General features: G+C 45.4%; 1 long non-coding RNA gene and 1 pseudogene across 1 annotated transcript; one reads left to right on the forward strand and one right to left on the reverse strand.

Annotated features, from left to right (window-relative positions):
* Positions 1-5481: 5481 nt before the first annotated feature.
* LOC141476698 (uncharacterized) lies at positions 5482-12498 on the forward strand. The gene is made up of 4 exons (XR_012463677.1): positions 5482-5741; positions 6712-6837; positions 9261-9443; positions 11931-12498. It is a non-coding gene; the product is annotated as an uncharacterized lncRNA (long non-coding RNA).
* A 3281-nt stretch (positions 12499-15779) lies between these two features.
* On the reverse strand, positions 15780-113930 carry LOC141476592 (proton-coupled zinc antiporter SLC30A5-like; annotated as a pseudogene).
* Positions 113931-144179: the final 30249 nt, after the last annotated feature.

Raw genomic sequence — 144179 nt, forward strand, 5'->3', positions numbered from 1 at the left:
GCTTCATATTGATCACTGCCTGAGCCATTGTTATTGGACAAGGAGCATTTCTCACATCCAGGACCTTTCAAAGATGATGGAGAGCCGCCCAACAATGACTTCTGCCAGCTCCCTCAGCACTCACAGGTGCATCCCATCAGGACCCATGAACTTGCGGATATACAGTTTAATTAACTGATCTCTAACTTGATTTTCCTCCACCAAGGGGAAGTCTTCCTTCATCCAGGCTCTCTCTGTTACCTCCAAAGCCTGGGACTCCTGAGGGCTGGCCTGAGCAGTAAAGACTGAAGGCACCTGTCTCATTCAGCAGCGGGCCACATTTTCTCTAGTTTTCCTTTTGCCTCCAATATACTTGAAAAAACCCTTCTTGTTGACTTTGACATCCCTTGCCAATTTTAATTCCAAGGAGGCCTTGGCTTTTCTCATTTCATCCCTGCATACTCTGATGGCATTCTTGTAATCTTCCCAAGTGGTCAGTCCCTTCTTCCACACACTGTAAACTTCCTTCTTCCATTTGAACTTTTTCAGAAGCTCCCTGCTCAATCGCGCAGGGCTCCTGCTTCCCTTGCCTGATTTCTTGCTCTTAGGGATGCACCGATCCTGAGCTTGGAGAAAGTGGTATTTGAATATCATCCAGCTCTTGAGTCTTGAGCCCCCCTACCTTCCAGAGCTCTAACCCATGGGATTTCTCCAAGCAGTTTCTTGAAGAGGTCAAAAGTTAGCCCTCCTGAAATCCACAGTTTCAGTCCTACTTGGTTTTATTGTGCATACTACCTGTGATCCTGAACTCTATCTTTTCATGATCGCTACAGCCAAGGTTGCCCCCAACCTTAATGTCTTCCACCAGTCCCTCTTTGTTTGTCAGCACTAGGTCCAGTAGTACACCTCTCCTTGTTGGCTCCTCCACCACCTGAATCAAAAAGTTATCATCGATACACCAGAGGAACCTCCTGGACTGTACATGCCTGGCTGTGTAGCCTTCCCAGCAGATATCAGGGTGACTGAAGTCCCCCATGAGAAGGCCTGTGATTGCGAGGCTACTTTGAGCTGATTGTAAAAGGCTTCATCAACCTCCCCATCCTGATCAGGTGGCCTGTAATAAACGCCCACAACAGTGTCCCTCATATTGGCCTGCCCCTTAATCCTCACCCACAAGCTCTCAACTTTCTCTTCATCTGACCCCAGGGAGGGCTTTGGGGACATCTCCTCACTCTCTATCCATTCCTTAACATAGAGGGTGACACCTCCACCCCTCCTTCCTTGCCTGTCCCCTTCTGAACAGCTTGTAGCCATCAATAGCCACACTCCAGTCATAGGATTCATTCCACCAGATTTCAGTAATAGCCACTATATCATAGTGGAGCCTTTCACACCCATGAGCCTTTCATTGTATTTTCCTCCCCCCTGTCCAGCTGAGGAGTGGGAGTGATAGAGCGGCTTGGTGGGCACCTGGTGTCCTGCCAAGGTCAACCCACCACAGGCACATCAATGATTATTTATAAGAGTGAGAATGCATTTCTCTCTTGTCAAACATACTCAGACACCATTAAAATCCAGAGTCTACAGAAGGGAAGATGGGAATTCAAATTAACAGCCATATAATACAGGAGATATATAACACCTACCAATTTCCACCTTTTCCACAGGCATTTATACTGACAAGAACTATGCTTACTGACTTATACAGTCAGACTTTCACAATCTTGCAGGACCTTTGGGGTTTACACATTTCAACTTGCGATTCTTTTGTTGCTCTCTATGGTACTTCTATATTCATTCCTACTGGTTCAGTGGTACTAAAGTTTCTCAGATTTTTAACATGCTATATCACTTTGAAATCATACTTTTATCAGAATTATGCATACATACATGCATGCATGTGTGCACACATAAACAGAAAACCTCCAAATAAACAGGAAAAAAAAAAAAATCTACCTTTGTAAGACTAATGTCTTGTTTCGGAAGGAGACTTTTACTTTCTCCATTTCTCTTTCCAAATCTTCTGCAGTACAAAAAAAAAAAAAACAAAACAAAAAAACCCCTAAACAAAAAAAACACAACCAAAACAAAACAGTGCAAAGAAAACAAGAAATGCAAAAGTAACATCACATTTCTAACTTGCTCTCTGCATGCCTGAAGTAAGATTTTTTTCCTGCAAACCACAGATTATTCAAGCCAGGAATATTTTAGCATATGGAACTATGGTAGCAAATTCTAGCCATCACTAGGTTTGCAAATCTAGAAATCACATCAGATACTGAACTACATTAGGAGACTGAGTAAAATGTTTCTCCCCTATATTTTCTCTTCATTTCCTTTATTTTCACCAGACTCCTGCAAAGTACTGAATGTTAATCCAGAATTTTTACTAAAAAGGAGTAACTAAGAGAACCTCAAACCTCAGTTCCCAAACCTTCTTCTCCTTATTTTAAAATACATAAAAAGTTTGAAATTATCAAATGACATACCTCTTGATAAGCTTTCATTCAACAACATGATCAGGGTAGCTTTCTTTCCCTGCAAAGCAAGAACGTCACTAAAATAGCACAACAGAAAGACTTTTAAATACAAACTATAGAGCATAAAGGATAAGTAGTTCAACAGCTATACTAACAATGTATTTCTTATTCCTACTTCCACACATCATCATCTCTTCCACTGATAAGTGTAGTCTCACAAACAATCAACTGTATCAAAGAAATAATTAGGCTTTAAAATATTTCCATTTAGTACTTTTTAGACATGCCAGAACTGGCTCACAGCATTGCTCTATACATGCAGCTAACTGGTTCAGTAGAAGAGGACATAGATAACACAAACGCAACGAGAACAAAACCACCTTAAATCAGTATTGCTGCCAAACACTTTGCATTGCAAGGCTTCAGCCATCATCACAACTTAAGCTTTGTCAGAGTGGGTTTAGAAGGGTCTAAAAGGAAAATCCAAGAGGAGAAAGGACAATGGGCAATACTCATATGGCAATTTTGTAAACTCTCAAACACATCTACAAGAGCTGTCTAGAAAATGCAATAAGATGCTCAGCCGAGAAAAACATTTCCTTGTTGTAACAACCACTTTCAATAAATAAAAAATATTATTTTAAATATATATATTAGTCATGCCACATTCTTTATTACTGTAACATCATATCCCATTAAGAAAAAGCACAGGGGGTTGTTGGAGGGAGTTGGAGCAGGGAGAAGCTTACTAGCATGAACTGTGGCACTGCACTCCATGAGCTGCTGCTTCATCTGTTCCCTCAGGCTGAAGCAGAGACAAAGTGATAACGGTCAGACTCAACGCCGCAGCCCAGGAAAGCAAACGCTGAGGGAGCCCTGCCGTAACCGTAACCGTAACCGTAACCGTAACCGCCGCCGCCCCAGCTACTCCCCCCCGCTCCGGTCTCCTCAAAGCCACCGACACTCCAACTACTCCCCGCCCTACTCGGCACTGACCAGAGCACCACAAAAACATCCAACTCCTGCTGCAGTAGCTCAACGGCTGCGCATTCAAACAGCCCGCGCGCGCTCCTCAGCAGCGCAGCCGGCGATTGGTTCTGCCTGGAAGGACAGAGCTCCCCAGCAGCCCACGCGATTCCAGCCAAGCCAATCCCGGGCCTCTTTCTCTATATTGGCTTTTCGGCGCTCGGCGATGACAGTAATAACTGTTTCCTTACGAAATGGCCTCCAAAGTGGGATCAAAACTGCACCGGGCAGTGAGGGGTGACATCCTTAGACCTACCTTATGATAGTTAGGCCTAAGTCAAAGCCCTATGTTAGTCACCTTGTGTTAAAGGTCATCAAAAGGACATTTGTTAGTTGCTGAGCTTATTTCCCACTGATAAGACAGGGATAAGAGTGTCTACGCAAACAGATGATGAAATACGGATATGAGTGTCTCCACAAACAGGGAAGTGAATTTAAATTGCAAGAGTAAGATAACTGAAGGAAATAGGAGAGTTAATTGAAGCTGCAGGACTGAGATAACCAAAAAATAGGGGAAATAACTGAAAATGCAAAAGTTAGACAACTATAAAACCACAAAAGTTAAACTTTTATGTAATAGGTGGATCAAGAAGTCTGTACCTTCCAAGTACCTCAGCCAATGGGGAAAGGAAGAGGGTTACATGCAGCCGGGGAATTAGGGTAAAATGGAGGCTGCGTCCTCCGGAAAATCGAGAGACCCCACAGGGGAATGCCCCAGTGGACTCTCCCTTTATTCAAATAGTCTTTGCAGGACTCCTCTGTCTCCTTTGTGAACATCGACCTCTGGCTACAGGATTTTCTGCACAAGTGGGGGCTTGTCCGGGATCCTTCCACCTTCCAGGGACAGCAGACGACGAACAGAGCTGACGGCACGCCTCACCAGAACTTTGGTGATCAGTTCCCTTTGATGGCTGCTGGCACTGGACAACTGATTGGGTACCCGAGACTGTTCAGGAGACAGACGAGCAATGGACCACAGGGGTCCATGAAGAGGTCTGTACGGAGAGACCGTTGGAAACCTCACCGGTGAGTACTATGGGAAATTTGGGGAGTAAAAGAGGGAGGACGCTCAGGGAGGGCAGTAAGGGAAAGTCGAGAATGGGTCTCGACAACTGGGACGAGGATCCCGAAATACCCCCGGAAAGTCCCTTGGGGAGAATGTTGAGATCTTGGGGAGATCTACACATTCACCCAGAAATAACTAAGGAAACAATGGTGAAGTTTTGTTATTTTATCTGGCCTGAATATAATTTGCAAAAAGGTTTTAGATGGCCTCCTCTTGGGTCAGATGATGTTAGTCTTTGTCAGTGTTTATGCTTATACTTGAACAACACTGAGAAAGGACTTATTGAAAAAGAATGTGGGGAAAAGATGGTTAAGAGTGCCACTGACAGGAATTTATGTGGTCATGTCCCAGTTTGAAGTAAAACAGAAGGTACTTAATACCTTTCTCCATGCTGGTCCATTGCCTTGGACAGCACTGGATATCATCCTTACAGGGATATCTGCTCTTTACAGCTGATAGCAGTCGCCTCCAGAGACTGAGAACGTCTGCCCTATTCCCAATCGCTTTATCAATACCTCCCTCTTTGGCCAGGTTTCCCAGCTGGCTGGCCTCTCTACCATCTAAGCCTATGGAATTAGCTCCACTGTCCCAGCATCGGAGCAACCAAGAGAGAAGTGGCTCCCCATCATGACGAGTAAAATCCTTCCTCAGATTTCGCAAATCCTTTAAGGACAAAGAGTTAATAATTACATCTACATCTGAGGCATCATCCTGTATCGAGGCTGGCTGAGAAGGACCCTTTCCCCTGTCTACCCGAGAAGGATCTGCTGAATCTGTTGACTCTGCTGTAAGAGGGTGCTTTCCTTTATCTGCTCTAGAAGGACCCTCTCCTGGATCTTCATCAGAGGAACCCTCTCCCACGCTGTCTGGCTTGGGCAGGTCTTTGTCGGAAGGGGCAGGGGACCGAACCGACCTCTTTTTCTGCTTCCTGGTCACCGGGGCAACTTGTGCCGGTTCTGCTGGCGCTGGGGTAGCGGCAGTGCTCGTTCTGGGAGCTGGAGCAGTGACAGCGCTGGCTGTCGGGGCCGGAGCAGCCGGTGCCGCTCCGGGCGTGGGAGGGGCTGGCGATAGAGGGGTGGGGGGTGCGGGCGGCGGAGTCACTTTTACCGCCGGCTGCTGAGTGACCGGGGCCGGGACGGGACGGGGCGCGGCTTGGGCCGGAGACGGGGCCGAAGCTGGTGCTGGTGGAGGTGCGGGCCTGGCCGGTGCCGGAGCCGGTGTGGGTCAACCGATGCCGCTGGTGCCGGTGTCGGCGTGACCTTGGCCGGTGCCGCTGGCTTAGCTTGGGCCGCGGGCGGGGCTTGGGCTGGAGCCAGAGCCGGAGCTGGGGCTGGTTCTGTTTGTGTCTGTACTGAGACTCTTGCTGGGGCTGGGGCAGCAACCGTTTGTGTCTCTGCTGTGACTGTCGCTGGGGCCGTTGTCTGAGTCTCTGCTATCTCTGATTCCACCCGTGTCTGAGTAGCAATATTGCATGTCACATAATGCTCACTTTGATCCTCCTCATATCTAATAATAATTAACCCCTGCAGCACATTCAGTACCATCGACAACAAAATCAGGATCACATGACAGAGAATCATCACAATCATTCTCTAGACAGCCCAAAGGTTTTTCAACCCCTAATTCTGTTGGTATCACTTTGAGATAATCACTAAAAGGCAAAGTAAACTTTCCCCAGGTAAAATCAAAAGTGTAATTAGCAACAGGATCCATCACATGATGCCCGAAATCTGCAGGTATCGTAATAATCATATATCTCACATTATACATCTGTTGGGGCCGTGCAGAACATCTGGAAGATTGATCAAGACTGATTTTGGAGCCCTTCTGAGCATGTTGCAGGTCAAGCAAAACTTGATCAGAACTAAAACTATATTGCCTTAAGAATAAGATTGTTTCGAGCTGGTCAGACAGAAGAAAAAAAAAACATTGTGTGTGTCTGTGAAGGTCAGGCTGGAAAACCACCTGGAGGAGTATGTGTAGAAAGATGTGGCTGAAGACAATTGCATACCGTGAGAATGAGAGTGCTCATCCTGTTTGGCAAAACAGCTCAGAAACTTGCTCTACATATATAGCTTTGTGTATGCGAATAAAGTGTGCTTGTGCTTCTGCTTTTGCTGCTGCTTCTGCGTCTGCTTATTGCATACAATTGCATCACAGAATCACATGGGGTTGGAAGGGATCTCTGGAGATCATCTAGTCCAACCCCTGCATCCTGATCAATCATCGCTACAAATTGGTGCCCCATGTGAGGCTCGTCTTTTTCGGCAACCCACAACCCGATGGGTGAGTATAGAGTTTTTTTATTTCATGGCCACAATTCCTTGTAAAAAGGAACAGTAACACCTGTTGAACAGGAGAGTTACGGGGTTGTTGTTAGAAATGGGACAGACTGCATCACCTGAACATAAATTATACTTAAAGGTTTTGCAACAAATTTTGCGCGCTGCCAGCTATAATACTACTGAGAAGCAATTATCTCAATTGTTATTACTAGTAAAGGAACATTGCAATTGGTTCCCATCTGAGGGTACCTTTGATAGCTCACAATGGGAAAAAGTAGGAGAGCATTTAGAAAATAGGAAAGAGCTGGGGTTTGATATCCCGGAATCGGCACTAGTAACCTGGTGTTTTTTATATTCGGCACTAGCTCAGTTAAAACCTAGTGAGGCTGTTGTAACTAAAGATATTGAAGGCAAAAATGTTTATAAGGATGTTGAGACTTCCTCAAATGATCAAATTCCCAATAATGCCTTCGATCCTGGTTCAGTCGATCCAGATACTGAACCTAACTTATATCCACCATTAACCCCCCTCCCCAACAATTGAATATGCCGTTGTCAGAAAAGAGGCCTTTGCCAATCACCCCCACAGCACCTACAAACCCCTTTTTGGAAACAGAACCTGAAAAGCTTCCAGCAATGCAAAAGTGCAAGGAAGAAGCTTTAAAAAATAGGGATTTTTCTTTTGCATTTCCAGTGATATACAAAGCTAATCGCCCTCCCACTCGTGCAGGATTACCTTATCAAGCTTTCAAGGAACTTAAAAAATCTATAAATGAAAATGGGCTGCGGAGTACATTTACAGTAGGCATTTTAGAAGCAGTAGGAAACACTTATGTTATGTTACCATAGGATTGGAACGTATGGAATTACCAGTGTCTCTTCTAATACTTAATACACTTCATCAACCAGTTGGATTAATTGGACAGATTGAGGATAATGCTAAGGTTTTTTATCTTGAATGGCTTTACTTACCTAATACCTTGAGAAAGACTGTTTCTACCTTTATGGATCTCCTTATCTGGCTGATAATGAAGGGTAGAACACATACCCAGGAACTAACAGGATATGATCCTGTTGATCTTTACCTACCTGTTACAGCACAAGAATATACCTTCCTATCTCAAAATTCTCTGCCATTTCAAATAGCATTGACTGATTTTGTGGGCAATATTCGTTTTTCTTGACCTTCTTGTAAGTTACTACAGCAACTGCAGACATTGTCCCTTTGTCCCAAGGAAATTATATCTTCCATGCCTATTTCTGGGGCTTGCACTATATTTGTGGATGGGTCAGCGAAAACTGGAAAAGCTGCAGTTGCCTGGCAGACAGACATGCACTGGGAACATTCTGTAACGACTTTCTCTGGCTCAACACAGCTAGTGGAGCTTGGGGCAATACTGCACGCTTTACAGATTTTTCTAAAAGAACCTCTGAACATTGTTTGTGATTCTGAATACATGGTAAACTTAGTGATGAGAATTCCTTTTTCTTTTATTAAGGAAGTGGGTAATAAAGTTCTTTTTCAGATGTTTTTGGCACTAAAGCAAGTATTGGAAGGTAGACAACATCCTTTGTTTATTACACATATTCGTTTGCGTACCACCCTGCCGGGTCCTCTCACAGAGGGTAACGCAGTTGCCGACTCTCTCACTGCTGCAGTACTTAAATTGGACTTTGCCCATGTGTCGCATTCCTTTTTTCATCAGAATGCACAAGGCCTGAGTAAACAATTTCAAATTCCTTTAACACAGGCAAAAGACATAATCCGTGCCTGTCCCGACTGCCAGCGCCTCACACCCTTGCCTGCTCAAACAGGGGTTAATCCTCGTGGCTTATGATCTAATGATATATGGCAGTCAGATGTAACTCATTATTCTCCTTTTGGGCACTTGCAGTATGTTCATGTTTCTGTTGATACCTTTTCAGGCACACTATGTGCCTCTGTGCATACTGGGGAGAAAGGGCGTGATATTCGCAGACATTGGACTCGTTGTTTTGCTACTTTGGGACTGCCTAAGGTCATTAAGACTGATAACGGCCCTGGATACACTTCTCAAACTACCCGTTCCTTTTTACAACAATGGGGTATAGATCACAATTTTGGCATTCCACATAATCCCACAGGACAGGCCATTGTTGAACGTAGTCATGCTGTGTTAAAACATATGCTTCAAAAACAAAAAAGGGGGAATATGTCACCCCAGGAACAATTGGATAATGCTGTTTTCACACTTAATTTTCTGAATATGTCATCATCTCTGGGGCGACTGACAAGTGCCATGGAAAGGCATTTTGCAATACCAGAAGGTTTCATAAAACACCCAAAAGTTCTATATAAAGACCCTTTGTCTGCTGTCTCCTGGAATGGGCCAGTGGAACTGATAACGTGGGGGAGAGGGTTTGCGTGTGTTTTTCTTCCAACAGGGCCACGTTGGCTTCCTGCTCGGCACGTCAAGCCCTATCATGAGCTGGACAACTGTCACAGAGAACCCTATACCACAGATGGAAACAATGGATCTGAACAAGGACAAGAGAACTCGGAAACAGAAGAGACCATATAGAGATGACCCAATCACATGGGGAAAATTAAAACAACTACAACAACACGCAAGTATCATGATGGCAACTGTGGGTGCACCCCTAACCCCAGTTAACACCTTTTTGGCCTACCTAGATATCATTAGCAGCAACAGTACAGTAAGAGTTGTTTTGTTGTTACACTTGATAAGCTGCATTGCAAATGCTCAACATCTTTATTGGGCGCATGTTGTAGATCCCCCTTTGTTTAAACCCATAACGTGGTGGGATCCTGAAGTTCCGATATCTAATAACGACAGCAAATGGATAGGGGGAACATGGCTTCCACCAGCAGGTTTTTTAGAAAAAGGAAAGGATTGGTTTGATAGTAATGAATTTAATAACACTTTCAGTCCTTTCTTTACCAAAATCTAGTCCATGGCTGCACCTTTTTTCACAAGACATGTGGCTCATGGTGTATATAGTAAAAAAGGTTGTGTTTATAGTTTAGATTTAACTCACATTCACAATAACTCTGTTATGATTTGTACCTCTCACCCTTATGTATTTGTAGCATCAGCACATGTTACTATTTCACAAATCAATCACACTTTTCAGGTAAACTTGACTAAGCCTTACTGTTTTAGTTGTCTTTCTCATGAGAATATTTCTGTACATAATCTATCTGTGATATTGCTAATGAGACGCTGAGCTGAAGTGTGGCTCCCAGTAAATTTAACACGGGACTGGGAAGGAGAATCAGGATTGGGCCAATTAGCACAGGTCTTAAAACAACAGTAGACTAGAAGCAAGAGATTTATAGGTTGGCTTATAGCTTTTATTGTATATGCAGTCATTATATTAGCCACTGCAGCCATAGCAACCACAGCATTGACTAAATCTGTACAGACTGCTCATGAAGTAGCTTCTGCATTAAGCAATGTGACACGAGATCTTGCTATGCAGACAAGTATTGATCAGCAAATTTTGGTCCATTTAGATGCTCTAGAAGTGGCGGTAATTTGGTTAGGGGATAGGCAGAGTGCTCTAACCACACACACAGGACTGCATTGTGATTGGGAATATACAGAGAAGAATTTATGTGTTACTCCCCTGCAGTGGAATCAAAGTATTTATGAGTGGCATCAAATTAAGCAACATATACTAGGAGCCTTCTCGACTAATGTTAATGGGATGATTCAAGATCTAAACATAGCCTTACAAGGACAATTGATGGAACTACAAAATTGGCACAGAAAAATGTTTTAGATGAATTATTGGACAGTGTAAAATGGCTAAATCAAAAAAAATTGGTTTACAGGCCTTAATCTGAGAATATGGATTTTCATGGGGTTGTGTTGCACTTGTGCTGGATGGCTAGATGAGGGGAGAGCAGCAGATGTCATCTACCTTGACTTCAGCAAGGCTTTTGACACTGTCTCCCATAACATCCTCATTAGAAAATTAAGGAAGTATGGGCTAGATGAGGGGGCAGTGAGGTGGATTGAGAGCTGGCTGTGTGACAGAACTCAGAGGGTTGTAATTAATGGAGCAGGGTCAAGTTGGAGGCCTGTAACCAGTGGTGTCCCCCAGGGGTCAATACTCGGCCCAGTCCTGTTCAACATATTCATCAGTGACCTGGACGAGGGGACAGAGTGTATCCTCAGCAAGTTTACTGATGATACCAAACTGGGAGGGCTGGCCGACACTCCAGAGGGCTGTGCCGCCATCCAGCGTGACCTGGACAGGCTGGAGAGCTGGGCAGAGAGGAACCTAATGAGGTTCAACAAGGGCAAGCGTAGGGTCCTGCACCTGGGGAGGAAGAACCCCAGGCACCAATACAGGTTAGGGGTGGATCTTCTGGAAAGCACTACTGAGGAGAAGGATCTGGGAGTCCTGGTGGATAGCAAACTTTCCATGAGCCAGCAATGTGCCCTTGTTGTCAAGAGGGCCAATGGAATCCTGGGCTGCGCAGGGAAGAGTGTGGCCAGTAGGTCGAGGGAGGTCATTCTCCCCCTCTGCACTGGTGAGGCCACAACTGGAATATTGTGTCCAGTTCTGGGCTCCCCAGTTCAAGAGAGACAGGGAACTACTGGAGACAGTCCAACATAGGGCAACTAAGATGATTAAGGGATTGGAGCATCTCCCTGATGAGGAAAGGCTGAGAGAGCTGGGACTCTTTAGCCTGGAGAAGAGAAGGCTGAGGGGAGACCTTATCTATGTTTACAAGTACCTAAAGGGTGGGTTGAGGGAGGATGGAGCCGGACTCTTTTCAGTGGTTTCCAGTGATAGGACGAGGAGCAACGGGCACAAGCTGGAACATAGGAAGTTCCATTTAAATATGAGGAGAAACTTCTTTACAGTGAGGGTGACAGAGCCCTGGAACAGGCTGCCCAGGGAGGTGGTGGAGTCCCCTTCTCTGGAGATTTTCAAGACCCACCTGGATGCAGTCCTGAGTAATGTGCTCTGGGCAATCCTGCTTTAGCAGGGGAGTTGGACTAGATGATCTCTAGAGGTCCCTTCCAACTCTGACAATTCCATGATTCCGTGAATTCCGTGCTGTTTTTATTCTTGCAGTTATCAGAGTCATCTGGGGAACGGTGCACGGCCTCCAAAGAACCGAAGTCAAAGTACTCGCCACCCTCGTTGTGAACCCTATCTTCATAAACAAAAAAGGGGGAAATGTTGGGGCCATGCAGAGCATCTGGAAGATCGATCAAGACTGATTTTGGACCCCTTCTGAGCATGTTGCAGATCAAGCAAAACTTGATCAGAACTAAGACTATATTGCTTTAAGAATAAGATTGTTTCGAGCTGGCCAGACAGAAGAAAGAAAAACCATTGTGTGTGTCTGTGAAGGTCAGGCTGGAAAACCACCTGGAGGAGTGTGTGTAGAGAGATGTGGCTGAAGACAGTCGCATTCCGTGAGAATGAGAGTGCTCATCCTGTTTGGCAAAACAGCTCAGAAACTAGCCCTAAAGAGAGAGCTTTGTGTATGTGAATAAAGTGTGCTTCTGCTTGTGCTTTTGCTGCTGCTTCTGCTTCTGCGTCTGCTTATTGCATACAACTGCATCCTGATCAATCATTGCCGCATACATCTGAGCGCTAGTCTACACCAACAAAGCACGCCTCGATCACCGCATCTAAACACAAAACAAAAATGAACCGATCTCAAAACAAAGAATCAATATACTCGACCCGTTCGACACCACTATATCAATTAACTTCATACAAAGCTCCAAAAATACCATATAAAATATTGTGTAGGAACGACATGATGCGAGCTGTCTGTTCTCCCTGAGCAAGCTGGAATTCAAACTATTCGGGCAATCTATCAGAGCTCGGGTCGTACCACAGTCGAGCCCCACGTTGGGCGCCAATAAATCTGTCACGGTTTTGGCCAAATTTACCAAAACCAGACCGACAGATGGCCCTTCCCCCCATCCCCCGAAGAGAGGCGAGGAAGAGATAACGAGATTTATAAGCTTAGAATGAACTAAACTACTTTAATGAAGAATTAATATTAAAATAATTTTTAAAAAGAAATATCGAAATAGATACAATATATACAAAACTGTATCAAGCTCCCAGGATGACAGTCACGTCACCGGCAGGCACAGGGAAGTCCCAGACTGGACTCAGTGACGAATGGGAGCTGGATTCCAGCTCTGGAGTCAGGAACACACAGATCGGGATCAAAGGCAGATGAACAGACAGAGTCCTCTTCGGACACCGGCCATTGAAGAAAGAGAGTTGACCCTTTGATCCCTCAGCTTTTATACTGAGCATGGGGCAGATGGGATGGAATACCCCTGTTGGTCAGGTTTGGGTCACCTGTCCTGTCTGCTCATTCCTGCAGGTGGGACCCCTCTATGCTTTTTCCATTTTCGACCCTCTAACGGCGCAAATAATGAAATTAGCTGACCTTGGTTGTTATAGCAATAAGTATAAGCAAGGGCCTCTCTGCATACCATCCCTTGGCATGGAGCACAAACATTGGTCTTATCATTCTGAGAATGAGCAGTTTTCTCCACAATATGCCGTTAATTTCAGAGAGTTAGAAGAGGCCTAGCTAGGGTGTAAAGTTACAGAACAGAAAATTGGTTCAGTTTTACTTCAAACTGGGACAGGTCAGAGGGAGAAGAAATAAGGGAGAGATGGAAAATGGAGGGGAAAGGGGACAGAGAAGGAGACATGGGATGTTCTTCAGTGTCTTCCCCTGCCTTTTTGCTGAGCCCCTCCAGGTCCCCCAGGGGACCCAGGAGTGGCTGCTGAGCCTTTATACCCCCAAATCCCAGATCAAGAAAATCAGGGAGAAACCATCCCTACAGCCCCTCTTAAAGAGGACAACAGTGGAGAGGAGGATAGGCAAGACATTATGTCCCCATCTAGAACTAGAAGGGGGACACAATATGAAGCACCAAGGGTGCCTAAAACCCAGGAGGCAAGCATTCATCAGATGCCTCTTCACCAGGTCCCTTTGGGCGGACAAGGGGGGGGATTTGGGTTTGTAATTGTACCCCTTACAACTCAGGGCATAAGAGGGTTGAAAAAGGAATTACCCCCATATCTGGATGGCCCCATAAGGGTGGGGGAAAAGGTAGACTAATATCTAGGGAATGCAGATTATACCTGGAAGGACTGGGATTTTCTTCTGGGAATTTTATTTGGGCCACAGGAAAAATGGATGATTTTGCAAAAAGCCCGTCAGTTGTGGGAAGATGAACACCCACAGGCAGCGGGGAATGCAGGGCAGAACGCACCCATGGTTGATGACATAATCCCCCAGGTGGACCCCAACTGGGATCCAAACAATCAGGCTAACCTAATCCGCCTTTGGGATTATAGAGCATATTTGATTAGAGCAATTAAGACAGTGGTTCCCAGAACTAACAATATGACAAAGGCTATGTCCCTAGAACAGGAGAGAGACGAGAGTCCTTCTCGCTGGTTGGAAAGGACCAGGAATGCCTTAAGAAAACAGGGAGGGTTGGACCCCAAGGGACCAGCCTTTGACACACTGTTGAGGGTACAACTTGTCACCGAGTCCTGACCTGACATAAGGAGAAGAATACAGAAAGACAAGGACTGGCAAAACAGGCCCTTGGATGAGTTGGTTAGAAAGGCACAACAGGTGTATGTAAGAAGGGATGAAGAGAGGGCAAAGACGAAGGCAAGAGTGATGGCACAGCTTTTACAGCCTCCAAAGAGAAAAATGCTGGGACCCCCAGGATCGAAGGGGAGGGGGCAACCATCAGGATTTAACAGAAACGTGTCTTCCTCGGTGGGGAGAGTTCACCCCAGGCCTCAGTTGGGAAGAAATCAGTGTGCTATTTGTAAGAAAGAAGGACATTGGAAGAGAGAGTGTCCACGGAGGCAGGTAGATTCTAATGAGGAGGAAGTCCACTGGTTGATGGAAATGGATTGTTAGCGGTGTCAGGGGCTCCCACTGCTCCAGGGACCCACCACCTTGGAGCCCTTGATAACCTGTCGGGTGGGTCCAAATCAGGAGGAGGTACGCTTTTTAGTGGATACCGGAGCCTCTCGATCTACTTTAAACTTTGTGCCCAAGGGGGGACAGTTGTCAAGAGAATCTCTAATTATCCAAGGAGTAAGTGGAAAGGATGAACGGGTACGTTTCATCCAGCTGCTATTAATAGATATAGGAGATAAGTTTGAGATGCATGAATTTTTGTTCATCCCTAATTGTGATTGTAATCTATTGAGGAGGGACCTGATGGCAAAATTGGGGATGCAGATTAATATCATAAAGTGTGACGAAGAAGCGAGTAATGTTGTGACTTTGTGCAAATTGTCTGATAAAGCTTATGCTAAAATAAACCCAGAGGTGTGGGCAGTCCCAGGGAAATATGGAAAATTAGATATGGAACCTCTTCAGGTTACTTTGAAACAGCCTGGGCAAGTGGTCTCTAAAAAGCAATACCCTATTTCAAGAGACGGAAGAAAGGGACTGCAACCCATTATTGAGTCCTTACTAAAGGCAGGTCTTTTGGAGCCGTGTATGTCTCCCTATAATACTCCCATCCTGCCAGCTAAGAAACCGGATGGAACCTATAGAATGGTGCAAGATTTAAGAATAATAAATAAGATTATTAAACCAAGGCATCCTACGGTTCCAGATCCTTATACTATCCTGAACCAAATTCCCTCCTCACACCACTATTATTCAGTGCTCGACTTAAAAGATGCTTTTTGGGGATGTCCACTTGCAGATGATAGTAAACAATATTTTGCCTTTGAATGGAAACAAGAAGAAGCAGGGAAATTAGTGAAGCAACAATTGATGTGGACAGTCCTTCCGCAGGGATACACAGAAGCACCGGTTCTGTTTGGGCAAGCTTTACAAGAAATATTGAGAGAATTTACTCTGCCCCAGGGATCAGGTTGTTACAATATGTAGATGATTTACTCCTGACAGGAGAACAAGAGGAGGCAGTGGAAGAGGCCATTGTGGAATTGCTTAATTTTCTATCTAAGAAAGGGCTTAGAGTATCTGAAAAGAAGGCACAACTAGTGGAATAGAAAGTTAAATATTTGGGACATATTTTGACTGAAGGTTTGATCCAGAAAGAATTCGAGGAGTTGTAGAGGTGCCATTACCTAAGACTAAAAAGGAGCTGTGACAATTTTTGGGACTAATAGGATATTGCAGGATCTGGATTGAGGACTTTTCTGCTTTAGCCAGACACCTAGAATCATAGAATCATAGAATGGTTAGAGTTGGAAGGGACCTTAAAGATCATCGAGTTCCAACCCCCCTGCCATGGGCAGGGACACCTCCACTAGAGCAGGTTGCTCAAAGCCCCATCCAGCCTGGCCTTGAACACCTCCAGGGATGGGGCATCCACAACTTCCCTGGGGCAACCTGTTCCAGTGTCTCACCACCCTCACAGTAAAGAATTTCTTCCTAATATCTAATCTAAATCTCCCCTCTTCCAAATTAAAACCAATTTAAAACCATTACCCCTTGTCCTGTCACTACACTTCTTGACAAAGAATCCCTCTCCGGCTCTCCTGTAGGCTCCCTTCAGATATTGGAAGGCTGCTATGAGGTCTCCCTGGAGCCTTCTCTTCTCCAGGTTGAACAACCCCAACTCTCTCAGCCTGTCCTCATAGGAGAGGTGCTCCAGCCCTCTGATCATCTTCGTGGCCCTCCGCTGGACCCATTCTAATAGGTCCGTGTCCTTCCTGTGTTGAGGACTCCAAAGCTGGATACAGTATTCCAGGTGGGGTCTCACAAGCGCAGAGTAGAGGGGTAGAATCACCTCCTGTGACCTGCTGGCCACGCTTCTTTTGATGCAGCCCAGGATGCGGTTGGCTTTCTGGGCTGCCAGTGTGCACTGCCGGCTCATGTTGAGCTTCTCATCCATGAGCACTCCCAAATCCTTCTCCTCAGGGCTGCTCTCCAGCCATTCTCCGCCCAACCTGTATTTGTGCCTGGGATTGCCACGTCCCAGGTGCAGGACCCTGCACTTGGCCTGGTTGAACTTCATGCGATTTGCACGAGCTCAAGCCTGTCCAGGTCCCTCTGGATGGCATCCCTTCCCTCCAGCATGTTGACCGCACCACCGAGCTTGGTGTCGTCGGCAAACTTGCTGAGGGTGCACTCTATCCCACTGTCCATGTCTCCAACAAAGATGTTGAACACCACTGGTCCCAGTACCGACCCCTGAGGAACTCCACTCGTCACTGGCTGCCACTTGGACATTGAGCCGTTGACCACAACCCTTTTAGTGCGGCCATTCAGCCAGTTCCTTATCCACCAAGTGTTCCATCCATCGAATCCATGACTTTCCAATTTTGAGACCAGGATGTCATGCGGGACAGTGTCAAATGCTTTGCATATGTCCAGGTAGATGACGTCTTTTGCTCTGCCCTGATCTACCAATGCTGTGGCAGTATCGTAAAAGGCTACCAAATTTGTCAGGCACGATTTGCCCTTGGCGAAGCCATGCTGGCTGTCACCAATCACCTCCTTATTTTCCATGTGCCTTAGCAGAGATTCCAGGAGGATCTGCTCCATGACCTTACAAGGCACAGAGGTGAGGCTGACTGGCCTGTAGTTCCCTGGGTCTTCCTTTTTTCCCTTTTTGAAAGTGGGGGTTACGTTTCCCCTTTTCCAGTCAGCGGGAACTTCACCAGTGTATGGGAGCACTCAGCCAAACCGGTTTCAGAGCACAAAAGGTGAGATGCAGCGAGTTGTCATCTGACTCAGCTTCATCTCTGCCTTGCCTTGTCTATGCAGAGATAACTTGGGGGGAGCTGCAAAAATGGCTTGTCTTAAAGGATTGTCTCAAGATTGCATCACAATAAGAACCAAAACCAAATGGAGCTTTAACAAACAAAATGCTCTGATTCCCATCCCACCACTATTCCCGTGACTTTGTGTGCTAGGCATCACAAAATCAGCAACAGAAACTAAGGAGCCATCACACCACCAGAGGTAAATATCCCAGATAGTGTAATTCACTCAGGCATAATCCTGCACCCCCACCAAATCAGGAAATATAAACCGCAAGGTTTGGGGAGAAAAAGGGGGAGTCTTCCAATGAGACAGCTGGCCTGTAGGAGATTCATCCCCCCCCTTGTCCAGGACGCTGTACAGGGTAACTTCCCAGGGACTGAGCGACCTTACCTGAGAGAGAGGGTAAGTGATTAAGAAACATATGTTTGGTATATGGCATGCTATTAAGATCATGATTAGTGCACTCTTCTAAGCTATTAATATCTAGCACGCTTGTGGTTTCTGTTGTTACTTTTCGGGATCACTTGTAGGTTGTAATAGTGTATTCCGCAAACTGCTTTTAAATTGCAATAGTGTATTTGCCATTGTACCCATAGAACCTGCAATAGTGGCGTATTGGACCTGTGAGTGAAGTCCAAATAAATTGTTAATTTGAACCTCTCAGTGAAGTCTTTTTCCCTTTCGTCACAACCAGATTGCCACGACTTCTCAGATATAATGGACATCGGCTTAGCAACTTCATCCGCCAGCTCCCTCAGGACCCGTGGATGGATTTCATCAGGTCCCATGGATTTATGCACCTTCAGGTTCCTTAGATTGTCTCGAACCTCATCTTCTCCTACAGTGGGCGGTTCTTCATTCTCACAGCCCCTGTTTTTTCCTTCTGTGACTTAGGTGGTGTGGTTAGAGCCCTTGCTGGTGAAGACCGAGGCGAAAAAGTCATTCAGCCTTCTCCATGTCCTGGGTGACCAGGTCTCCTGTTTCCTTCCGGAGAGGACACACATCTTCCCTATCTTTCCTTTTATCTCTGACATACTTACAGAAGTTTTTCCTGTTGTCCTTGATGTCCCTGGCCAGATTTAAACCCATCTGGGCTTTAGCTTTCCTAACCTGATCCCTGGCTGCTCGGACAATTTTTCTGCATTCCTGCCAGTCTACTCATCCTTGCTTCCACCCTCTGTAGGCCTCCTTTTTGCTTTTGAGCTTGTCCAGGATCTCCTTGTTCATCCATGCAGGCCTCCTGGCTTTTTTGCCTGACTTCTTTCTTGCCTGACTCCTTAGCTTGGAGCAGGTGATCCTTGAATATTAACCAGCTTCTGTCACTGGCATAGTGATTAACTTCACTCATAAGAGAGAAGTAGTGAAATATTTATTAATAACGAAGCTGGTGAGGGTTCTGGAGCACAAGTCTTATGAGGAGAGGCTAAGGGAGCTGGGGGTGTTCAGCCTAGAGAAAAGGAGGCTGAGGGGAGACCTTATCACGCTCTACAACTCCCTGAAAGGAGGTTGTAGAGAGGCAGGGGTCAGTCTCTTCTCCCAAGTCACAGGCGACAGGACTAGAGGAAATGGCCTCAAGTTGCGCCAGGGGAGGTTCAGATTGGATATTAGGAAGAATTTTTACACGGAAAGGGTTATCAAGCATTGGAATGGGCTGCCCAGGGAAGCGGTTGAGGCACCATCCCTGGAGGTATTCAAAAGACGGGTTGACATGGTGCTGGGGGACATGGTTTAGTGATTTTTTATTATTATTTTTTTTGGTCAGAGTTAGGTTGATGGTTGGACTAGATGATCTTGAAGGTCCCTTCCAACCTAGATGATTCTATGATTCTAAATGCGACAGTGTTTTACAAGATTTGATGGCAAGGTACACTTGATTATTTACTGTACAGAGGACAGGGTCAGACAAGCTGTCAGGGGATGGTGAGGAGGATTGGAAGAAAAAAGCAGAACTCATGGATTGGGATAAAGACAGTTTAACAGAACAGCAAAGGAAGAGAAAAGCAACAACAATAATAATGATAAAAGAATATACAAAAATGATTAATGCACAATGCAACTATTCACCAACTGGAACCTGAGATGCCCAGCCCACTTCTGAGCAGCGATTCCTGCCCCCTGGCCAGCTATATACTGAGCACGACATCACATGGTATCGAATATCCCCTTGGCCAGCTTGGGTCAGCCATTCAGGCTGTGTGCTTCTTGTGAAAACTTCTTGTGAAAACTAACCCTATCCCAGCCGAAACCAGGACACATTAGTATTTTACACATTACACTTTATATGCATCTAACAATAATTTACAGTTTTCTAGCTCTGAAATATGGCAAATTAAAAAATATCATCATAAAGAATTCAATTTTCTGGAAAGTGAATGCTATCTTCAGAGGGTATGGCTTTGCAACTACTGCATAACTGGTAATTCTCAGTGCCTTGCTGTGGCGATGTGCTCTCCCTGTTTTTCTCCCTCTTCTTCCCCCCTCCCCTCCCCAGCTCCTGCTCGGGCCATGGCCACCATGGCCATCACAACATCAGTTGCGATAAGTTGCACCTGGACTTTGGGGGATGGCTGTCAACACAGCCAAAACACTGTCTGGAGTGGGGACCTAGATATTTTGTTCCCATGAGAATATGACTATAGGTCAATTATCTTACTCTATAAATAGTGGACAGCCCAAGAGCCCTTTGAGCTCTCCTGTATGGCAGCGGCTGCATGCCAGGATCTCCCCTTGAGTGGGGACACTCACTTAAGGTTCTTCTCCTCAAGGTAGAGAGATTCCTTGCCACAACAGATTCTCGGTAAGTGACTAATAGCCTGCTAAACTTTGAAATCTTAGCTAAGTAATATAGAGGGTTGACATCCTTTAGACATAAACCGTTGACCAAGTCTGGGACTAGGATTGGATCCAGCCGCACCTAGACTCCTCTCTGAGAAGGAGTTTAGAAAGCAAGGGGGTCCTTTCTGAACCTCATGACTCAACGGGAGGGTCTCCCTGACAGCTTGTCTGACCCTGTCCTCTATGCAGTAAATAATCAAGTGTACCTTGACATCCAATCTTGTAAAACACTGTCGCATTTACTACTGATTTTGTTAAATCACTGTTTCACCTTAATAAATATTTCACTACTTCTCTCTTACAAGTGAAGTTAATCACTACGCCCGTGACACTTGCATAAGGAAATAAATATCCTTTTTAAAGAAGAGAAAACCCCTATACAGATAGATATTAGTAAGCCAGTTATAAACCCACAATTAGCATCCAGATATCCCTACTTCCCATTTACTGCCTGTTTTGCAGCATGAAATCAATCTCCTCCTCCTTTTCTCAGAGCAGATGTAGTGCCACTTTCAACAGTGAGGGAAAAAAACTTTTTGGTTTGTTTTGTTTTGACTATTTTAGCAAGCAACTCTTTATACAAGTAATTTGAAGCTAGCAGGCAAGGGGAAGTACAGCTTTAGAGACCAGCTCTGAGACATTAACTAATAGCTACAAAAATGATCACAAGCAGCAGCTTCAAACTTCAGTCTATGACTGAAATAGGGCTGCAGAGTAGGAAATTAAGACACTAGGGTCTAAAAACCTTGCACCTTACCTTCTGTATAATTCGCTTTTCCATCACATCTGATACCACTTGCAGATGTATTGTACCTGCCACAACACTCGCGGAGTGACATCAAAAAAGAGTTTCTCTGTAGGATATGACTCCCTCTATTTTTTTTAATCTGTAAAGAAATTGCATTAGCAACAACTAATTTAAGAACACATTTAAACTTGTGCATGTGCATGGATATTGGTGGCAAATATTTCACAGGAAAATGAAGCTGTATAGCTGTGGTGGTGCAACCCCTCCCCCCTTTGGTCACTTGATACTTGGTGTGATTCCCCATCCCTGGGCCACATACCAACCTAGGACATGTCAGGCATGAATTGCGAAAGATAAAGGACAGGAGTTTTAAGGCACGCCCTTAACGTGCCTGGCTCTTTCTTCCCCTAGCTTGAGACTATCACTCCCTGACAACCTAGTACATCCGTACCTGGATCATGGCCCAAAGGGAGATGATACCAGAACTTGCAGATCTAGCAAGTTCTGGACTTGCACAACTGGTGGAAAGTACCAGAATATTCCATTGTCTGAGTTGGGCAGGAGTGGAAAAATACTTGATGAAAGTCAATTATCTCAGACCCTATAAGCAGTGATTCTAGCGAGACCCTTTGAGCTCTCCTGGATTGCAGCAGGCTGTGAGCGAGCGTTTCCCCCTCAGTCAGGACACTGCTCAGGCAAACACCTTGAGGACTGAGTCCCAGTTATCGCCCACTGAGGAATGCCAATGCATTGTGAGTATTTGCTCTAAACTCAAAGAGAGAAATTTTAACTATAGGCTAGCCTCTATTTTCTCCACATCTCTATATACACATTAGCTCTTACGAGTGTGGATGTTCTTGTATTTTACTGGATCCAAATATTTGTTCATGCACATGTAAAAGGGGAACCCATTGACTCATTGGAGTCACCCGTTGTGAAGATACCTTTAGTACTAATAGCTAAAAACTTGTGTGTAGGGATGTGTGTGACCCCTTAAGTGTTGTGTGTTTGTATGTTTGTGCTTATATGTATATGTATTGATTTAGGATACCTTATAGTAAGTTAGTGTGAATCTTGTCATCTTCAAATCTGTAACCAAGTCACTGTTCAATTATTTTGTTAAATCATCTTGTAAATCCTTAAATCGGTTAATGATTAAGTGCTGCTAAAACTTAAATCTTGATCTACCTTGAATCGTTAATAAATTTTAAATTGCTACTAAATCATAATCATGTCAAATATTTCCATCTGCGACAATAGCAAAGCAGCTTTCCAGCTGTGTACAGAAATACCTAGTATTGAGAGGTCACCTTTCTACTGTCAAAGACTGGAAGCTAAAAGTCAAACTAAATTAAAAACTCAGCAGAGTGCAATGCTAAATAGGATGAGAAAAAACTGTTTTAGTGTACGTCACAATAATATCAATGGACAGATCAACCAGAAAGTTGGTTGGGCATTTAACCATTTCTAGGGCATCTGTTACCTCACTATCCAGGATAAGCAGCTATTTAGTTATCATAGCTGGACTTAATTCAGAGACATAATATCTTCCCATAATTTATCATTTTTTGAAATTGATCTTTGGACTGGGTCTGACTGGGATGGATTTAACTTTCTTCCCTGCAGCCCTTATGGTGCCATGTTCTGGATTTGTGGCCAAACCAGTGTTGATAACACACCAATGTTTTGGCTATTGCTGAACAGTGCTTGGGCATTATCAAGGCTTTCTCTTTTTCCCACTCTGCCCCTGCCTCAATGAGTAGGCTGGGGGTGGGTGGGCAAGAAGTTGGGAGGGGACACAGCTGGGACAGCTGACCTGAATTGGCCAGAGGGATATTGCATGCCATATAATGCCATGTTCAGCAATAAAAACTGGGGTGGAGGAAGAAGAGGTTTTTTGGCTTCCAAGGTGGTTGTTACTTGGAGACTGGCTGAGCATTTGTCTGCTTGTGGGAGATGGTGAGTGATTTCCTTTGTATTGCTTGGTTTTTTCCCCACTCTCTTTCTTTCACCTGTTAAACTGCCTTTATATTGCTCCATGAGTTTTCTTGCTTTTGCTCTTCCTGTTCCCTGTCCTGCTGGCAGTGGGAGAGTGGGATGAGGATGGAATGAGTGACTGGTTGTGTGGGTGCTTCATTGCTGGCCAGGGGTCAACCCACAAGCAGCATATTGTTTTATGGTAATATATTTTTTAAAACGCTTTTCCTATTATCTTTTAATGACTTGCTCTTTGATTGTTTTCTAAAAGTACTTTCTTTTTCTCAGTCTCTCAGAATTGCTTTTTCTCTTCCCTCACTGAAAGGTGAAACCCCAATCTGTACCTCCCTTTCCTTTCACTACACAAGTCTCTCCTAGCCAATTTCCATTTATTCTTTTATTTCTCTTGCAGACAAGAACACATATCCCCCTCTACTAATTGACAGGGCAACATTAGGATAGTCTTCCTTGCCAGCTCTAGTTGATGGCATCCTCACAGAACATGTAACTAGTTCTTTGACAGAGAGGAGTTCTCCACACTGAGGTCTGCATTACAATTCTGGACAGGAACTTCAAATGAGCCAACAGTGAAAACTAAGTGCTGCCTCAAAGTAGATATCCTACCATGCAAGACAGGAAGAGAATGGACTAGAATGAAAAAGTAATTAGAAAAAAACAGCTTTACTTTTGCCATCTTACCTACTGTGAACCAGTATGCCCTAAATGGTATGGACAAATAAGAAAACCTGCAATTACAGGCTCAAGATATAATCCTGTAGCCTGAATTGTACGCATCAAGTTTAAAGAGGTCATAAGCTTTTGGAAATTGCTGTGTTACTTTCTCAGTATTAAGTACCTTTCCCACATTGTTACCATACTTGTCTGAAATCATGAATTACCCATAAAAGCAAAAAAACAGTACATGGTGCCAATGAATAAAAAACATTTTCAGGAAAGTTTTTTTAGTTGAAAAACCTCTTTAATCAGTAAAAGTCCTAATCCTGTCACATCTCTGCACAACAGATTTAAAACAACTTGAGACATGAAGTTGTCTGAGACAACAGAAGCTGTCAGGATGAACTACCTGAGTTTAATCATTATTAAAAACAGTTATAGCTTTGTATGTATATGAAAACATTTAGAATTCTAGTTCTGACCTTTTGTAAAGCAGCATGAAGATCTTTTTCCTGTTCTGGAGGCATCCTCAACAAAAGTACTTGACAGGCATCTTTCAATAGTGGGATTACTGAGAAAAATCAATGTAGCAATAAAAAGAGAGCAGAGAAGATCAGCTATCCAAATTGCTGAATAAATATCGTGGATACGATAACACCAACACTGCCAAGAGTGTCTGCTAACACATGCAGAAACACACCTGAAAACAAAATTCACTAAGTTGAACAGTTCTGTTTAAAATGTACATACATGTTCAATAGCAGAAACACAGTGGGGTTTATTATATTAGCACACCTCAAGCTAAAAGGAGGTAACTATCTGCCTAATCCAGTGCAAAATTAAACATTAGGAAAGCTAAATGTTTTGTTTAATTACAAATCAGTGTAAAAAAAATAATTTCACTCTATAGTGCAATGATCTAGGCAGGCATTCACAGATTAAACCAAACATGAATACTCTTAAATTGTTAGTGAGATTTGTATTATATAGCATAATCATTTAACTCTGTAGAGTGGGATCAGGACTCATTGATCCTTAACAGAGGATAAAGAGATCATTGTAAATGCATTGGCCTGCTAATGTGGACAGATATTAATGTATTATTTGGGTTTTGTATGCCAACTCCGCTCCAATTTTATTAGAAGACTGTCTCTCTGCTACTGCTAGGAATAATCCTTTAATGGTGGGTAGCATACTCAGTGTATACTCACAGGGCATAGAAAAATAATCTCTAACCATTTGTAAGATTAGTGCTAGTTAGGTATCAGGATTTGAAAGTATTGAAATAGTTAAGAGTATGGGCAGACTTCACAAAAATGACAGACAACAGAACAGTCAACTGAATTAGGAGTGATGTAAAATAACCAATGAAATATGAGACTATTAGCTAAAATGCTTATGCTCTGACAAGCTTACAGAAAAAAATTCATTCCCTTATATATATTTTTATAAGCCAGACAGTTGGTAAATAACTACCTTCTAACTATTAGGGAAAGAGATTCTAAGAAGAAGCTATACTGAAATTTTACATATACTGCCCTTATCAGCTTCTGATTTTAGATTTGAAAAAGAAAGTTTCATCTTTACCACCTTATCTTCTGAATCACAAATAGAAGCATATTCTAGATTGCTGGTCTGCATTTGTTCTTTTGCTTCTTATCTCTTCCCTCAGTGTTTTTACAACCAGCTGCCACATGACGCCTAGAAGCACGGTAATATCTTTATAGACAGAGACCTTGTACTTTCATTTCCAGATGGAACTTAGAAACAAGGACTTTAAGTTCTTTCAATAAGGTTTACAATGACTGTTTATTAATGTTAATGAAGACTGTAGATTAATGTTTTTTACTGGTCCTTGGGTATTACCCACATCTGAGAAAGCCGTGCAAAAAAATGTTGCAAGTTATGTTTCTTCAAGTTAAACTCATTAATGAAGAAACAGTTTGAGAAAATCACATATACTGTGGTTGTCAGATTACTTCTGGAGAGAGATTTTAAGAATGATGCATAGTACTGGGTCTGATTTTGAAAAATCAGTCTGCTGCGTATTAGATAAATCATTTATGATTCAACAATCTGTACTTGCCTCTCATGTTGGTATTCATGCCTCCTCCAGGAGACCCGTGGGAATATCCATGGCTGTGCCCATGGTCACTGTGGGAATGGCCATGCCCATGGCTGTGGCTGTGCCTGTGGTGAGAATGGCTGTGATCATGTGAGTGACAGCCTCCACGAGAAACCTCATGGGAGTGCACGTGGCTAAAAGCACAGATGCCAACAAGGTTTATGATCAGCCCTCCAACAGAGACTGGCTGTGAGAGAGGAAAAAATCCACTTTAACATCTTCCTAGGTGTTCAAGTTTATTCTCTAGAACATGGTAATCAGAAACACTGTACACCTAATGAAGGAAAACTGCAGAAGCATTAACATCCACAAAAGGATTATTCTAATGTGGATTCCTCAACAGCAAATTTTCAGTATACAAGCTTGTTTCAAAGGAATTTTCTTTTCCTCCAAAACAAATCCAATTTTCCCCAACCTTCCCCAAACCCCCACCCAATAACTATCATCATGAAGGGTGCGTGAAGGACGCCCATGTGATCAGGCCCAGCCAGCATGGGTTCATGAAAGGCAGGTCCTGCTTGACTAACCTGATCTCCTTTATGACAAAGTGACCAGCTTGGTGGATGAGGGAAAGGCTGTGGATGTTATTTACCTGGACTTTAGTAAGGCCTTTGATACAGTCTCCCACAGTATCCTCCTGGAGAAACTGGCTGCCCATGGCTTGGATGGGAGTACTCTCTGCTGGGTTAAAAACTGGCTGGAGGGCTGGGCCCAGAGAGTGGTGGTAAATGGAGTTAAATCCAGTTGGTGGCCGGTCACGAGTGGTGTCCCACAGGGCTCGGTATTGGGGCCGGTTGTCTTTAACATCTTTATCAATGATCTGGATGAGGGGATCGAGTGCACCCTCAGTAAGTTTGCAGATGACACCAAGTTGGGTGGGAGTGTCGACCTGCTGGAGGGTAGAAAGGCTTTGCAGAGGGATCTGGACAGGCTGGATCGATGGGCCGAGGCCAATGGGATGAGGTTCAACAAGGCCAAGCGCCGGGTCCTGCACTTGGGTCACAACAATCCCATGCAGTGATACAAGCTTGGGGCAGAGTGGCTGGAAAGCTACCTGGCAGAAAAGGACCTGGGGGTGTTGGTCGACAGCCAGCTGAACATGAGCCAGCAGTGTGCCCAGGTAGCCAAGAAGGCCAACAGCATACTGGCATGTATCAGGAACAGCATGGTGAGTAGGACTCGGGAGGTGATCGTCCCCCTGTACTGGGCACTGGTGAGGCCCCACCTCGAGTACTGTGTCCAGTTTTGGGCCCCTTACCACAAAAAAGACATTGAGGGGCTGGAGCGGGTCCAGAGAAGGGCAACGAAGGTGGTGAGGGGTCTGGAGAATAAGTCTTATGAGGAGGGGCTGAGGGAGCTGGGGGTGTTCAGCCCAAAGAAAATGAGGCTGATGGGAGACCTTATTGCTCTCTACAACTCCCTGAAAGGAGGTTGTAGAGAGGCGGGGATTGGTCTCTTCTCCCGAGTCAGAGGCAATAGGACAAGAGGAAATGGCCTCAAGTTGCGCCAGGGGAGGTTCAGACTGGATATTAGGAAAAATTTTTACACTGAAAAGGTTATTAAGCCTTGGAATGGGCTGCCCAGGGAAGTGGTTGAGGCACCATCCCTAGAGGTATTCAAAAGAGGGGTTGACATAGAGCTTAGAGACATGGTTTAGTAATGTGGGGTTTTTTTTGTTTGATGATTCTATGATACTATCAAAATGCAACACCTAGTATCCAATGTATTTGGTTTGTGTGGCAATGTTTTAGTGTCAGGGGGCTACAGGGGAGGCTTCTGTGAGAAGATGCCAGAAGCTTCCCCCATGTCTGATAGAGCCAGTTCCAGCCGGCTACAAGACAGACCTGCTGCTGGGTAAGGCTGAGACAATCAGTGACAGTGGTAGCACCTCTGTGATAACATATTAGGTGCACAAGTCCACCCGATAAAATCAACTCGCGGGTCCTGAGGTAACTGACGAATGAAGTTGCTAAGCCACTTTCCATTATATTTGAGAAGTCGTGGCAGCCTGGTGAAGTTCCCACTGACTGGAAAAGGGGAAATATAACCCCCATTATCAAAAAGGGAAAAAAGGAAGACCCAGGGAACTACAGGCTGGTCAGTCTCATCTCTGTGCCTGGGAAGATCATGGAGCAAATCCTCCTGGAAACTATGATAAGGCACATGGAAAATAAGGAGGTGATTGGTGACAGCCAACATGGCTTCACCAAGGGCAAGTCATGCCTGACAAATTTGATGGCCTTCTACGATGGTGCTACAGCATTAGTAGATAAGGGGAGAGCAACAGATGTCATTTAACAGGAGTTATGCAAAGCATAAGACACTGGTCTCTAAATTGGAAGGACATGGATTTGATGGATGGACCACTCGGTGGATAAGGAACTGGCTGAATGGCCGCACTCAAAGGAATGCGGTCAATGGCTCAATGTCCAAGTGGAAGCCAGTGACGAGTGGAGTTCCTCAGGGGTCGGTACTTGGACCAGTGGTGTTCAACATCTTTGTTGGAGACATGGACAGTGGGATAGAGTGCACCCTCAGCAAGTTTGCAGATGACACCAAGATGTGTGGCGCAGTCGACATGCTGGAGGGAAGGGATGACATCTAGAAGGACCCGGACAGGCTTGTGCCAACCTCATGAAGTTCAGTAAGGCCAAGTGCAGGGTCCTGCACAAGCACAAATACAGGCTGTATGGAGAATGGATTGTGAGCAGCCCTGAGGAGAAGGACTTGGGAGTGCTCATGGATGAGAAGCTCAACATGAGCCAGCAATGTGCGCTTGCAGCCCAGAAAGCCAACTGTATCAACGCTTCTTCAGAAGAAGCATGGCCAGCAGTTTGAGGGAGGTGATTCTGCCCCTCTGCTCTGCTCTCATGAGACCCCACCTGGAGTACTGCATCCAGCTCTGGAGTCCTCAGCACAGGAAGGACACAGATCTGCTGGAGTGGGTCCAGAGGAGGGCCATGAAGATGATCAGAGGGCTGGAGCACCTCTCCTATGAAGACAGGCTGAGAGAGCTGGGGTTGTTCAGGCTGGAGAAGAGAAAGCTCTGGGGAGACCTTATAGCAACCTTCCAGTACCTTCCAGTACTACAGCCTACAGGAGGGATGGGGAGGGACTCTTTGTCAGGGATCAATAGGATGAGTGGTAATGGTTTTAAACTGAAAGAGGGGAGATTTAGATTAGATACCAGAAAGAAATTATTTACTGTGAGGGTGGTGAGACACTGGAACAGGTAGCCCAGAGAAGTTGTAGATGCCCCATCCCTGGAGGTGTTCAAGACCAGGCTGGATGGGGCTTTGAGCAACCTGGTCTAGTGGGAGGTGTCCCTGCCCATGGCAGGGGGGTTGGAACTAGATGATCTTTAAGGTCCCTTCCAACCCAACCCATTCTATGATTCTGTGATATTTAAGAAGGGGTAAAAACTGCTGTGCAACAGCAGCTGGAAGAGTAGAGTGAGTATATGTGAGAGAAACAACTCTGCAGACACCAAGGTCAGTGAAGAAGGAAGTGGGGGGAGGTACTCCAGGCACCAGAGCACAGATTCCCCTGCAGCCCATGGAAGTCCATGGTAGAGCAGATATCCACCTGCAGCCTGTGGAAGACCCCATGATGGAGCAGGTGGATGCACTTGAAGGAGGCTGTGACTGTGTGGAGAGCCCATGCTGGAGCAGGCTCCTGGCAGAACCTGTGACCCCATGGAGAGAGGAGCCCATGCTGGAATAGGTTGTCTGGCAGGACTTGTGACCCTGTGTGGGACTCACGCTGGAGCAGTCTGTTCCTGAAGGACTGCACCTCGTGGAAAGGACCCATGCTGGAGCAGTTTGTGGAGGACTATCTATCTCCCATGGGTGAGACCTCATGATGGAGCAGGGGAAGAGAGTGAGGAGGAAGGAGGGGCAGAGACAAAATATAATGAACTGACTGCAACCCCCATTCCCTATCCTCCTGGAGGGGAGGAGGTAGAGAATTCAGAAGTGAAGCTGAGCCCAGGAAGAATGGAGGAGGGAAGGTGTTTTAAGATTTGGTTTTTATTTCTCATTGTCCTACTCTGATTTGATTGGTAATAACTTAAATTAATTTCCCCAAGTTGAGTCTGTTTTGTCCGTGATGGTAATTGCTGAGTGATCTCCTTGTCCTTATCTTGACCCACAAGCCTTTAATTGTATTTTTTCTCCCCCTGTCCAGCTGAGGAGGGGGAGTGATAGAGTGGCTTGGTGGGTAACTGGCATCCAGCCAAGGTCAGCCCACCACATCCACAAATCAGGACAAGGTAGCAGCTTTAGTTTTAAGAAAGGGAGATTGTCTCTTTTTGAAAGTAAACAAAAAATAATAATAAAAAAATAATCAAAGTGGTTTGAATACAAGCTTTGCTTTCCTATCTTTCATTTGCAAAAAAAAATAAATGTATAGGAGTATTTAGGACACACATACCCATCTAAAATTGTAGTTAACTGAAGACAGCAACTACTGCTTTATTGGTTGAGCTGTGCTTTTTATCTGTCTCCATATTTATCTATTATTCTCTTGAAGAACTAGCAAAGTGCAAGAGAGTAATTCCAGCTAATAAAGGAGTTAAGCAAGTCCTACTCAGGGGCTATTAGATCTTTCCTTGGCTATGCAGACTGTAGTCATGTAGAGGGAGTGCCCTCTCCACCCTGCAAGAAACAAAACTGGTAGTGAAAACAGGAAATATTGAAGATGAAAAAGGGAAGGGGGAAAAAAATTAAAATAATCAGGCCTTGACTCCAGCAAGGCACATCTCTAATTTTACCTACATTAAAATCTTTCTTTGTTACTGAAGAGAGCAGGAAAGCACAAATTCATGTGCGTGAGGGAAAGAAAATAAGTGAAGCTGGAAACATGATAAATGAAGGCTTGGACTTGCAGAATTTATAATAAAAAATTTAGTTTGAAGAAAACAAACTATTGCATTTTGGAAGAAAGGGATGGAAGCCTGAAAATTTAAGTGGGGAGCCTCTGAAGAGGCTGTGGAAGGTAGTGAGACACAGATGCAGTTAGATTATCTATCTACTCATAGCTTCATGATGGTTAATGCCATAGTAACACATTCAGCATAATATTATGAATTATGGCTGATTTTTGAAATTTCTCAGAGACTAGTACAAAAGCTGTAATAATTTACACTGGTATACATAGCAGCATAACCAATTTTAGTCTTGTACAGATGACTTCCTTAGTTTCTTTTATTGTAGAAAGACCATTATCTAAAGAGAGTAGAGCTGTAACATCTTTGAAAAAAACTTCAATTTAACTTTTATAATTAAATTATATTCACCCCTATATATTTTCATATTTTAAAACTAGATGTGGTTTGGTTTTTAAAATTAGAATTATATGTTAAAAGCCAAGGGGCAGTTTAGATCTCTTGAGTATGCAACTTTAGTCTCCTTAACTTTTTTTTTTAATTAAGATGAACACAAATGAACCATTAACTGCAAAACAACATTCAAACAGTGTGACAAAACTTACAGCTATCGTATTTGTATCTATGTCTGGAGGATCTACCAATCTGGCCATTGATTCCATGAAGACAAAGCAATTACCATCAGAGAGAGACCATTAATAAATCCAGAGAGAACTTCTACACATCCATACTTGAAAGCAAGTATATGTACTTTTGAGAGTGAAGAACAGGTATGCTGAACAAATTTCAAAGTTATAATAAATAGAGTTATAATACATTTAATATAGCATTGATTGTGGTATTGAAGAAGAAAAAAATCAAAGCAAAAATCATGCCTTAATTTCTGGGTTATTTATTTCTGACCAACAGGTAGCTGGTTTGCAAATTTCCATACACCAATAGTAAAAAGCTATAATAATGTAAATATTTTTTTAATATATACTGCACATTTAGGGCTCTAAACTGCTATGCAGTTTAACCATACAAATTTTGATTATGTTAGCAGGAGTGAAATCCTCGTATAAATATTGACTTTCAACATATATTTTTGTTTGACATACATACATATATAGAGTGAGGCAATTTCTAAATAATATTCACAGTGATAAAGTTTTTTTTTCAAGAGAGAAATGAAAATTATATTTCAGACACTTTTTGGCTTGGGTAAGAGGGAAATAGCATGAAAACAAATGGAACAGAGAAGAGACATAGCAAAAAACCTACAGAAGCATGCACCATTAAAACATCCTGAACATATCTTTATAGCAGAACATTTTGAAAATAAGTAGAATCATTTTCAGATAGTCCTTAAACAACCTAATATACATACCCATAGGAAAATATGCAAGTTGCTTTCCATCTTGTCATCGGAGCTACAAAAACCCCCATCTCTAATGCAGAATAATCAAAAAGCATGTGAAATGCTGCCTCACAGGAGCTAAGGTTCAAGATGTTGCTGACAGGGTGCCACAAATTGTCAAGAACACGGACTACTATGCACTATTACTCTTTAATGTGGGCATGAATGACACTGCAAGCCAGAACCTGGGCAGAATCAAGGAAGACTATAAAGCCCTGGGAGTGCAAGTGAAGAAAATTGGTGCCCAAGTCACCTTATCCTCCATTTTACCGGTTAGAAGAAAGGGAGCAGCCAGAAATGGGTGGATAATGCATATCAACTCCTGGCTACATGGCTGGTGCCATCATGAGGGTTTTGGCTTTTATGACAATGGGGCATACTTTGATGATTATGGCCTGTTAGAGAGGGATGGGATCCACCTGTCTAGAAGAGACAAGGGAATCTTTGGCAGCAGGCTGGCCAACTTGGTGAGGTGGGCTGTAACCTGAAGGACTTGGGGGGTGGGGTCCAGGGTGGCAAAGCTCAAACCAACTGGGAAATAAGCCAGACCAACCACAGCAGTGACAAACGTTCCTTAGCTGACTCCCAAGATGAGATCCACAAGGCCAACCACCTCAAGGGTGTGGGTGGCTGTGATGGATCCTCTTGCTCCCCTCCAGGGAAACCTGCATGCTCTACTGCCTCTCTGAAGTGCCTGTACACCAATGCACGCAGCATGGGGAATAAAGAGGAGGAACTAGCAATCTGTGTGCGGTCGCAGGGCCGTGATCTCATTGCAATTACAGAGATGTGGGGGGATAGGTCACATATGACTGGAATGCTGTCATGGATGGCTATGTCCTTTTTAGGAAAGACAGGCCAGCGGGGCATGGTGGTGGAGTCGCTCTCTATGCAAGAGAGCAACTGGAATGTAGTGAGCTCTGCCTAGGGGTGGACAAAGAACACATTGAGAGCTTATGGGTAAGAATTAAGGGGCAGGCTAATTTGGGAGACACTGTTGTGGGTGTTTACTACAGAACACCAGATCAGGAAAAGGAAGTTGATGAGACCTTCTACAGACAGCTGGAAATAGCCTCACAGTCACAGGCCCTGATTCTCATGGGGGACTTCAACCACCCTGACATTTGCTGGAAAGGCAACACAGCCAGGCACGCAGTCCCAGAGGTTTCTGCAGAGTGTTGATGATTGATAACTTCTCAACACAGGTGGTGGAGGAACCAACGAGGAGAGGTGCTCTGCTGGACCATGTGCTGAGTTGTGCTTGTCCTGGGTTGAGTGACACAGGACTAACTTTTCTTCTAATGCTTGGGAAAACTGCACTTTTAGAAGACTCTAGTGTCTGAATTCATGAAAATATTTACTGATAGGGGGCCTAGTGATAATAGTGTCTTACAAATTGTACTTACTTAACTAATCTTAAGAAATGGCCTTGTTCTGCAAAGTGTTATCTAAGTAAGAAACATAAACTGTGAAGTAACCTTGTGTATAAGAAACCAGGAATGCAATAGAGGAGTATAACCACCAAAGCAGAAGAAACCAGTCTCGGACAGTAAAGGCTGCCAAGTCTTCAAGAATGAGGTACAGGCTGACCCGGGTTCATCTAGAGGACAACTAATGAAGAAGAGGATACAACCACCTGATGAAGTAAATGACCACCAGAGTGCCTGCAATTACTAACAGAGGACAATAGATGGCAGCAAAGTCTGTGAAATAACTCATAAATTAATTATGTAATCAGAGGCGTGTTTAGGATAATGTTTCTTAGAATAGGCGTGCTTATGTTAATCGTTTTGTGGAAAAACTATGAATATGCAAATCTTTTGCAAATATAAACCCTTTTGAAACCTTCACTGGGTGGGAGCACTTTGAGGAAAATCCCAGTGTGACCCCAGCGCTGCAATAAAGAATACCTGCTTAATAGTCACATTGGCTATTGAGTCTAGGATTTTTGTTTCATTACTTTATAGCCAGCCAGGCTCTGTGGGATTCAAGGTCTTAGTGTTTTCGAGCCTTGCCAGGTGCAGGGATGAGGAGGAGCGAGACCTGGGCACTTGACCCAGGCTGGCCAACAGAATCATTTCATACCATGAATGTCACATTCAATATAAATTAGAAAAGTTTGCTGCATAGTTCTCTGTCTCCTTTGATGGCGGCAGTCCAGAGAACTCCTTGCCCCGGTGATGGACCCCTGAGTCCTTCCTTTCCTTCCAAAGCCGTTGTGCTCACTGTGTCCGACATTTGCTGTCCACTGCTGGGAGTGCACAGCTTCCTGCTGATAGAATTGGCTGAGTATAATCCTTGTATATCTTATATCAGTATCGGGATTAATCCTGGTTCTTTAGTATTATCGTTAATTATATTTCAACCCTCGTGCTTCTTTGTGTTCCCCGATTCCTCTTTCCGGGTGTGGAGGGGTAATCGGGTGATAGAATAATTGTCTAAACAACAATAAATTGTTATGGGTTTTCTCAAACCATAACTCAAACAAAGAAGGACTAGTTGGGGATGTGAAGGTTGGGGGTGGCCTTGGCGGCAGTGACCATGAGATGGATCCTGCATGGAAGAACCAGGGCAAAAAGAATTACAACTCTGGACTTCAGGAGAGCTAACTCTGGCCTCTTCAAAGGAAGAATCCCATGGGCTAAGTCTCTAGAAGTAAGAGGGGTGCAAGAGAGCTGGTTAATATTTAAGCACCACTTCCTCCAAGCTCAAGATCGGTGTATCCCTAGGAGCAAGAAATCAGGCAAAGGAGGCAGGAGACCTGCATGGATGAACAGGGAGCTTCTGGAAAAACTCAGATGGAAGAAGGAAGTTTATAGAATGTGGCAAAAAGGACTGACCACTTGGGAGAAGTATAGGAACACTGTCAGAGTTTGTAGGGATGCAAGGAGGAAGGCTAAGGCCCACTTGGAATTAAACCTGGCAAGGGATGTCAAGGACAATAAGAAGGGCTTCTTCAAGTACATCAGTAGAAAAAAGGAAGACTAGGGAAAATGTGGGCCTGCTGCTGAATGAGGTGGGTGCCCTGGTGACATAGGATGCAGAGAAGGCGGAGTTACTGAATGCCACCTTTGCTTTGGTCTTCACTGCTAAAACTGTCCCTCATGAATCCCAGACCCTGGAGGTAGGAGAGAGAGCCTAGAGAAAGGAAGACTCTCCCTCGATCGAGGAGGATCCGGTTAGAGATCATTTAAGCAAACTTGACGCCCACAAATCCATGGGCCCTGATGGGATGTACCTGCGAGTGCTGAGGGAGCTGGCGGATGTTATTGCAAAGCCGTTCTCCATCATCTTTGAAAAGTCATGGAGAACAGGAGAGGTGTCTGAGGACTGGGGGAAAGCTAATGTCACTCCAGTCTTCAAAAAGGGCAAGAAGGAGGACCCAGGAAACTACAGGCCAGTCAGCCTCACCTCCATCCCTGGAAAGGAGGACAGCTCATCCTGGGTGTCATCTCTAAGCATGTAGAAGAAAAAAAGGTCATTGGGAGTGGTCAACATGGATTCACCAAGGGGAAATCACGCTTGACCAATCTGATAGCCTTCTATCATGGAATGACTGGTTGGATAGATGAGGGGAGAGCAGTGGACGTTGTCTACCTCAACTTCAGCAAAGCTTTTGACACTGTGTCCAGTAACATCCTCATTAGGAAACTGAGGAAGTGTGGGTTAGATGAGTAGACAGTGAGGTGAACTGAGACCTGGCTGAGTGGCAGAGCTCAGAGGGTTGCGATGAGCGGCACAGAGCCCAGTTGGAGGCCTGTAGCTAGCAGTGTTCCCCAGGGGTCAGTACTGGGCCCAGTCTTACTCATCAATGACCTGGATGAGGGGACAGCGTGTACCCTCAGCAAGTTTGCTGATGATACAAAACTGGGAGGAGCGGTTGACGCACCAGAAGGTTGTGCTGCCATAGAGCGAGACTTGGACAGGCTAGAGAGTTGGGCGGTGAGGAACCTAATGAAATTCAACAAGGGCAAGTGTACGGTGCTGCACCTAAGGAGGAATAACTCCATGCATCAGTACAGATTAGGGGCTGACCTGCAGGAAAGCGGCTTGGTAGAGAGAGACCTGGGAGTTCTGGTGGACAACAAGTTGACCATGAGCAAGCAATTGATACCAAGTCCAAAAGGACGTATGGTTCCCTCCTTACTGAAACAATGTAGCCAAGTTGAAATGCTTTGTGAGCAGATAAGTTAAACATTTGCTATGTAGATAAAAGGAAGTCTTGAGACATTGTATTCTTGAGTACAGTAGATAAGGAAGAATAAGCTATTTTCGGTATAAACAAGAGGTGTGAAACCAAGCAAGAGATAGCGGACACAGTTGACGGGCGGAAAGCAGACTCCACAACCTGTGAGGTTGTAAAGTAGGTATGTTTATTCGGCGCCGGGCAGCACGGGGGGTCGCCCCACCACAATCGTGCGCACCCACCGCGGCAGTTAGCTTAGGATTTATACAATCACACTTTACATATTTAAGGAGCGCCTATACATATCCATGACCTTTCCCTGAAAAGGCGGTCTTTATTACAATGAGTTACGAGAAATCATTTCCATAGTCTCCGCCTTTAACTCCTCCCAGCTGCGCATGCGCGGTGCCTCCTGGTGGTCGTGGGCTGGGGTCTCGGGGATGAAGGCCGTATGTCTTCCTCGCTGTGTACCATACCTCTCACCTTTAATGTTAATGTGCTGCTCCAGGCCACAGAACTGGGAAACCAGATGATCGCTCTGTCAGGACAACTGGGTTCCTTCTTTGAATACCAATTGTTCCCTTATCTCCCAGCGAGGCCGATGTGACCACTTTATGGTTTCAACACATCCTTTCTTTGCCTAAACACCTTGGCAATGGCTTAAGGCTATAGATACACAGTTTAAGCCAAGCAATGGCCCTGCTATTAACCCTTGAGTGTTAGTTCCCCTTATCACAGTGAGGAAGACTATCGACGACCACCAGAGGACCCTGAAAGACCACCAATGGACATAAATGCACATGCGTCAAGGACATTTACATATATAAATGAGTTCCAGGAAATAGTATGAATTTGTTAATAATTGCTCGGAAATCTAATGAATACATATATTCTGAGCGTATATAACCTTTGTAGTTGAACAACTCAGCGCGCACACTAGGAGGAGTGATCCCCTGTGCACCCAGCGCTGCAATAAAGAATGCCTGCTTTCTAAAACTCCAAATTGAGTCTTAGAGAATTCCTATTTTGCTGACATGGTATCACAATGTGTCCTTGTGGCCAAGGAGGCCAATAGCATCCTGGGGTGCATCAGGAAGAGTATGGCCAGCAGGTTGAGGGAGGTCATCCTCCCCCTCTACTCTGCCCTGGTGAGGCCGCATCTGGAGTAATGTGTCCAGTTCTGGGCCCCTCGGTTCAAGAAGGACAGGGAACTACTGGAGAGAGTCCAGCAGAGGGCTACAAAGATGATCAAGGGAATGGAGCATCTCACTTATGAGGAAAGGCTGCGAGATCTGGGTCTGTTTAGCCTGGAGAAGAGAAGACTGAGAGGAGATCTTATCAATGCTTATAAATATCTAAAGGGCGGGTATCAAGAGGATGGGGTCAGGCTCTTAGTGGTGCCCAGTGACAGGACAAGGGTGTGGTGGAGAGAAAAAGATTTCACTGAGAAGTTCAAATTAACAATTTATTTGGACTTCACTCACAGGTCGAATAGGATACTATTGCAAGTTCTATGGATACAAAGGATAATGCACTACTGCAATTTAAAAAGCAATTCACAGAATACACTATTACAACCTACAAGTGATCCTGAAAAGTACCAACACAAACTACAAGCATGCTAGATATTAATAGCTTAGAAGAGTGCACTAATCATGATCTTAAAGCATGCCAAATACCATACATATGTTTCTTAATCACTTACCCTCTATCTCGGGTAAGGTCGCTCAGTCCCTGGGAAGTTACCCTGTACAGTGTCCTGGACAAGGGGGGGACGAATCTCCTACAGGCCAGCTGTCTCATTGGAAGACTCCCCCTTTTTCTCCCCAAACCTTGCGGTTTATATTTCCTGATTCGGTGGGAGTGCAGGATTATGCCTGAGTGGATTACACTATCTGGGATATTTACCTCTGGTGGTGTGATGGCTCCTTAGTTTCTGTTGCTGATTTTGTGATGTCTAGCACACAAAGTCACGGGAATAGTGGTGGGATGGGAATCAGGGCATTTTGTTTGTTAAGGGAGTTTGTTAAAGCTCCATTTGGTTTTGGTTCTTATTGTGATGCAATCTTGAGACAACCCCGGGCTGAGTCATTTTTGCAGCTCCCCCCAAGTTATCTCTGCATAGACAAGGTAAGGCGGAGACAAAGCTGAGTCAGATGACAACTCGCTGCATCTCACCTTTTGTGCTCTGAAACTGGTTTGGCTGGGTGCTCCCATACACCTAGGCAGAGGCATGCAAGCAGAGGCTGCAGGCACTGTGGAGCTCGAGAGAGTCCTTGTTAGCAAGGGAGTGAGAGAACGAGAGAGCTCCCACTTGCTGTTTGGGCCTATATTTCAAGGATTCTGGCAGGCAGAGTTTTCCACTGTGCTTTGATCTCTTCAACAGCAGGGCAGGAATCTCAGGCGTGTTCGATAAGGTGCCCCTGAGTCCATCCCAGGCCTGTGTTATCCAAGTGCAGATGTTCTACTTGTTGAGCACACAAAACTAAACAACAACTAGTGTGATATATGTGTTTTCCAGTACCCCACGTGTGAGTCACTTGAGCGTGTTCACAGTCCTCCTCGCTAATCTTCCATTACTTTCCCACAAATGTCTTGGTAGCTAGCAGGAAACTTTTCATAGGACGCTTGCTAGTTTTCAAGGGTATTGTTCAAAGTATTTCTACATCATTTTCTCTCTTCTCCAACAAAACAAACTTAAGTGATACATTCCAAGTCTATGAAGAGACATTTTTGAACCGACTTTCCCAAAAGCCTAAGAAACCTAAGAAAACAACCCTCTATAGGGGTAAATTTAAGTTTTCATTTAGAATTTTAAATTAATGTTGTACAGACAAAATTTTAAGCATTTTGTCATTAAACAATGGTAACATCTCTGATCTGATGTATTAGTAGTGCAAAAGCAATGCTGTCTATACATCTGTTCTGTAAAAATTTTCTTCACATATTAGTTCATAGAATATCTCAAGTTGGAAGGGACCCATAAGGATCATCGAGTCCAACTCCCTGCTCCTCACAGGACTACCTAACACTAAGCCATGACTAAGAGCATCATCCAGACATGCCTTGAACACTGACAGACTTGGTGCTGTGACCATTTCCCTGGGGAGCCTGTTCCAGTGACCAACCACCATCTCAGTGAAGAACCTTTTCCTAATGTCATATCTGAACTTCCCCTGATGCAGCTTCATTCCATTTCCACATGTCCTATTGCTGGTCACCAGAGAGAGGACATCAGCACCTCCCCCTCTGCTGCCCCTCTTGAGGAAGTTGTAGACTGTGATAATGTCACCCCTCATCCTTCTCTTCTGCAAGCTGAATAAGCCAAGTGCCCTCAGCTGCTCCTTTTAAGTCTTGTCCTCAAGATCTTTCACCATCTTGGTCGGCCTCCTCTGGACACACTAATAGTTTGATGTCCTTCTTATACTGAGGTGCTCAAAACTACACAGTACTCAAGGTGGGGCCACGCTAGTGCAGTGTAGAGGGGGACAATCACCTACCTCAACTGGCTAGCTATATTGTGCTTGATGCACCCCAGGACCCATTTGCCCTTTTGGCTGCCAGGGCACACTGTTGACTCATATTCAACTTGCCATCAACCCAAACCCCCAGATTGCCAAACCACTTTCCATTATATTAGAACAGTCGTGGCAGTCCGATGAAGTTCCTGCTGACTGGAAAAGGTGAAACATAACCCCCATTTTCAAAAAGGAAAAAAAGGAAGACCTGGGGAACTACAGGCCGGTCATCCTCACCTCTGTGCCTGGCAAGATCATGGAGCAGAGCCTCCTGGAATCGCTGCTAAGGCACATGGAAAATAAGGAGGTGATTGGTGACAGCCAACATGGCTTTACCAAGGGCAAGTCATGCCTGACAAATTTGGTGGCCTTTTACGATATTGCCACCACACTGGTAGATAAGGGGAGAGCAACAGACATCATCTACCTGGACTTATGCAAAGCATTGGACACTGTCCCACATGACATTCTGGTCTCTAAACTGGAGAGACATGGATTTGATGGATGGACCACATGGTGGATAAGGAACTGGCTGAATGGCCGCACTCAAAGGGTTGCGGTCAATGGCTCAATGTCCAAGTGGAAGCCAGTGACGAGTGGTGTTCCTCAGGGGTCAGTACTAGGACCAGTGCTGTTTAACATCTTTTTCAGAGACATGGACAGTGGGATAGAGTGCACCCTCAGCAAGTTTGCTGATGACACCAAGCTGTGTGGTGCACTTGCCACGCTGGAGGGAAGGAATGCCATCCAGAGGGACCTGGACAGGCTTGAGAGGTGGGCCCGTGTGAACCTCATGAAGTTCAACCAAGCCAAGTGCAAGGTCCTGCACATGGGACATGTCAATCCCAAGCATAAATACAGGTTGGGCAGAGAATGGCTGGAGAGCAGCCCTGAGGAGAAGGACTTGGGAGTGTTGGTGGACGAGAAGCTCAACATGAATTGGCAATGCATGCTGGCAGCTCAGAAAGCCAACCATATCCTGGGCTGCATCAAGAGAAGTGTGGCCAGCAGGTCGAGGGAGGTGATTCTGCCCCTCTACTTTGCTCTCATGTGACCCCACCTGGAGTACTGCATCCAGCTCTGGAGTCCTCAACACAGGAAGGACATGGACCTGTTGGAGAGGGTCCAGCGGAGGGCCACGAAGATGATCAGAGGAATGGAGCACCTCTCCTATGAAAACAGGCTGAGAGAATTGGGGTTGTTCAGCCTGGAGAAGAGAAAGCTCCGGGGAGACCTTATAATGGTCTTCCAGTACCTAAAGGGTCTTACAGGAGAGATGGGGAGGGACTCTTTATCAGGGAGTGTAGTGGTAGGACAAGGGATAATGGTTTTAAACTGAACGAGGGGAGATTTAGATTAGATATTAGGAAGAAATTCTTTACTGTGAGGGTGGCGAGACACTGGAACAGGTTGCCCAGAGAAGTTGTGGATGCCCCATCCCTGGAGGTGTTCAAGGCCAAACTGGATGGGGCTTTGATCAACCTGCTCTAGTGGGAGGTGTCCCTGCCCATGGCAGGAGGGTTGGAACTCGATGGTCTTTAAGGTCCCTTCCAACCCAAACCATTCCATGATTCTATGATTCTGTGATCTCTTTCTGTGGGGCTGCTTTCCAGCCTCTCGTCCCCCAATTTATATGCATAACCAGGATTACCCCATCCCAGGTGCAGAATCTGGCACTTATTCTTGTTAAATTTCATATGGTTGGTGATTGCCCAGCTCTCTAGTCTATCCAGATCTCTCCGTAAGGCCTCTATGCCTTTGAGGTCCATAACTTCTCCTAATTCAGTATCACCAGCAAACTTACTTAATGTACATTCTACTCCTGTATCCAGATCATTTATAAAAAGATTGAAGAGCGCTGGCCCTAAAATTGAGCCCTGGGGATCCCCACTGGTGACTGGCCACCAGCCTGATGTAACCCCATTTACTATAACCCTTTGAGCCCTACCCGTTCACCTGTCGTATTATGGACTTGTCTAGCTGTATGCTGGAAATTTTGTCCAGAAGTATACTGTGAGAGACAGTATCAAAACCTTTTCTAAAATCCAAACCCACCACATTGTCCTGGTTGCAGCGGGGATAGGGTTAATTTTCACAAGGAGCTGGGATGGTAGGTTAAGCAGGACTATCCCCTCGTTAACCCGCGTTGGCTATGATCAATGACTGCATTGTCTCTCAAGTGTTTTTCAGTAACTCCCAGAATAACCTTCTCCATAATTTTACCAGTCACCGAAGTGAGACTGACAGGCCTGTAATTACCAGGGTGTTCCTTCTTACCCATCTTGAAAATTGGGACATTTGCCAGCTTCCAGTTGACTGGAACCTCTACAGATTCCCAAGACCACTGAAAAATAATGGAGAGGTCCCATGATAACATCGGCCAGCTCTTTCAGTACCCTGGGATGAATCCCATCAGGCCCCAAAGATTTCTGTGCATTCAGCTGGAGCAGCAAGTCTCAAACAAGTTCAGGGTCGGCTGGGAGTTTATCATTCCCCCAGTAATGGTCTTCCAACACCAGGGGCCCCAGGGGCCATCATTGGCGTTAAAGGCAGAGGTGAAGAAAGCATTAAATATCTCCCCTTTGTCTACGTCCCTATTTGTGAGGTGACGGACCTCATCAAGTAATGGGCCGATGTTATCTCCTTTTGCTGTTAACATGTGTGAGCTGATGCAGGCAGGACACAGGAACAACCACAAAACCACAGATGAAAGGCAAAGAATAAGTTTAATCTTGATACCTCATGAATCCGAGACTCTCCGAAGCAACACCCGGGCAGAGACATGCAAGCAGGGGATGCAGGCACTGTGGAGTGAGCGAGAGTCCTGGTTAGCGAGAGTCCTTGTTAGCCAGAGTCTTTGTTAGTGAGAGAGTGAGAGAGCACAGACTCCCTGCTCTTGCTGGTATTTCAAGGGTTCAAGCAGACATATTTTTCCCACTGTGCTTTGATCTTCAACAACAGGGCAGGAATCTCAAGCGGCTAGATAAGATGTCCCTGAGTCCATCGCAGACTTACGTTATCTAAGTGCAGATGTTCTACTCGCAAGCACACAAGACTGAACAACAATTTGTGTGATATATGTGTTTCCCAGCACCCCAGGTGCGAGTCACTTGAGCATATTTACAATCCTCCTCACCAATCTTCTGTTACTTTCCCACAATATATTTTTAAAAAGCACTTTTTGCTGTCCTTCACAGTGCTGGCCAGCTTGAACTCTAATCAAGCTTTGGCCGCACAAATTTTCTCCCTACAGTGGCAAACAGTATCTCTGTAGTCCTCCTGTGTTGCCTGTCCTTGCTTCCAATGTCCATACACTTTCCTTTTCTGCCTAAGTTCTAGAAGGCAATCCCTGCTCATCCAAGCCGGCCTTCTGCCCTGCTTGCTTGACTTCTGACACTTTGGAATTGACTGCTCCTGCTCTCTTAAGAGATGGCTCTTAAAAAGTGACCAGCATTCCTGGACCCCAATACGTTCCAAAGTAGATTCCCAGGGGACCTTACTAACTAGCTCCTTCAGCATCCCAAAGTCTGCTCTCCCCATATCCAGGGCCAAAGTTTTGCTGGCAGTTTTTCTCCTATTGCCAATGATTTGAAACTCAACCACTTCATGGTCACTGTGACCAAGACAGCCACCAATCACCACTTTGCCCATGAGTCCCTCTCTGTTTACAAGCAGTAAGTCTAGCATGACACCTTTCCTAGTTGGCTCCCTTAGTACCTGCACCAAAATGTTATCTTCAACATGCTTCAGGAATTTCCTGGACCTGTTTGTGTCCACTGTATGATGTGCTGTTGATGTCTGGGAAGTTAAAAATCACCCATAATGACAAGGGCAGCTGATTTAGAGATATCCCTTAATTCCTTATAGAATAATTTGTTGGTGTCGTCATCCTGGCTGGGTGGTCAATAGTAGACTCTCATAACAACATCCGCTTTATTTGCTTTCCCCTTAATCCTTACCCAGAGGCTCTCAACCGTGTCATCAACTACAAGCACAATACAATACAACCCCTCCCTTACAAACAGCGCCACCCCCCCTTCCTTGCTTGCCCTGCCTATCCCTCCTGAAGAACCTATAACCATCCATCATGGTACACCAGTCACAGGACTCATCCCACCAGGTTTCGCTTGTGCCAATGTTGTCGTAGCTCTGGGACTGGGCCAAAGCTTCTAGCTCCTCTTGTTTATTCCTCATGCTGCATGCGTTAGTACAGAGACATGTCAAATGTGCTCCAGTGCACTCAGCACATCATGGAGCAGACTGAAGGGCCTTGCTAGCACACCATCCCTCAAACGTTGGTGTGCTGCCCTATGGCTTATCACTAGCGAGCCTGGTTTTATCATTTTCCCCCTTCAAATCTAGTTTAAAGCTCTTTCAATGAGGCCTGCTAACTCTTGTGCAAAGATCCTTTTCCCCCTTTGAGAAAGGTATACCCCATCTGTCGCTAGCAGGCCTGGTGTCATATGGATTGACCCATGATCAAAAAACCCCAAATTCTGCCAGTGACACCAGTCTCAGAGCCAGGTATTGATTAGCTGGGTCTTCCTGTTTCTTCCCTCATCATTCCCTGCAACTGAAAGGATAGAGGAAAACGCTACTTGTGCTCCTGAACCCTTAACCAGTTGTCCCAAGGCCCTTTTGATTGCCCTTGGACTTCTTATTGCAACTTCATCACTGCTAACATGAAAAAGCAATAATGGATAATAATCTGAGGGCTGTACCAGGGTAGGAAGTTTTCTTGTAACATCTTTAACCCGAGCTCCAAGGAGGCAGCAGATTTCCCAAAGAAGTGGATCTGGTTGGCTTATTGGGCCTTCTGTTCCCCTCAGGAGAGAATCTCCTATGGCAATATCCCATCTTTTTTTCTTAATGGAAGTGGTTTTGATGCAGGGCATAGGCTAACTTAACCTAGTTGACTGTTTAAATCTTAGGAATTAGTTTTGAGAAGGGTATACAAAGAAACATTTTTAATATATACATTTCCCCTGTACAATTTACTGTTCTTTATTAATTGGTCTGCCTATAAGCTTTTTTTCTTTTAGATTCCATAATGGAATTTCTTAAAATTATCGTGGATACTTCAAGTTTCTCCCCCTATTTTCTTGGGTAATTGCCAAAGAACGAAGAGAAATCTTCGCAAATGATGTTCTATCAATCTTGCTTACTGCATGATCTTTTCCTATTTGAGATAGAGAGAAGCTAGAAATAAAACCAGCCTACTCCAAAATTACATTACTCAATCCCACTCTTAGTATTTTGTTGGCCCCATCCTTGAAGACATTAGGCTTATCTTCTGGTAATGTTGAGATACCTCAATCTTGAATGGGACCCTACTGTTCCAATCATTATACAAGTATTTACTTACTGATATAATAGTTATACATAGAACCAGTGCTGCACTGTGAGAACAAATCAAACTGACCTGTCACTTACTGTAAGATTAGCATAAGAATCTTCTATTTTAACATTCCCTTTAATGAAACTACTGTATCAAATGTCACTTTAAAAACAATGATGTGAACCTTTTAAAGAATAACTCTTTTTACTGTACTATGTATATACTACTATGATTTGGTTTGAAAAAAAAACATGCACTTACCAGATTTAGGCACAAGAATTAGAAGATCTGCCTAGAATCATGCTCCTCAGGGATTTGTTTCAGATTTGTTTCAGTGATTCCTTAATAAACCGGGGTAACGACTGAGAGCTCTGCTGTAATGCATCACCCATGAAGTTACAGAGAGGAGTGCTTTCAGGGGAAAAGCCAAAAATGGTGCCTTTCTGCCCTTTCCTGGTGGGAGAGGACAGAGTATTGGCAGCTACAAGGAAACTACTGAGGTTTTTGTTGCTGTTTCTAAGCCTCACAACTATTTTATAATGTGTTTTATCAGCAATCAATGCTTACATGAAATTTGCAGGCAGCAAAGTGATTGTCAATTTCATCTTGAGGTTTTATCATTAGATTTCATTGCTATGTAAGATTAGATCATCACTTCCACAACAGAACAGATCTATTACAGTCTTTTTTTTTTGTAGACAGTAAAAGAGCACAAAGTTACAGGCTCTTTTTATTCAAATGAATCTATAAAAGCTCATCCAAATGAATTTTGCACACATCCATTTTCTGATTGGCTTCCCAGTCACACAGAAAATTGATTTATTAAAAGATAAATAAGAATACATACATAAAATGAAGAAGACAGCACTCACTACCACTTCTCCAGAAAGAATGTGCTCTGTGCTTTCATGGTGTGGTGGCTTGTTCATAGCTCAAAGCTGGTCTGTTATTGGATGTGTCCAAAAGTTGCTAAAAAACAGTGCACTAACGAAAATAAGAAAGGATCCACATCAAGTACACTTGGAAGCTTCCATCTTGACAGAGCATATGGACTCCACATAGAAATCCAGGATCACAACAAAAACGATGACTGTTAAGAAAAGCATGATGAGAGAAGACCAAGACTCTACTCTGCAACAAAAAATACATTTCAAACAAGACTGTTCACCATTAGATGCTTGCATATACAGTGTTAAATGTAGTTCACCTTCATTACAAGTGTTTTTAGCAATCCATCAAAACATAAATACTTTTATACTTTCAATTTATCATATAAAACCAACATTCCAGCGATAGGAAGACACATATAGCTAATATGCATTACTGTAGCTTATTTTAAATACTTTCATATACTTAAAAACAATGCCATGTGCAATGCCATGTTTGCATTTCTTAAGAGCCAAATGCCTCACTCCAAACAAAATGACACTTACATAAAAAAAAAATATGAATATGCTTTCCTTATCAACAAAAAACCAAAGACAGGATATTTCCTCTAATTGTTACTGTCCTGGTTTGAGGTAAAACAGAACCAATTATCTGTTCAGTAATTTTACTTTTTAGCTGGGCCTCTTCTAACTAACTAAACTCTGAAATAAACAGCATATTGTTCAGAAACTGTTCACTCTCACAGTGATAAGACCTGATAATACCAAGGAATGGTATGCAGAGAGGCTCTTGCTTATACTTATTGCTATAACAACCAAGGTCAGGTAAATCTGTTATTTGCCCTGTTGGAGGGTCGGAAGCGGAAAAGTGTAGAGGGGTCACATGTGCAGGGAAGCGTGGACAGGACAGGTGACCCAAAACTGACCAACAGGGTATTCCATCCCATCTGCATCGTGCTCAGTATAAAAGCTGAGGGATCAGAGGGTCAACTCTCTTTCTTCAATGGCCGACGTCCGAGGAGGACCCTGTCTGTTCGTCTGCCTCTGATCCTGATCTGAGCATTCCTGACTCCAGATCCAGAATCCAGCTCCCATCTGTCGCTGAGTCCAGTCTGGGACTTTTCCCTGTGCCTGCTGGTGATGTGATTGTCATCCTGGGAGCTTGATACGGTTTTGTATATACTGTATACTTTTTACATTTTTTTTCTTATTATTATTTCTTATTTCATTATTTATTAATATTTTCATTAGTTTAATTCTTTTTCTAAACTCATAAATCTCTTTATCTCTTCCTCTCCTCTCTTTTTTAGAGGGGGGAGGGAGGGGCCATCTGTCATTCTGATTGGCCTATCTATCCAAAACCATGACAGCAACCAATTCACCCCATGGTGAGTGACTTGTGTTGTATTACCTTATCTTGTATATTCTTTTACTGTTGTGCAGAAAATCCCGTGGCCAGAGGTCAATGTTCACAAAGGAGACAGAGGAGACCTGCAAAGACTTTATTTGAATAAAGGGAGAGTCCACTGGGACATTCCCCTGGGGGGTCTCTCAGTTTTCTGGAGGACGCAGCCTCCATTTTATCCTAATTCCCGGGCCTCATGTAACCCTCTTCCTTTCCCCATTGGCTGAGGTACTTGGAAGGTACAGACTTCTTGATCCACCTATTACATAAAAGTTTAACTTTTGCAGTTTTATAATTATATAAATTGTATATATATCATTACATATAATAGTCCAGGAGGAAGTAGTTAATGATTTGCTTATGCACCTGGACATGCATAAGTCTATGGGGCCGGATGGGATTCACCCAAGGGTACACAGGGAGCTGGCGGGAGAGCTCACCAAGCCTCTCTCCATTATCTATCAACAATCCTGGTCAACAGGAGAGGTACCAGATGCCTGGAAGGTGGTCAATGTGACGCCCATCTACAAGAAGGGCCGGAAGGAGGATCCGGAAAACTATAGGCCTGTCAGCCTGACCTCGATACCAGGAAAGATCATGGAGAGGATCATCACGGCAAGTGCAGGGCAGCCGAGAGATCAGGGCCAGCTAGCATGGGTTTATGAAAGGGACGTCCTGCTTAACCAACTTGATCTCTTTCTATGACCATGTGACCCACCTTCTCAATGCGGGGAAGGCTGTGGACGTTGTCTACCTGGATTTTGGTAAGGCCTTTGACACCGTCCCCCACAGCGTCCTCCTGGAGAAGCTGGCGAATCATGGCATAGACAAGTGTACTCTTCACTGGTTAAAAAACTGGCTGGATGGCCGTGCCCAGAGAGTTGTAATTAATGGGGTGAAATCTTGTTGGCGGCTGGTCACCAGTGGTGTCCCTCAGGGCTCAGTTTTGGGGCCAGTCTTGTTTAATATCTTTATTGATGATCTGGATGAGGGGATTGAGTGCACCCTCAGTAAGTTTGCAGATGACACCAAACTAGGTGGGAGTGTTGATCTGCTTGAGGGTCGGAAGGCTCTACAGAGGGATCTGTACAGGTTGGATCAATGGGCCAAGGCCAATGGGATGAGGTTTAATAAGGCCAAGTGCTGGGTCCTGCATTTCGGTCACAACAACCCCAGGCAACGCTACAGGCTTGGGGAAGAGTGGCTGGAAAGCTGCCCAGCAGAAAAGGACCTGGGGGTGTTGGTGGACAGCCGGCTTAACATGAGCCAGCAGTGTGCCCAGGTGGACAAGAAGGCCAACGGCATCCTGGCCTGTATCAGGAATAGCGTGGCCAGCAGGACTAGGGAAGTGATGGTGCCTCTGTACTTGGCACTAGCGAGGCCTCACCTCAAGTACCATGTTCAGTTCTGGGCCCCTCACTACAAGAGGGACATTTTGCTGCTGGAGCGTGTCCAGAGGAGAGGGGTACTGGTGAGGGGTCTAGAGAACAAGTCATATGAGGAGAGGCTGAGGGAACTGGGCATGTTTAGTTTGGAGAAGAGGAGGCTGAGGGGAGACCTCATTGCCCTCTACAACTGCCTGAAAGGAGGTTGTAGAGAGGTGGGTGTTGGCCTCTTCTCCCAAGGGAATAATGACAGGACCAGAGGAAATGGTCTGAAGTTGGGGCAGGGGAGGATTAGATTAGATATTAGGAAGAATTACTTTATTGAGAGAGTGGTCAGGCACTGGAACAGCCTGCCCAGGGAGGTGGTGGAGTCGCCATCCCTGGAGGTATTTAAGAAACATGTAGACGTGGCCCTTCAGGACATGCTTTAGTGCCCGAGATTGTTGGTTTGTGTCTGTTTGTGGGTGGGTGGGTGTGTGGTTGTGGGTGGTTTTTTTCTTGGTTTTGTGGTTGGACTCTATGATCTCAAAGGTCCCTTCCAACCATGAAGATTCTGTGATTCTGTCAAGTCTAACTTTTGCATTTTCAGTTACTTCCCCTATTTTTTGGTTCTCTCAGTCCTTCAGCTTCAATTAACTCTCCTATTCTTTTGGCTATCTCACTCCTGTAATTTCAGTTAACTTCCCTGTTTGTGGAGACACTCTTATCCGTATTTTATCACCTCTTTGTGAAGACACTCTTATCCCTATCTTATCACTATTATTATTATTATTGTTATTTTTCCTTTTCTATTATTGTTCTGTTAAACTTTCTTTATCTTAACCCAGGAGTGTTTTTTTTTCCTTTCCCCTCCTTTTCTCCCTCTCCTTCCTACCCTTCTGGAGGGAGAGGGGGAGAGTTGAGCGAGCAGCTGCATAGTCCTAGCTGCTGCCTGGAGTTAAACCATGACACAAATGCACTCCCATTTGAGGTCAACTGTATCTGCTACATAGTCAGATCTTTCCTAGATTTTAACAATGCTCAGGGATAGCTCATGCTCTGAGCTAGTTCTAATGAAAACTAAAAGCCTCTATATAAATAGCATTGGTGATTTTGTATTTGGAAAAGTAACTTTGAGGTAAAGCAGTCAGTCTGTGTCTGCATGCAGCTGTGAGAAAAGAGAAATCAACCAAGTTTATATCTGCCACTAGCAACTGCGCTCCCTGCTCGCAGTGAGGCAGAACCAGGAGGGACCGGATGCTATAAATGAGGACAGGGAGAGAAAGAGGGCTCTGTCCTTTTGGTGATGGAGCTGCACCCCTGGAAGACAAAGCAGGAGGGGGAGCATCTGTTCAGTCCTTGTGCTGCTTTAGAGTCATGATTTTATTCTCTGGATGCTGAATAACAAGGTGTATGGGAGCACCCAGCCAAACCAGTTTCAGAGCACAAAAGGTGAGATGCAGCGAGTTGTCATCTGACTCAGCTTTGTCTCCGCCTTACCTTGTCTATGCAGAGATAACTTGGGGGGAGCTGCAAAAATGACTCAGCCCGGGGTTGTCTCAAGATTGCATCACAATAAGAACCAAAACCAAATGGAGCTTTAACAAACTCCCTTAACAAACAAAATGCCCTGATTCCCATCCCACCACTATTCCCGTGACTTTGTGTGCTAGACATCACAAAATCAGCAACAGAAACTAAGGAGCCATCACACCACCAGAGGTAAATATCCCAGATAGTGTAATCCACTCAGGCATAATCCTGCACTCCCACCGAATCAGGAAATATAAACCGCAAGGTTTGGGGAGAAAAAGGGGGAGTCTTCCAATGAGACAGCTGGCCTGTAGGAGATTCATCCCCCCCCTTGTCCAGGACACTGTACAGGGTAACTTCCCAGGGACTGAGCGACCTTACCTGAGAGAGAGGGTGATTAAGAAACATACGAATGGTATATGGCATGCTATTAAGATCGTGATTAGTGCACTCTTTTAAGCTATTAATATCTAGCGCACTTGTGGTTTGTATTGTTACTTTTCGGGATCACTTGTAGGTTGCAGTAGTGTATTCTGCGAATTGCTTTTAAATTGCAATAGTGTATTTGCCATTGTACCCATAGAACCTGCAATAGTGGCGTATTGGACCTGTGAGTGAAGTCCAAATAAATTGTTAATTTGAACCTCTCAGTGAAGTCCTTTTTCCCATTTGTCACACAAGGGAATGATTCTAACAAAATCTGTGGCAATAATTGTTTGCTCTGGCGGCTCTGCTATGAGATCGTCAGAAACAAGTCTTGTGTCTGGAGATCGAGGCTGCTGACGTGCGGAAAGCAGACTCCACAACCTGTGAGGTTGTAAAGTAGGTATGTTTATTCGGCGCCGGGCAGCACGGGGGTCGCCCCACCAAAATCGCGCGCACCCACCGCGGCAGTTAGCTTAGGATTTATACAATCAGATCTTACATATTTAAGGAGCGCCTATACATATCCATAACCTTTCCCCGAAAAGGCGGTCTTTATTACAATGAGTTCCGAGAAATCATTTCCATAGTCTCTGCCTTTAACTCCTCCCAGCTGCACATGCGCAGTGTCTCCGGGTGGTCGTGGGCTGGGGTCTCGGGGATGAAGGCCGCATGTCTTCCTCGCTGTGTACCTCTACCTCTCGCTTTTAATGTTAATGTGTTGCTCCAGGCCACGGGGTTGGGAAACCAGATGATCACTCTGTCAGGACAACTGAGAATACCAATTGTTCCCTTATCTCCCATCGAGGTGATGTGACCACTTTATGGTTTCAACACATCCTTTCTTTGCCTAAACACCTTGGCAATGGCTTTAGGCTATAGATACACAGTTTAAGCCAAGCAATGGCCCTGCTATTAACCCTTGAGTGTTATTTCCCCTTATCAATCCCCCCTTTTCTAAGAGATTAGTAAATTCTTTTACTTATTCCTACAGCATGTTTTCTTTCTCTAAGCATTTCTTAAAATATTTTCCTGACTCGACTTTTTGTCAAAGCTGATGCTTCTTCCAAAGTTCGTAATCACTTGTGGTTCTTTTTGCACAGCACATAAAGCATCTAAGTAAAGTGCAAATTGCAATCCCTAAGACTATCATTGTAATTAATAATACAAACAACTGCTTCAACCAAGCAAAGTCAGGCAGCCACGAGGCTAATTTTTCCAAAGATCGGAAAAACCAAGTAAAGCATCATCTTGAGATACTTGGTGTAGTACCCTTGACTGTTGCTAAATTCGAGCAATGTCCATTCTGGCCAATCTGAAAAGGTATCAGTTAATACTAATAAATATCGATACCCCCCTTTTCTTGGGGGTTCTGCTGCCATTGTTGCCCAGGCCCGTTGCCCTTCCCAATTTGGCCCATTTCTGGTTTGGGGGTATTTTTGGGATTGGTCTGGAGGCAAAGATCGCACTGCTGAGTCACTTGTCTCACAGTGGTGTATAAATTTCTAGCTACAATTTCTCTAATTAGTTGTTTATATAGTGCCTCTGCCCCCCAATGCCTCTTTCTATGTTCTTCCCTTATCAGAGACCATACTAGATAAGAGGGAACGATTAGTTTCCCTTGTGGGGTGAGAGCCCACCCCTCTTCGTTATATGACCCTTCTAGATCTGTGATAAGCTTCTGATCTTCCTTGGTATATTCTGGCTTACCTTCTAGGGAAGTTCACCGTCAGGGATGAAAGCCCCTTCTGTTTTTACCTTTGCTTTGGCTACCTGTTTTGCCTCTCTGTCCGCCAGCTCATTTCCTCTTTCCAACTCCGAGTTTGCTTTCTGGTGTGCCTTAATGTGCATGACCGCCACTTTCTCAGGGAGTTAGACTGCCTCCAGCAGTTTCAGAATCTCCTCTGCATGCTTGATGTTTTTTGCCCTGTGAGTTCAATAATCCTCTCTCCTTCCAGATTGCTCCATGAGCATGTATGACTCCAAAGGCGTATTTCGAGTCTGTCAATTATTTCTGCCTTCTGTGCCAAGGTATTCATGGGCAAAGGCCCTGACTCTGTTACTTCCTGACTGGTGGTAATGCCATATCCGGCATGCTTTTTACCGCTTAGGACATAGCTGCTTCCATCCATGAACCAGTTTTCCGTGTTTTCCATAGGACTGTCTCTCAGGTCCGAACGGCTCAAATATGTTGCTTCGATGGCCTCCAGACAATCGTGATGCACTGGTTCTCCTGTGTTTCCACTGAGGAAAGAGGCTGGATTGACAATGTTAGTGAGCCTGATATCTCAAGAATCTTTGTGGGGAGAGCCAGTGTCCGCCTTTCACTTCTAATACTGTATGGGACACCAACACAGTCATTTTCTGGCCCAGGGTGAATTTTTTGGGCTGCCTGGATGTTTAGTACTACAGCTGCGACCGCTCGGAAGCTCCAGGCCAACCCTTTGCAGTTGCGTCCAAAAGTAGGTGTTGATACGGGCCCAGATCTTGTGCTAGTATTCCCAGGGCAATCCCCTGCTTCTCGTGAGAAAAAGAAAAAACGGTTTACTCACATCTGGGAGTCCTAAGGCTGGGGCCGACATCAGGGCCTTTTTTAGCAACTCAAAGGCCTGTCCGTTCAAGGTGTTACAGGGGTTTAGTTGGCACAACCCAGTCATCCCCAGGAAAGTTCGTAACTCTTTCACTGTTTGCGGTCTTGGAGTTTGGCATATTGTCTCTTTTCGGGCCTGTCCCAAAGTCCTTTGTCCAGCACTGATTTCATAGCCCAGATAAATCACCTTACGCTGCATTACTTGGGCCGCCTTCTTGGATACCCGGTATCCCTGGAGCCACAAAAAGTTTAGCAGACTCACCGTCCAGGCCATACAAGCGTCCTTTGTCTTGGTGGCAATCAGGATATCGTCCACATATTGTAACGGTTTCCCCTCCTCAAGCAGGGCTTCCCAGGACTCAAGATCTTTTGCGACTTGGTTACTAAATATAGTAGGGATGTTTTTGAACCCTTGTGGTAACACCATGAGTTTTACGTCCGCTTCTGGGATTTTCCCATTCAAATGCAAATATTTTCTGGCTGGCTTTATGGAGAGGGAGGCAAAAGAAGGCATCCTTCAGGTCTAAAACAGTAAACCAGGTTAGTTCAGGTGTCAATACAGTCAGCAAGGTGTATGGATTCGCCACTACCGGATAGAGGTCTTCAGTTATCTTATTTATAGCCCAGAGGTTCTGGATCACCTGGTATGACCCGTCGGGTTTGCGAACAGGTAAAAATTTTTCTATTACTGGCCGAATTCCCTCCCTGTCCTCCTTCTTCAGAGGATACTGTTTGATTCTTACCGGCTGTCGTCCTTCCTTGAGTCTGACCTCAACAGGTGGAGCATTTTTGCTTTCCTGGGCACATCGGTGGCCCATAACCCGGGGTATACCTGGTTCGTGATTTCTTCGATGATTTTTCCTTCTGTGGGAACACTAGCTAGGGATAAACTCATTATTTGGATATACTGCTGGTCATTTACCTCCAGAGTAATCTCTCCCTTTTTAAATTTAATTATTGCACCCCATTGTTCCAACAAATCTCTCCCCAAAAGTGCTTTCGGGGAGTTGGGCATGTACAGGAATCTGTGGACACCCCATTGTTTTTCCAATTTATATCTCAGAGGTGGTTCACAAAAATATGCCTTTTCAACTTTGGCCAGTTGCCCCTTTTACCATGATATAGTCATTTCCCAGGGGCATCAGAGCTTGGTTTAAACCCAAATACGTTGTCCCTGTATCAACCAGAAATTCCACCTCCTTTTGCTCCTTCCCTAGCTTCATTATAACCAGTGGATCCGCTCGGGTGGATTTCCCAGATCCCCGTCAGTCTTCCTTCTGTGGGACGCAGCTTTTGCAGCTTGCGCCTAATATCTCCTGTAGACTGACCTAAGAATAAAGAAACTAGTTGTTGTATTCCTACCTCTGACCCAGGATCCAGCGGTGTGTTACGGTGCATTACTTCCCTTAGTTGATCCAAGAATTTGGATGGTGACTCGGAAGGACCTTGTCTAATTGCATATAATGCTGACCAATTTATGGTTTTGGGAATGGCCCTCTCCATTCCTTTTGAAATGCCATTGCTGGGTCAAGCAATGGCTGACTGGAAGGTCCCAAAGAGTGGTGCTCAATGGATTTAAATCCAGCTGGCGGCCGGTCACAAGTGGTGTGCCTCAGGGCTCAGTGTTAGGACCATTTCTGTTTAACGTCTTTATTGATGATCTTGACAAGGACATAGGGTGTATCATCAGCAAGTTCGCAGATGACACCAAGCTAAGCGGGAGTGTTGATTCCCAGGAGGATAGGGAAGCTCTACAGAGAGACCTAGATAGATTGGATCATTGGGCCAAAATCAATGGCATGATTTTCAACAAGGGCATTAACCCTTGAGTGTTATTTCCCCTTATCACTGCAGGGGACAAAAATATATCTGATTTTATTGGAAAACCTAATAGAAGAGTAGTATGTGGGAGGGGAAGAGGAGATGAAGAATCTAAGGATGTAATATTGTCATTTCAATCTCTTATTTATTTTTTAATACCCAAGAGACTCCTTGTCTCAGCTCTTCCCTGGGACACAACATGACCTCCCTGGACACTTGGCCTGTGGAAGGATGAAGAAAGTGAGAGGATGCTGATTTCCACATGCCATGTCACTTTCTCATCCCAGGAGATCCCACATCAATGGGGAAAAAAGGCACTCCATCTTCGTTTCCTTCCGACTGATCCCAGGAGCATAAGCATGCTGCCTGGACCTCTGGAAAGTCACCTGGCAGCCCTGACCTTGGGGCTCCCCTATTTTCAAGACATTTGTTTCTAGCCAGAGCATGGGGATGGGGATGTTGCAGGGAGGTCATTGTTCCCACGGGGTAGTTGTGGGATGCCCAGGGGTCCCCTCTGTAGGGACACACTGTGGCCACTGGATACAGGTTATCTGGGCTATTAAGTGACAGTGTGACAAGCGATACTGGCTGCTCCAGGGAGATGAGTTGCATATAAAAGATTGAGGTTTTAGCAGTATTTCTTTGGCTTTCCAAGTAAAATCCCTCTGCTTGCTTTTCTTTCTTTCTCTTTCTTGTCATATGCTGTAAACAGCTGAGCTGTTTTATTTATTTATTCAAATAATATAATATATTATTATATTTATATGTAACATATACATATAAATATTTTATTTGTTCAAATAATAACATTGAGATATTGCATTTGGGTTAAGAAATAAAGAATGTGATCCAGAAAAATATGGCTACAAAACACAGTGAAGAAAGGCAATGCATGTGTAGTAGCAATGGGCTAACAGGAATGTCAGTGGTCATTTAAAAATAATAATAATTAGATTTAATGAAAAATGTATGCTCCTGTAGAAGGGAGAGAAACTGAGGCATCTTGTCCTTGCTTTGAGGAGGTCCTGCAAGTGTAGGAGGCATTAGCTGACAAGCAACAGCTGGTCCTGCTGCTGGCATGGCTGGGCCTGGGGGGAGCCGTAGGGGTTGCAGGGGGATGTCAGCGCTGGTGTCAGGGTAGCTGGGGCCAGAGCCAGCATGTTCCAGCCAGAGCAAGGTGGAGAAGACAGCAGAGGCACCAAATTAAGCTGGAGTGGTGTCAGGCAGCCAACATTTCACATGCCAAGCGGCAGCATCGTCTACCAGGCAGCATCCCACTGACACCACTTCTTGCCCTGCTGGGTCGTTTGAATTTTGGCAGGGGGCGGGTTGTATGCACAGGGCCTTGGATTTCCAGTATATACTGGCATGTTCACATCGGCAGACAGACTGTGTGCTGGAGGCACCCAGCAGTGCTGCCAGGGGTGAAGCAGAGCGGCGGCCATGGGCACTCCATCCTCCTCAGGTAACTCAAAGTGAGAAGACGCAGGGTTGTAAATGCTCCCATTCTGTCAGTGCCAAAGGAGCTTTGGATGTAATTGCTCTCGTTACAGATCAGAGCATTATTGGTTTGAACAGCTTGTCCTTTTGGTCTGTTTTAGGAGAATCAAAATATATAATTGCTTTCTCCCACATCACAGCCATCATCAGTCTTGCTGCATTAAAAATGGCTCCACATTTATCTGCGTTCTTCAGAGGGAGGATCTGCAGGCTTGTCTTGGGTAAGGATTTAGCTGAGGTACCAGAACAGCAAGCTCTAGCAACCAAATGACATTGAAAACCCTGCTTCAAGATCCTACTGTTGACAGCTTGTGGGAAAAGCTGTGGCTCTGGAATAGAAGATGAAATGATCACAGTTGTAAGTGGAGCTGAAGTTCATCCTTTGCTTCCATCAGCTTCTCATGGCACAGTCACAAGCAGGGGACCAAACCCAGCTTGCTCCTCTCTGGTTAACTAGATGGTGTGTCCTGCTGGGTGCAAGAGGAATCCCAGCACAGCAGAGGTGGAAATGTTCTTTCACAGCAGGCTTGACCCAATACAAGAATTAACTGAAAAAAATGTTGGGCATTCAATGCAGTGCAGGGCAGGGAAGCCTGGGCCAGCTCACTTCATCGGTACTTGCTCCAGCAAACTCGGTACTGCAGGAAAGAAGAAATCAGAGTTCTTAAAGACCTGCCATGTACTGAGGTCTCTGGTCGGTAATGTATAGAGTGAGCTCTTCTTTCCCTCAGGTAAGGTGTGTGCAACCCCACAGTATCCACCTCCCCATCACTCACCCCAACCCTTCTCATTCTTCATGCAGAGTGGCCTTTCTAGGCAAAAATGCCTGTGGGTTTTTTTCCTCCAGTTCTGGGTCCACTGAGCTCTGACACATGCCAAGAATTGAAAGTTAGGCAGGCAAAGGCCGAAATGAAATCAGATGACTGTCATGACACTTCTGACACCTGGTTTGGGTGCAGCTCCTGGCCACTGGGTACCAGGTGGGACCTCAGCAGCACCAGCCTTCTTGCTGAAGGCTCCTGTAGGAGCGGCACCAGAGGCTGACTTTGAAGAGTGCTTCTGCTGTTACCTTCCTCTTGCAGTTGGCCACATCTTTACGAACAAGCAGTCTTTTTCCATTATTTTCTCCTGTGCCAGACTTTTCCACATCTTCTCTGAATATGCGTGGGCCTGGGCTCTGAGTATACTGGACTACTTCATCTCATGACCAACTGCAGCGATTCCTGTATAGTTAACATGACTTTTGCGGCGTTGTCCACCAACCCCACTGTTCACTCAACAAAGGCTGAAATAGCTGCACTACCACCATAAAATACTAACCTGAAATAGCATCCTCAGTAGCACATCTCATATTAATAATGTGGAATATTATTTTATGGTCTAGATGAACAGATTTCCATCATCCTTTTCCTAAAGTTATAGCTGACAAGTAGGTGAAAGATCATGAAACATCACAGAATCACAGAATGATATGGGGTTGGAAGGGACCTCTGGAGATCATCTAGTCTAACCCCCCTGCCAAAGCAGGTCCACCTAGAGCAGGTTGCACAGGAATGTGTCCAGGAGGGTTTTGAATGTCACCAGAAACAGAGACTCCACCACCTCTCTGGGCAGCCTGTTCCAGTGTCCTGCCACCCTCAAAGGGAAGAAGTTCCTCCTCATGTTTAGATGGAACTTCCTGTGTTCAAGTTTGTGCCCGTTACCTCTTGTCCTGTCACTGGGCACCACTGAAAAAAGACTGGCCCCATCCTCTTGACACCCACCCTTTAAGTATTTATAGGCGTTGATCAGATCCCCCCTCAGTCTTCTCTTCTCCAGACTAAAAAGACCCAACTCCCTCAGCCTTTCCTCATAAGAGAGATGCTCCAGGCCCCTAATCATCTTTGTAGCCCTTTGCTGTACCCTCTCCAGCAGTTGCCTGTCCTTCTTGAACTGGGGAGCCCAGAACTGGACACAGTACTCCAGATAGGGCCTCACCAGGGCAGAGTAGAGGGGCAGGATAACCTCCCTCAACCTGCTGGCCATACTCTTCCTGATGCACCCCAGGATGCCATTGGCTTTCTTGGCCACAAGGGCCCATTGCTGGCTCATGGTCATCCTGTTGTCCACCAGGACTCCCAGGTCTTTTTCCACAGAGCTGCTCTCCAGCAGGTCAGCCCCCAACCTGTACTGGTGCCTGGGGTTAATCCTCCCCAGGTGCAGCACCCTACACTTGCCCTTGTTGAATTTCATCAGATTCCTCTCTGCCCAACTCTCCAGCCTGTCCAGGTCTCGCTGTATGGGGGCACAGCCTTCTGGTGTGTCAGCCACCCCTCCCAGTTTTGTGTCATCAGCAAACTTGCTGAGGGTACATTCCATCCCTTCATCCAGGTCATTGATGACTATATTGAAGAGGACCGGACTCAGTACTGACCCCTGGGGAACACCACTTGTCACTGGCTTCCTCTTGGACTTTGAGCCATTGACCGCAACCCTCTGAGCGCGGCCATTCAGCCAGTTCCTTATCCACTGAGTGGTCCATCTATCAAATCCATGTCTCTCCAGTTTAGAGACCAGGATGTCATGCGGGACAGTGTCAAATGCTTTGCATAAGTCCAGGTAAATGGCATCTGTTGCTCTGCCCTTGTCTACCAATTCTGGGGCAATAGCGTAAAAGGCCACCAAATTTGTCAGGCATGATTTGCCCTTGGTGAAGCCATGCTGGCTGTCACCAATCACATCCATTTTTTCCACGTGCCTTAGCAGAGATTCCAGGAGGATCTGGTCCATGACCTTGTCAGGCACAGAGGTGAGACTGACCGGCCTGTAGTTCCCCAGGTCTTCCTTTTTTCCCTTTTTGAAAATGGGGGTTATGTTTCCCCTTTTCCAGTCAGTGGGAACTTCACCAGGCTGCCATGACTTCTCAAATATAATGGAAAGCAGCTTAACAACTTCATCTGCCAGCTCCCTCAGGACCCGTGGATTTATCTCATGAGGTCCCATGGACTTATGCACCTTCAGGTTCCTTAGATGGTCTCGAACCTCATCTTCTCCTACAGTGGGCAGTTCTTCATTCTCATAGCCCCTGTTTTTGTCTTCCACAACTTGGGTGGTGTGGTTAGACCCCTTGCCGAGGCGAAAAAGTCTTTCAGTACCTCAGCCTTTTCCTGTGGGTGAACAGGATTGTGGAAGAAGCAAGACCAGAGGAAGGAATAGAAGCAGCAGGAACACTGGCAGGGGACGACCCACAAACAGTGCCTAACATACACTACAAATGGTGCCCAACGTGGGGCATGAATCAAGAGACTAAAGACGTCCGTACCGGTAGCGTAGCCCGATCAAATCAGGGATTGCCTCGAGGACTGACTTCACTGCTGGCTCATCACCTTTCTGCAGGACAGAGGTGAGCGATCGGGAACCATGGGAAACTCTCTGCCGAAAGAGCAGCAAATGAATCTCGAAGTACTACACTATATTTTAAAAACTCAGAATCAATCCGTACCTACCCTGTCTTTGGTAACCCTCTTAGACTGGGTACGAGAAAATGTCCCGGACTTTCCTAAGACCGGCACCTTTGACAAAGACATGTGGGACAAAATTGGCACAAAGCTTTGGGACGCTGCTGCAGGGACAGATAAGGTTGCAGCTAAGTATTTACCAGTTTGGCGGCAGATATCTGAAGCCCTAGTAGAGCTCCGCAAAGGGACACAAAAAAACTCTGAGGAGAGCCCAACGCGTCCTTCTGCCCCGCCGCCGCCACCCCCGGACAATACCTATGTTGCAGAAGAGAGTCTCTCAGAAGGAGACTCCTTCGATCCTGGGCCAACTGACCCAGACCAAGAACCTAATCTATTTCTTTGTGATGATAAATTGAAAGAGGTAGTGGGGAATGAACTAACCCCCACGAGTGATTGTCGTAATGTGTGGGACAAATGTTGAAGCCTTAGTTAAAGGCAAGGCAGACATTTTGCAGGCATTTCCTGTTATTTATCGCGGAAATCAACCCGGAGCATGGGAGGCTTTGAGTTACGATCATGTTAAAGAGCTGAGGAAATCAGTAAAAGATTATGGTCTCCAGTCAGCATACACCATGAACTTACTAACAGCTGTTTGGGATGGATATGTTATGACTCCTCATGATTGGAAGCTGTTGTTGCGTATGATTTTGTCAGCTATGCAATATGCTGTATTCATGACTGAGTACCATGATCTCGTGACTGCTAAAGCATTGGATAACTTAAGTGGCAATTTAAATCATATTGGTGTGAATGAGCTCATCGGTGAGGGGCCTCGGGCTACTCCCGATGTGCTGACATGCGGAAAACAGACTCCACAACCTGTGAGGTTGTAAAGTAGGTATGTTTATTCAGCGCCGGGCAGCACGGGGGTTGCCCCACCACAATCGTGTGCGCCCACCGCAGCAGTTAGCTTAGGATTTATGCAACCAACCTTACATATGCAAGGGGCGCCTATACATATCCATAACCTTTCCCCGAAAAGGCGGTCTTTATTACAATGAGTTCCGAGAAATCATTTCCATAGTCTCCGCCTTTAACTCCTCCCAGCTGCACATGCGCAGTGCCTCCTGGTGGTCGTGGGCCGGGGTCTCGGGGATGAAGGCCATGTCTTCCTCGCTGTGTACCTCTCACCTTTAATGTTAATGTGCTGCTCCAGGCCACAGAACTGGTTTCAGCCAGATGATCGCTCTCTCAAGACAACTGGGTTCCTTCTTTGAATACCAATTGTTCCCTTATCTCCCATCGAGGTGATGTGACCACTTTATGGTTTCAACACATCCTTTCTTTGCCTAAACACCTTAGCAATGGCTTAAGGTTATAGATATACAGCTTAAGCCAAGCGATGGCTCTACTATTAACCCTTGAGTGTTAGTTCCCCTTATCACAGTGAGGAAGACTATCGACGACCACCAGAGGACCCTGAAAGACCACCAATGGACCACCAAAAGGGAGACTGCTATAATTGCAGAAAGCCTGGGCATCTTAAAAAAGATTGTCCCTGTGCCCTGTACTTTATGGGGCCAAGACTTGTTAAGCCAGTGGGGAATCCTCCTGAAAACAAATTTTTAATAGGGGCTATTGACAAGCAGCAGGCCCTTTCATTGACATGGAAATCAGAAAACCCTGTTTGGGTAGAGCAATGGCCCCTGAAAAAGGACAAACTGCTGCATTTGTATGACTTAGTACAAGAACAACTGGCCGCTGGCCACATTGTACCCACCACCAGCCCCTGGAACACTCCTGTATTTGTAATACCAAAGAAAACCGGCAAGTGGCGATTGTTGCATGACCTTCGAGCTATAAATGCAGTCATCGAGCCCATGGGTGCGCTGCAGCCTGGTCTTCCTTCACCTTCTATGCTGCCTCAAAATTGGCCAATAGCTATAACTGATCTCAAGGACTGCTTTTTTGCTATTCCTCTACACCCAAGGGACGCACCCCAGTTTGCATTCTCTGTACCATCTATCAATCAGCAACAGCCCACACGAAGGTATCATTGGACTGTGTTGCCGCAAGGTATGCTAAATAGCCTGACTACCTGCCAACTAACTGTAGCAAATGCTTTGCAACCTGTCCGAAATGCAAACCCTCATGTTATATTTTATCATTACATGGATGACATACTTTTAGCTGCTGAAAAAGACAAAGACCTGCAGACAGTCATCTGCCAAGTCCGCCTTGCTGTCCAAGGAGCAGGCTTGCAGATAGCCGAGGAAAAGGTCCAACGTGAACCACCCTGGAAATATCTAGGATGGAAAATTACAGCTCACACCATCCAGCCACAAGCACTGAAGCTGGCATTACAAATAAAGACTCTGAATGATCTGCAAAAATTGTTAGGAACCATCAACTGGCTCAGACCTTTTCTAGGTATCACTACACAAGATCTACACCCCCTGTTGCAATTGTTAAAGGGTGACCCTGACCTGAACTCTAAAAGACAGCTGACACCTACTGGACTGCAATATCTACAGCAAGTAATGGAGGCTTTACAGACGCGTCAAAGTCACCATCTTTGTTTAATGCTTTCAGTGTACTTAGTCATCATTCAAAATACCTTTCAGCCATATGCCCTTCTAAGCCAATGGGATTCAACAAAAAAAGACCCACTTGTGATATTAGAGTGGCTCTTTTTGCCTCATGCATTCACAAAGACTGTAACTTCACGATTAGAAATGTTTGCCAACTTGATTCAGAAAGGTCGTCACCGACTTCAGACTCTAAAAGCTAGTGATCCAGAATTCATTTATATTCCCACCAACAAAAAAGACTTGGACTGGGTGTTAGCAGAATCTCTCAGTGTGCAGACTGCACTTGCAGACTACACTGGTCAAATTTTGATCCATTTACCTAAACATTCTCTGTTAAATTCCTTAGAAGAATTACCCCTGACTAATCGAACCTTACTTTCTTATACCCCACTTTCTAATGCAGTTACAGCATTCACAGACGGTTCTGGGAAAACACACAGGGCGGTAGTCCTTTGGCGATCCACCGACAATCTCTGGAACCAAGATATAAAATGTGTCAATGGATTGCCCCAAGTTGTTGAGCTTGCAGCTGTTGCGCGTGCTTTTCAGCTTTTTTCTGATGTAAATCTCAATATCATAACTGATTCTTTATATGTTACAGGAATAGTTCAGCATATAGAAGGCGCTTTCCTAAAGGAAGTCAACAACCCAGCATTATTTGCACAACTTAAAAAATTATGGCATTATGTTTCCTATCGTAAATTACCCTATTATATCACGCATATACGGTCACACACCTCTCTGCCAGGACCCCTAGCCAAGGGCAACCGTGCTGCTGATAAAGCCACAGTTGCCCTCGCCACACCGCAATTATTTCAACAAGCACAGCTCTCACATAACTTTTTTCACCAAAACAGGAAGGCACTGCAAAAGCAATTTCAGCTACCCACTGACCAAGCACGTAATATTATCTTGACATGCCCTGAATGCCAATCTATAGCCCCGTTGCCACAATTGGGAGTTAACCCACGTGGCACCTCACCACTGCAAATTTGGCAAACAGTTGTTACACATTTTGGAGAATTTGGCCGCCTAAAGCATGTACATGTCACTGTTGATACTTTTTCTAATTATATCTTTGCCACTGCACATACAGGAGAAAAGAGTCGAGATGTCCGACGACACTGGCTAGCAGCCATCACTGCTATGGGTATACCAGAAACCATCAAGACAGACAACGGCCCTGCGTATGTATCTAAAACCACACAACTTTTTTTACAGGAATGGGGCATTCGCCACATCACTGGAATTCCACACTCCCCTACAGGGCAGGCGATTGTTGAGCATGCCCATCAAATGCTAAAGCAATTGCTAATTAAACAAAAAAGGGGGAGTCTGGAAGATCCACCACAGGAACAACTATGGAAAGCCACTTTTGTTTTAAATTTTCTAAACAGAGACAACAGTGATATAACACGAGTAAGTCAACACTTTGGAGCTTCCCAAATGTTCAAAACACAGCCAATGGTCCATATTCATGATATGGCCACTGGACAGGGGGAAGGCCCCATGCCATTGATAACTTGGGGGTGAGGATATGCTTGTGTTTCCACAGGAAATGGTCCCAAGTGGATCCCAGCATGATACGTTCGACCGTATCTAGAAGCCGAGCATCATGAACAACCATCAGAAACAACGGAGCAATGAATCTTTTCTGTTCACAAAAGTATCGTTGGTTTTGATGTTATCGGCCTGGTAGTTCTGTTGATAATTATGTTATGTTTGCCATGTTTGTTTTCCTGTGTTATAAAAGCATAAATCAAGTCATGTATGCTCAAATGCACACTGTACTTGCCTTGCAAAGCATGATGCTAGAAAAAGAAGTGGATGTAGAAACCAGCCATAGCATAGAACTTGCATGGAAGTAAGCTAATCACATTATATGAGAGGGTTATAGAAATTAATAAGTTTAACAGTATAGTTAATAGTAGAATCATAGAATCATCTAGGTTGGAAAAGACCCTTGGGATCATCGAGTCCAACCATCTACCCTACTCTACAAAGTTTTTCCCTACACCATATCCCCCAACACCACATCTAAACGACTCTTAAACTCATCCAAGGATGGTGACTCAACCACCTCCCTGGGCAGCCTATTCCAGTGTCTGATCACTCTCACTGTGAAGAATTGCTTCCTAATGTCCAGTCTAAACCTACCCTGTTGCAACTTGAAGCCATTCCCTCTTGTTCTATCGCTATTTGCTTGTGAGAAGAGACCAGCACCAACCTCTCTACAATGTCCTTTCAAGTAGTTATAGAGAGTGATGAGGTCTCCCCTCAGCCTCCTCTTCCTCAAACTAAACAGTCCCAGCTCCCTCAATCGTTCTTCATACGACTTATGCTCCAGGCCCTTCACCAGCTTCGTTGCCCTCCTCTGTACCCGCTCCAGCACCTCGATATCTCTCTTGTATTGAGGTGCCCCAAACTGGACACAATACTCCAGGTGTGGCCTCACCAGTGCTGAATACAGGGGCACAATCACCTCCCTACTTCTGCTGGTCACGCTATTTCTAATACAAGCCAGGATGCCATTGGCTTTCTTGGCCACCTGGGCACACTGCTGGCTCGTATTCAGCTGCTTGTCAATTAGAACCCCCAAGTCCTTTTCCGCCAGGCAGCTTTCCAGCCACACTTCCCCAAGCCTGTAGCGATGCATGGGGTTGTTGTGGCCCAAGTGCAGGACCTGGCACTTGGTCTTGTTGAATTTCATACCATTAATGTTGGCCCATTGATCCAACCTATCTAGGTCTCTCTGTAGAGCCTCCCTGTCCACATGCAGATCAACACTCCCGCTTAACTTGGTGTCATCTGCGAACTTGCAGATGATACACCCTATGTCCTTATCAAGATCATCAATAAAGATGTTAAACAGAAATGGCCCCAACACTGAGTCCTGGGGAACACCACTTGTGACCGGCCGCCAGCTGGATTTAACTCCATTGACCACCACTCTTTGGGACTATCCAGACAGCCAATGCTTGATCCAGCAGATCGTATGCTCGCCCAGGCCATGTGCAGCTAGTTTTTCCACTAGAATTCTATGGGGAACATTGTCGAATGCTTTTTGAAAGTCCAGGTAGATAATATCCACAGCCTTTCCTTCATCCAATAATCGGGTCATCTTGTCATAGAAGGAGATCAGGTTCGTCTGGCAGGACCTGCCTTTCATAAACCCATGCTGACTAGGCCTGATCCCCTGGTTGCTCATTATATGGTTTGCGATGGCACTCAAGATGACCTGCTCCATGACCTTCCCTGGTATCGAGGTCAGGCTGACAGGTCTATAGTTTCCTGGATCCTCCTTTTTGCCTTTCCTGTAGATGGGTGTTACATTTGCCACCCTCCAGTCCATTGGGACCTCCCCAGTTAGCCATGACTTCCTGTAAATGATGGAAAGCGGTTTGGCGAGCACGTCTGCCAACTCTTTCAGCACTCTTGGGTGTAGCCCATCTGGTCCCATAGACTTGTGTACATCCAAACAGCGTAGCAGGTCATTGATCTCTTCCTCTTTAATTGTGATGCCCTCATTCTGCTTCCCCTCCCTGTCTCCTAGCTCATGAGGCTGGGTGTCCAGGGAACAGCTAGTTCCACTGCTAAAGACTGACGCAAAGTAGGCTTTGAGCACCTCAGCCTTTTCCCCGTCCTTGGTGACTATGTTTCCCTCTGCATCCGATAAAGGAGGGAGATTTTCCCTAATCCTCCTTTTGTTGTTAATGAATTTATAGAAACATTTTTTATTATCCTTAACAGCTGTAGCTAGGTTGAGCTCTAGCTGAGCTTTGGCTCTCCTAATTTTCTCCCTGCATAGCATCACTACCTCTTTATAGTTTTCATGAGAGGCCTGCCCCCTCTTCCAAAGGTTGTAGACTCTCCTTTTGTTTCTGAGATCCAGCAAAAGGTCCCTATTTAGCCAGGCTGGTCTCCTTCCTCGCCTACTTGTTTTTCGGCACACGGGGACAGCCTGCTCCTGTGCCTTTAAGACTTCTTTCTTGAAGTATGTCCATCCTTCCTGGACTCCTATATCCTTCAGGGCAGCCTCCCAAGGGATTTTGTCTAGCAGTCTTCTGAATAGGTCAAAGTTTGCCCTCCGGAAGTCTAAGGTGGCAGTTTTAGTAACCCCTCTCCTTGTTTCTCCAAGGATCAAGAACTCAATCATCTCATGATCACTGTGCCCTAGACAGTCTCCAACCTTTACTTCCCCCACAAGTTCTTCCCTGTTCACAAGGAGCAGGTCCAGGAGGGCACTTCCCCTGGTCGGCCCACTTACCAGTTGCGTGAGGAAGTTATCCTCCACACACTCTAGGAACCTCCTGGATTGTTCCCTCTCTGCCATGTTGTATTCCCAGGAGATATCTGGGAAGTTGAAGTCCCCCACGAGAACAAGGGTGGGTGATTGCGAGAGCTCTGCCAGTTGCTGATAGAATATTTCATCGATTTCTACATCCTGGTTTGGAGGTCTGTAATAAACTCCCACCACGATATCTGCCTTGTTGACCTTCCCCTTGATTCTAACCCATAAACACTCTACACTGTCATTCCCATTATTAAGTTCTAGGCATTCAAATGTGTCTTTAACATAGAGGGCCACCTTATAGTTTATAGCAGTTTTAGTAGTATAGGGTCAGTGTAATCATTAGGATGTAATATACGTGTAATCATTATCTGATATATTAACACAAGCATTATTCTGTATATTAAACAAAAAAGGGGAGATGTGGGTGAACAGGATTGTGGAAGAAGCAAGACCAGAGGAAGGAATAGAAGCAGCAGGAACACTGGCAGGGGACGACCCACAAACAGCGCCTAACAACCCTACTGATTGAGGGGAATTCCGCCTGTCTGGCAGTTGGGGGTTGCAGGGGCGTGTGTTGTCTGGGAAAGAAGATACTTAGTACTATATAAGCTGCATGTTTGTTGTAATAAACAATTCTGGTTGCACCTCCGACCGGGGTCCGTGCCTTCATACGCTACATTTTCCATATCCTGGGTGATCAGGTCTCCCATTTCCTTCTGGAGAGGGCCCACATCTTCCCTAGTCTTGCCTTTATTCCTGACGTATCTATAGAAGTTTTTCTTGTCCTTGATGTCCCTGGCCAGATTTAATTCTGTCTGGGCTTTAGCTTGCCTAATCTGGTTCCCGGCCACTTGGACAGTTTCTCTATATTCCACTCAGTCTACCCGTCCTTGCTTCCACCCTCTATAGGCCTCCTTTTTATTTTTGAGCTTATCCAGGAGCTCCTTGTTTATCCATGCAGGCCTCCTGGCTTTTTTGCCTGACTTCTACTTTCTTGGGATTGTTAGGTCCCAGTCCGATTTTTTGTCTGGGAGGGGGTTCGTAATGATTCCGAGGGTGCGATTAAGACACAAATGAGGTCAGATGCCGTTTACTATAGCTTTACTATTGTTACCTTAAAATTACGCTAAATGGTGATAGAGAAAAGGCAGAGGTATAGGAAAGGAGGAAAAGAGAAGCAGAAGCAGTAGCACAGAAAAGTGTTTCACCACCACTTTCGGTCCACGCAACAGCTCAACAATCCTCTAGAATTCAACGGCGTCCCATTGATCCGCAATTCTCAGGCCTTCACAATGGTGAGGGTCGATGGTGGTGAGGGGTCCCAATTGCAGTGGGGTACAACAGTAATTTATAGTCCCTGTTGACTCCTAGTTTGACCAATCAATGTGACAGTTACCTGTGCTCATCCAATCATTGTCCAACACAATCGCGGCACGAGCCCCCCTCGCCTCTGTCTCATGAGCAGTGCTGGGCGTTGCAACGCAGGCAAGTTTTTGGGGTAAACAGGGTACAGTTGTTTTGAGAACCAAGGACATACATTCTTTGTTATCAGCACACTGGCGACAGAAATCTTGCAGCAAGTGAGCTTTGAGACATCTTGTCTTTCTGTCGGTTTCTCACATCCACCCCGTGGCTCAAAGGTCGCTTATGATTTCTTCAGGACCCGTGGTTGGTGAGGAGTGGATAGTAAAAGACAGAAAATTAGGCAAGAAATCACATAGTATTTACAGGCACAGAAACAGGTTCTCAGATGGCCCGTACATACTTCATGCCATTAGGGGAGATGGTAGATACAAATTGCATATTTTGTACTACACTTTGAATCAATAGTATTAAACACGGAATTATACACGGTAAGAATAAAAGCATCGCGACTCCACACAGCCGATAGAACAAGATTCATTTGACCCATGGACCTCCTGGAAGCCAGGAAAAGGGATCAATTTCCCACTCTTTTCAGGTTTGAACAGGGATGTGGGCTAACTTTCTTATCCCAGAGGTTATTTGTTTGACAATTTGGCCATTATTATCAATTTTAAGGAACAATTTGAGTCATTCAATTTACCACAAACACCTCCTTCTTCTGCTAGCAGGTAGTTGAGAACCATGCGGTGTTGCAAAATTACGGTTCTCATTTGCATGGCCTGGTCCGCCAATAGATCTAAGGCATGAGCAGTTTCATTAGTAACAATTTCTAAAACAGCTTGAAGGCGAATTATGCGGTTTAGGTTATAGATGGGTTCTCAAGCACCACTAATTAATTCCAGGTGGCTGGCCCATAATGTTCGATGATTTGTTGGGGAGACCAGTCATCTTGTCCCCATTTTTGACTACTTCCAGATGTCAGACTGGTGTCAATAGATCGCTTATTCCATGTGAGGTCATCGTACAGCTTAACACTTAGATCATTGCCACCACTTTTGGGAACGAGGAAAAACAAAGGATGGATTACTCCAACATAACATGTTCCTGTCCAATTTGCTGGTAGCATTTTGTATGCATGATGTCCACAGATCCAATAGTGGCTTTTTAGTGCTTTGGTTCCATTTTCAAATAGACCAGTGGGAGTGTAGGGCACCTGAAAATAGGTTGAATTACTCAAGCCTAAAGGGGTGTGGAATGCCAAATTTTGCCATGACTGGAATGGTGGGGTTTATCTATAACACTGCAATACCAAGCACCTGTGTTATTCCTCCAATTATAAGTTATGTTTTTTTCTGTGTGTACCAATAGTTTGTGTGAACGGTTATATCTACCGGAGACCAGAAGCCAGAAAACAGCTTCACATGCCCTGATTCATTCACCCAAGCCCATCGAGGGCCTTCGGTGGTGAAGCTAAATTGCTTTTTGGATACCACAAAAAGATCATTAGGAGGGGGCATATGGTTCCCATATGTGAAGGTCCAATTACAAGTGCTAATCCTTACAAAAGTACCACCCGGTTGAGTGCGGTTCAGACAATATTAGCCTCGAGCTGGATATTGGATTGGCCAAGGAGACTGCGAGCTTTCTTCTTCCCAATAGATGTCCTTTTTGACTTTGCTGTAATTTCTCACTAGCCATTTAGGGGAAACAGGGACCGAGGTCCACAGCCAGCTTGCTGAACCAAGTGGTCCTCCGCACACCCAACAATTAGTGAGGTTGAACGCGCGGGCTACAGAGTTCCCTAAAGTCACTGTGGGAAAGTAACGGAAGATTGGCGAGGAGGATTGTAAACACGCTCAAGTGACTCGCACCTGGGGTGCTGGAAAACACATATATCACACTGTTGTTTAGTCTTATAAGCTTGTGAACAGAACATCTGCACTTAGATAACGTAAGTCTGTGATGGACTCAGGGACATCTTATCTTGCCGCTTGAGCTTCCTGTCCTGTTGTTGAAGAAGATCAAAGCACAAGGGGAAGAACTATGCCTGCTCGAACCCTTGAAATACCAGCTAAAGCAGGGAGTCAGCCCCCCTTTCCTCCTGCGTGCTCTGGCTAACAAGGACTCTTGCTGGCTCTGCGGTACCTGCGTCCCCTGCTTGCGTGCCTCTACCTGGGTGTCGCTTCAGAGACTCTCTGATTTGTGAGGTATCGAGATTAAACTCGTTCTGTTCCTTTATTTGTGGTTTCTTGGTTGTTCCTGTGTCCTGCCTGCATCAGCTCACACAGTCACAAACTCATTTTTCCATTCAGTAACATCTATGAGACTACAGCTTCCCCAAGAATTAAGGGTGAAGAGTAAGGTTGCCCAAAACAGTTTCTGTGGTGATATACAATACATCCTAAAAGCATAAGTGAAGCAAAGCAATTGTTACCGATATGATGCAAAGGATTAAAGCACTGAGGCCTACATATATCTTCAGTGCAGCTTGCAGTAGAGTCTTCGGTTTTCGGTGGACTGTTCCTGGAAAGATAAAAAGAAGAAAAGACTGTCCTCAGTTCAAAACAAGAACTGAGGTTACAGTTGCTAAAAAGACAGGACAATCCATCTAGTATTAATTTTGTATTCTTTGCCTAGGGCATCTTTTGCAATCCAGGTATATTAAGAGATGCACTCAATACTAGAGGAACTGCTCCTATAGTAGGTAGTTCCACCAGGACTGGTTGTCCAGGGTAATGTGAGGGTTTACTGGGGTGGTCTGGGCCAGAAGCTGTTGGGACTATGGTAGGGGCTTGTGGGCTAAAGGCTGTAATTTTGGGGCACCCGTTCACCCCCCACCAGCTGTTAACGTGTGCAACAGCTTGCGAAAGGTGTTTGTCCCACTCCGATTCATGGGGTTTGAGAAATCATTTGAGAAGGCCATTAGTACGTTCCACTATTCCATTAGCCTGAGGATAGTACGGAGTGTGAAATACCCATTGAATTCCTTTCTCTTTGGCCCAGTCCTGGACAACTTTAGCAGCAAAGTGAGAGCCACTGTCTGACTGAATTGACTGAGGCTTAGGAAGGGTACTAAACCATATTTGTAAGGCTTTAATAGTGCTCTCTTCTGTGGCGCGGGGAAAAGCCTCGGCTTGCACTAGGCCTGATATTATTTCTACCCCTACTAGTACATAATATTTCCCGTTAGATCTTTGGAATGGACCGATGTAATATATTTTCCAGGCATCCCACAGTCCTTTACCTGTTCGAATATGTAGCGGGTCATCCTTAAGAGGATGTTTTTCTAACCGCATGCGGCATTGGCCACAAGCTGAGATACAAGTCTGGCAATTTTCTTGGGTGACTGGTCAACCTCTTGTTTGAGCTTTTCGATACAGATCTTTAGCTCCTGTGTGCCCCCTTTTCACACATAACCACTTCAAGAGTCGTTCCCAACTCTCCCCTATTGGTTCATTTTGCAAGGAGGCAAGTCGGGCCAGCTCGTTGGCTTTATTGTTCCATTGGCTAGCCAGAGTTTCGTCAGCCTGGTGGGAGGCAACCCATGCCACTGCAAAGTTCCCTTGTTTAGCAATAGCTAGAATATCTTTCCACTTTTCCTTTTGCCACATGGGTATTCTATTAACTTCCCACTCATTCTGTTCCCAGAATGGGAGCCACTCAGTGCACACTTTAAAGACAGTGAAAGAATCAGTGTAGATATAGACACGAAAGGTAGATTGAGCCTCGTGCTGAAAAACACTCCACACAGCCACTAATTCCCCTACTTGAGTACTGCCTTCTCCTTCAGTAACTATTTTCTGGTCAGTTTTTATCTGTAATGCAACTGCACGGTATTTCCAGATCTTGCCTTCTCTCTTAGCAGAGGCGTCTGTAAACCAGCCATTTTGCAACTGTTCTGAGAATAGGGGGTCTACTTGCACAACAGGAGGGGGTGTATTGTCCTCCTGATCTGGGATTACTTCCTCTTGAATAACTAAGTTTTTGGTACGGCCTTCAGACACCTTAAAAATGTCACAATAATGTTCTCATACCATTTTTGTACCGAAGCTCTCTGTGCCACCCCGTCGGGAGGGGTGTTCCAGCTAGAACAGTGTTGATTACCTTGAAAGGGCCTCTAAGCACTATCGGCTGTTGATGGATGGCGCACTCTGCTTCTCACAAGGCCAAGCTAACTACAAGCAGTCCTTTTTCCCATGCTGTGTACCGTTTCTTGGCATCCTTAAAGCTGCGAGAGTAAAACCCGATAGGACTGGGGGGGGGGCCTTCAGGGCCTTTTGGCCAAAAATGCATTGACCATCCTGACTGAGCAAATCCCCACTCAATTTGCACAGGATCCGTGGGATGCATGGGCCAAGGGCCTGATGATTGGTTGCCTCAAATACTAAAAGTTGCAAAGCTTCTTTGTGAAGGGGGCTCCAGTCCCAAGACACGCCTTTTCTCAGTAAATCATACAAAGGTCTGGCAATGATAGAAAAGTCTGGGAGATGTTTTCTCCAAAACACAATCAATCCTAATGCATGCTGTAATTCTTTCTTTGATTTGGGCATTTTTACTTGCTCTAGTGTGGTAAGGGTGTCTTTCGGAATGCATGTCATTCCTCCTTTCCACCAGATTCCTAAGCATTTAACCTCATTGGAGGGAGTCTGAACCTTTTCAGGTGGAATCTTTAATCCTAAACTCTCCAGATGGACAATAATGTCATTTTGTGTTTTTTGAACCTTTTCTATCTGATTTCCTCCTATTAGCACATCATCTATGTATTTGTAAATTCTGACTCCATCTTCTGGTGGGATTAGTTCAAGTTCTTTTGCTAAAGCATGGTAGGCTAATGTGGGAGAATGCTTGTACCCTTGAGGTAGCCATGTAAAAGTAAATTGCTGCCCTTCCCAGGTAAAAGAAAAATGATCCTGGTCCTCAGGTTGCAGAGGGACCATAAAAAACATATCCTTAATATCAATAATTGCCATAATAGGGTGAACTTGCTTCTGGATAGTAGCTATGAGGTCAGCTATGTTTGCCACCGCAGCTGTTAATGGACCAGTATTTGCATTAAATCTTCGATAATCTACAGTCAATCTCCATTTGCCATTTGGCTTTCGGACCGGCCATACCGGGGAATTAAAAGGGGAGTGAGTAGGAACTACAACACCCTGTTCCTTTAAGTCTTCTAACACTGGGGCTATTCCATCCCGCACCCTGAGAGGTAAAGAGTAGGGTTTGATGTTTGTTATTTTCAAAGGGGGAAGCAGTCACGCAGTTTGTAAGAGTTGCACCTCTACAGCACCAAAAGACCAGCTCCCTCCCTCTGTGTCTGTCCACCTTCTACCTTTCAAGACATCCAGCCCTAAGAGATTAAGTGGGAATGGACCGACAACCACTGATGTTAGAATGGTTGTTTCCTCTCCTGGCAGTTGCAAGTTAACTGTGGCTAACAACTGTGCTTGTACATGTGATTCGGAGAATGAATGGTTAAATGTCCTTAGTGTAGATTTAGTGCAGCTTGACAAAGAACAGAGCTCAGCATTCCAAGATAAGGAACTGGCCTTGTGTTGTAAGCGCAATGTATAAGATAGTAGGAACAGCCTGCATGCTAAGGAGGAACCCAATTGTCTGGTCGGGACCAGTTCCGTGGTTTGGGGTCCAGCCAGCTCAGCATTCTAAGCCAAAGGTAAAAATACACAGTGAAGAAGACTATGAGCCTTCCTCCAGAAGACCCCGGCCCACGACCACCGGACGACAGTACGCATGCGGCAAGGGGAGGAGACTTATGATAATGAGTTTCTAGAAATAATTAGAATAGTAACACCTTTTCTTAGAATTAATTATAACCCAGCCCACATTAATGAATATGTATGATTTTTATCATAAATAGACGCTCGTTTTACGACCCAGTGTGCAAGTTTGGAGGAGTGATCCCCCTTGCACCCAGCGCCGCAATAAACATGCCTGCTTTATAACTCTTCAGGAGTTGTAGAGTGTTTCCGCGTGTCAATTTGGCACCCCAGATGGGACCCTCTCTGTCTGGCTGCGGGACCTGCTGAGGACGGGACTCCTCTGGGTGCCCCCGAGATTTCTCGGGAGGACTCCCCCACTCACCCAGATCACCGCGGGGACAGACAAGGACCATCATTGGCGGACCAGGTATGTTATAATTGGGTAAGGGGATACCTGTAAATCGTGAGGAGACGTCCTACACGAGGTAAAGAGCATTGGTGCTCGCCCCTGGGGTGGTGGGGTTTGAGTCCCCATAAAATAGTAGCAGGGTGAGTGCTGCACCCTGTGGAATGGTATCCTGGGTCTCCTAGTCTTGGTGACGGGAGTTGCATGCGGCATTGCCATAATCATTGTCATCTGTTGTAAAAATCCAGTACCGTGTGTTATGATCTAATTTATGCTGTTCGGTGTGGACCTGTGGCAAATGGTTAATGGTTTACGATTTACGTTTTACGGTTGATTAGTGTTCTAATCTAAACATTCTGTGGTATGAATGAGGAACGTAATGGGCCCCTCTGTGTGAGTGAGTGTCTGCACTGTATGAAGTGAGACGCAGCACAGCTGTGGAGCGAGTGTGGAGTTCTGATCCGCGGTTCCGTGTTCTCCACGAGGAGAGCGGCTGGAGACGAACGAAGCGTATGACGGACCACAGAACAGTGTTACTTGAACTGTATGTTAGCTTTTGGTGTCCTATACACGGACCTAGGGATTTTTCATGCAATCCAATCTTTGTTTTCAAGTGCTTCAGTTGTGAACAGGAAGTTTGGGTACAATTTGGAGACAATTTTTGGTGCACTCAGTGCCAGGGGAACTGGTCTGACTGGGATAAAATTGAGCATTCGGACGAATTAAAGCGAGTAATCTGTGGGAATTTGGGAAGGATTAAGAATCAGTAGAATTTGTGCAGCAAGGGTGTAGCCATAGAGGTGTCTAAATATTGTAGGGGGGGGAGTGTAGAAAGGGGAGTTATAAAAAAGCCCTTCAGACGGAGCACGGACTAGCGTCTGTCTGCTCTGTAAGCATTATTGTCTGTTTGTTCGCGTTAAGTGTTTAAGTTGTCGCAAGTATATTATTTCTTTTGGAGGAATCTTAGTGATTGTTTAGAGTTTAGGTGTATCCGTTGCGGGATAAGCACACCCTTATACGGTTTACCCTGGGTTAGGTTTTGTTGTTGTCGATATAATCAGGTCGTATTTCTTGGTTGAAAGATAGGCAGACATCACGGGAAACGGACAAAGTGGTGGAGTATTGAAGAAGAGCCCTTTAGGCTGCATTTTGGTTCATTGGAAGGACATAGGACGACCGCCAGGCGGGAGTGTGGATAAGAAGACTTTGATAAAGTATTGTAATCAATGGTGGCCCTTGTATAAATTAGATGATGGAGAGAAATGGCAATTAATGTTGTTTTTGAAGAGAGAGGGGAAGTGGGATGAGGTCTCGTATGCAGATATGTTCTTTACCCTCCGAAATCATCCCGAGTATCGAACAGACTGTGGATTGACAGCCCCGCAGGATCCAATGGTGTTAGGTTTAGAAAAGGAGAATAAGAAAGAAGGAAAAGGAAAGTTGAAGAGATGTTGCAGCAAGTGATATGTGGAGAAAGTTGAGGCCGGCAGAAAGCAGAGAAGCATGGAGTGTTAAGACAGAAGGAAAGATAAGCGGGAGTTGGTAGCGGCACTAAGGGAGAGTAAAGGATTTGGAGGTATGGGAAACGAGTGTCCAGAGAGACGGAGAGGGAAGGGAAGGATACAGGCCCAGGCAAAGGGGGACTGATGAGGACCTGGGAAATCTACCCTAGCGGATCCACTGGTTACATTAAAGCTAGGGAAAAAACAGCGGAGCATGGAGTTTCTAGTTGACACCGGGGCAATGTTTTCAGTCTTAAATCAAACTTTGACACCTGTAGATGATGACTTTGTAACGGTAAGGGGAGCTACTGGCCAGAGTGAAAAGGCGTATTTTCTAAAACCTCTTAAATTTAAATTAGGGAAACAATTGGGGATACACAAATTTTTATACATGCCCAATTCGCCGAGACCTTTACTAGGGCAAGGCTTATTAGAACAGTTAAAGGCGGAGATAAAATTTAAAAAAGGGAAAGTGGAACTTCAAGTGGGAAATGACCAGCTAATTGAAATTTTGAGTTTGGCCCTCATAAATACTCCTGTTGGCTCGGGAATACCTGAGGAAGTTCTGAACCAAGTGTATCCAGGAGTATGGGCCTCGGAGATGCCAGGAAAGGTGAAAAATGCCTCTCCAATAATAGTCAAACTCAGACAGGGAGCGTGGCCTGTAAGGATTAGACAATACCCCCTTAGAATGGAGGATAGGGAAGGAATCCGACCGGTAATCGACTGGTTCATTAAGTACGGGCTGTTAAAGGAGTGTGAATCGGAATACAACACTCCTACTGGTCAAGAAGCCAGATGGCAGTTATTGAATAGTACAGGATCTCAGAGCTATTAATAAAATTGTTGAAGATCTGCACCCTGTCGTGGCAAACCCATACACATTATTAACTAAATTAGTACCTGAATTGGCTTGGTTTACCATATTGGACCTGAAAGAAGCCTTCTTTTGCCTACCTTTGAGCCCAGAAAGCCAGCTGCTGTTTGCATTTGAGTGGGAAAACCCAGATTCTGGGAGGAAGACACAACTAACATGGACTGTGTTACCACAGGGGTTTAAGAATAGCCCCACTCTTTTCGGAAATCAATTAGCCAAAGACCTGGAACAATGGGAGCGGCCACATGGAGCTGGAGTAATATTACAGTATGTAGATGATCTATTGATAGCCACCGAGACAAAAGAACTGTGTATAGTATGGACAATTAGTCTGCTGAATTTCCTCGGACTTAATGGTTATCGAGTCTCCCCACAGAAAGCCCAAGTAGCTCAACAGCAAGTGACTTACCTCGGATATGAGATAACTGCAGGCCAACGGACCCTAGGGACAGCGAGAAAGGAGGCTATCTGTCAGACCCCTCGATCGCAGACAGCTAAAGAGCTCCGCATGTTCCTAGGAATGACGGGATGGTGTCGCCTATGGATATATAACTACGGACTCATGGTAAAACCGCTCTATGAACTGCTAAAATCTAACCCAAAAGACCTCACCTGGAATGGGGAAGCAGAAAGAGCATTCAGTCAGCTAAAGAAAAAGTTAATGGACGCCCCTGCTTTGGGGTTACCAGACACTACTAAACCCTTCTGGCTGTTCTCTCATTAGAAGCAGGGAATAGCTCTAGGAGTCCTAGCCCAAAACCTGGGACCATACCGAAGGGCAGTGGCATACTTCTCTAAACAGCTTGATGAGGCCTAGCTGCATGAGGGCAGTAGCAGCAGTGGTGCTAAATATTCAAGAAGCGTGTAAGTTTACACTGGGCCAAAAGATTACAGTAAGAGTGTCTCATACTGTATCAGCGGTATTAGAGGTAAAGGGAGAACACTGGCTCTCACCACAAAGGTTCCTTAAATACCAAGCTGTCTTAGTGGAACAGGATGATGTGGAAATAGTAGTTACTAACATTGTCAATCCAGCATCTTTTCTTAGCGGGACTACAGGAGGACCGGTATCGCATGACTGTCTGGAAACAATCGAAGCAGTCTATTCCAGCTGACCCGACCTAAAAGAGGAGCCGCTGAAAGATGCTGAAGATTCCTGGTATACTGATGGAAGCAGCTTTGTTCGACAAGGCGTCCGCAAGGCGGGATATGCAGTAACCACTGCAGACCAGGTAATAAAATCCAAAGCCCTTGCCCCGAACACCTCGGCACAGAAAGCGGAAATAATAGCCCTAACTCGGGCATTGGAACTAGCCAAAGACAAGAAAATCAACATTTGGATGGACTCCAAATACGCTTTCGGGGTAGTCCATGCTCATGGAGCTGTATGGAGGGAAAGAGGACTCCTCTCTACCCAAGGGAAACATATAAAACATGCCAAAGAAATTCTTAAGCTTCTGGAAGCAGTGCAGTTACCCAAGAAGGTGGCTATTATGCATTGTAAAGCTCATCAGAAAGGGAGCACTGCTCAGGAATTGGGCAACGCCATGGCGGACCGTGAGGCCAGAAGAGTGGCGGAGAAAGGTGATTTGGAGGTGCAGTCTCTAGTCCCAGATGGTAAAATACAAATTGATTGTGAACCCAGGTATTCTAAAGAAGATCGGAAACTAATTGAAGACTTAGGTGGGAAAATCGAAAAAGGTAAATGGGCTAAAGCTCCACAGGGAAAAATAATAATACCATTTGCATTGCTGTGGGCTGTAGTCATGGCAGAACATAGAAAATCCCATTGGAGAACACCGGCTCTGTATAAATACTTGAGCCGGCTAATATTTGCCCGAAACCTGTATACTACTATTAGGCAAGTAACACAGCAGTGTGAGGTATGTTTGCAGAATAATCCCAAAACAGGCCCTAAAGCCCAGCCTGGACAAATAGGGAAAGGAAATTATCCAGGGCAACAGTGGCAAACTGATTTTTCAGAACTCCCAAGAAAAGGGGGGGTTTCGATACCTGTTGGTCTTGACAGATAGCTTTTCAGGGTGGCCAGAAGAATTCCCTTGCTGAACTAATAAAGCTAGGGAAGTAACCAAGGTACTGTTGCAAGAAATAATACCAAGATTTGAGGTTCCCGTGATAATCTCATCAGATCGTGGTTCACACTTCATTGTAAAGGTTGTTCAACAAGTTAGTAAGCTTTTAGGAATAGACTGGCAGCTACATACCCCATATAATCCACAATCAAGTGGTCAAGTAGATGAACCACCTAATTAAGCTGCAAATTGTAAAACTAGGCCAAGAGGCCAGTTTGCCTTGGCCTCAATCATTACCTCTGGCACTCCTGAGAGTTAGAACTAAGCCCAGAACGAAGGAAGGGCTAAGTCCTTTTGAAATACTGTATGGGAGACCCTATATTGTGCAGGCGGGAACATCAACTGAAATGGGGAACGAAGTATTAACTGATTATATAATAAGCCTGCAAAAACAGCTTCGGGAAATAGAGAAGCTGGTCTTAGGAACTAGAGCCCGAGGTCTCGATGGGCCTGTGCACAATATCGAACCGGGAGATTATGTGTATGTTAGATCTCTTTCAGATTCACCCTTAAAGCCGAAATAGGAAGGTCCATTCCAGGTGCTGCTGACTTCTCACATGGCAGTCAAGATTAAAGAACAAGCCTCATGGATATATCATACCGGAGTGAAGAAAGCCCCTAAACCTAAACCACAATGGGAATCGACGCCTACCGGCCCTTTAAAACTTCGTCTCCGAAGACAGTAATTTGGACTCTCGTAGTCTTACTGTGCTGTGGCTTAGTAGGTGCATCCATTAACGCAAATGCTTACGTATCGCTTGTAAAGAGGGTTGTAAAATATACCAATGTTAGTGACTGTTGGATATGTGGGCAAGCTGATGACTTTAATTCTCCACTTTTTAGAGCCCCTGTAATCAACTGGACAGACATAAATCCATATGAAATGCTTAAAACCTCATACTCCTGTCGGACGGAAAGCTCTACATTAGAGCAAGTAACCTATACATTAGCATTAGTAAACCACTCCGTGCCGTACATAAGTTACAACACTTTGGGAGCATTGTTAGGGCAATTTAGCTGTACGGACCTAGGCAACTGGCCCACAATAGCTTTGGTCAAAGGCCAGAAAATTTGGGAACATGCAAAGGTCTTACACCAAGTGGCCCAAGATGGTGCTTCTCTAAGTTTTACTGAGCTCTGGGAAAAGCTTACATCATGGTTACCTAATTTTATATAGCTTAAGCAGCTCTTCGTTGCAGTAATTATGTTTATTGTACTAGGATTATTAGTGTGTTGTATGTTACAATGTTTTATGTGGATGTGCAAACAAACTGAGAGCTCATATGAAGAGTAGAAAAAGTGTAAGCTCAGAGAGAACGTTGAAAGTGGCCAATACTTTGCCAAAACCCTCAAAGGAAATGGCATGATATAGCAAAAGAATTTGCAAAGGTGAAAGAAAAGGGGGGACTTGATTCCGAGAGTGAATGGTTAAACGTAGTTAGTGTAGATTTAGTACAGCTTGGCAAAGAACAGAGCTCGGAGCCCAGCATTCCAAGATAAGGAACTGGCCTTGTGTTGTAAGCGCAATGTATAAGATAATAGGAACAGCCTGCATGCTAAGGAGGAACCCAGTTGTCTGGGTGAAGTATCCATCTGGTTGGGACCAGTTCCACGGTTTGGGGTCCAGCCAGCCCAGCATTCTAAGCCAAAGGTAAAAGTACACGGTGAAGAAGACTATGAGCTTTCCTCCAGAAGACCCCGGCCCACGACCACCGGACGACAGTACGCATGCGGCAAGGGGAGGAGACTTATGATAATGAGTTTCTAGAAATAATTAGAATAGTAATGCCTTTTCTTAGAATTAATTATAATAACCCAGCCCACATTAATGAATATGTATGATTTTTATCATAAATAGACGCTCGTTTTACGACCCGGTGTGCAAGTTTGGAGGAGTGATCCCCCTTGCACCCAGCGCCGCAATAAACATGCCTGCTTTATAACTCTTCAGGAGTTGTAGAGCCTGTTTCCACACGTCACATGGCCAAATGCATCAGTTACAAATAACTGCTGCTTCAACACCAACACGCTGTGAATTCGCACAGGGATGCACTGCTCCTGAGCTTGGAGGAGGTGATCCCTGAATACTAACCAGCTAACTTGGGCTCCTCTCCCCTCCAGTACTTTTTCCCATGCTACCCTACCAAGTAGGTCCCTCAAGAGGCCAAAGTCTACTCTCCTGAAGTCCAGGGTAGTGAGTTTGCTGCGTACCCTCCTCACTGCCCTAAGGATTGTGAATTCTACCATCTCGTGATCACTGCAGCCAAGGCTACCCTCGAGCTTGACATTCCCCACCAGTCCTTCCTTGTTGGTAAGGACAAGGTCCAGCACGGCTCCTTTCCTCGTTGGCTCCTCTACCATTTGAAGAAGGAAGTTGTCATTGACACATTCCAAGAACTTCCTGGATTTCTTGTGCCCTGCTGTGTTGTCCTTCCAACAGATATCGGGGTGGTTGAAGTCCCCCATGAGGACCAGGGTCTGTGAACGCGATGCTGCTCCTATCTGTCTATAGAGGGCCTCATCCACTCCATCATCCTGGTCAGGTGGTCTGTAGCAGACCCCCACTGTAACATCACCTGCCCCTGTGTTCCCTTTAATCTTGACCCATAAGCTCTCTTCTGGGTCTTCATCCATCCCCAGGTGGAGCTCCACGCACTCCAGATGGTCATTGACAGAGGTCAACACCCCCTCCTTGTCTCTCCTGCCTGTCCTTCCTGTAGAGTCTGTATCCCTCCATTCCAACAGTCCAGTCATAAGAGCCATCCCACCATATCTCTGTGATACCAATAAGATCATAGCCCTGGAGGCGTGTGCACGTCTCTAATTCCTCTTGCTTGTTCCCCATGTGCCCTTTGTGTAAAGGCACTTCAGCTGGGCACCCGATGGAGCTGACTTACTTGCTGGAGTGACTGCATTTCCTTCGTGTTGCTCTTAGAATCATAGAATCATCTAGGTTGGAAGGGACCTTCAAGATCATCTAGTCCAACCATCAACCTAACTCTGACAAAAAAAAACCATCACAAAACCATGTCCCCCAGCACCATGTCAACCCGTCTTTTGAACACCTCCAGGGATGGTGCCTCAACCACTTCCCTGGGCAGCCCATTCCAAGGCTTGATAACCCTTTCCGTGTAAACATTTTTCCTAATATCCAATCTGAACCTCCCCTGGCGCAACTTGAGGCCGTTTCCTCTAGTCCTGTCGCCTGTGACTTGGGAGAAGAGACCGACCCCCGCCTCTCTACAACCTCCTTTCAGGTAGTTGTAGAGAGCAATAAGGTCCCCCCATCCGCCTCCTTTTCTCTAGACTGAACACCCCCAGCTCCCTCAGCCTCTCCTCATAAGACTTACTCTCCAGACCCCTCACCAGCTTCGTTGCCCTTCTCTGGACCCGCTCCAGCCCCTCAATGTCTTTTTTGTGGTAAGGGTCCCAAAACTGGACACAGCACTTGAGGTGGGGCCTCACCAGTGCTGAGTACAGGGGGACGATCACCTCCCGAGCCCTACTCACCACGCTGTTCCTGATACAGGCCAGTATGCTGTTGGCCTTCTTGGCCACCTGGGCACACTGCTGGCTCATGTTCAGCCGACAGTCGACCAACACCCCCAGGTCCTTTTCTGCTGGGCAGCTTTCCAGCCACTCTTCCCCAAGCCTGTATCGCTGCATGGGGTTGTTGTGACCCAAGTACAGGACCCGGCACTTGGCCTTATTGAACCTCATCCCATTGGCCTTGGCCCATCCATCCAGCCTGTCCAGATCCCTCTGCAAAACCTTTCTGCCCTCAAGCAGATCAACACTCCCACCTAGTTTGGTGTCATCTGCGAACTTACTGAGGGTGCACTCAATCCCCTCATCCAGATCATTGATAAAGATGTTAAAGAGAACCAGCCCCAATACCGAGCCCTGTGGGACACCACTCGTGACCAGCCGCCAACTGGATTTAACTCCATTTACCACCATTCTCTGGGCCCGGCCCTCCAGCCAGTAGCCTTCAGGTGGCCTTCCTTTGAGGTGTTTTATCTGTGACTCCCCGATTCCTATTGCCTCAGGAGCTCCTCGCTCGTCCCCATAAACCTTTGAGTGTGCTGCAGCGTACCCAGCACATCTCAAAGCAACAGGTTGAGGGCCTTCGCTAGTGACCCATCCCACAGATCTTGGAGCATCATCCCTTGGCTTGTCAAGGACTAGCTGGATAATGCCCCCCTCCCCCAACAAATCTAGTTTAAAGCTCGGTCGATGAGCCCTGCTAGCTTGTGAGCAAACACCCTCTTCCCCCTTTGAGGAAGATGAACCTCATCCGCTGCCAGCAAGCCTGGTGGCGTGTAGGCCATCCCATTGTCGAAATACCCAAAACTGTGGGGGCGACACCAGCCATGGAGCCATGCATTGACAGACTGTACACGTCTGTTTGTTTTAGAGTCCCTGCCTATAACTGTGAGAACAGAAGAAAAGATCACCTGCACCCCAGATTCCTTTATTAACCTTCTGAAGGCCCTGAAGTCTCTTTTGATTACTCTTGGGCTATGTGTTGCCACCCATGTGAAAGAGCAGTAGTGGATAGTAGTCCGAGGGCCAAATCAGGCTGGGGAGTTTCCTAGTGATGTCTCTGACCTGGGCCCCAGGAAGACAGCAGACTTCCCTCTGAGGAGGGTCTGCCTGGCATATTGGGCCCTCTCTTCCCCTCAGGATGGAGTCACCTTCAACTATAACCCTTCTTTACCTCCTTGTGGGTGTGGTGGTGTTTCAGGGGGGGTATGCTTTTTTGACTGTGGAGATATCGCTGATGTGGATTGCCCATCATCTACACCCTCACTTCACTGGCCTTCCTCAACCACAACCTTATATTTATTCTTCAGAGGTACTGGGTGGGGGTGGTGGTGCAGGGGGAGAGGTAGGCAAGGGGGAAGTTGATCTGCTGCTCTGACCATGAAATTGCCTCCATTCACTCTTTTCATTTAGGCTTCTGCCTTCTGTCAGACCGGGTCAGGATACAGGGGCTCCTAGACCCTAGATGCTTTCCAATAGGTGCTCCTGTTTCTGTTTCAAGGAGGGCAGAGCCTGGCTCCACCAGTCTATTTCTTGTTCAGACTCCCTAATGCACCTCAGCCTTTCGACTTCCTCTTGCAGCTCTGCCACCAGGCTGAGCAGATCGCTCACCTGCTCACAACACACACAGCAGTTCTCATAGCTGCCACCCATTACCAGTGAAAGGCTCTGGCACTTCCTGAAGCCTGTGACCTGGACAGCTGTATGTTTCTGTGGGAGCTCTGTCTGGGTTCCCACATCCATTCTGGCTGAAGTTGAGAGCATGACCTTCTTCCAGGTGGAGACCATAGCTAAGCTCCTTCCAAGGGAGTGATGACCACCAGCAGGACTCACCTGTTGAGCTGGCAGAACTTCAGTTCCTTCCTGCATGCCCTTTTCACACTCCCTGCACCTTGTGGTGATGCTCCTACCTGACACCTACTCACTGCTGGCTTGCTCAGTGATCCTGAAAGGCTTCTTTTATGGGGGGAAGTGGCTCCACCCATGCTGCCTCAGTAGCCCGCCCACAAGCTGCCAGCTTCTGGTACAGACTAGCCGCCTTTGTCTGGCTTCAAAAAGCCCTCAAAAAGAGCCCGTTGCCAGCCCTTTCTGCCAGGATTCCCTTCCCCAGTGCGGACTTACCTACACTGGAGCTGGTATCCTCAGCGAGATACTTGCTATTTGATCTCTCTTGGCCAGTTATTATTAGAGACAGGCAACTATACATAGTTGAACTAGTGACGTACGGAAAACAGACTCCACAACCTGTGAGGTTGCAAAGTAGGTATGTTTATTCGGCGCCAGGCAGCATAGGGGGTCGCCCCACAACAATCGTGCGTACCCACGGCGCACGATTAGCTTAGGATTTATACAAACAAACCTTACATATTCGAGAGGCGCCTATACATATCCATGACCTTTCCCCGAAAAGGCGGTTCTGCTGCCATTGTTGCCCAGGCCCGTTGCCCTTCCCAATTTGGCCCATTTCTGGTTTGGGGGTATTTTTGGGATTGGTCTGGAGGCAAAGATCGCACTGCTGAGTCACTTGTCTCACAGTGGTGTATAAATTTCTAGCTACAGTTTCTCTAATTAGTTGTTTATATAGTGCCTCTGCCCCCCAATGCCTCTTTCTATGTTCTTCCCTTATCAGAGACCATACTAGATAAGAGGGAACGATTAGTTTCCCTTGTGGGGTGAGAGCCCACCCCTCTTCGTTATATGACCCTTCTAGATCTGTGATAAGCTTCTGATCTTCCTTGGTATATTCTGGCTTACCTTCTAGGGAAGTTCACCGTCAGGGATGAAAGCCCCTTCTGTTTTTACCTTTGCTTTGGCTACCTGTTTTGCCTCTCTGTCCGCCAGCTCATTTCCTCTTTCCAACTCCGAGTTTGCTTTCTGGTGTGCCTTAATGTGCATGACCGCCACTTTCTCAGGGAGTTAGACTGCCTCCAGCAGTTTCAGAATCTCCTCTGCATGCTTGATGTTTTTTGCCCTGTGAGTTCAATAATCCTCTCTCCTTCCAGATTGCTCCATGAGCATGTATGACTCCAAAGGCGTATTTCGAGTCTGTATAGATATTCACAGCTTTGCCTTGGGCCAATTCCAAGGTGCAGGTCAGAGCAATTATTTCTGCCTTCTGTGCCGAAGTATTCATGGGCAAAGGCCCTGACTCTATTACTTCCTGACTGGTGGTAATGCCATATCCGGCATGCCTTTTACCGCTTAGGACATAGCTGCTTCCATCCGTGGACCAGTTTTCTGTGTTTTCCATAGGACTGTCTCTCAGGTCCGAGCGGCTCAAATATGTTGCTTCGATGGCCTCCAGACAATCGTGATGCACTGGTTCTCCTGTGTTTCCACTGAGGAAAGAGGCTGGATTGACAATGTTAGTGACTACAATCTCCACATCATCTTGTTCTATCATTATAGCCTGATATCTCAAGAATCTTTGTGGGGAGAGCCAGTGTCCGCCTTTCACTTCTAATACTGCAGATACTGTATGGGACACCAACATAGTCATTTTCTGGCCCAGGGTGAATTTTCGGGCTTCCTGGATGTTCAGTACTACGGCTGCAACCGCTCGCAAGCATCCAGGCCAACCCTTTGCAGTTGCATCCAGTTGTTTAGAAAAGTAAGCAATTTGCTTGTCGGTACGGGCCCAGATCTTGTGCTAGTATTCCTGGGGCAATCCCCTGCTTCTCATGGGAAAAAACTAAAAAACAGCTTAACTCTTTCACTGTTTGCGGTCTCGGAGTTTGGCATATTGTCTCTTTTCGGGCCTGTCCCAAAGTCCTTTGTCCAGCACTGATTTCATAGCCCAGATAAATCACCTCACGCTGCATTACTTGGGCCTTCTTCTTGGATACCCGGTATCCCTGGAGCCACAAAAAGTTTAGCAGACTCACCGTCCAGGCCATACCAGTGTCCTTTGTCTTGGTGGCAATCAGGATATCGTCCACATATTGTAACGGTTTCCCCTCCTCAAGCGGGGCTTCCCAGGACTCAAGATCTTTTGCGACTTGGTTACTAAATATAGTAGGGATGTTTTTGAACCCTTGTGGTAACACCATCTGAGTTTTACGTCCGCTTCTGGGATTTTCCCATTCAAATGCAAATATTTTCTGGCTGGCTTTATGGAGAGGGAGGCAAAAGAAGGCATCCTTCAGGTCTAAAACAGTAAACCAGGTTAGTTCAGGTGTCAATACAGTCAGCAAGGTGTATGGATTCGCCACTACCGGATAGAGGTCTTCAGTTATCTTATTTATAGCCCAGAGGTTCTGGACCACACGGTATGACCCATCGGGTTTATGGACAGGTAATATTGGAGTGTTAAAATCGGATTCACATTCCTTTAGTAACCCCAGTTGTAAAAATTTTTCTATTACTGGCCGAATTCCCTCCCTGTCCTCCTTCTTCAGGGGATACTGTTTGATTCTTACCGGCTGTCGTCCTTCCTTGAGTTTGACCTCAACAGGTGGAGCATTTTTGCTTTCCCGGGCACATTGGTTGCCCATACCCCGGGGTATACCTGGTTCGTGATTTCCTCGCTGATTTTTCCTTCTGTGGGATCACTAGCTAGGGATAAACTCATTATTTGGATATACTGCTGGTCATTTACCTCCAGAGTAATCTCTCCCTTTTTAAATTTAATTATTGCACCCCATTGTTCCAACAAATCTCTCCCCAAAAGTGCTTTCGGGGAGTTGGGCATGTACAGGAATCTGTGGACACCCCATTGTTTTTCCAATTTATATCTCAGAGGTGGTTCACAAAAATATGCCTTTTCAACTTTGGCCAGTTGCCCCTTTTACCATGATATAGTCATTTCCCAGGGGCATCAGAGCTTGGTTTAAACCCAAATACGTTGTCCCTGTATCAACCAGAAATTCCACCTCCTTTTGCTCCTTCCCTAGCTTCATTATAACCAGTGGATCCGCTCGGGTGGATTTCCCAGACCCCTGTCAGTCTTCCTTCTGTGGGACGCAGCTTTTGCAGCTTGCGCCTAATATCTCCTGTAGACTGACCTAAGAATAAAGAAACTAGTTGCTGTATCCCTACCTCTGACCCAGGATCCAGCGGTGTGTTACGGCGCATTACTTCCCTTAGTCGATCCAAGAATTCGGATGGTGACTCGGAAGGACCTTGTCTAATTGCATATAATGCTGACCAATTTATGGTTTTGGGAATGGCCCTCTCCATTCCTTTTGAAATCCACCCCTGGTATGCCTGCAATTTTCTATATCCACACACCTGTTTGCATCCCATTTGAAGGGGGAGGTATTCTTTAACATCTCCTCCTGTAGTTTTATAATGGTCCTCAGCCAAATCCCCTGCAGTTTTTTAAATTTAATTGTTTTTCCGTCTCAGTCATATATTCTAATAATTTGGTTACACTTACCGGATCATTCCTGTAATCCTTGGCAACCCTTTTCCATTCCTCTAAATTGGTGGTGGAAAAAGGTACCTGGATTAGCATCGTCCTGCCATCTGGCCCTACCGCCTCTCGGAGAGGTGCCTGTAAGACTGTTAGGGTAGACTTTTTTCTAGTACGGGAGGATACAGGGCTGTCCGGGGGAGTGGAGGTTCCGTCCGAGTCCACATCCTGTTCCTGTGATCGAGGGGGAGGCTTAAGCAAATCAGTTAGATCTTGTTCTGATGCCTGGTGGATTGTATTTACTCTAGTGCACCTTTGTCCAATACTGCATGCCAAGCAACACTGCCTCAGTTTACCTTTAAGTTCTTTGTTATTTTCCCGCTCGAGGGCGAGTACCATAGGGTCCTGTGGCGGCACCATTCCACAGTCCCTTTGCCACTCCGGGTGATTTTGGAGCATGAAAAACATGTCTGCATATGACACTTCATCCCATTTTCCTTCCCTCCTTAAAAACAACATTAATTGCAGGATGGTGTTATAATCGATTGACCCATAAAGTGGCAACTTAGCTCCATCTTCCAGCTTATAAATCGGCCACCATTGATTGCAATATTTAATGAGAGTCTTCTTATTCTCTGTACCCCCAGTTCCAACAATGTTCCTCCAGTGTGTCAATATACAGCCAAGGGGGCTTTTCTTTAAAATACCCTTATTCTGAGCGTTACCCATCTCTCTAGATTGTTTCTTGTTAGCTATTGTGCTTTGTTTTAATTTCCACGTGAACCTTTCCTCACAGGTCCTTACAGTCTTCTCCCAATCTTCTTCCCAAACGTGATAAGGGGAAATAACACTCAAGGGTTAATAGCAGGGCCATTGCTTGGCTTAAACTGTGTATCTATAGCCTAAAGCCATTGCCAAGGTGTTTAGGCAAAGAAAGGATGTGTTGAAACCATAAAGTGGTCACATCGGCCTCGCTGGTATTCTCAGTTGTCCTGACAGAGTGATCATCTGGTTTCCCAACCCCGTGGCCGGGAGCAAGACATTAACATTAAAAGCAAGAGGTACACAGCGAGGAAGACGTGGCCTTCATCCCTGAGACCCCGGCCCACGACCACCCGGAGACACTGTGCATGTGCAGCTGGGAGGAGTTAAAGGCGGAGACTATGGAAATGATTTCTCGTAACTCATTGTAATAAAGACCGCCTTTTCGGGGAAAAGTCATGGATATGTATAGACGTCCCTTGAATATGTAAAGTGTGATTGTATAAATCTTAAGCTAACTGCCGCGGTGGGTGCGCACGATTTTGGTGGGGCGACCCCTCGTGCTGCCCCCTCGTGCTGCCCGGCGCCGAATAAACATACCTACTTTACAACCTCACAGGTTGTGGAGTCTGCTTTCCGCACGTCAAACGTCCCAATCTTCTGGGATTAAAGTTTTCTTCCCACATATAAACTTTACTATTTCGTACTCTTGATGGGCCCTTTCCCAATCATAAAACCGTGGGATTAGGGGAGAGCATTTGGGACACTCAGCTCTCCGCCTCCTAGATAAACAATACCAATTTTTCTCACAAGATTTACATTTCAACAGGACCCAAGCTGAATGCCAATTTTCAGGTAATTTGTTAGTAAGCCCACACACAAAACAAGGGATCACCCCCACGTGTCCGTCAATATGGGGGTTTAGAAAGGTATCTGGGACAGGTTGTTCCCAGTCTAGGGCCACTGTCTGTCCGGCGGGTGTTAAATACACTCCTAAATAAATTCGTCCCTCTCCCCTCCTTATCCAGTCCCCTCCTTCATTTAAATATTCCCAAGGTTCGAGCCCAAACCACCAAAGGAGTGACTCTCCCTGTCCGGCCACTTTGATGATCAGCCAGACCCCCGATACTTAGGAGATGGACTAAACACCACAGCAGCCCAACTTACATATATCGAGACATTTAGAAATCTTACAGACATTTCAGGCGCTTTGTCCGTCTCTGGCCGTGTTCCTCGTGGAGTCACGGAACCGCAAATCGGGACTCCCACTCGCTTCACAGCAGCGCTGTGTCTCAAACACACACATCCACACACAAATGCTCTTAACATGAAATACCCGGGCATTTACAAATAAAACATACAATCGTTACTCCAGTTGGTATCCCTCCAGCAGCTGCAAATATTATCCAAGTACTTGTATCACAACTTTGAGAGGCCCGCTTACCCTTCTCCTGCTTCTTATACAGTCATTAGCAGGTCTGTCCTGGCTCCCGATACTGGGATGCAGCGGATTTGCTCGATCTGCTCCCAAGATCGCTAATGTGACCACTTTATGGTTTCAACACATCCTTTCTTTGACTAAACACCTTAGCAACGGCTTAAGGCTATAGATACACAGCTTAAGCCAAGCAATGGCTCTACTATTAACCCTTGAGTGTTAGTTCGCCTTATCAGGTCCTTAAAGATCACTGAGTTCCAACCCCCCTGCCGTGGGCAGGGACACCTCCCACTAGACCAGGTTGATCAAAGCCCCATCCAGCCTGGTCTTGAACACTTCCAGGGATGGGGCAGCCACAACTTCTCTGGGCAACGTGTTCCAGTGTCTCACCACCCTTGCAGTAAAGAATTTCTTCCTAATATCTAATCTAAGTCTACCCTCTTTCAGTTTAAAATTGTTACCCCTCGTCCTATCACTACGCTCCCTGATAGGTTACTTTAGTTGACATTTAATAGGAGAAAAGCTTCCATTTTACACCAGAATCTTCACCTGCTCCTTCAGATTGTAATCATACAACTGTTATGGTTTGCTTTATAATGGAAAATACAGATAACAAACACCAATTTAATGTCATGTTGCCGAACTACTTCTTTTGTAAGGCACAATTCGCAGGCTACATAGGTAATGTATTCCAGTTTCTGCCTTATTGTGTTTCAATGTAATACTACATTATTTTGGGTCCTAAATTGCTTAGCAGAATGATTAGTTCCTGATTTAATCTTATGGTTGAACACGGTACTGCAGCTTGTTAACGTCATTTCTGATTTCTGTGCTTCTGATGTAAACATAGGCTTGCTTTCTTGATCATGAAGCCAGAAGGGCACGTGACCATTGGGCCAATGTATGCATGTAAGGAAAAGATTTTTAAAAGAGCCAAAACAACAACTATCTTTATGATCAGGAGTTATGGTTGTACTTGACACTGAAGAGTATTTGTCTATGGAATTACTTCCTAAATGCTATTGCTTCCTATTCTTTCTTCCTTCCCCTTCTCTATGTAGAGCAATACAGTTTTGCTGGTCAGGAGTAAAACTGAATCCTCTATTCCTCTGTGTTAGGGAATACGGTCACCATTTGCACTTTTCATGCTCACAAACAAGGAAGATCATGTCAAGTTTCTGTCCTGAAAAAGCAGGAGTTGGGCATCCATAGCTGATATTACACAACTACTTCTAAAGTTATCCTCCACTGTCTCTATGCTTCTAAGGAATATGTTAAATTGGGAATATGTTAATATTATTCCCATATTCAAGTGACTACTTTGCTATAAGATAGATTGCAGAGAGCTATGATTGCATATCAAACCCATCCTTCCTAGACTGCTCAACTGGTACCTCCAAATATCCAAAATTACATGATTTTCTTCACCTTATATTTTGTTCCCCCCACAAGTTCTTTTCTTTTACCACTCTCTTCCTCTTCCAACTAAACAGCCTTCCTTGTTTACCCCTTCCCCATTGACCCTGGTTTTGTTGACTTTATACCCTTATTTGCTCTTTATGATAGTGTCCCTTGTTATTTCTACTTTGGTCATCACTTCTGTCAAGCTAGTACCCCTCTTTTGTTATCTATACTGTCCTGCTGTTTTCACGTATCTCTCTTGTTAGTGGTACCACAGGTCAGGGTGAGCCATCTGCATATACATTACTTTCCTTTTGAAAGTGCATGTTATACAATATCTAAGTGGTAGTGATAAGCTCTGTCAAGGAACAGGATATGATATTGGGAGCTGTAGTTTTATGACATTTAGGAAATGTGAGGGAGGTATGTTATAGAAATTCTTCCATGAAGGAAAAATCGTTGGACTGCCAGTGAGTAAGGCACATTTCTTTCAGAGCTTTGGGACTTATAATGATCCTTGATCACCAGTGCTTCAAAATATATGGCTCACTAGAGACTCTTCTACAGCAACAGGAGCAAGAGGTAAGGGAAGATCCAAGTCTCTCTGTTTATCACATGATCTCTGCATAATAGCCCTTTTGCCATGTAGTTCCCCTCAGTCCTTAAAAGAATGCCAGGGAAGCAGGATTTTAGTTCCACAGCAGCAGGCTGTGACCGAGTATCTCCCTCTGAGTTGGGACGCCTCTCAGGGTAGATTTCACGAGGATTTCGAAGATTAGATTTCACGAGGATTTCAGAGATTGTCTGCTGACAAATGTCCATGAAGGAAAATGAGTAATTCACTACTATTGGATTTCTCGAGGTTTCAAAGATTGTTGGTACCAATAATTTACTACTTTTTGCAAAAAGAGAAACAACTTAATTATATAGGTTAACCTCTATATCTCTGTGTGTGTGCTTTGATTTAGGAAACTTTGTCATAAGTTTCAGGGGAAACTTGCCATTTTCAAATTTTTAAGTCACTGTGTTGATTATAGCAAATTTTGTTAAATCACTTTGATCATTGGATGATAATTAAGTATTGTTAAAAATCATACAACCTAATCCTGTGTTAATCTTCAATTGCTACTACCTCAAAGTTGTACAGGATCCTAAATTAACATTCGGGACACAAGCAAAGGTATATAGCACTGATGAGTATTTCATGCACAGTATTAGGTTATGTGAATGTACTAGTTTCAGCTGGGACAGAATTTTCTTCATAGTAGCTGGTATGGGGCTATATTTTGGATTTGTACTGGAAACAGTGTTGACAACACAGGGATGTTTTAATTATTGTTCAGCAGTGCTTACACAGCGTCAAGGCCTTTTCTGCTTCTCACACTGCCCCCACAGCAAGTAGGCTGAGGGTGCCCAAGAAGTTAGGAGGAGACACAGCCAGGACAGCTGACCCCAACTGACCAAAGGAATATTCCATACCTGTTATGGTTTGAGAGAACCCATAACAATCTATTGTCGTTAGACAATTATTCTATCACCCGATGACCCCTCCCCACCCGGAAAGGGGAGTCGGGGAACACAAAGAAACACAAAGGTTGAAGTATAAATAGATTTAATAGACTAAATAATTAACAATAATACTAAAGAACCAGTATTAATTCCGATACTGATATAAGATATACAGAAATTATACTCAGCCATCTATATCAGTAGGAAGCTGTGCACTCCCAGCAGTGGATAGCAAGTATCGGACACTGTGAGTGCAATGGCTTCAGGAGGAAGGGAAGGCCTCAGGGCTCCGGCACCGGGGCAAGGAGTTGTCTGGACCACCACCATCAAGGGAGAGAGCCCGCTACGCAGCAAACCTTTCTAATTTATATTGGATGTGACGTTCATGGTATGAAATACTCCTGTTGGCCAGCCTGGGTCAAATGCCCAGGCCTTGCTCCTCCTTGTCCCTGCACCTGGCAACGCTCAAAAACACTGAGACCTTGAATCCCACAGAGCCTGGCTGGCTATAAAGTAAATATTTTCACAAATTCGGACACTAGAGTCTTCTAAAAGTGCAATTTTCCCAGCATTAGAAGAAAAGTTAGCCCTGTGTCTCTCAACCCAGGACAATACCATATGACATCATGCTCAGCAATGAAAGCTCAGGGAAAGAAGTAGTGAATTAATTCCTTATTTTGCTTTGCTTGTGTGCACAGCTGTTGCTTTACCTATTAAACTGTTTTTATCTCAACCCACGAGTTTTCTCACTTTTACGCTTCTGATTCTCTCCCCCATCCCACTGGGAGGGAGTGAGCTGTGTAGTACTTAGCTGTCAGAGTGGGAGACGGACCCGGAGTAACGATGAGTCTCAATATGAGTATGGTCGTTCTCCCTTTATTCAAGTTCACACAGAGTATATAAAGACAGACAAGCAGAGCACGCGCTAGCAACAATTATACGATTGGCTTACAGTCTCTGTTCACGCGCCTAGAGCGCTCACACAATTAGTGCAGACCTCTTGTCCACGCGCAGCAGATGTTTCTCTATCTCCTGGAGGCAGTACCGCTTATCACTTACTTATCATGTAGCTACTTCTTCATACTTCTGTTTCTCAAGGACAGTTCACAGCCTCCTCCGGGCTCTCATCCCTATCAAAGACTGGGTTGCTCATTGTAATCAAGTCATGCCCTTTTTCACTCAGCCATTCCTCCACAATTCCCCCTTTTTGTTTTTGAGCAATCCAGGCTTGGTTTACTACTTTTAACATAGCTCTCTTAATACAACTAAGCACTAAACATAAGCACAGACCTATAATCACAAGAGTTATTATAATGCGCAAGCCTTCAATAAGCAAGCCTACTAACCATTGTGGCATATTCCCAAACAAGTTAGTCAGCCACCCATCTAAAAACCCATGGTTTTGACGAATTTTGTTTGCATGCTCTTTTAACCACTGCAACTGTTTATGAATTGATTCGCTGTGATTGGACAAATTCATACAACACATGCCTTCAAAATCCTCGCAACCATGACCTTGAGCTAATAGCAAAAAGTCAATTGCCGCTCTATTCTGCAAAATTGCGTGGCGTAAGCTATTTTGATCTCCCAACAGAGTTTCTATTACCTCAGTGGTGACTTTAGCTTGTTTTTCAGCCCAACAAGCTAACCGTCCTATCTCCTTCAAAGCTCTGCCTGCTGCTGCCCCAGGTACAAACATGGATAAAAACACTCTCTCAGTGGGATTGAGTAAGGTAACTTCATCATTGCAATTTGGTGGGAGACCCGTGACCGCCCGTTTCGTACGTGCGGCATTTTCTCCCTTGGTCACATTTTTCCACCAGTTTTGATCTGGGGCTAACAACGTTAATTTGCCAAGATAACATGGACCACCTATCGCATTTTTCAGAATTCCCTGCCATGCCCTGTCACCACATATCAAAAACACGTCTGGCGGCAAGGCTTTTGGGGTGCCATTGTTCCAAATTTGCTGTTCCCCTTTTGTTCCAACCCCAAGGGCTCCCAGTCCTTGTTTTGATGTGTCATTTGTGCCACAAAATGCACCTTTATGTCTATAGTCATAGTAGTTTGCTTTCGGAGTGATGTTTGTCCACCCCGTCCAATTAAATGATCGATAATAATTTACGCCAGTAAAGGCAGGTCCTCCAAAAAATATGCAGGTTTGAGTTCAGTTCTGGGAGACATTTCCAATTCTCATTGATCCTAACAGTTCTAATTCTTGAGGGTCCCAAGGCAGCGTAACATTCAGGCTATTAAGGAGCGTGGCACTACAATTACTAACACTCTGGGAATTAGTACAGTTCTGCTTACTATACTTGCTAAAGTCTTCTACCTTAAAACCAGGCACTCCTATCAAGCATGTCCGAAAAGGCTCTGTAGCAGAGGCAAGCGATAGACAAAAGGCTTGTTGTCCTGTCTTATTCACCCAGGTGACCCACATGTTTTCCCTAGGTTCAATCTTGTGGAGGGTCATTACCGCCGGAATCAATATCCCCAGGGCCAGGATCTTGAACATCTTGGTTGTCAGGCGGATCATGTCGAGTCAGAGCAGGTTTTACAGCTCGACTAGGCACCCACACTGGACCGCAATCTGTGGAGACACACATATAACCTCGACCATTAAATATAACAGGAACAGGCCCCATCCAAATTCCAGAGACTGGATCTTTATACATCACTTTGAGTTGCGGGAGTATTGTTGTACTATTGAACTTAAGGTTTTGATGGTGAATCATCACTGGCGGTTCCTCTCGATCACCCATGAGACAGAGAAAGTTCAACGTAAAGAGCACACGATGTAGCCTTTGCTGAGCATCTGTCTCTACTCCCTTTTGTTTACCTAGATAGTCCTTCAATACTTGATGAGTGCGTTCCACTAATCCTTGTCCCGTAGGCGAATGTGGGATCCCTGTCGTGTGATCGACTCCCCATCTTAGCAAGAACTTTCTAACCTTTTGACTAACATAAGCAGGCCCATTATCAGTTTTAATGCATTCAGGCGCTCCTAATACAGCAAAGCAAGCAAGCGTTTACATACATGATGTGCCTTTTCTCCGGGCAATGCGGTTGCCCAGATCATTTTTGAAAATGTATCAATGGTCACATGTACATACTTCAAGCGACCAAACGCTGGGATATGTGTGACATCCATCTGCCACAACTCTAACGCTTTTAATCCTTTTGGGTTCACTCCTAACCCTATTCCTGGGCCATGGCTCCCACATTTCGGGCAGGCTTGGATAATGCCTCGAGCCTCATTTTCTGTTAAATTAAATTGTCTTTTTAGCCCTTTTGCATTTTGGTGAAAATTCTCATGACTCTGCCTAGCTTGTTGAAATTTATCCATAGGAGGCACATGACACACTGGACTAACCAGGCTGTCAGCAAGTTGATTGCCCTGGCCTAATCCAAGGTCTAGCTGATGACTACGAATATGGATAACACAACAGGCAGCTGTTCTTTGGTCAAGTATAGATCGCAACCGAATAAATAAAATCCCCAGCCTAGGATTAGCTGTCTCTCTAAGTAGAGCGTCTTCCAGGCGTGGCACTATTCCAGCCACATATAATGAGTCTGTTACTACATTCAAGGGAGTGCTTAGCCAATTGTTCAAGGCCCAAACTACTGCAGTTAGTTCCAATGTTTGAAGGGAATCTCGAGGTTGTCCCTCTATGATATGCTGACACCATTGACCCTTTTCCTGCCAAACACAGGCTGCACGCCGCAAGCGTTTGCCCGCATCTGTATACACAGTGATACCATCTGACAATGGGTCTTTCTGTACCTTGGGTCTTTCTAGCCACTGATTTCTTTTTAAAACTTGCCATAATTTCCCTTGTGGCTGTTGTGAATGCACTCTCCCACTGTAGCCTAACAAGGCTTCTTGCATAGCAGCATCATTACGCAGCCACCATTCTAAATCTACAGCGTTAACAGGTATGCTAATATCCCCTGGTTCTTTACCACTGATTTCTATGATTCGTGATCTTCCTTTTCGTATCAATTCACCTACTGCTTCAGTTCGCGTTTGAATGCTCGTTTTTGGTTGTACACTTAAGAATACCCATTCTAAGACATTGAACACATTCTCTTTTGTTACCTTCCCTTCGCATTTGTCAGTGGCATCACCAAAGAAGGAGAAGAGAGTAGCAAGTTCCCCCTTTTTGTTTTGCCATTGACAAATGACTGCATATGGTGAATCTTTCCCATTACATATTATCAGAGACACTGGCAACATTAAAATGCGTCGAGATGACCACGTCGATTGCAGTTTTTGTGCAATTTGTTGTAGTGCTGCTTGCTGCATCGCCGTCAGAGTAATGCCGTCGGCTGGATGATTGCCTCTCAATAATTCTGTTAAGGGTACAATGTCAGTATTGGAAATACCAACACAGTTCCACACCCATTGAATGTCTCCAAGCAGGGTTTGGACATCAGTCAGTGTGCGCAATTGAGTTGCAAGCTCTGTTTTTTGTGGTCAAATCTTGGAGTCTATGATGGACCGTGGTGCTTTGTTTTTGAGCTTCAGCCCTTTCTACTCTCAATAACATTTCTTCAATGCCTGCTCCTTTTGGTAGACTGGCTAGAATTTTCTTGGTGGTCTTATTGGCATTGTCAAAAGCCAATACTTTGAACATCTGTTGTTTACCGCTGTCATCTAAATCAGGGTGATTCATGATTGCTTCCCACAGTTGGTCAACAAAGTTACTATATTTTTCTGTAGTTCCTTGCATCATGGTACCAAATGACGGAATAGTAGAACCTGGGAGGCCGAGAAATGCCTCTAGGGCAAGTTGCGCCGATCGCTGTAATAGGTTTGCTGGAAACGTCAATTGTACTTCCAAGTCACTAAATTTTCCGTGCCCTGCGAACATCTCTGCCGTGACTCCACGGAGGGGGTCTCCCTCCCCTTGTCTTTGAGATGCTTCATTCATAGCTCGTTGTTGCCAGGAGGATTCCCACAATAAATATTGTGTTGGAGTAAGCAACAGTCTCATTAGGTTACGACAATCATATGGACACATCAGATCAGCAGAAAAAATCCAGCTGACAATTTGTCGGGTAGCCTCAGATTTTACTCCATAAGTTGAGATGGTGGTGCGAGCTTGTTGTAAAATTTTCCAATCATGTGGTTCCCATTTGCCAGTATTGTTTACATGTACAACGGGACACGCGAGAGGTGGAGTTCCGTCCAAACTAGCGGCTGTTCCCCACTGTCCTTCTAGTATAGCGTCTCTAATAATGCCATTCCAGCGTGCAGTTCTCGGAGGTGTTGAGGGATTCACTAGCCATGGAGGCATGTTATCATCCTTCCTCGCCACACGTAAATCTAACTCGTCGAGGCGCCTTAAAACTGTCTGTAGCAGTTTGTCTGTGGACAGTTTACGACTCTTGTCAGGGGGTGGAGTTGGCGGACCAGACGAGTCACTGGAGGGCGGTAGCGGTGGATACAAGGGAGGCGGAGTTGCTGGAGGCGGTGCTGTGGGCGGAGGCCGACACGCTGCTCCTCCCAAATCGATGAGATCAGTAGACGTTTCAGGCCCCTCCCCTATCGGAGTTTTCTGAGGAGACGCTTCCGCATTTGCATTACTTTTCTGTTCTGGTTTCGCATCGGTCACTTCCGCTTTTCCCGAGTTTTGCAAGGGGTTCAGCGGCAAGTCTTTACTTTTCTCAGGAGGGTCAGAGTCCTCATTAGCTCGAATTTCAGCAACAGTTTTACACACAGTCCCGGTCATTCCCTTTACCGCGGGCAGCCCAAAGAACCGCGCAATAGGTCCAGGCTTACTTTCAGGTTTTAAGGCGGCTGCTCCTGGACCTAACATTTGAGCAGCTGCACAGGCTACTTCCCGCTCCGCTTTCATCGCTTCTAAAGTCTCTAGCACAGTATGCCACAACCCACGGACGGCTTTTATCTCTTTCTCCTCTTTTTCATCCCCCTCGATTGTTTTTTTCCACATCGTCCCTCCAAAATCTCGCCATTCCGAAACAGAAAACAGCATAGGTGTGTCAGAAAAATGACCCCATCGCTGTCCTAATTTAATTAACTTTATCAACAGCTTTGCCGGTACTTCATTATCTCTCTTAGAGAGGATTCCAGCGAGTAGCATGGAACTTATCAACAGTTTCGCTGGTATTTCACTCCCTCTCTTAGAGAGGATTCCAGCGAGTAGCGTGGCCGCAGCTTCTACTTGCATCACTGCGCCTGGGAGGCGAGAGGCCACCTCGCACCGTTGTCTGCTCCCGCCTTTGCGCCCGAGCAGCACTTCTCCCAGCCGTGGTTTCCCACTCCCCTCCTCTAGCTGCTTACCGCAGACTCGGAGAACTCAGTCCCGCTGAGCTATGGATCTCTGGGCATCCTCTGCTACCAGATGTCGGAGTGGGAGACGGACCCGGAGTAACGATGAGTCTCAATATGAGTATGGTCGTTCTCCCTTTATTCAAGTTCACACAGAGTATATAAAGACAGACAAGCAGAGCACGCGCTAGCAACAATTATACGATTGGCTTACAGTCTCTGTTCACGTGCCTAGAGCGCTCACACAATTAGTGCAGACCTCTTGTCCACGCGCAGCAGATGTTTCTCTATCTCCCGGAGGCAGTACCGCTTATCTCTTACTTATCATGTAGCTACTTCTTCATACTTCTGTTTCTCAAGGACAGTTCACAGCCTCCTCCGGGCTCTCATCCCTATCAAAGACTGGGTTGCTCATTGTAATCAAGTCATGCCCTTTTTCACTCAGCCATTCCTCCACACTTAGCTACCTACCGGGGTTAACACACAACAGTGATAAAAAGCTCCACACACACAAAGGAGGGCAGGGAAACAATGACAGTTGGGAGAACCCAAATAATATCCTGTTTTATTGTGGAGAAAATAAGATGAAAAAGCTCAGGGGTCAATATAAGGACAGGGAGATCACTCACCACTTACTGTCATGGGCAAAAGAGACTCAACTTGGGGAATATTAATTTAATTTCTTGCCTATTAATAAGAGAGTAGGATAGTGAGAAACAAAGACAAAACTGAAATCCCATTCTCCCACCCCCACTTTCTTCCTAGGCTCAACTTCACTCCTAACTCTTCTACCTCTTCCTCTCCCCGAGCAGCACAAGGGGAAATGGGGATTGCAGTCAGTTCATAACACTTTGTCTCTGCCACTCCTTCCTCCTCACACTTTTCCCCTGCTCCAGTGTGGGGTCTCGCCCATGGGATATAGTCCTTCGTGAACTTCTCCATTGTGGGTCCTTCCCACAGGCTGCAAATCTTCAAACACTGCTCAAGCATGAGTTGGTTCCACAGGGTACAGAACTTCAGTAACAGGCTGCTGCAGTGTGGGTCCACCACGGGCTGCAGGTCCTGCCTGGAGCCTGCTCCAGCATGGGTTCTTCACAGGCCACAGCTTCCTTTGGGACTTATCCACCTCTGTGGGGTCCTCCACAGACTGCAGTGTGGATATCTGATCCACTGTGGTCCTCCATGTTCTGCAGGGGGACAACCTGCTTCATCATGGTTTTCTCCATGGGCTGCAGGGGAATGTCTGCTCTAGCCCCTGGAGCACCTTCTCCCTCTCCTTCACTAACCTTGATGTCTGCAGGATTATTTCTCTCACATTTGTCTCACTCCTCTTACAGTTGCTGTGCAGCATTATTGAACTGTTCTTAAATATGTTTTCACAGAGGCACCACCACTGTCCCTGATTGGCTCAACTTTGGCCAGAGGCAGGTCACTCTTGGAGCTGGAACTGGCTCTGTTCAATATAGGGGTAGCTCCTGATCTCTTTTCACAGAAGCCACCCCTGCATCTCCCCCAATACCAAAACCTTTCCACATAAAAGCAATACAAGTGTTTAGTACTTTATGTTGTACATCAACTTCCCCCATTAAAGTCAGGGGCAGGATTAGTCTGACCACCTAACAAGTATCTCCAGGCCATAAATTACTGTTTTGGGTTTATGTGGAAAGATTTTGGCAGCAGTGTCATAGAAAATACACATACAAATAAAATCCCCAAACAAAATTTTTAAAACAATGGCTTAAAGGACCGCATAATTAAATTCAGCAATCTGGCACACATAAAACACTCCCAAAAGTAAACCATGCATCTTTCACTTGCAAAGTCTTAAAATATATTCCTACTAACAAGCTCCATACCACACCTAACAACAATCCCCAAGTTTGGGCTACAGTTGTCATGAAAATTTTGCAACTGGCCCTTGCAACCTAGGAGAGAGTCTAGGATGCAAAGTATAGAATTACAAGAGTAATTCTTTATTCATGCACATGAGGTGTCCCATTCGAATTGGGGCACACCAAATGCTGTTTTACACATGATTCTCATACCTGTCAAGTGTTCAGATACAACATGATTTGGCCAATCACTACTTAACTTCAGTCCCTGGGAAAGTTATGAAACGAATCCTCCTGGGGGCTATCACAACTCAAATGAAGCATGTGATGGGGAAAAGCACAGGCTGGGATCTACCTGGCTGGGGAGCAGCTCTGTGGAAAGGGACCTGGGGGTCTTGGTGGACAAGCTCAATATGAGTGAAGTGTGCTGCTGCAGCAAAGAAAGCCAACAGGATGCTGGGTTGCATCAACAAGGGCATCAGCAGCAGAGATAAAGAAGTCATTATCCCACTCTACTCAGTGCTTGTCAGGCCACACCTGGAATACTGTGTTCACTTTTGGTCCCTGCTATGCAAAAAAGATGTGGACAGGCTGGAGTGGGTCAGAGAAGGGCCACCAAGATGATCAAAGGGCTGGGAAGCCTGCCGTATGAGGAAAGGCTGAGAGAATTGGGTTTGTTCAGCCTTGAGACAAGAAGGCTTAGGGGAGACCTTATCACCATGTTCCAGTATTTAAAGGGTGGCTACAAAGAAGATGGAGACTTCCTGGCTACTTCTGGGGAGATTCCGATTGGACGCAAGAGGAAAATTTTTCACGATGAGAACGATCAGCCATTGGAATAATTTCCCCAGGGAAGTGGTGGATTCCCCATCATTGGACACTTTAAAGATTCAGCTGGATAGAGTGCTGGGCCATCTTGTCTAGACCGTGCTTTTGCTAAGAAAGGTTGGACCAGATGATCCCTTCCAACCTGGTATTCTGTGATTGATTAACACATACATACTACTGTTTTGAGAAGTGTTGTCTCAAATCTGGGTTCTTTACCCAGTGTGCAAGCCAATAACACACAGAGCAGAGGTATTTCCAAGTTTATTCCATTAATGCGCAGGAATGGGGTGCTTGCCCCAAGGGAGCACACCTTAGTTTCAAAAATTTCCCTTTTTATGCACTGATTATTGCTTATTCTAACATTTAATACATATTCATTATCATTCTCTTTAATGATTGTTCGAGATTTCTTTGATTCCTATGTAAATCAGTGCACAGACTGTTTTCTTCTTCCATTGTATACTTCTGAGTAGGTGGTATCATTTGGGTAGGTGGTCAATGAGTCAGTGGTCATGATCTCCCCCTGATGAAATTACCTTTGATAACATAAGGATAAGAGTGTCTTCACAAACAGGGAAGTTAACTGAAATTGCAGGAGTGAGATAACTGAAAAATAGGGGAAATAACTGAAAATGCGGAAGTTAGACAATTGAAAAAAACACAAAAGTTAAACTTTTATGTAATAGGCGCATCGAGAAGTCTGTACCTTCCAAGTACCTCAGCCAATGGGGAAAGGAAGAGGGTTACATGCGGCCGGGGAATAGGATAAAATGGAGGCTGCGTCCTCTGGCAAATTGAGAGGCCCCACAGGGGAATGCCCCAGTGGACTCTCCCTTTATTCGAATAAAGTCTTTGCAGGACTCCTCTGTCTCCTTTGTGAACATCGACCTCTGGCAATGGGATTTTCTGCACAAATGGGGGTTCGTCTGGGATCCTTCCACCTTCCAGGGACTGCGGGCGATGAATGGAGCTGACGGCGCCCCTCACCAAAGCTTCGGTGATCAGCTCCCTTCGATGGCTGCTGGCGCTGGATTGGGTACCCAAGACTGTTCAGGAGACAGGTGAGCAACGGATTGCAGGGGTCCATGAAGAGGTCTGCAGGGAGAGACCATTGAAAATTTCACCAGTGAGTACTATGGGAAATTCGGGGAGTAAAAGAGGGAGGATGCCCAGGGAGGGCAGCAAGGGAAAGTCGAGAATGGGTCTCAACGACCAGGATGATGATCCTGAAATACCCCTGGAAAGTCCCTTGGGGAGAATGCTAATATCTTGGGGAGATCTACACATTCACCCAAAAGTAACTAAGGAAACAATGGTAAAGTTTTGTTATTTTATCTGTCCTGAATATAATTTGCAAAAAGGTTTTAGATGGCCTCCTCTTGGGTCAGATGATGCTAGTTTTTGACAGTGTTTATGCTTATACCTGAAGGACACTGAGAAAGGACTTACTGAAAAAGCATGTGGGGAAATATGGTTAAGAGCGCCACGGACAGGAATTTGTGTAGTCAGAGGGAGAAGATATAAGGGAGAGTCAGAAAATGGGGAGAGAAAGGGAACAGAGAAGGAGACGTGGGATGTTAGGATTGGCAGAACAGGCCTTCGGATGAGTTAGTTAGAAAGGCACAACAGGTGTATGTAAGAAGGGATGAAGAGAGGGCAAAGATGAAGGCAAGAGTGATGGCACAACTTTTACAGCCTCCAAAGGGAAAAATGCGGGGACCCCCAGGATCGAAGGGGAGGGGGCAACCATCAGGATTTAACAGAAACATGTCTTCCTCGGTGAGGAGAGGCCAACCCAGGCCTCAGTTGGGAAGAAATCAGTGTGCTATTTGTAAGAAAGAAGGACATTGGAAGAGAGAGTGTCTGCAGAGGCAGGTGGATCCTAATGAGGAGGAAGTCCACTGGTTGATGGAAATGGATTGTTAGCGGTGTCAGGGGCTCCCACTGCTCCAGGGACCCACCACCTTGGAGCCCTTGATAACCTGTCGGATGGGTCCAAATCAGGAGGAGGTACACTTTTTAGTGGATACCGGAGCCTCTCGATCTACTTTAAACTTTGTGCCAAAGGGGGCACAGTTGTCAAGAGAATCTTTAATTATCCAAGGAGTAAGTGGAAAGGATGAATGGGTACATTTCATCCATCCACTATTAATAGATATAGGAGATAAGTTTGAGATGCATGAATTTTTGTTCATCCCTAATTGTGATTGTAATCTATTGGGGAGGGACCTGATGGCAAAATTGGGGATGCCCACTTACAGAGGATAGGAAACAATATTTTGCCTTTGAGTGGGAACAAGAAGAAGCAGGGAAAATAGTGAAGCAACAATTGACGTGAATGCGGTTGTTGCCTATTTTTCTAAAATGTTGGATCTGGTGGCGAGGGAGTGGCCTCATTTGTGCAGCCACGGCTTTATTTGTAACCCAGGCTTGAAAACTGACAGCAGGGGGAGCTCTCGTTGTTAAAGCTTTGTTAACTGAAAGAGCTTCTAAATGTGCTAGGTTATTACGGTATGAAACTTGTTTAATGGAACAAGAGGATTTAGAATTTAGAAGCGGGGAAGGGTTTAATCCGGCCTCCTGTTTAGCTGGTCCTGAGGGAGGAGATCTGGAGGAAATTCATGACTATGTTCAAGTAATAGATCTCCAAACCCGGGCTAGGGAAGAACTAAGGGATACCCCTTGGCCAAATGGGGAAAATGTGTTTATCGACAGATCCTCAAGGGTAATAGAAGGAAAACGAGTTACAGGATATGCTGTAGTAAAAAGAAGAGAACTGCAAGGAGGAGGGAAGCTACCCTCCACATGGTCAGCACAGACCACAGAATTGTATGCTTTAATAAGAGCCTGTGAATTGTATCAAGGAAAAACAATAAACATATTTACAGATTCAAAATATGCATGCAGGATGGCTCATGCATTTGGAAAATTATGGGAGGAAAGAGGGTTATTATCCTGTAGAGGAAAAACATTAGCTCACGAAGGTTTAATTACTCGCCTATTGGAGGTGGTGAATTTACCAGAGAAAGTGGCTATAACACGTCAGGGGACATCAGACAGGATACTCGGAGGAGGCAATAGGCAATTGACTGGCAGATGAAGAAGCTAGGAAAGCAGCACTTCTTGCCAGAGGTATCTAGGATCCTCCCTTTGCTCCCAGTGACTCCACCACTGCCAGAGAAAATGTGTTTTCCACCAGAGGAGTTGGAGAGAATTAAAAAAAATAGTGGAGCAGAAAAAAGAGAGCAATTGGTTTACAAAGAATGGTAAACAATGGGTACCAAAGGTCTTGGCCCTGCAAATATTAAAACAACTCCATACATATGGATATATATGTTCTCACCTGTGGACCTCCATCCTGCTCAGCCAGAGAGGGGAGCAGGATGAGACTGTGTGTGCTGTCTGTGTTTGTGTGAATACTCTGAGTGCCTGTGTTGATCTGTGTGCCGGCTATGCATATATGTATTGTATACGTGGGATCTTTATGCATATGCCTACTGGGAATGCATCTTCATCCTCACTACTGGTTGGATGTGGAGACACGGAGCGGCAGCAGCCTCACCTCTCTCAGGTTGTTGGATCCAGCAGGATATAATTTCCTCTATCATAAAAAGTAAACAAACTGCCAGAAGCTCTATTACAGTATGTATATTGTTGGTTACTAACATTCATCCACTGAGCTTTCCCTGATAATCCCCTCCCCCAGTTGTTTTTTGTTCTGGTTTAGTATAACAGATCTCTGGTATATAGTCACTGGTATACCAGTATTTAATTTTGGCAGTGTATATTTTGGTTGCCTCCTATTGTTCATACCCAGAACATCACCGGGTGAGTTAACCTGTTTTGTTTTTTTTACTTTCCAGAGTGTTTTGTTTATTGTAAACACAAGAAGGCTGAATGTTTAATGCAATGATAAGTTGAAATTTAGGGAGGTTTAAGCTTTATTCATGATAAACAGATGACTATATGAAGACATACATGCTTTTATTGACAGTATATTAAGCTGCAAAACCATATATTGCCTCGAGTTAAATGCTCTCCACAAACCTAAACCTTCTACTCATGTTCATTTTCTGTTACCTTTGGTATATTCAGCTGTCTACCACATTTCTCTCCCTTATCATCACAGTGTTTGTGAACCTCATAATTATTAATGGATGGCAGCCTCAATAGGAAAATATTAGTCCTGTTTTATAGAGAGAGAACTGAGATCCAAGGTAGACTAAATGACTTATGCACAGTTTCACAGAAAATTGGTAGCTGTGTTGGGAACTGAAGCCAGAGCTTAGACATCCGATGTAGTGGTTGGTCTACTGGGGAATAGTTGTCTGTTGTACTACTCTATTTGACTATCTTTCAGGAGTGTGTTTGGCAAAGTAACATCTTAATGCAGCTCAGAGTTGCCAACTTCACATTCCAGTACAGAGTTCATTAAAAAAGTCAGTTCCTCTCTCTTCTGTTTCAATATTCCTCTTAGTATATGGCAGTAGTGCTGATTATGTTTCCTAGAAAAGAATACAAGACCTAATTCTGCATGGTTTTATACACAGTACTCCTGCTGGAATGGCAATACATTTCTTTGTGCTAAATTAATACTTTATCATGTCTATTTGGTACTTACGTATATTATCTCCATTCAAGTTGGCATAAGGGGCTGAATTCTGTATTTAGTTACATCACAGTAACTTGGTAATGACTCCTCTGACCTAAATGAAGTGATTCCCTGCTGAGGAGAGGAAGTGGAGAGGGAGGTACTTATCTCTTCTCCCTGGTATCCAGTGATAGGATGCATGGGAATGGTTCAAAGCTGCGCCATCAGGAGGTTCAGACTTGACATTAGGAAGCATTTCTTTACCGAGAGGGTGGTCAAACACTGGAACAGGCTTCCTAGAGAGATGGTTGATGCCCCATGCCTGACAGTGTATAAGAGGCATTTGGACAATGCCCTTAATAACATGCTTTAACTTTTGGTCAGCCCTGAATTGGTCAAGCAGTTGGACTAGATGGATATTGTAGGTCCCTTCCAACTGAAAATATTCTATTATTCTATTATTCTATTATTCTATTATTCTATTATTCTATTCTATTTTTGTTTTACTGTGGTGTGACACATCAAAACGTGTTCCAGTAAAAATGTACCATTCTTACTTAAAATTTTTACTTCAAATATATCTTAAAATATGTCACGACCTAAACAGTTACCCGATCTGCAATGGTGGGCTCTTAGGATTCTGTAATACACAAGGACATGGAGGTTTTATTTCCAAAATTTCTTTTCTACAGATTTCTACAAATTACTATGAGTAAAGCGAGTACACTTTTGATTAATAAAGGAAGCATATATATTTCAATAGTAGCAGCAATCAATAGTAGCAAGTATATATTTCAATATCACAGGTTACTGCAAAACTACCACTAGTGAAGCAGCAAATATACATATGCTTAGTTACTTACATGCATGCCAATATACATATTATGTAAAGTAGTACTGGTACAGTGCTCATAAACTGCTCTCAGAAGTGGGACCAGTTCACACTGCTCCCAGAAGTGGGGCCAGTCAACGGTGGAAAAAGTCTCACTTTGAAGATAATTCACGCCATGGAGTCTGGACTCAGACAGGTGTCCCTGGGGAGGGTCTAGAACATCTGTGATTAATGGGGTGAAATCTTGTTGGCGGCCGGTCACCAGTGGTGTCCCTCAGGGCTCAGTTTTGGGGCCAGTCTTGTTTAATATCTTTATTGATGATCTGGATGAGGGGATTGAGTGCACCCTCAGTAGGTTTGCAGATGACACCAAACTAGGTGTGAGTGTTGATCTGCTTGAGGGTAGGAAGGCTCTACAGAGGGACCTGGAAAGGCTGGATCGATGGGCCAAGGCCAATGGGATGAGGTTTAATAAGGCCAAGTGTCGAGTCCTGCATTTTGGTCACAACAACCCCAGGCAACGCTACAGGCTTGGGGAAGAGTGGCTGGAAAGCTGCCCAGCAGAAAAGGACCTGGGGGTGCTGGTGGACAGACAGCTTAACATGAGCCAGCAGTGTGCCCAGGTGGCCAAGAAGGCCAACGGCATCCTGGCCTGTATCAGGAATAGCGTGGCCAGCAGGACTAGGGAAGTGATGGTGCCTCTGTACTCGGCACTGGTGAGGCCTCACCTTGAGTACCATGTTCAGTTCTGGGCCCCTCACTACAAGAGGGACATTTTGCTGCTGGAGCGTGTCCAGAGGAGGGGGTACTGGTGAGGGGTCTAGAGAACAAGTCATATGAGGAGAGGCTGAAGGAACTGGGCATGTTTAGTTTGGAGAAGAGGAGGCTGAGGGGAGACCTCATTGCCCTCTACAACTGCCTGAAAGGAGGTTGTAGAGAGATGGGTGTTGGCCTTTTCTCCCAAGTGAATAATGACAGGACCAGAGGAAATGGTCTGAAGTTGCAGCAGGGGAGGTTTAGATTAGATATTAGGAAGAATTACTGAGAGGGTGGTCAGGCACTGGAACAGCCTGCCCAGGGAGGTGGCTGAGTCACCATCCCTGGAGGTATTTAAGAAACATGTAGATGTGCACTTCAGGGCATGCTCTTGTGGCATGCTCTAGTGGCCGAGATTGTAGGGGGTTTTTGTATGTGTATGGTTGGACTCAGTGATCTCAGAGGTCCTTTCCAACCATGACGATTCTGTGATCTCATAGAAAAAGTTCACACAAGGGGAATTCACAGAGAGAGAGGCTGCATTTTGGGTAGAAAGCAAGTCATAGAATCATAGAATGGTTTGGGTTGGAAGAGACCTTATAAGGTCCACCTCCCCTGCCATGGGCAGGGACATCTTTGACTAGATCAGGTTTCTCAAAGCCCCATCTAACCTGATCTTGGACACTTGCAATGACGGGGCATCCACAACTATTTAGGGCAACTTGTTTCAGTGTCTCACCATCCTCTCTGTAAAAATTTCTTCTTCATGTCCAATCTAAATCTACTCTCTTTCAGTTTAAAACCATTGTCCCTTGTCCTGTCACTACAGGCCTTGGTAAAAAGTCTCTCTCCATCTTTCTTAGAAGCCCCCTTTAAGTACTGAAAAGCCACAACAAGGTCTCCCTGGAGCCTTCCCTTCTCCAGGCTGAACAACCCCGACTGTCTCAGACTGTTTTCAGAGGAGAGGTGTTATAGCCCTCTGATCATCTTCGTGGCCCTCCTCTGGACCCCCTCCAATAGGTCCATGTCTTTCCTGTGCTGAGGGACAGGACTCAGTACTCCAGGTGGGGTCTCATGAGAGGGGAGTAGAGGGGGAGAATGACCTCCCTCAACCTGCTGGCCACGCTTCTTTTGATGCAGCCCAGGATGCGGTTGGCTTTCTGAGTTGCAAGCACACACTGCCTTCTCATGTCCAATTTTTCATCCACCACTACCCCCAAGTACTTCGCTGCAGGACTGCTCTCAGTCCATTCATCCCCCCAGTCTGTACTGATATTGGGGATTGCCCTGACCCAGATGCAGGACCCTTGGCCTTGTTGTACTTCATGAAGTTCACATGGGCCCACTCCTCAAGCCTGCCAAGGTCCCTCTGGATGGCATCCCTTCCCTCAAGCACCATCCCTCTCCACTGCATCACTCATCTTGGTGTCATCTGCAAACTTACTGAGGGTACACTCAATTTCACTATGTTGTTGATGAAGATATTAAACAGTATTGGTCCCAGTATGGACCCTTGAGGGAAATGACTCATTACTGGTTTGGGCAGTAAACTGTTGACTCTACCTCTTTGGACATGGCCGTTCAGCCAGTTCCATATCCATCTAATACTCCATCCATCAAACTCATATCTCTCTAATTCAGCAGCAAGAATGTTGTGAGGGACGGTGTCAAAGGCCTTACAGAAATCCAGGTAGAGGGCATCAGTTGCTCTTCCCTTGTCCATTGATGTAGTCACTCCATTGCAGAAGGCCACTAGACCAGTCAGGCACAATTTGCCCTTGGTGAAGCCATGTTGGCTGTCTCTAATCACCTCCCTGTCTTCCATATGCTTTGACATGTCTTCCAGGAAGATGTGTTCCATGATCTTACCAGGCACAGAGATGAGACTGACTGATTGGTAGTTCCCAGGGTCCTCCTTTTTACTCTTTTTTAAAATGGACGTGATGTTTTCCTTTCCCCCAGTCACTGGGGACTTCACTTGACTGCCATGACTTTTCAAATATGATGGAGAGTCGCTTAGCAACTATATCTACCAATTCCCTCAAGACCCTGGGATGCATCTCATCAGGTCCCATAGGCTTCTCTATGTTCAGGTTCCTCAGATGATCTCGAACCTGATGTCCTACGATGGGAGGGACTTTATTCCAACAATCCCTGACTTGAGGTTCAGGGACTTGAGAGATGTGGGAAGAGTGATTGCCAGTGAAAACAGAGGCAAAAAGGTTGTTGAGTACCTCAGCCTTCTCCATGTCTACTGTCAGCTGCTCTTCTGTCACATTTACCGCAGGGGATAAATTTTCTTTAATTTTTTTCTGGTCAACAAACCTGTAAAAGCCTTTCTTATTATTCTTTGCATCCCTTGCCAAGTTCAGCTCCAGTTGTGCCTTAGCTTTCCTGATCCCATCCCTACACACCTGGGCAGCGTCCCTATATTCTTCCCAAGATACATTCTCTGGTTCCACTGTCTGTGGATTTCCTTCTTACGCTTTAGTTTCACCAGGAGGTCCTTACTGAGCCATGCTGGTCTCCTGCCTTCCTTGCCTGATTTCTTGCACATGGGAACTGAGAGCTCTTACACTCTAAGAAAAATGTCCTTGAAGTGCTGCCAGTTCTGTTCAGCTACTTTGTCCCTGAGGGCAGTTTCTCAGGGGGTCCCATACGCTAGTTCCTTAAACAACTGAACATTTGCTCTCTTAAAACTCAGGGTCTTGACTTCACTCTTCACCTGGCCCATATCCCTCGAGATTGTGAATTCCACCAGGACATGATCACTGCAGCCCAGGCTGCCACCAGTCTTGACCGCTCCAATTAGTTCATCCATGTTGGTGAGAAACAGGGACAGTAATGCTTCTCCTCTGGTCAGGTTGTCTATCACCTTGTCCTGGTTTGAGGTAAAACAGAACCAACTTTCTGTTCAGAAATTTTACTTCTTAGCCAGGCCTCTTCTAACGCTCTGAAATTAACAACATATTCTACAGAAAACTGTTCTTTCTCAGAGTGATAAGACCTATATTTATAGTCAATGCCAAGGAATGGTATGCAGAGAGGCCCTTGCTTATACTTATTGCTATAACAACCAAGGTCAGCCAATTTTGTTATTTGCCCCCTTAGAGGGTCGGAAATGGAAAAAACGTAGAGGGGTCACATCAGTGGGGAGGAGTGGACAGGACAGGTGACCCAAAACGGACCAACAGGGGTATTCCATACCATCTGCCTCATGCTCAGTATAAAAGCTGAGGGATCAAAGGGTCAGCCCTCATTCTTCAATGGCCAACATCAGAAGAGGACCCTGTCTGTCTGCCTTTTATCCCAATTCGTGTGTTCCTGACTCCAGAGCTGGAATCCAGCTCCCATCCATTGCTGAGTCCAGTTTGGGACTTCCCCAGTGCCTGCCGGTGACATCATCCTGGGAGCTTGATACAGTTTTGTATATATTGAATCTATTTCATAATTTTCTTTTTATTTTATTATTATTTCATTGAAGTAGTTTAGTTCCTTCTAAACTTGTAAATCTCTTTATCCTTCTTCCTCTTCTCCTTGGAGCAAGAGGTAGGAGGAGGGCATCTGTCACCCATAATTGGCCAATTCGGCCTAAACCATGACACACCTGGATTAAAAAGTTATCCTCAGTGCACTCTAAGAGTCTTCTGGACTGCGTACATCTTGCTGTGCTGCTGTGGGAAAGTAACGGAAGGTTGGCGAGGAGGACTATAAACACGCTCAAGTGACTTGCATGTGGGGTGCTGGAAAACACATATATCACACTGATTGTTTAGTTTTGTGTGCTCAACAAGTAGAACATCTGCACTTAGATAACATAAGCCTGGGATGGACTCAGGGGCACCTTATCAAACATGCCTGAGATTCCTGCCCTGCTGTTGAAGACACACAGTGGAAAACTATGTCTGCCTAAATCCTTGAAATACAGGCCAGAACAGGAAGTGTGAGCTCTTGCTCTCTCATTCCCTTGCTAACAAGGACTCTCTCTTGCTCTGCAGTGCCTGCGTTCCCTGCTTGCATGCCTCTGCCCGGGTGCTGCTTCAGAGGTTCCCTGATCCATGAGATATTGAGATTAAATTTGTTCTTTGCCTTTAATCCATGGTTTTGTGGTTGTTCCTGCATCCTGCCTGCATCGGCTCACAGCTGCTTTCCCAGCAGATGTCAGGTTGACTGAAGTCCCCCAGCAGGATCAGTCTGCGAGCATGATGCTTCCCGTAGTTGAAGTAAGAACGCTTTGTCTACAGGCTCCCCTTGTTCAGGTGGCCTATTGTAGACACCAACCATGAGGTTTCCTTTGTTGACTTGGCCCCTAATTTTTACCCATAAGCTCTCAAGCTATTCATCACTGTCTTTCACAGACAGCTCTGTGCAGTCAATCCATTCTTTTACACAGAGGACAACCCCTCTGCCCATGCTTCCTTGCCTGTCCCTTCTGAACAGTTTATAGTCGTTGATTGCAGTGCTCCAGTTGTGTGATTTATCCCACCAAGATTCAGTGATTACAATTAGACCATAGTTTTCTAGCTGCACAGTGACTTCCAACTCCTCCTGTTTGTTACCCATACTGTGTGCATTGGTATAGAGACCCTTCAGTTGGGCTGTCGACCATGTCACCTTTTTGGAGGAATAAGCCCCAATTCCTTTGAGGCATTTCTCAAGTTTTTCCCTGTTGGTTCCTAATACATCAGAAGCCCCTGGCTCTTCTCTGTTGCCCAAAACTGCATCCCCTTCCCCCACTGAGTCTAGTTTAAAGCCCTAAGCCCTGATGGTGAATCCCATGAGCTCCCAACAGACCTGATTTCTCAAAGGTAGGTCCATGATCATAGAAGCCAAAACCTTGAGTATGGCACCAGCCACACAGCCAGACATTTACCTGTTAAATTTGTCTCTTCCTTCCTGGACCCCTTCCTCTGACTGGGAGGATAGAGGAAACCACCACCTGTGTTCCTGATCCTTTTAACATTGCTCCGAGGGACATATAGTCTCTTTGGAGGGTTCTAAATTGCCTTGTCAGACCCTACATGGGGTAGTAGGAGCAGATGATAATCTATAGGGTTCACCAGGCTCAGCAGCCTCTCAGTGATGTCACAAATATGAGCTCCTGGTAGGCAGCAGACTTCTCTAGAGAAATCATCTGGACAGCAAATGGGTGCTTCGGTGCCTCTAAGTAGGGAATTTCTAATTACTAATACCTTATGTGCTTTTCTGGTGGCACTGGTTCTAATGCGGGTGGGTGGGTGGATCAACTTTGCATGGTTGGCTTGTCCTGGATCCTGTCCATCACTCACACGTTCTTCAGTCTCCAAGCCCAGAGCATCCTGTCTGTTATGTAGGGACACTTCAGGAGGTGGGGGAGGCTTCTTCCTTCTACCCCAAGCACAGACAAGCATCCAGTCTCCTTCATCTCGTGAGTTACTTGTGTCAGTCAGTTTGAGGTTGGATTCAGGCTTACCTTCCTCTTGCGCAGCCTTAAAGCAGGCTGTCGCTCAGCCTGGGACAGCATACAATACCATGCATCGATCTCCTGCTCACGTTCCTGGATAATGTGTTGCCTGTTGAGCTCCTCTTGTAACACAGCTACTTGTTTGAAGAGTTGTTCTAGCTGGACACACTCGCAGCTATGACATCCACCGCTGCCTTCAGGTGCTAGGGGGACTTCCAGGTACTGGACCTCCATGCAACCTGAGTTCTGGACAGCTATTTCAGTCCTTGGGAGGTCCATTTGGTTGGAAGTGTCAGCATAGGTAGGTCGTAGTGCTTCTGTTTGAGTTTCAGTCTCAGCCTTGCAGTTGAGGCAGGTGGAAACTATTTTCTTTCAGCAGGACACAGTCTCCTTATAGTTCTCTGAAAAAAAACCAAAAAGGCCCACTTATAAAATGGTCATTCTTTTGAAAGATGTTGTTCTTCTAGTTCCCTGGAGACCTCTAGCTTCCTGGTCGGCTTGCATAGCCACCAGCTAGCTGTTGGGGCTGCACCCGAAGACTGGTGGTGAGCAGAGCAGGCGGCATCCTGACAACTGGCAGAGGGCACCGCCCTTATCGCACAAACTGCCGCTCAAAGTGTCAACGCCTCTCCCAACCAATTCCGCTCCCTGTTTGCACGCACAAATTACCTACGTTGCTCATCCTGGTCACTGGTGCTCCCTAGGGGTCGATTATATGTGGCTTCCCACAGTTTGAACTAGATCTCACCTGCCCCTTTCGCAAGATCTGTTGCCTGATGGCCGATCCGTTCACACACACAGTCTAAGGGTGCCAGGGGCCTAGAAACCCCATCAAGCACCCCTGGGAGACCTCACAAGCTTCACACTCCTCTCAGCATGGGGCAACAATGGTACTCAATGGCTTGAAGTCCAGATGGAGAGCAGTGACAAGTGGTGTCCCTCAAGGGTCCATGCTGGGACCAGTACTGTTTAACATTTTTATCAAAGACATAGAGGGATTGAGAGCACCATCAGCAAGTTTGCAGATGACACCAAGCTGTGTGGTGTTGTCCATACACCAGAGGGACGGGATGTCATTCAGAGGGACCTGGACAGGCTGGAGAGGTGGGCCCAGATGAACCTCATGAGGTTCAACAAGAGCAAGTGCAGGGTTCTGCACCTGGGAAGAAACAATCCTCAGTATAAATACAGACTGGGGGATGAGGTATTAGAAAGCAGCCCTGAGGAAAGGGACTTGGGGGTGCTGATGGACGAGAAGCTGGACATGAGCAGGCAATGTGCACTTGCAGCCCAGAAGGCCAATCACATCCTGGGCTGCATCAAAAGAAGTGTTGCCAGCAGATCCAGAGAGGTGATTCTGCCACTTTACTCTGCTCTGGTGAGACCTCACCTGGAGTACTGTGTGCAGGTCTGGAGCCCTCAATATAGAAAGGACATGGACCTGATGGAGCGGGTCCAGAGGAGGGCCACTAAAATGATCAGGGGGTTGGAGCACCTCTGCTATGAGGACAGGCTGAGGGAGCTGTGGTTGTTCAGCCTGGAGAAGAGGAGGCTCCGGGGAGACCTAATAGCGGCCTTCCAGTACCTGAGGGGGCCTACAGGAAGGCTGGGGAGGGTCTGTTTACAAAGGCCTGCAGTGACAGGATGAGGGGCAATGATTTGAAGTTGGAGAAGGGGAGATTTAGATTGGATATTAGGAAAAAGTTCTTTACCATGAGGGTGGTGGAACACTGGAACAGGTTGCCCAGGGAGGTGGTTGAGGCCCCTTCCCTTGAGATATTCAAGGTGAAGCTTGACGAGGCCCTGGGCAACCTGGTCTAGTTGGGGGTGTCCCTGCTGACTGCGGGGAGGTCGGACTAGATGACCTTTGGAGGTCCCTTCCGGCCTGGACCAATCTATGAATCAATCTATGAATCAAACAACTGATGCTACCGGTGCTGCTGCTGCTAGTGTCAACTTCCCATGATTTGATCTCATTTCTCGAGATCATTCCTCAGTCTCAAATTACCACTGCTGAGCAGTTACAATTTGAATTTCCCCTTCAATCACTAACTAACTCCTAAACATGCAACAGTTTCTTGGTCAGGACCAATACAGCATGTAGCCCAGAGACACTCACACACAGAGACACTGACATACGCCAGATGTCATTACAAGGCCACCCTCAGTAACCGTTGACCAATCATGGTGACTAGAAGTGCCCAAAAACTAGAGGAAAGCTGAATGGCTGGACCCAGAGGGTGGTGATCAGTGTCATGAAGTCTAGCTGGAGACCAATAACCACTGGTGTACTCCAGGGGTCAATATTGGGTCCAGTCCTGTTCAACATTTTCATTAATGGTCTAGATGATGGGACAGAGTATACACTCAGAAGGGTGTTTGCTGATGGTACAGTACAAAACTGGGAGGAGTGGTGATAGGCCAGAGGTCTGTGCTGCCATCCAGAGGGATCTCAACAGGCTGGAGAAATGGGCTGACAGGAACCTCATGAAGTTCAACAAGGGGAAGCGCAAAATCCTGCACCTGGAGGGGAACAACCCTGTGCACCAATATATGCTGAGGGCCACCCAGTTGGAAAGCAGCTTGGCAGAAAAGGACCTGGGGGTCTTGGTGGATACCAGGTTGAATATGAGCCAACAATGTGACCTTGCTGCAAAGAAGGCTAATGGTGTCTCCAACCTTGGAGATATTCAATATCTGTCTGGACATGGTCCTGGGAAACCAGCTCTAGGTGGCCCTGCTTGAGCAGGGGGGTTGGACCAGATGACCTCCAGCGGTCCCTTTCAACCTCAACCGTTCTGTGATTCTGTGATAATTATTTCTGTGATAAGTACAGACAGCCAAGTCTCCTACCTCTTCTTTGTCTGTCAGAGACAGAAGGTCACTAGTGAAGGCACACAAATGACACTGGATTCACAAGCACACTCACATTCACAGATCCCTTGAGTACCTGCACGGCCCCTCTGTCCATCTGATACCCCTGCCCGAATCCCAGCCCCTCTTACCTGCTCCATGGGTCCCCTCCTCCCCAGTTGGTCCATCTTGGAGTTTGCTACTGAATTATACACATACATCCCTACGCACACCTGATTTGAGGAATATGCAAATTCTCCACCTACCCTCTTCCCCTGTGGTGATGCAATACCCCCCGCCCCCTTAAGGCCACTTGGTACTTGGCACGATTTCCTCCCCACCTAGACCACATAATAATATGGACCAGAATGTTACATAATGGACTTACATGAAAGAAAGAGAAGGTGGAGACCAGAACACTATGGGAACCCCTTAGTGTGCCTGGCTCCCGTGACTCCTACCATTTGAAAATAACTATAATTGATCACTCTTGACAATATATGGATCATGGCCTCAGCAGGGGATACCAGGACCCCAAGATCTGGCAAGTTCTGAGCTTGCGTACCCAGAAGAAAATACTGAAATATTCCATTGTCTGAGCTGGGCCGGAGTGGAAAAGTACCTGACAAAAGTCAATTATCTCAGATCCTATAAGTAGTGATTCTAGTAAGACCCTTTGAGCTCTTCTGGATCGCAGCAGGCTGTGGCCAGTACCTCCCCTGAGTTGGGATACTGCTCAGGCTGACACCTCAAGGATTAGAAGGCCAGGGCGAGACAACCCCTCTTGAGTCCCAACTACCGCCCATTGAGGAATGCTGATGCAGTGTGAGTATGTCCTGGTTTGAAGTAAAACCGAACCAATTTTCTGTTCTGTAACTTTACATCCTAGCTAGGCCTCCTCTAACTCTCTGAAATTAATGGCATATTGTGGAGAAAACTGCTCGTTCTCAGAATGATAAGCCCAATGTTTGTGCTCCATGCCAAGGAATGGTATGCAGAGAGGCCCTTGCTTATACTTATTGCTATAACAACCAAGGTCAGCCAATTTCGTTATTTGCCCCCTTAGAGGGTCGGAAACGGAAAAAACGTAGAGGGGTCACATCATGTGGGGAGGAGTGGACAGGACAGGTGACCCAAAACGGACCAACTGGGGTATTCCATCCCATCTGCCCCATGCTCAGTATAAAAGCTGAGGGATCAAAGGGTCAGCTTCCTCTTCCTTCAATGACTGGTGTCCGAGGAGGACTCTGTCTGTTCATCTGCCTTTGATCCCGATCTGTGTGTTCCTGACTCCAGAGCTGGAATCCGGTTCCCATTCGTTGCTGAGTCCAGTCTGGGACTTCCCCAGTGCCTGCCGGTGACGTGACTGTCGTCCTGGGAGCTTGATACGGTTTTGTATATATTGTATCTATTTCATTATTTTCTTCTTTATTTTTATTTTAATATTAATTCTTCATTAAAGTAGTGTAGTTCATTCTAAACTTCTGAATCTCCTTATCTCTTTCTCCTCCTCTCTCCTCTTTTTTTGCGGGGGGAGAAGGGGGGGGAAGGGCCATCTGTCGGTCTGGTTTTGGTAAATTCGGCCAAAACCACGACAGAGTATTTACTCTAAATGCGGGAAAAGGAAAATTTTTAACTATAGGCTAGCCTCTCTTTCATCCACCTATCCACCTTTATGCTTCTGATATACACATTAGCTTTTACAGATGTGGATGCTCTTCTGTTTGTCTGTGTATGCATAGGCGTTAAAAGGGATACCCGTCAGTTTGTTAGTCACCTGCTACTAAGAGATTTTTGATTCCAGCAGAGATGTGTGTGTGCATGTGCACTTATATGCTTTTGCTTCTATGTATATGTATTAATTTGAGATGTGTATTTTTGCTCATATGTGTATGTATTGATTTGGGATACCTTATAGTAAGTTAGTGTGAATCTTGTCATCTTCTGTCGCAGATGGAAGCGATGCACTTCACTTGTAGAGAGAAGCAGCAATACATTTATTGATATAAAATGAGAGATTTAACAAAGTTTGATAGTAAATGTGACAGTTAACAAGATTCGAGATGGTGAGGCACACTTGGTTATTTACTGTGCAGAGGACAGGGTCAGACAGAGCTGTCAGAGAGACCCATCTGTTGAGTCACGAGGTTCAGAAAGGAACCCCTTGCTTTCTAAACTCCTTCTCAGAGAGGAGTCTAGGGGCAACTGGATCTAGTCCTAGTCCCAGATTTGGTCAACGGCTTATGTCTAGAGGATTATATATGTGCAATCAATCCTTTATATCACTTAGCTAAGATTTCAAAGTTTAACATGCTATTAGTCACTTGCCAAGGATCTGTTTCAGCACGGAATCTCTCAATCTTGAGAAGTAGACGTAACCTTGGGCGGGCAGCCCGCTGCCATTCAGGAGAGCTCAAAGGGCTCTTGGGCTGTCCACTATTTATGGGGGTAAGATGATTGACCTATAGTCATATTTACATATTGACCACAGTACCAGTATTGCTCAAATTAGCCCTTGGCTATTGCATTGTTATGTGTCTCACTGAAACCACGTTGAGCCCGGTGCAGCCATCATGACTAGATGCATCCATTGTGATCGCCATGGGTGGTTATCACTTGGGCAGAGTTATGGGAGATAAAGGTCAGGTCGGTGCCTGGGAAGGGGGAGCACACCATCACATCTTCAAATCTGTAATTGAGTCGCTGTTCAATTATTTTGTTAAATCATTCTGTAAGTCTTTAAATTGGTTAACGATTAAGTGCTGCTAAAATTCAACCTCTTGATCTACCTCAAATAATTAATAAATTTTAAATCACTGCTAAATCATCACCGTGTTGATTATTTCCATCCACAACATCCCCCCAGCAGCCAGCACCAGGCACACGGGCTGCAATCCATGATCCTGTCCCAGTAGCTGAAGCTGAGACCCTCACCTGCTCCAGTTGATGGTACTGAAACTCCTCCCACTTGTAGCAACCACAGGCCAGGGATGCCTACAACCCTGATCTGACTCCAGTTGCTGGCACCAATTCCACCCACCTTGCTAGTAGCTGGCATTTAGTCCTTGCAGCACACGTACACACAGAATAGACTGAGATTACACAGAGAAGTAGTCAAGAAAAGATAGGACTGACTGCAGTAATCAGGTGCAGGGCTCAGCCAGACAAATGTACTGACCAGCCTTGTTTTAGACACAACCGGCCCCTTTTATACTCCTTTCTGTCTATCCCCCCCTTTGGTTTTTCCCTAATCCCCTTCTCTTAAACATTCCTTAATAAATTTTGCATAATCCCACAAATCCTTCTCAAATATCCCAAATCCTCATGTTCCTCTTGTTTCCCCCTTATCAGTTACAAAGTCAGGGTTGGCCCTCTCCAGATCTGTGACTGGAGTTTCTAGATGGCCCATCAGTTAGTGTCTGGAAACTTTTCAACTTTGACGTTGTCTCGTGTTTATCACTTTCCCTTTCATTTATTTACCGGCTATAAATGGCAAGACTTTTCTAGTAGGGGGAATGCTGCAAGGGTAGCCTCTGTAGGAGGAAGTCAGGGGCTGCCCATCACAGCCAGAACTCAAGTGCAATTCCCATTTTGCATTCCCAATCAGTAATTATACCTTCCATCTTTTTGTCCTGACGCGCGGAAACAAACCTTACAACTCGCAGAGAGTTATAAAGCAGGTATGTTTATTGCGGCGCTGGGTGCAAGGGGGATTGCTCCTCCAAACTTGCACACCCTTAGGCTAAACCCGTAGTTATTTATAAGGTAAATCATACATATGCAAACTATGGGATGGGCTAATACAATTAGTTCTAACAATAGGTGTGACTATGTTAATTATTTCCGGAGCCTCATTATAATAAGTCTCATCCTTCAGGCATGTGCGTATCTTCTCCTGGTGTTTTTCTTTGGGGGGGCGTCTTAGGGAGTAAGTTCCACGATCACTGAACCGATTCGATTGTTTTGCTGATAGAGGCCGTAAAAGTCTCTTGCTATCTTCCTGTAATTGATCAGGATGTTCCGCTTGTCTTCTGCATGGTCTGGCAGGGGTCGTAAAGTCTCTGGTTATCTTCTCCTGTTATCAGTCAGGATGTTCCCATTTGCTTGCGAAGTGTTCCTTCAAGGCTGAGGCCCGCCTCCGCTAATTGGGAAATTCTTTGTTTTCTTTCCTCCCCTCCAAGGTTGAGATATATGTCCCTGTCATGGTTAATCCCTCTGTTTTCTGTTTCAATCCCCCCTTTTCTTTGTTCATTTGTAAATTCTTTTACAATTGCCTATAACACACTTTCCTTCTCCATCTGATTTCTAAAATACATCCATGATTCCACTCGTTCCCGGAGCTGATGCTTTTTCCATTGAATGTATTCGTCTCTTGCCCCCATGGTACAACACATAAAACATCTAGCTATTACACACACTAAAATTCCTAACATAAGCACTGCTACTAGAAGGATAAACAGTTGTCTAGGCCATGCCAGACTAGGTAACCATGAGGTTAACTTTTCCCAAAGGTCTGAGAACCCAAATGTGGTATCATCCTGTGCAGTCTGATGCAAGATCTGAGTTTTAGCTATGAGATTTTGTAAGTCTTTTTCTATCTTTCCGCTTTCGTTTACATATGAGCAACAGCTCTGATTAATCACTGCGCATAAGCCTCCCTCTTTCCAAGTTAGTAAATCTAATGCCATTCTATTTTGTCCAACTACATTTGCTAATGACTGGACTTCTTGTTGAAGTGCCTGTATAGCATCTATTGTAGATTTCTCAAGCGCTTCTATAGTAGCTGATATGTTTACAATTGCTTTCTCCAATTCACTAACGCCTAGGGATGGTATAAGCCACCTTACAAAGCTATGGAATCTTGTTCCCCTTGTCACTAGAACCAGTTTTTCTACCTCTCGGAGCTGTTTTTGTAAATTTATCATGTAATCTGTCAATATTTCATTCCCCAACTCTGTGGATGTCCCGTCTTGTACACTATATGGTCTCCCATAGAGTATTTCAAAGGGGCTCAAACCTTCTTTGGTTCTGGGTTTTGTTCTTATCCTGAGAAGGGCTAATGGTAATGACTGAGGCCAGGCCAAGTTAGCTTCCTGGCCTAGCTTCACAATCTGCATTTTGATTAAGTGATTCGTCTTTTCTACCTGACCACTCGATCGTGGGTTGTATGGGGTGTGAAGTTGCCAATCTTGGGCTGATGTATTTGGGGCCAGAGCTTTGGACTCTATTACCTTCTCTGTGGTGGTTACCGCATAGCCAGCTTTGCGTATCCCCTGCTGAATGAAGCTGCTCCCGTCGGTGAACCAGGAATCCTCTGCATCTTCCAATGGTTCCTCTTTCAGGTCTGGTCGACTGGAGTACACAGCCTCGATTGTTTCCAAGCAGTCATGGGTCACTGATTCTCCTGCAGTTCCGCTGAGGAAAGAGGCTGGATTGACAATATTAGTTACTGTTATTTCTACGTCATCTTGCTCTATCAGGATAGCCTGGTACTTGAGAAACCTCTGAGGCGAAAGCCAATGCCCTCCTTTTACTTCCAGTACTGCTGAGACTGTGTGTGAAACCATAACTGTGATTTTCTGGCCTAGGGTGAACTTACGGGCCTCTTGGATGTTTATTATTACTGCTGCCACTGCTCGGAGACAGCTAGGCCACCCTTTACTTACTCCGTCGAGATGTTTAGAGAAGTAGGCCACCGCCCTTCAATAGGGTCCCAGATTCTGAGCCAGGACTCCTAAGGCCATTCCTTGCTTTTCATAGGAAAACAACCAGAAAGGTTTAGTAATATCGGGTAACCCCAGGGCAGGTGCTTCCATTAACCTCTTTTTTAACTGATGGAAGGCTCTGTCTGCTTCCTTATTCCACACAATATTCTTTGAGTTAGATTTTAATAACTCGTATAGCGGCTTTACCAAGAGTCCGTAGTTATATATCCAGAGACGACACCATCCTGTCATCCCTAGAAAGGTCCGAAGTTCCTTAGGCATCTGTGGTCGAGGTGTCTGGCAGATGGCTTCTTTCCTCTCCTTCCCGAGTGTCCATTGGCCTGCGGTTATTTCATATCCCAGATAGGTCACTTGCTTCTGGGCTATCTGTGCCTTCTGTGGAGAAACTTTATAGCCATTAAGTCCAAGAAAATTTAGCAGGCTCACAGTCCATTCTAGGCATGTTTCTCTGGTGTCAGTGGCAAGTAACATATCGTCCACATACTGCAATACCACTCCTGTCCCAGGCGGGCATTTCCACTGTTCTAAATCTTTGGCTAGCTGATTTCCAAAAAGTGTTGGGCTATTTTTAAAGCCCTGTGGTAGCACAGTCCATGTAAGCTGTGTTTTCCTTCCAGATTCTGGGTTTTCCCACTCGAATGCAAACAAAAGTTGGCTCTCTGGGCTCAGAGGCAAGCAGAAAAAGGCATCCTTTAGGTCCAAGACAGTAAACCATGCCAATTCAGGTACCAATTTAGTTAGGAGAGTGTATGGATTTGCTACTACCGGATGTAAATCCTCAACCATTTTGTTGATAGCCCTGAGATCCTGTACTATGCGATAGCTACCATCCGGCTTTTTGACAGGTAATATTGGAGTGTTATACTCTGATTCACATTCTTTCAGCAGCCCATACTCGATAAACTGGTCTATAGTTTGTCGGATCCCCTTCCTATCCTCTGTCCTGAGGGGATACTGTTTGACTCTCACTGGTCGTGCTCCTTGTTTGGGTTTTATCGCTATAGGGGAAGCACTTTTTGCTCTCCCCGGCACTCCCGAGGCCCATACCCCCGGATAAATTTGGTCTCTAATCTCCTCAGGCACTCCTGGAGTAATGGGAGTTCCTATCAGGGCCAAGCTTAGTACTTCAATTAGTTGATCTTCTCTTATCCGAAGTTCAATTTTTCCTTTTTTGAATTTAATTTCTGCTCCCAATTGTTCTAATAAATCTCGCCCTGCTAGGGGTTTCGGGGAGCTTGGCATATATAAGAATTTGTGTATCCCCAATTGTTTTCCCAATTTGAACCTAAGAGGTTTGAGAAAATATGCCTTTTCACTCTGGCCAGTGGCTCCCTTTACTGTTACAAAATCAGTATCAATAGGGGTCAGGGCTTGATTCAAGACCGAGAACGTTGCTCCTGTATCTACCAAAAATTCTATTTCTTGTTGCTTTTTCCCTAGCCTTAGAGTAACCAGTGGATCCGCTAGGGTAGATTCCCCAGGTCCCCATCAGTCCCCCTTTGCCTGGACCTGTATCCTTCCCTTCTCAGAGGCCTTTTAGGTCTCATATCTCCAAATCCTTTACTCTCTTGTAGCGCCGCTACTAACTCTCACTTATCTTTCCTTCCGTCTTAACACTCTCCACGCTTCTCTGCTTTCTGCCAGCCTCAACTCTCTCCGGATATCACTTGCTGCAACATCTCTTCAACTTTCCTTTTCCTTCTTTCTTATTACACTATTGGGTCTTGTGGAGCCACCAGTCCACAGTCCTGCTGATATTTGGGGTGGTCCCGAAGGGTGAAAAACATGTCTGCATATGTGACTTCATCCCACTTTCCTTCTAAGGAATAGCATTAATTGTAATATAGTATTGTAATTAAGGGTCCCGTTAAAGGGCCATTTCTCCTGATCATCTAACTTGTAAAGGGGCCACCATTGATTACAATATTTAATTAAGGTTTTCTTGTCCACGCTGCCACCTGGTGAGCCCCCGATCTCCTTCCAGTGTGCTAAAATACACCCTAGGGGACTCTTTTTCAGTATCTCGCCCCCTTGATTATTGCCCATTTTATGTCCTCCTTACCCCCTTGGTTAAGAGGTGACCCTGATCTCCGTGTGTCACCTGGGTGTTATTCTTGTTTCCCTCCTGGGAAACGGTACAGCTATATCCCTGTTGCTACCTTTATCTCCAGGGGTAGGCTATGTCTCCACAGATTACTTGTTTCAACTCTCCCGCCCGCTCGATTTTTCCACTCAGTCCAGCTACCACACTGTGGATGCCAAAAATCATCCTCCTGATCTACCCAAACCTCCGTATTACAAGCAAAGCACTTTAAGATAAAAACAGGATCACAAACGTTATCCGAATGTCCGAGACACTGCCACTTAATATTCTCAATATTAGGTTCACACAATGTTTCTTTACAGTCTGTCACATGCTTCGTTCATCTCCGGCCGCTCTCCTCGCGGAGAACACGGAACCGCAGATCAGAACTCCGCACTCGCTCCGCAGCAGTGCCGCGTCTCAATCACTCATTTCACTCATACAATAATTTCCACCTTATATTAGACAATAACACGGTAGTGGTACCTTATGACAAATACAACAAGTAATAACATGGTAGTGATACCTTAGGATAAATACAACATATAATCAACAGTATTACAGTATTACAATTCCACACACTAACATAAAACCTAAAACCAAGGGATCCCACACAAGCATAACCCAACCGTTAGCCCAAGCTTGAGCATACCCCGGGGCGAGTACGCCGACTCTTTACCATGCGTAGGACGTCTCCTCACGACTTACAGGTCCCCCCCTTAAGAAACCCTAAACATACCTGGTCCGCAATAGATGGTCCTTGTCTGTCCCCGCGGTGATCTGGATGAGTGGGGGAGTCCTCCCGAGAAATCTCGGGGGCGCCCAGAGGAGTCCCGTCCTCAGCAGGTCCCACAGCCGGACAGAGAGGGTCCCATCTGGGTCGCCAAATTGACGCGCGGAAACAAACCTTACAACTCGCAGAGAGTTATAAAGCAGGTATGTTTATTGCGGCGCTGGGTGCAAGGGGGATTGCTCCTCCAAACTTGCACACCCTTAGGCTAAACCCGTAGTTATTTATAAGGTAAATCATACATATGCAAACTATGGGATGGGCTAATACAATTAGTTCTAACAATAGGTGTGACTATGTTAATTATTTCCGGAGCCTCATTATAATAAGTCTCATCCTTCAGGCATGTGCGTATCTTCTCCTGGTGTTTTTCTTTGGGGGGGCGTCTTAGGGAGTAAGTTCCACGATCACTGAACCGATTCGATTGTTTTGCTGATAGAGGCCGTAAAAGTCTCTTGCTATCTTCCTGTAATCGATCAGGATGTTCCGCTTGTCTTCTGCATGGTCTGGCAGGGGTCGTAAAGTCTCTGGTTATCTTCTCCTGTTATCAGTCAGGATGTTCCCATTTGCTTGCGAAGTGTTCCTTCAAGGCTGAGGCCCGCCTCCGCTAATTGGGCAATTCTTTGTTTTCTTTCCTCCCCTCCAAGGTTGAGATATATGTCCCTGTCATGGTTAATCCCTCTGTTTTCTGTTTCAGTCCTCTGAGAGTCATTTTGCAGAGAGAATGAAGAATGGGACTTCCCCCTTCCTCTCCTCCAGGACAGGTCTTTATAGCCTTGTTGTAATGGCCCCTCCATTTCTGGAATATCCTTCTGTAATCAGACTGTTTGTACTGGTGTGTGTCATGAGCCTGATTTTGATATTGATTATTGTTTGTAAGGTTGACCAACTAATTGGGAATGCCACACAGGAACATGCTCTAAGGCAGTGAGTGTCAGGTTGTGTGGGAGGATTTGGTCAGGTGCCTAGAGCCGTTATCACCATAGCCTGGGATTTTACACATGAACAGGCATGTAATCCCGTTGAATTAGTACACTATTTGAAGGAAGGGAGCCTTACCTGCCCCAATGAAATGCAGTGACTTCTCATGCTACGTTGGGGCCTGGCCCATGCCTATCGAGCTGCTCTCCAGCGCCCTCAAAAGAGAAAGGGGTTCTCCTGATCTAAGGGCACAAAAACGGACACTGAGCTGCTCTCTTGATCTAAGAGCATACAAATGGAGACTGTGTCTAAACTAGAGACACAACCCTCTACTATAACAGTCACTCCTGTAGTCAAGAAGAAACAATGGAAGCAGAGGTTGACTCAGTTATTAAGAGAGAAAGAAGCTCCTCCCAAGACAGAGCAGGAAGAAGAATCAGGAGACGAAGCAAGAGATGCAGAAAGATTACAACTGTCCTCCAGGTGAGCAAATTATCACCTGATTACTCCGATGCTGGGATACTGGGACCCTGTATTGTGAGCCTTATAGAAGACATTGTATGCAAGGAGTTACTGCTCTAGAACAGGCCATGTCTTCTCTATTGGGCCTCATACTTAGGGCTTGAGAAGCCTGTATATTATTAATATAATATGTAATTTATAATATCTATGGGAAACATAAACTGTATGTGCTTCAAGAGGTGGAAAGCAGTGATCCTGACCCAGAGACCACTGTACTTCGAGGAGTTAGTGATCCACATAAGAGTTAACCTGAGTAGGCCCAAACGTGCTGTGCTGTGCTGCACATACAGCATGGCTTTTGGCCCCGTGTTGCGCTGCACAAATCCCTTAGCTGCAGGAAAAATTGAGCCAGCTCATTGAAACAGAGGAGCCCGCAGGCAGCTCCACTTGGTACTGGAGATTACGCCACCTGCGTGGCTTTGCCTTTATCTAAAAATGCAGCAAGAAGTTCTCATGTGAAAATCCTTTATGAATTGAGTGGTTTTCTTGTAAGAAAATATATAATAGCTCAAATGACCAAAAAGGATGAACCTTTACAGACAGGATCTGCAAAGCATGCCATGGGAAAATCCATTTGGGCTCCATCCGATGATGCACAAACACAGGATTCCCAGCATCTTTTTGTTCTATCTTATTAAAACAGTTATTTTAAGCCATTTGTTGTTGGGCCATTCTTACTGAGATACAAAAAGAACCTTGCGCTCTCTCTCTCTCTCACCTCTGCCACCACTCTCCCTCCCAATGTAGAAAAGGCCCATGGTTGGAAATTTAAAGGGCAAGGAAGCCTGGCAGCTGGGATCCCTATTTGAGGGATCATGGAATTGACAAAGGGATCAGAAGAGGGGCAACAATGTGCAGCCTCTGGAGGTGACTCTTACTGAGTGGGAAGGCAAGGTATCTCCCCAAGGAAGATCTTGTAAATTACCAAGGCAAGTGGACCACTGCAGAGGAAGGTGTCCACCATCTGAGGGAATTAGCAGTGGTGGAGGTGGTTTACAGAGACCTGGGCAACAACCAGGCTGCCAAAGATCTAGATGATGCCCAGTTCACACAGTCCATGTGGCAGAATGTTGTACGGAACACCTACAACCTGGTGGTAATGGACTAGACAAACATCAAGGCTCCAAATATGGATAGACTGGCTCACCAACTCTGTCATTTTGACAGGACAAACCTACAGGACTACATCTAAACTGTGGATAGACTGTCCCGCCAGTGACTCAAATAGAATGTCTCTTCTGCATTGCCCCTACAGGCTGGCTTCTCATCTATCAAGAGTGCTGTACAGTTGGAGTTTCCCTGCTCAAAGGAAAGGGAACTGGGTGAACGCCACATGCTGCCCAGTGGTTGTATCTGTACAACCATGGGGAGGTGTGAAAGGCAAGGCACTAACTGCAATACAACTTGAGAACACTACCTGGGACTAAGAGCTTTTACTTCAGGGTCAACATGACCTGAAGACCCAACCATCAGGGGACAGCAGACACCAGCTGGTAAAACTAGTTACAGAGCACATTTTCCCCATGCACAGAGCAAACAAAAGGCTGATCCTGACCTGTGCTTTTCCCCAGTCAAGAGGAAAAGAACATTTTAAAAGCAATTAAAAGAAATCCTCCTACTGCAGTGAAAGTGCCTCATCAGATTCTGAGCCAGATGCATAGTGGAGGGGAACAGAAAAAGTTCTAAGGGGGGATATGGGGGTGTATGGGGAGGACTGAAAAGTTGAGGGAATGAGAGATCTAAGTGGGGGGAGAAAGCATGGATCAGTCAAGAATCGGAGATCTGGGTGGGACATCTGGGGATCAAAGAGGGAAAGAGAGTATGTGGACAGGGGTACTGGGTATAGAAGACTTTCGCACTGGCCATATGGGACTATTAAAAGATTAGCGAGTCTTGCTGATCACTCCTTGGCTCTCCAGTTGACAAATTAGCTTATGGATGGCAACCAGGGAGTCTTGGCTGCTGTGATATTGCCCCTGGTGCACTGTCATAGTAGCAATTGGCACCTACTGTTCTTTGACCCTCAGCAATCCCACAACAGAAGGATTCTCTGAGAGGATGGGCAAGGTAGACAGCTATTTAATCTTCTCTGTATCTACTGTGGATACACCAAAGGCCCATCGGTACCCTTTTGGGTCCTTGAAGTACCCTCTCCTGAGGTAGTCTATGCCAAGGATACACAGGGCTTCCGTGCCAGTCACTATTGGATGCTTCTGCCATTTGTTCCCTGTCAAGCTCACCTCAGCCACCAGCACAGACAACTGTTGGGTTTCCCCTGTCACTCCAGAAATCCAGATGGGTTCCACCCCCTTATACCTTGTACACTGATGGCATTAGGGTACACTGTGCACCAGTGTCCATCAGAGCCTTTTACTCCCATGGGTCTGATGTGCTAGGCCATTGAATCCACAGTCTAATAAACCCAGTTGTCCTTTTCTTCCGTCTGAATGGTGGCAGTGTCCGTCTATTCCTGGTTGGAGCATTCATTACCTGATTCCTGTAATTGCAAACCAGAAGTCCTTTCATCAGTATAAGGCGGAGAGATGTCCTCAACCCTTCTACTGTGTCTGGGGAATTGCTCAACAGCAACTGGAGCAGCAGTCTTCCTGGATGGACCCTTTTAAGCTGTTATTTTTCCCTGCAATTCATGTATACAGGCTTCCAGGTCCAATTTAAGTGCACCATCCCACCTCCTCCTCTCCTCTGTAAAAGTCAGTTCTTTGCCGGCCGAGGAGGGAGACAAGGATGCTTAGCATAGAATTACCAAGGGAATTTATTCGTTTATTTTAGCTATGCGCATAGTGGTGCTCCAACCTAATGCATGGAGGACCCCAATACACAGGGGTTTATGTATGTTAAAATACAGTTGTGTAGACCAATCAAATTACTCATGTTAAGGGATGGGCTAATCAATTACTATTGCTCGCGTAATCAGTATGTACTTGTCCCATGCAGGATCAGTACATGCTTATCCCGTGCAAGTGGTGTGGACATATGGTCAGTGGTGTGTTAATGTTCATTGTTCTAAACCCATGTCCTGTGGATTCTGGTTGATTGCCGTTCTGGTCGTGGTTATATGCCTATTGGGTTTTTTTTTTATTGTTTTATCATCAGTATGTGGTGTTCTCAGCCGGTAAGAGTCAGCTTAGGTTGGGTCTTCAGGTCACATCAACCCTGAGGTAAAAGCTCATAGTCTCAGGTAGTGTTCATTCTTCTAAGCAAGTCATATTGCAGTTAGCATCTTGCCTTTCCCAGTTCTGTCTCTCTGGAGCTTGTTATGCTATGTCCCACATCTGCCAGGGAAGTAGAACCGTAGCTAAATGTGGAAGCACCTGTGTGACACACCATCGTGTTGAAATAACATATCTGATGGCCACATTCTGGCACCACCACTCTCCCCTCCAATGAAATCTTGGTATCTCAAAGGCCAAATAAGATAGGATCTCCTACCAGTGGGACAGGGACCCAGGCATACACTTTGGATCAGATTACATGGAGGAGTTCTTCCAGGAGGCTCTCAAGAGCTGCAGGAAGGATGGGGTGATCTTCTGTCACCAGGGCTTGGCATGGAGGCCCTGGAGCCAGGCATCCTATGTCCTGGTAAAGGCTCAAGTGCTTTCTCTCCTGGTCTCCTTCCTGAGCAGTCAAACAAGGAGCAGTTCACTAAGGACAGACACTTTTCAATGGTGCACTGTCACACAAGGTAGGATCCTGACAATTGCATTATCAAGTAGCATCCTGATCACTTCAACTAACAGGCATTGGTGGTGGATTCTCACAGCTCCCAAACTGTGGTCTTCTAGAACTGAATTTCCATTTTGTCCAACTACCTTGAGTCTCAAAGGTTCTCTACAGGAACACTTACTTTTGATAACTCCTCAGGATTAGTTTGTGGCATGATTTAACCTAATTTTAATGTGCAGACAAGCTATAAGGGTCATCTGTGCTATAGATATGGGGGTTGACAGTGGCATGGTTATAACTTTTCACTTCATTTGACATTAGTATGTAGATAAAGCATTGGACCTCGCTGTGATTAGGAGATGATTTCTAGGAAAACCTCTAGACTATTTACATATTGGAGGAAATCATAGTTCAAGGACTTATTTAACAACTGAATGCTGTTGGAAAGAATGCAATGGCATTCCTCAGGGGTTGGTATTGGAACCAGTGCTGTTTAACATCTTTGTCAGTGACATAGACAGTGGGATTGAGTGCACCCTCAGCAAGTTTGCCAGCAACACTAAGCTGAGTGGTGAGGTCGACACGCTGGAGGGAAGGAATGCATTTCAGAGGACCAAAAAAGGCTTGAGAGGTGGGCCCGTGCAAACCTCATGAAGTTCAACAAGGCCAAGTGCAGGGTCCTGCATGTGGGTCAGGGCAATCCCAAGCACAAATACAGGCTGGGTGAAGAATGCATTGAGAGCAGCCCTGAGGAGAAGGACTTGGGGATGTTGCTTGATGAGAAGCTCAATATGAGCCGGCAATGTGCACTTGCAGCCCAGAAAGCCAACTGCATCCTGGGCTGCATCAGAAGAAGCATGGCCAGCAGGTTGAGGGAAGTCATTCTCCCCCTCTGCTCTGCTCTGGTGAGAACCCACCACTGTGTTCAGCTCTGGGGCTCCCAACATAAGAAGGACATGGACGAGTCCAGAGGAGGGCCACGAAGATGATCAGGGGGCTGGAGCACCTCTCCTATGAGGACAGGCTGAGAGAGTTGGGGTTGTTCAGCCTGGAGAAGAGAAGTCTCCGGGGAGCCTTCCAGTACCAATATTGTTTCTGTAAATACAATATCAACAAAAGAAGGACTAAGGACAATCTCCATCCTTTACTGGATGGGGAGGGGGGGGAACAAAGTGATAAGGATGAGGTATTCAATGCCTTCTTTGACTCAGTCTTTAATAGTAAGACCAGTTGTTCTCAGGGTACCCAGCCTGCTGAGCTGGAAGACAGGGATGGGGAGCAGAATGAAGACACCAGAATCCAAGGGGAAATGGTTAGAGAGCTATTACACCACTTAGACACACACAAGTCTATGGGGCCAGATGGGATCCACCCAAGGGTACTGAGGGAGCTGGCGGAAATGCTCATCAAGCCACTTTCCATCATTTATCAGCAGTCCTGGCTAACCGGGGAGGTCCCAGTTGACTGGAGGCTAGCAAACATGATGCGCAGCTACAAGAAGGGCCACAAGAAGGATCCGGGGACTTACAGGCTTGTCAGTCTGACCTCAGTTCCTGGGAAGGTTATAGAGGAGATCATCCTGAGTGCCATCACCCAGCACATACAGGACAACCAGGTGATCAGGCCCAGTCAGCACAGGTTTATGAAAGGCAGGTCCTTCTTGACAAACCTGATCTTCTTCTATGACAAAGTGACCCACTTAGTGGATGAGGGAAAGGCTGTGGATGTTTTTTACCTGGACTTTAGTAAAGACTTTGACACCATTTCCCACAGCATTCTCCTGGAGAAAATGGCTGCTCATGGTTTGGACAGGCATATGCTTTGCTGAGTAAAAAACCTGGCTGGATGGCCGGGCCCAAAGAACAGTGGTGACTGGAGTGAAATCCAGTCACAAGTGGTGTTCCCCAGGGCTCAGTACTGGGACTGGTTCTGTTTAATATCTTTATCAAAGATCTGGATGAGGGGATTGAGTGTTGATCTGCTTGAGGGAAGAAAGGCTCTGCAGAGGGATCTGGACAGGCTGGATTGATGGGCCTGGGCCAATGGTATGAGATTCAACAAGGCCAAGTGCCAGGTCCTGCACTTGGGTCACAACAACCCCATGCAACAATACAGGCTTGCAGAAGCGTGGCTGGAAAGCTGCCCAGCGGAAAAGGACCTGGAGGTGTTGGGCAACAGATGGCTCAATATGAGCCGGCAGTGTGCCCAGGTGGCCAAGAAGGCCAATAGCATCCTGGCCTGTATCAGGAATGGTGTGGCGAGTAGGACTAGGGATCATCCCCCTGTACTCAGCACTGGTGAGGCCCCACTTTGAGTACTGTGTTCAGTTTTGGGCCCCTCACTACAGGAGGTGCTGGACCATGTTCAGAGAAGGGCAACGAAGCTGGTGAAGGGTCTAGAGAACAAGTCTTATGAGGAGCGGCTGAGGGAACTGGGGTTGTTTAGTCAGGAGAAAAGGAACTTATCGCTCTCTACGCCTACCTGAAAGGAGGTTGTAGCCAGGTGGGGGGGTGGTCTGTTCTCCCAAGTAGCAGGCAATAGGACGAGAGGAAATGGCCTCAAGTTGCGCCAGGGGAGGTTTAGATTGGATATTATTATTAGGGGACAAGAGAGACTGTCTTCATACTGTCATACTTTGTTAGCCACCTCATTTACAGTTGTATCAGCATCAGATCCTCCCATTGTTGACAAAGTGCGGGAATACATTGATGGTGCACTCTGCAGAAACTTATGCAACATAGGTCATTTGCACAGCATTTCATCAGGGTCTACATTCACTTGCCAGTCACCATAAAGCACCTCTCACACAGCCAGTTCTCTCAGGTACTTAATACCTTTCTCCATGGTGATCCATTTGCTTGGACAGCATTCGATATCATCCTTCAAGGGATACCAGCCCTTTCACTGCTGACACGTCTCCTCCAGAGACTGAGAATGTGTGACTTTCTTTAAATCGTTTTATCGATGCCTCCGTCTCTGGCCAGGTTTCCCAACTGCCTGGCTTCTCTACCTTCTATGTCTATTATATCGGTCCCATTATCCCAGGATCGGAGCAACCAGGAGATAAGTGTCTCACCTTCATGATGGCTGAAGTCCTTTCTCATATTTTGCATGTCCTTCGTAGATGACTGAACGCTTATCTCTACGTCTAAATCCTCCACCTGCGTTGATGCGGCCTGAGAAGGACTCTCTCCCTGATCTGCTTGAGAAGGGCCCTTTGTTTTTTCTGCTTTAGAAGGACCCTCTCCTTGATCTTTGCCAGATGAATTCTCTCCCATGCTATCATCTGGCTTGACCTGGTCTTTGTCATAAGGGGCAGGGGAACGAACTGACCTCTTTTTTTGCTTCCTGGTTACCAAGGTGACTTGTACTGGTACTGATGGAGTTGGAGTAGTAGCGGTACTTATTGTCAGAGCAGCTGGAGTAGTGGCAGTGCTCATTGTCAAGGCTGGCATCATGGCAGTGGTCATTGTGGGAGTTGGAATAGTGACAGTGCATATCATGTAACACCTACTCCTGTACCAAAGTTTAATATGAAACCACCCCTGCAACACATGCAGGATAATTGATAATAAAATCATGGTTTGATAATAACAATCATTTCCAAAATCCAAAAAGCATTCATCTCCTAGCTCTGGTTGTTTCAATTTGGCATAAAAGGGAGAGGTAAACTTTCCCAAGGTAAAACTGAAAGTGTAATTAGTAAGAGAATCCATTGCATGATGCCCGAAGTGTGCGGGTAAAGTCATTATCCAGCTTATCACAGTATAGATCAGTATTAAACACTACAGAGGAATACCACGTTTCTTCCACCGCATGCAAACACAAAGAGCAAGTAAATTATACAATACATATGGCAGATTAAGTAGCATTGTATCAACTAACTTTAAACAAAACCCTATAAAGTCACAATACAATATTCTGCTCAAGAATGACATGATGTAAGCTATCTGATTTAATTTCCAACTCCTCAAGACTCTTGTGTCCCACGTTGGATGCCAATAAATCTGTTGTGGTTTGGGCTGGGCTGGCCACTAAACAAACAACAGATGCTCTTTAACCTCTCTCTCCCTTCCCAAAAGAGAAGGGAGAGAGAATAAGAGTGTTAGAGACTTATGGGTTGAAAAGAAACTAAACTACTTTAATGAAATATTAATAATAAAAAGAAAATGTAATCATCTCAAAAAGAGAAATAATGAAATATATATATACAGTATATACAAAACCAGTATCGAGCTCCCAGGATGATGATCACGTCACTGGCAAGCACTGGGGAAGTCCCAGACTGGACTCAATGACAGATGGGAGCTGAACTCAGGAACTGGATTCAGGAACACACAGATCGGGAACAAAGGCAGACGAACAGAGTCCTCCTCAGACACCAGCCATTGAAGAAAGAGGCCGATCCCTTTGATTTCTCAGCTTTTGTACTGAGCATGGGGCAGATGGGATGGAATACCCTGTTGGCCAGTTTTGGGTCACCTGTGCTGTCCGCTCCTTCCCACAGGTGTGACCCCTCTATGCTCTTCTGCTTCCAGCCCTCCAGCAGGTCATATAACAGTTAGCTGACCTTGGTTGTTATAAGCAAGAGCCTCTCTGCATACCATTCCTTAGTATTGACTATAAACATCAGACGTTATCACTGCCAGAAGCAGACACTGTTTAAAAAATATGCTGTTAATTTCAAAGAGTTAGTTAGAAGAGACTTAACTGAAAAGTAAAATTACTGAAAAGAAAATTGGTTGTTCAATGTTGCTTCTATTCTGGTTCCTAGATTCATTCTGTTACTTATACACTTGTTTAAAAAAAATCCAAACTTTACTGAAACTGACATTTAAATCTTCCATCTTTGTTCACCATTCGTGTAAGCAACTCATAAAGAGTCCATTTTCTTTTTGCATTCACCCCCAGAGTGAGGCATTGTACTTTGTTTTGTCTGGGATAGAGTTAAATTTCTTCATAGTAGCTTGTACAGTGCTGGCTTGGCTTTGTGATGAAAATAGTGTTGATAACACACCGCTGATTTAGTTATTGCTGAACAGTGCTTACACAGAATCAAAGTCTTTCTCACGCTTTCAGAATCTCAATCTTTCTCACGCTGCCCCACCAGCAAGTAGGCTGGGGGTGCACAAGAAGCTGGGAGGGGACACAGCCAGGACAGCTGACCCCAACAGACCAAAGGGATATCCCATACCATATGACATCATGCTCAGCAATAAAAGCTGAGGGAAAAAGGAGGAAGGAGGGACGTTCAGAGTTATGGTGTTTGTCTTCCCAAGTAACCATTACGTGTGATGGAGCCCTGCTTTCCTGGAGGTGGCTAAACATTTGCCTGCTGATAGGAAGTAGTGAATGAATTCTTTGGTTTGCTTTGCTTACGTGTGCTTTTGCTTTACCTATTAAACTGTCTTTATTTCAAACCACAAGTTTTCTTATTTTTATCCTTCTGATTCTCTCCCCCATCCCACTGTGGGGGAGTGAGTGAGCTGCTGTGTAGGGCTTAGCTGCCTACCAAGGTTAAGCCATGACATGCATGTTATTTTCATTCACAGAGTAATAGAGCTAGGATTTGTACTTTTTCCTTCCCTAAGGTCTGTTTTTCAATAGAACTGGGAGGTTTGATGTCTTGCCCCATATAGGTTGTCTTTTCTTTTTAAGTGAGGAAATCCTTTTGCAATTGTTTATTTCTTATGTAACTATTTTTCTTACTTCTAAAGAGCGGAGTATAGAGGGTTAGCCTATTTTCTTGGGCCATTGTCTGCTCTATGGCCAATACCATTTGCTGGTTCAATAGTTGGGGTGTTCCTGGATATGCTCCTTCAGAGTTTGATCTAGTTTGATATTACAGTGTTTGGTAGTTTGATCACCAACTGTAACACTTTGGGTACATTTAAAAAAGGATGAATCCTCCATCCCCTCACACAGGGGCTCTGTTCCCAAGGAACCATGTTCCAGTATTTAAAGGGTGGCTACAAAGAAGATGGAGACTCCCTTTTTACAAGGAGTCACATGGAAAAGACGAGGGGTGATGGGTACAAGTTACTTCTGGGGAGATTCTGATTGGACACAAGAGGAAAATTTTTCACAATGAGAACAATCAGCCATTGGAATAATCTCCCCAGGGAAGCGGTGGATTCCCCAACATTGGATAGTTTTAAGATTCAGCTGGACAGGGTGCTGGGCCATCTTGTCCTGACTGTGCTTTTGCCAAGAAAGGTTGAACCAGATAATCCTTGAGGTCCATTCCAATCCAGTATTTTATGATTCTATGATACCTCCCAAAAGCAGAGTGATGCCCAGCCAGTCTCTGAGAAATGGCTACCTGCCTGACAAAACCTGCCTCCCATCAATTTCTATTGCTAAACATGTTATATGGCACAGAATATCCCTTTGCTCAATTTGGATCAGCTGTCCAGTCTGTATCCCCAAACAACTTCTTGCCCACCCCCAGCCTAATTGCAGAGTGGGAAAAAGAGAAAGCCTACACTGTACAAGTACTGCTCAGCAATAGCCAAAACATTAGTGCATAATCAAGACTGTTTTAGTCACAGATCCAAAACACAGCATCATACGAGCTGCTATGAAGAAAGTTAACCCCATCCCAGCCAGATCCAGTACAATCTCCACCCCTTATTCCATACCATTTACATCATGCTCAGGTCCTACACTTGTCGCTAGTTGCCACTTGGACATTGATCCGTTGACCATAACCCTTTGAATGCGGCCATTCAGCCAATTCCTTATCCATCAAGTGGTCAATCTGTCAAATCCATGTCTCTGCAATTTAGAGACATGTTGTTTAGAGACATGTTGTCTAATGTTGTGCAGGACAGTGTCAAATGCTTTGCATTTCCATACTATATGACGTCATGCTCAGCAAGAAAAAATGGAGGGGAAGTTTGCCAGGGCTGCCATTTCTTGGGGACTGGCTGGGCATCAGTCGGCTGGTGGTGAGCAATTATTTGGGTTTTTTTTGTATCACTTGTTTTTCTTGCTTTTGTTTTTCTTTGTTTCCTTTTCTCCTGATAAAACTTTGTTTCTTTTTTTTTTTTTTTACTTATTAAATTGTCTTTATCTTAGCCCACGAGTTTTCTCGCTTATGGCCCATCCTGCTTTGGGGAAGAGCAAGTGAGCATCTGTGCAGTGCTTAGCTGCCTACCAGGGTTAAACCACAACAGTCCTTTTTGGTGCCCAACATAGGGCTTGAAGGGTTTGAGATAATGACAGATTTGATCAGAGCATATGTGGAGGAATGGCTGAGTGAAAAAGGGCACGACTTGATTACAATGAGCAACCCAGTCTTTGATAGGGATGAAAGCCTGGAGGAGGCTGTGAACTCTCCTTGAAAAACAGAAGTATGAAGAAGTAGCTACATGATAAGTAAGTGATAAGCGGTACTGCCTCCGGGAGATAGAGAAACATCTGCTGCGCGTGGACAAGAGGTCTGCACTAATTGTGTGAGCGCTCTAGGCGCGTGAACAGAGACTGTAAGCCAATCGTATAGCTGCCGCTAGCGCGTGCTCTGCTTGTCTGTCTTTATATACTCTGTGTGAACTTGAATAAAGGGAGAACGACCATACTCATATTGAGACTCATCGTTACTCTGGGTCCGTCTCCCACTCCGACATCTGGTAGCAGAGGATGCCCAGAGATCCATAGCTCAGCGGGACTGAGTTCTCCGAGTCTGCGGTAAGCAGCTAGAGGAGGGGAGTGGGAAACCACGGCTGGGAGAAGTGCTGCTCGGGCGCAAAGGCGGGAGCAGACAACGGTGCGAGGTGGCCTCTCGCCTCCCAGGCGCAGTGATGCAAGTAGAAGCTGCAGCCACGCTACTCGCTGGAATCCTCTCTAAGAGAGGGAATGAAGTACCGGCGAAACTGTTGATAAAGTTAATTAAATTAGGACAGCGATGGGGTCATTTTTCTGACACACCTATGCTGTTTTCTGTTTCAGAATGGTGGGACTTTGGAGGGACGATGTGGCAAAAAACAATCGAGGGGGATGAAAAAGAGGAGAAAGAGATAAAAGCCGTCCGTGGGTTGTGGCATACTGTGCTAGAGACTTTAGAAGCGATGAAAGCGGAGCGGGAAGTAGCCTGTGCAGCTGCTCAAATGTTAGGTCCAGGAGCAGCCGCCTTAAAACCTGAAAGTAAGCCTGGACCTATTGCGCGGTTCTTTGGGCTGCCCGCGGTAAAGGGAATGACCGGGACTGTGTGTAAAACTGTTGCTGAAATTCGAGCTAATGAGGACTCTGACCCTCCTGAGAAAAGTAAAGACTTGCCGCTGAACCCCTTGCAAAACTCGGGAAAAGCGGAAGTGAGCGACACGAAACCAAAACAGAAAAGTAATGCAAATATGGAAGCGCCTCCTCAGAAAACTCCGATAGAGGAGGGGCCTGAAACGTCTACTGATCTCATCGATTTGGGAGGAGCAGCGTGTCGGCCTCCGCCCACAGCACCGCCTCCAGCAACTCTGCCTCCCTTGTATCCACCGCTACCCCCCTCCAGTGACTCGTCTGGTCCGCCAACTCCACCCCCTGACAAGAGTCGTAAACTGTCCACAGACAAAGTGCTACAGACAGTTTTAAGGCGGCTCGACGAGTTAGATTTACGTGTGGCGAGGAAGGATGATAACATGCCTCCATGGCTAGTGAATCCCTCAACACCTCCGAGAACTGCACGCTGGAATGGCATTATTAGAGACGCTATATTAGAAGGACAGTGGGGAGCAGCCGCTAGTCTGGGCTGAACTCCACCTCTCGCGTGTCCCGTTGTACATGTAAACAATACTGGGAAATGGGAACCACATGATTGGAAAATTTTACAACAAGCTCGCACCACCATCTCAACTTATGGAGTAAAATCTGAGGCCACCCGACAAATTGTCAGCTGGATTTTTTCTGCGGATCTGATGTGTCCATATGATTGTCGTAACGTAATGAGACTGTTGCTTACTCCAACACAATATTTGTTGTGGGAGTCCTCCTGGCAACAACGAGCTATGAATGAAGCAGCTCGAAGACAAGGGGAGGGAGACCCCCTCCGTGGAGTCACGGCAGAGATGTTCGCAGGGCACGGAAAATTTAGTGACTTGCAAGTACAATTGACGTTTCCAGCAAACCTATTACAGCGATCAGCGCAACTTGCCCTAGAGGCGTTTCTTGGCCTCCCAGGATCTACTATTCCGTCATTTGGTACCATGATGCAAGGAACTACAGAAAAATATAGTAACTTTGTTGACCGACTGTGGGAAGCAATCATGAATCACCCTGATTTAGATGACAGCGGTAAACAACAGATGTTCAAAGTATTGGCTTTTGACAATGCCAATAAGACCACCAAGAAAATTCTAGCCAGTCTACCAAAAGGAGCCTTTCACTGAAGAGTCTTTGCAGCAATTAACCGACATATTATCAAGAAAAGGCCTTGTTATCGCACCCGAAAAGGTGCGATAGCTCCTTTTCGCACAGCTCCAGCGCACAGCTCCCTGGAAATATCTCGGATGGTCCATCATAGACTCCAAGATTTGACCACAAAAAACAGAGCTTGCAACTCAGTTGCGCACACTGACTGACGTCCAAACCCTGCTTGGAGACATTCAATGGGTGCGGAATTGTGTTGGCATCTCCAATACTGACATTGCACCCTTAACAGAATTATTGAGAAGCAATCATCCAGCCAACGGCGTTACTCTGACGGCGACGCAGCAAGCAGCACTACAACAAATTGCACAAAAACTGCAATCGACGTGGTCATCTCGACGCATTTTAATGTTGCCAGTGTCTCTGATAATATGTAATGGGAAAGATTCACCATATGCAGTCATTTGTCAATGGCAAAACAAAAAGGGGGAACTTGCTAGTCCCTTCTCCTTCTTTGGTGATGCCACTGACAAATGCGAAGGGAAGGTAACAAAAGAGAATGTGTTCAATGTCTTAGAATGGGTATTCTTAAGTGTACAACCAAAAACGAGCATTCAAACGCGAACTGAAGCAGTAGGTGAATTGATACGAAAAGGAAGATCACGAATCATAGAAATCAGTGGTAAAGAACCAGAGGATATTAGCATACCTGTTAGCGCCTTAGATTTAGAATGGTGGCTGCGCAATGACGCTGCTATGCAAGAAGCCTTGTTAGGCTACAGTGGGAGAGTGCATTCACAACAGCCACAAGGGAAATTGTGGCAAGTTCTAAAAAGAAATCAGTGGCTAGAAAGACCCAAGGTACAGAAAGACCCATTGTCAGATGGTATCACTGTGTATACAGATGCGGGCAAACGCTTGCGGCGTGCAGCCTGTGTTTGGCAGGAAAAGGGTCAATGGTGTCAGCATATCATAGAGAGACAACCTCAAGATTCCCTTCAAACATTGGAACTAATCACAGTAGTTTGGGCCTTGAACAATTGGCTAAGCACTCCCTTGAATGTAGTAACAGACTCATTATATGTGGCCGGAATAGTGCCACGCCTGGAAGACGCTCTACTTAGAGAGACAGCTAATCCTAGGCTGGGGAGTTTATTTATTCGGTTGCGATCTGTACTTGACCAAAGAACAGCTGCCTGTTGTGTTATCCATATTCGTAGTCATCAGCTAGACCTTGGATTAGGCCAGGGCAATCAACTTGCTGACAGCCTGGTTAGTCCAGTGTGTCATGTGCCTCCTATGGATAAATTTCAACAAGCTAGGCAGAGTCATGAGAATTTTCACCAAAATGCAAAAGGGCTAAAAAGACAACTTAATTTAACAGAAAATGAGGCTCGAGGCATTATCCAAGCCTGCCCGAAATGTGGGAGCCATGGCCCAGGAATAGGGTTAGGAGTGAACCCAAAAGGATTAAAGGCGTTAGAGTTATGGCAGATGGATGTCACACATATCCCAGAGTTTGGTCGCTTGAAGTATGTACATGTGACCATTGATACATTTTCAAAAATGATCTGGGCAACCGCATCGCCGGGAGAAAAGGCACATCATGTCTGTAAACGCTTGCTTGCTTTGCTGTATTAGGAGCGCCTGAATGCATTAAAACTGATAATGGGCCTGCTTATGTTAGTCAAAAGGTTAGAAAGTTTTTGCTAAGATGGGGGGTTGATCACACGACAGGGATCCCACATTCGCCTACGGGACAAGGATTAGTGGAACGCACTCATCAAGTATTGAAGGACTATCTAGGTAAACAAAAGGGAGTAGAGACAGATGCTCAGCAAAGGCTACATCGTGTGCTCTTTACGTTGAACTTTCTCTGTCTCATGGGTGATCGAGAGGAACCGCCAGTGATGATTCACCATCAAAACCTTAAGTTCAATAGTACAACAATACTCCCGCAACTCAAAGTGATGTATAAAGATCCAGTCTCTGGAATTTGGATGGGGCCTGTTCCTGTTATATTTAATGGTCGAGGTTATATGTGTGTCTCCACAGATTGCGGTCCAGTGTGGGTGCCCAGTCGAGCTGTAAAACCTGCTCTGACTCGACATGATCCGCCTGACAACCAAGATGTTCAAGATCCTGACCCTGGGGATATTGATTCTGGCGGTAATGACCCTCCACAAGATTGAACCTAGGGAAAACATGTGGGTCACCTGGGCGAATAAGACAGGACAACAAGCCTTTTGTCTATCGCTTGCCTCTGCTACAGAGCCTTTTCGGACGTTTGATAGGAGTACCTGGTTTTAAGGTAGAAGACTTTAGCAAGTATAGTAAGCAGAACTGCACTAATTCTCAGAGCGTTAGTAATTGTAGTGCCACGCTCCTTAATAGCTTGAATGTTACGCTGCCTTGGGACCCTCAAGAGTTAGAACTGTTAGGATCAATGAGAATTGGAAATGTCTCCCAGAACTGGACTCAAACCTGCATATTTTTTGGAGGACCTGCCTTTACTGGCGTAAATTATTATCGATCATTTAATTGGACGGGGTGGACAAACGTCACTCCGAAAGCAACCTACTATGACTATAGATATAAAGGCGCATTTTGTGGCACAAATGACACATCAAAACAAGGACTGGGAGCCCTTGGGGTTGGAACAAAAGGGGAACAGCAAATTTGGAACAATGGCACCCCAAAAGCCTTGCCGCCAGACGTGTTTTTGATATGTGGTGACAGGGCATGGCAGGGAATTCTGAAAAATGTGATAGGTGGTCCATGTTATCTTGGCAAATTAACGTTGTTAGCCCCAAATCAAAACTGGTGGAAAAATGTGACCAAGGGAGAAAATGCCGCACGTACAAAACGGGCGGTCACGGGTCTCCCACCAAATTGCAATGATGAAGTTACCTTACTCAATCCCACTGAGAGAGTGTTTTTATCCATGTTTGTACCTGGGGCAGCAGCAGGCAGAGCTTTGAAGGAGATAGGACGGTTAGCTTGTTGGGCTGAAAAACAAGCTAAAGTCACCACTGAGGTAATAGAAACTCTGTTGGGAGATCAAAATAGCTTACGCCACGCAATTTTGCAGAATAGAGCGGCAATTGACTTTTTGCTATTAGCTCAAGGTCATGGTTGCGAGGATTTTGAAGGCATGTGCTGTATGAATTTGTCCGATCACAGCGAATCAATTCATAAACAGTTGCAGTGGTTAAAAGAGCATGCAAACAAAATTCATCAAAACCATGGGTTTTTAGATGGGTGGCTGACTAACTTGTTTGGGAATATGCCACAATGGTTAGTAGGCTTGCTTGTTGAAGGCTTGCGCATTATAATAACCCTTATGATCATAGGTCTATGCTTATGTTTAGTGCTTAGTTGTATTAAGAGAGCTATGTTAAAAGTAGTAAACCAAGCCTGGATTGCTCAAAAACAAAAAGGGGGAATTGTGGAGGAATGGCTGAGTGAAAAAGGGCACGACTTGATTACAATGAGCAACCCAGTCTTTGATAGGGATGAAAGCCTGGAGGAGGCTGTGAACTCTCCTTGAAAAACAGAAGTATGAAGAAGTAGCTACATGATAAGTAAGTGATAAGCGGTACTGCCTCCGGGAGATAGAGAAACATCTGCTGTGCGTGGACAAGAGGTCTGCACTAATTGTGTGAGCGCTCTAGGCGCGTGAACAGAGACTGTAAGCCAATCGTATAGCTGCCGCTAGCGCGTGCTCTGCTTGTCTGTCTTTATATACTCTGTGAGAACTTGAATAAAGGGAGAACGACCATACTCATATTGAGACTCATCGTTACTCCGGGTCCGTCTCCCACTCCGACAAGCATATTAGAAGGAACTTATAATAAGTTTAACAGTTGCTTGTAATGATGTTGACTTATTTGTTCTCAGTACTGGTTTATTTGTTTCCTTATCTGATCCGTGCCAGACTCCCTTTTTTGCCGTACATCAAATTTGAGAGCTTGTTAAAGGCTTTTTTTGGCTTTTGCGTTTTGTTCTGCTGTGTAGCATTTGGTTGTTTTTTGCCTGGGAGATCTATGATAAAAGCACTGGCCTTGAGCTTAACCTGGTATTTGGGACCTGCATTGCTGCTGTCCTAGTACTTTAGGAACCATCTCATGGAAACCATTAACAATTACACTTTTTCCCTTTTGACCAGCCAAATTGCAGTGAAAAAAATAAACTGGCACCTCCCCCTTCTCCTACAGTGTCGATGTTTTCTGCCATGTTACAATAACTCTTCAGAATCTTGAACATCCTTGGGTAACCAAAATGCTCATATTGGTATGTCTCAAGAATCTGTTTCCAGCTTTTCCTAAGGTTAACCAACTATTTAGGTTGCCCTGAGGCAGTGTGGTTATAGGTGGCAAGGTGTGTGGGAGAATATGGGCAAGTACCTAGAATGATTGTCACCTCTGATGGTCTGGGACTTCATCCCTGAACAAGTGGGGGATCCTAATGAAGTGATAGAATGTTTGAAAAAAGGATGCCCTGGCCCTGGCTGTGCCAAAGAGACACAACTTCTTTCACTGTGCTGG

Source organism: Numenius arquata, chromosome W (genome assembly GCF_964106895.1).
Source record: "Numenius arquata chromosome W, bNumArq3.hap1.1, whole genome shotgun sequence".
Lineage (NCBI taxonomy): Eukaryota > Metazoa > Chordata > Aves > Charadriiformes > Scolopacidae > Numenius > Numenius arquata.